Source organism: Actinia tenebrosa, unplaced genomic scaffold (genome assembly GCF_029948245.1).
Source record: "Actinia tenebrosa isolate PJP-AT-01 unplaced genomic scaffold, QUT_ActTen_1.0 PGA_scaffold5__44_contigs__length_20552954, whole genome shotgun sequence".
NCBI lineage: Eukaryota > Metazoa > Cnidaria > Anthozoa > Actiniaria > Actiniidae > Actinia > Actinia tenebrosa.
This window is the reverse complement of record NW_028292582.1, coordinates 16,876,173-17,020,351: the sequence shown is the minus strand read 5'-3', so window position 1 is coordinate 17,020,351 and position 144,179 is coordinate 16,876,173. Positions and strand designations below refer to the sequence as shown.

The 144,179-nt window shown below is 37.9% G+C and overlaps 8 protein-coding genes and 1 long non-coding RNA gene across 10 annotated transcripts in view; 3 read left to right on the top strand and 6 right to left on the bottom strand.

Annotated features, from left to right (window-relative positions):
* The window catches only part of LOC116286311 (uncharacterized), a 4,730-nt gene extending 1,007 nt beyond the window's left edge, over window positions 1-3,723 (bottom strand). Inside the window, exons 1-2 of the mRNA XM_089037863.1 lie at window positions 3,566-3,723; window positions 1-1,118 (exon numbers count right to left, since the gene is read on the bottom strand). The exon at window positions 1-1,118 is cut by the window's left edge and continues 1,007 nt beyond it. Coding sequence (XP_088893989.1) covers window positions 1-1,118; window positions 3,566-3,644 — 1,197 coding nt within the window. The 5' untranslated portion in view covers window positions 3,645-3,723. The remainder of the gene's footprint in view (window positions 1,119-3,565) is intronic.
* A 26,406-nt stretch (window positions 3,724-30,129) lies between these two features.
* LOC116286314 (uncharacterized) lies at window positions 30,130-37,476 on the bottom strand. The gene is made up of 3 exons (XM_089037892.1): window positions 37,366-37,476; window positions 33,743-33,905; window positions 30,130-33,289 (listed from the first exon to the last, which is right to left on the bottom strand). The coding sequence occupies exons 2-3, from the start codon at window positions 33,896-33,898 to the stop codon at window positions 31,832-31,834; spliced, it is 1,614 nt and encodes a 537-aa protein (XP_088894018.1). The 5' UTR covers window positions 33,899-33,905; window positions 37,366-37,476; the 3' UTR covers window positions 30,130-31,831.
* A 101-nt stretch (window positions 37,477-37,577) lies between these two features.
* On the top strand, window positions 37,578-58,722 carry LOC116286303 (exportin-4). Its single transcript, XM_089038176.1, has 21 exons — window positions 37,578-37,719; window positions 38,048-38,153; window positions 39,470-39,611; window positions 41,802-41,943; window positions 43,351-43,467; window positions 44,159-44,318; window positions 45,278-45,384; window positions 46,357-46,514; window positions 47,459-47,633; window positions 48,054-48,438; window positions 49,418-49,630; window positions 50,258-50,633; window positions 50,976-51,150; window positions 51,739-52,032; window positions 52,369-52,435; window positions 53,546-53,656; window positions 54,454-54,536; window positions 54,846-54,976; window positions 55,997-56,120; window positions 56,750-56,842; window positions 57,638-58,722. Exons 1-21 carry the CDS (start codon window positions 37,675-37,677, stop codon window positions 57,833-57,835), a joined length of 3,402 nt encoding a protein of 1,133 aa, XP_088894302.1. The 5' UTR covers window positions 37,578-37,674; the 3' UTR covers window positions 57,836-58,722.
* Window positions 58,723-60,336: 1,614 nt separating this feature from the next.
* LOC116286310 (eukaryotic translation initiation factor 1A, X-chromosomal) lies at window positions 60,337-64,721 on the bottom strand. The gene is made up of 6 exons (XM_031692784.2): window positions 64,585-64,721; window positions 64,436-64,519; window positions 64,246-64,349; window positions 62,372-62,504; window positions 62,172-62,269; window positions 60,337-61,493 (listed from the first exon to the last, which is right to left on the bottom strand). Exons 1-6 carry the CDS (start codon window positions 64,598-64,600, stop codon window positions 61,488-61,490), a joined length of 441 nt encoding a protein of 146 aa, XP_031548644.1. The 5' UTR covers window positions 64,601-64,721; the 3' UTR covers window positions 60,337-61,487.
* Window positions 64,722-65,673: 952 nt separating this feature from the next.
* LOC116286304 (inhibitor of apoptosis protein) lies at window positions 65,674-69,214 on the bottom strand. The gene has a single exon (XM_031692776.2). It carries the CDS (start codon window positions 68,919-68,921, stop codon window positions 66,333-66,335), a length of 2,589 nt encoding a protein of 862 aa, XP_031548636.2. The 5' UTR covers window positions 68,922-69,214; the 3' UTR covers window positions 65,674-66,332.
* Window positions 69,215-69,461: 247 nt separating this feature from the next.
* LOC116286305 (prefoldin subunit 3-like) lies at window positions 69,462-77,684 on the top strand. Its single transcript, XM_089037800.1, has 6 exons — window positions 69,462-69,618; window positions 71,079-71,203; window positions 74,006-74,072; window positions 75,733-75,831; window positions 76,011-76,149; window positions 77,516-77,684. Exons 1-6 carry the CDS (start codon window positions 69,499-69,501, stop codon window positions 77,575-77,577), a joined length of 612 nt encoding a protein of 203 aa, XP_088893926.1. The 5' UTR covers window positions 69,462-69,498; the 3' UTR covers window positions 77,578-77,684.
* A 3,795-nt stretch (window positions 77,685-81,479) lies between these two features.
* LOC116286294 (uncharacterized) lies at window positions 81,480-93,234 on the bottom strand. Of its 2 annotated transcripts, none has more exons than XM_031692756.2 (4): window positions 93,213-93,234; window positions 88,516-89,396; window positions 85,082-86,580; window positions 81,480-84,860 (listed from the first exon to the last, which is right to left on the bottom strand). In XM_031692756.2, the coding sequence occupies exons 2-3, from the start codon at window positions 89,223-89,225 to the stop codon at window positions 85,083-85,085; spliced, it is 2,208 nt and encodes a 735-aa protein (XP_031548616.2). In that variant the 5' UTR covers window positions 89,226-89,396; window positions 93,213-93,234; the 3' UTR covers window positions 81,480-84,860; window position 85,082. The 2 variants fall into 2 exon arrangements, with proteins under 2 accessions (XP_031548616.2, XP_031548615.2); XM_031692755.2 differs by lacking the exon at window positions 93,213-93,234 and adding an exon at window positions 89,514-89,844.
* A 14,304-nt stretch (window positions 93,235-107,538) lies between these two features.
* On the bottom strand, window positions 107,539-108,669 carry LOC148906745 (uncharacterized). The gene is made up of 2 exons (XR_016121239.1): window positions 108,348-108,669; window positions 107,539-107,933 (listed from the first exon to the last, which is right to left on the bottom strand). It is a non-coding gene; the product is annotated as an uncharacterized LOC148906745 (long non-coding RNA).
* A 7,502-nt stretch (window positions 108,670-116,171) lies between these two features.
* LOC116294590 (polycomb protein SCMH1) lies at window positions 116,172-143,850 on the top strand. Its single transcript, XM_031702221.2, has 15 exons — window positions 116,172-116,844; window positions 121,007-121,292; window positions 125,286-125,341; window positions 127,628-127,732; window positions 134,119-134,265; window positions 135,471-135,681; window positions 137,578-137,669; window positions 138,558-138,792; window positions 139,145-139,245; window positions 140,039-140,270; window positions 140,713-140,752; window positions 140,897-141,447; window positions 141,920-142,006; window positions 142,691-142,809; window positions 143,192-143,850. Exons 1-15 carry the CDS (start codon window positions 116,761-116,763, stop codon window positions 143,324-143,326), a joined length of 2,481 nt encoding a protein of 826 aa, XP_031558081.2. The 5' UTR covers window positions 116,172-116,760; the 3' UTR covers window positions 143,327-143,850.
* The last annotated feature ends 329 nt before the right edge of the window (window positions 143,851-144,179 follow it).

Sequence of the window (144,179 nt, the reverse complement as noted above, 5' to 3'; positions counted from 1 at the left end):
CTTTTCTTTTTCCTTTGCATTTTCCTTTTCTACTTTTTCATTCTCCTTGTCTTTTTCCTTTTCTTCCTTTTCTTTCTCCAGGTCTTTTTGCTTCTCGATCTTTTCTTTTTCTTCGTCCACTTGTTTCTCCTCCTTTTCCTTAGCGCGGTCTTTCTCTGCTTGTTCCTTTTCCTTTTCACGATCTTTTTGTTCCTGGATCTTCTCTTTTACCTTGTCCTTTTCATTCTCTATCTTCTCTTTCTCGTGGCTTTCTTCTTTCTCTTCTTTTTCTTTTTCTTTGTCTCCTTGCTTTTCTATCTTTTCCTTTTCTTTCTCTTCCTGTCCCTCCACTTTCTCATGTTCCTTTTCCTTCTGGTTTTCTATTTTCTCTTTTACTTCCTCCTTCTGTTCCTCTACTTTTTCTTTTACTTCAGCTTCATCTCTGGCTGGTTTTGCCTTCTGCTCCTCTTCCTCTTCTTTTTCGTTTTCGTTCTCTTCTTTTTCCTCCTCTTTCTCTTCCTCTTCTTTATCTTTTTCAACCTTTTCCTTGTCTTTTTCTTCGTTTTCTTTGTCTTTTTCTTCGTTTTCTTTGTCTTTTTCTTCGTTTTCTTTGTCTTTGTCTTCTTTTTCCTCTTCTTTCTCTTCCTCTTCTTTATCTTTTTCGACCTTTTCTTTCTCTTTTTCGATTTTTTCCTTTTCTTTTTCTACTTCAGCTTTGGCTTTCTCAACTTTTTCTTCCGCCTTTTCTTCTTTCTCTTCCTCTTTGGCGTTGTGCTTTCCTTTTTCCTTTTCTTCTTCAACTTTCTCCTCTTCATTTTCTTCTTTCTCTTTAGCCTTCTCCTCCTCTTCTTTATCTTTGTCTTCTTTTTCTTCTGCTTTCTCTTCCTTCTCCTTTTCTTCTGCCACCTTTTCTTCGACTTTGTCAACCTTTTCTTTCTCTTCCTCCAACTTCTCTTCAGCCTTCTCTTCATTGACTTCGTCTTTATCTTCTTTTTCTTTTTCCTTGTCCTCCTCCTCTTTCTCTTTGTCTTCCTTCACCTCTTCCTGTTCCTCAGCTTTTTCCCGTGCTTTGGGTTCATCTTGTCTCAGTAAGTCGTCCTGATCATCTCCCCACAAGTCATCAATGGTGTCGAAGAGATCTGCCAAGAAAAATATAAGATGTTGTTCATGATTTGCCTATATCCGATTAAAAGAAGTACAAGTAACATAAGATATATTATTAGGGAAATCACAAAGTAGTGACAACGAAACAAAAGAGCAACGAAAATATAAAAACTTTACGCATAAATTAACAAGAAAAAATGGGGAAAATTGCTTTTAGTAATAATAATAATAAATCATACAAATCTTTATTGTGTGACTAATAGAATTTATTTTTTTCCAATTAGACTCATACAAATCTATATGTCAGTAAGAAGTAGTCGGCCTCATGGTCTATTGCGTCGTAGACCACGAGAAGTCTAGTCTCCTACGCACCCGCTATTAGTGTCGTCACGCAACGCTCACTCCCCTAAATAGGAAACTAACCGAGGTCTTGCAAGATGCTTTTTTTAAAATCGGCTCGAAAGGGATAGGATAGCTAGTCAGCGGCAGCTCAGGGAATATGGGAGTCTCCTGGAAATATATCTCGCCAAAATATCAGTTTTCAACCCTCTATGATTTTATATCTGAGTTAACTGACTGTCGATTTAATTATATAGAATAACTATTTATCATAATCCATAATCCAATTATCAATAAAATACCTATATTTCTCCTTTTCGAAAAACTGATATTTTCACATGTGAAAATAACATGTTATTTTCACATGTGAAAATATCGTTTCCATGTGTATTTAAGCTATCAGTTTACAAATAAAAACTTTTTATAATAATAAAAAGCTTGTTAAGTTGATTTTATGGAAAATTATATAGTAAACAGAATGTTACATGAGCGCGCGGAGATAGGAAATTTTTCTTCTCGTGTTGAAAATCGCTCACTCGTGAGAGATCTTTTCAACACTCGAAGATAAATTTCGTATCTCCGCGCGCCCATGCAATATCCTCTATTACTCATGAATAAGTTTATTTTGTTATAGTCACTTTAACAGGAGGAGAGCTTTTCAAGCTCCAAAACTTCTGAAGAACCAAAGTTTGTTATTCCATAAAACACTATAATTTTATGCTTAAAAGTCAGACTTAGATACTCTTTCATTCTTATAGAAAACATTGCAAAAGTTTGCTTTTGGGTACAGACTTAAAATAAAAATCAACTAGACACTCAACATGTAACGTTTAGAACGCTAAGATTAAATTTCATTTTTATATTTTTCTGTTTTTCTGTTCAAAATGCAGTAAATTTACTTTAGGAATCAAATTAATATTATAGAATAGAATTTCTCTAAACAAAACTTGGGTTTTTTGTTTTGTTCTAGAAAAATTCTGTGTAAACAATGATATTAGTCGTCATCTCTGAAGCATTTTACGCTTCTTACTTTCCTTAGCGTTGTTTTCTCCGCCTCAGCAATTCTTTAATTAGTTATGCGACTCGCACTTATACAAACACAAAGAACGCTTATTTGATAAAGCACCAAAAACACTCTAATATTTCAAAAAATGTTTGTAAACCATTTCATTAAAAAATTTTGAAATAAGAAATACTCAAAAAAATAAAATAAAATAAATAGAACAAAACAAAAACAAATTAACACCGTTCATCGGACACAGTGACCTCGTGACTACACAATCTAAAATATTACATTTTTCTGCTTCAATAAAGCCATACGCACTAATATTGCCACATATTGCTCAGTTTGACTGCATAAAGTTTCAAGCATTTGTACGAAATGGCAATCTCCTACACTTTACATTAATTTTTTTACTTTAGCGTAACATATAAATATTTCCGAGAAAAATTTATGAGTAAAAACAAGAGAATCAGTTTTGAAAAGTATCTACTGATTAATTATATAATTAAACCTTCTTGTCAACCAATTTAGATGTTTTATTTGATTTTTTTTTTTTAAATTTAATTTAATTTTAAACAATATTCTTATATCTATCAGATTGTTTAGTTCGTCAGACTTTCCTTATTTCCAAATATATATTCTTTAATTATTATTGCTATAAATTGATTACTGTTTCTCTATTTTCGCACGATTGTTTCCTTCTTTTTTCATAATTGTGCTAATCGTTAACAGAGTTTTCCCTATCCTTCTTAAATCAGAAATGACACTTTAGATTGAGCAGATTCTTTAAAGCAATTTATCATTACTTTCATCTAGGATCAATTTACATTTTTTGGATAAAATCATAAAATTGCAAAATAAACTCCACGCATGGTGAAATTATCGAGTACTGCTCAAGAACTTAATAAGGTCCACGAGGTAAGTACCAGGAACTAATATAATATACCGACAATAAAAAGCAAGGACTGAGCTTTTCTATCATAAGTTTGAAAATCTCGTAGCGATTTTGTCTTCATTTGCGCATGACTCAGTTTACTGACAAACACCCCAAAACAAAATAAACTTAATAAATAAAAAATTCCAAAATCTCAAAATATTAGATAAAACCAACAAAGTGCTACCAAGAAAAAATTATCTTACCTTCATTTTGCCTTGAAAAAATAGAAGGTCTACCTGCCACGTAGGCAATTAAAACGATGAGAAAAATGAGCGTCTTCATCTTGTACAAAGCTTTGAGGAGCTGTGTTCACCTTGAGCTGCAGAGGGCGTCTTGCGTTTCCTAGCTTTGCAAGAGCCATTATAAGTAAATAAATTATTCTAAACTCTTAAGAATTGTTTTGTTTGTGAACATCTCTGAGGCGTAAAGGTTTATTATAGAATGATAATTTGTTCAAATCAGACTCTTAAACTTACTATAAACCATGCTATGTTTTAGTATACTTTGCATTTTGGGTTGAGAAAGTTATTATTTTTTAGATTATTTTTTATTGATTGCTCAGGATTTATCATCCATTTAGAATATTGGAATCTAAGATCTCACAGCGTCTTTGGTTCAGCGTCGCTTGAATCTAAAGAAAACCATGCTTTGAAAAGGTGCTTAAGATATTTCGACTCAGATCAATGATCTTGGTGCCTTGCCCATTATTTCCAATTTTTCAGGCAAAAATTTCTAATTTCCAAAACCCCATTGCTTAAAAAATCAGAACTCTAATTTTTTCCCTCACTGAAATTGAAAAAAAAATGTTGGTTGAATTTTAGTTTTTCTTCCTATTTAAATTATCGAACTGATTTAGGGTCAAAAAGAATTTTTTTGTTGAAACCAACTGAGTGCGGTTTTCCATAATCATCAAAGCGTTGAAACCACAAACAAACTCTGAAAACTAGACTCAGAATGCACAACACAAACTGATTCTCTACCTAGCTGAAATAAAGCCATATACATGCTTATAAATCACTAGAAAATAATTTCATCGCAAATCAAGTTAAGAAATAGCTAAAAATATCCCTAGGATCTGCGAGGTTTCACTGTTAACCACACCTGTTGATACTTCTAGATAAGGCAAGCATATTGGTACTCGCCCAGGCATAGCTTTACGTGATATATTCAAGGCTTACATTTCTTTGAATGCTTCATTGGTTTAAGACATTATATTACGAAGGACGCTTTCCTTTACCCTGTCTAATTTCGGTATTTTGAATGATTTTTGATAAACGTTGTGACTTAACTGACAGAATTAAACAGTACCAATCTTTTATAAGAGGAAGAAACATCAAAGAAAGAAAAGAGAACTTTGAGTAAAACAGTACTAAAAAAATGCCACAAACACAATAATTTGGCTTTCGATACGAAAGTCCACGCATGACAGTGATACCAGATCGTATTTAATAACAGACAAGTTTAGTTTAAAAAGAGGTGATTCTGGTCTATATTAGTTATCTTGTATGCTGCACCTGGATCGAGTTTACTAGTTTTGTTTTGAAAAAGGCTGGATAACCATCCCCTCCCTCAGACCCCCCCTAGCCTCCAACCCCCCCCCTCCCGTAGCCTCCAACCCCCCCCCCGTAGCCTCCAACCCCCATCAACCCCCCCCCCCCCCATTCTCCCCCCCCCCCCCCCTTTCCTCTTCCCCCTATTTACCTCTTTCAACACTAAATTTTCGATTTTTGATTTATTATTTGATTCATATGTATTAAACCAATCCCTCATATTACCCTTAGCTCCTCCTATGCATTTTTTAAGAGTAAAACTGATATCAAAGAGTAAAGAATTAATGAGTAAAGATTCCTATTCAACCTGGTAGTAGACACTCACCCCCTCTCCCTAAAATTCCTGGATTCGCGACAAGCCCTGTATGATATCGAGTCAGCGCGTCCCTATGAAATCCCCGTTGTCTTTGTTCAATCTCTGAAACCAAGAACTATCAACAATCTAGTCTGTAGGCTTAGTCATATTGAATTGTGAATGATGATAATGCATGGTATTAAGATAATAATATGTAATAAACTGTTTTCAGTTATAAGGTGGATCCAAACTAATCCAGAGTGAATTTTTGACAATTTTATTCTCGCTCACTTCGAAAAACTAGTGCTTTAATTTAACTGGATTTTTCATATAATGAGCTTTGATTATCTTAGATTCTAGCAGTGTATTTTATTTTAAGATTTTCTTAGTGTTTAGCCTATTACGGCCGAAAATCAAACAGTGCTATATTTAGTATCTTTGAGGCTTTCGCGTTCAGGCATGATAAATTAAATGTAAGATTACGAACATCCCTACTTTAAGTAAACTTCTAAACTTTATTTCTTTTAAACACACAGTTGCTTTTTCTTATGCTTTTTCTTCAAACCGTTCGTCCGGGAAATTTGTTCGTAAATGGAAACCTCTATTGAACATTATATAATCTTTTTGATAAGATTTGAATCCCTATAATTTGTAAATTAATCCCCCCAAATTTGTAAATTGCACTGTACTAAATGTATCGTTTTTCTTCTTCTTGAATGTGAATGAAGTATTATTTAAAACAAGTAAGATTACGGACAAGACGCGTAGAATTTTTTTAAAACATGACTTTTCGGCTATAACTAGGGATAGCCTTCATCAGAATGATGATGAAAATGTGTGAAGCGCGTACATGCAAACAAAGCGTGGGAAGAGGCAATGGAGCGATGAAGGGTAGGGTTGTCATGGCAAAAGCTGTCAGAGTCACTAGTGTTCTTGATATTAAAGGGAGACTAGCATGTAAGTCTTTCGAAATTTAATTCGGCTGAAACTTCAATGAAATAATCACTGGTAAAAGTTTTTTCTTTATATTCCAATGCGAAGTGTTATATTTTTACGAATTTCTATAGGTGTCTGTGACACTCGACACTAAACATTGCTCTATACATTTCTTTGTAAATAACTTCATGTTTTACTTTATATCTATAAAGCAAAAGGTCCGCTGAGAGACTTTAGGTGACTGCCTACTTTTGAACGTTCGATTTGAGCCCACGATGTGCGCGCGCTCAAAAACCGCTGAAAAATCAACAAGATCTTTATATTGAAGAACCATACGCGTTTGGAGCTTCAACAGGGCAAAACCCTCAAATTTTGCACGGGACTCTCTATTTTTTAACAGCTCATTCGAAAAAACTTCTAAAAATCTAGGTTATATCAACATTTTAGAAAAAGTATATATTTTTAACACATGAAAAAATAGATTTTTGTAGGGATTTTTGTTCGACGTTATGAGATTTTTTAAGAGCACCGAAACTACAAAATATGACAAATCAATTTATCTCTTTGTCGTTTTGCCGAAAATATCCATGTATTATTGTAGAATGATTGACTAGCCTTCATTCGTGCAAACATATAGTCTGCAAATGACTATTTTATGAATTTTAATTTTTCCTAATCACTTCCGGTGGCGCAAGTTTTGCTCCAAAACCTCGCGCGTAGGCTTCCATTGAATGCTGATTATCTCAAAAACATGCTTGTGACACCCAATTTAATTTTTCTTTCCAGATTTGGAATCAGCATTAAGTTTCAATTCGGAAAATCGAAGTTTTAAAAAAAGTTTAAATCGTTTTTTGAAAGTTAAATAGGCAGTCACCTTCACGTACATTTCTACTGAGTATAAAACTAGAAGACTGTTTTGATTACAAAATACAAAAAAATGTTTGGAGCGATGTTATTTTAGGGTTGAGCGTATGACGTCACATACTCCTATACAAATTTGTAAAAATATAATACTTCCCATCCGAATATCAGGAAAAAAAAATTAAACCAGTGATTATTAGACCTTTAAGGGTTATTCCAGTAAAGTTTCAGCTGAATTAAAATTCGGACGATTTACATGCCAGTCCCCCTTTAAGTCTGGTCCAGGTAGAACTAAGGCGGTAGGAATCTTCTCTGTTGAAATTACGTTTGAAGGTTTCGATGGATGCTTTGATGAGTCGAGGGAAGTATTCAAAGGTCTTGGCGATAACTTGAACAGCATTAAAGTCGATGTTATGATCAGGGTTGTCGTGAGCGCGCATTACCCTTAAATGTAATAATACCCATAAATGTAATACCCACCATAAATGTAATAAAAATCAACCATAAATGTAATAACAACCATAAATGTAATAACAGTCAACCAGAAATGTAATAACACCCATAAATGTAATACCAACCATGAATGTAATAAAAATCAACCATAAATGTAATAACAACCATAAATGTAATAAAATCTAACCATAAATGTAATAATCAAAACCCATCATAAATGCAATAACCCCTCCAATCATTAATGTAATAACCAAGTATTCCGGAGAGTCAAACAAAGTGTTCAATCAACAAACAACTCTAAGCAGCATTGTTTGAGTGTTTCGTCAAAGACAGTGGGTGGGGTCACATACCACGTGATAGCCTGTGTAAAAGGCCGTTTTGGATACGAATGGAAGTGCAAGGAACGGCTGTTAACGCAGGCTTATCACGTGACTGTGGGATTTGTTTTGTGACAGAGAGAAAATATGATGTAATAGTCCTAAAATAAATAAATAAGTTAATTTAAAAGTATTATCGAAATTTTGCGAAACTTTTCTCCTGTTGACGCAGGCTATGCACTTGACCGTGGGATCTGTGAGAAAATATTATGTACATCCGTATGATGATGATGGTAATGATGATGATGATGATTGTGGTAGTGGTGATGATGATGATGACGATGGTGGTGATGGAGATGATAATGAAGGTGGTGATGATGGTGATGGTGATGATATGGTCATGATCTCTTGATGAGATGGCGATGGCGGTGATAACAAATGTTACATGACGATAATGAAAACGGCTGCTAAAGGCGTCTTTACATGCTTTCAGCTCGAAGCCGTTGAGCTGCGCCACCGCTGTACTTGCGGTGGTGATAAGCGATGACGTTTTTTTTACAATGATAACTGTAATGATGGCGATAATGACGATAATAATAATTTTTTTACTTATATTTATTAGCTTTTATCCCTACATTTTTAGAATTATTATTGCTACAATTTTATACTGCTACTATATTATTATTATTATTATTATTATTATTATTATTATCATTATTATTATTATTATCATATATTTCTTTATTGTTTGTACATAATTACGTAATTCAGCCCATGGGCTGCGATAAAATTTTCAATGAAAATCTATCTAAATGTATCTAAATCTAAATGAATAAAGTAATACAAAGAAGTCTTTATTCCTGAACAAGAGTTAGGTTTAGGGTTAGGGTTTGGGTTAGGGTTAATGTTAAAAACATGTAAACAATGTAAAACATTGCCCAATGACTCCAATGTTTTGTGTAAGATAGTACTATCGGTGTGCAACATCCGAATTCCGATCATTTGCTTTCATTTTCAGCACGGTTATAGTATTACCCCTTTTTAACACTAACCCTGAATGACATGAGTGTATGTTGGGAATTGACGTAGTGATAAAAAGGTAAAGAAGTTATCGTCCAAGAGAACAAGAGATGCGGGCCTGGTTCACGACGCCCTAGAGGACGAAGGTAGGCCCAGAAATGCCAAGTGTTCTCAGGGAGGAGTATATGCTGTGTTGGGTGAAAAACAAAACTTAACCTCAGAAGATCGTAACGACAATCGTTTCCCCTATCGTTGTTCGCCTAAAATCGTCTGGAGCTAATTATCGTTGCGTTCTAGGCACGGATTTTGACTTAGAGTCGTTCAAGTCATAAACTAACAGATTGTAAGTTTTTCAGCCAAGTGCAACTGCCAATTGTCTGAATCTGCGGTTCCACGCGTACTTAGCAGAATTACTATTGCAACAACACTTCATCAGTAGGGTAAAACTAACCTGCCTCACGACGGTCTAAACCCAGCTCACGTTTCCTATTAGTGGATGAACAGTCCAACACTTGGCGAATTCTGCTTCGCAATGATAGGAAGAGCCGACTTTGTAGGATCAAAAAGCAACGTCGCTATGAACGTTTCGCTGCCACAAGCCAGTTATCCCTGTGCCAACTTTTCTGACACCTCTAACTTTAAACTGCTAAAGATTAAAGGATTGATAGACCATGCTTTCACAGTTGGTATTCATACCGAAAATCAAAATCAAGTGAGCTTTAACCCATTTGTTCTACATGAGATTTCTGTGATCATTGAGCTCACATTAGGACACCTGGCGTTATATTTGACAGATGTCCCGCCCCCGCCAAACTCCAAACCTGACAGTGTCTTCGACTCAAATTGGTATGCAAAAGAGAGACTTTAAATCCAGAACGTAAACCTTGCGCTTCGCCTCCACTTCATCCAATAAGTAAAATGGATCCTCCTCAAAGGATTTATATAAGTTGTGCTCGTTCTAATTACAAGGCTTACAAAACCTACGTCTTGTTATTTCTGGTCAGACTCCATCTCTATACATTACTATCAACAGTTGATATCACACGCAGTCTTTGGCCGTGTGAACCCAAAAATCCAGTCTTGCTCTACAATGGCTCCTCCTTAAAGTTTTTCAGTTTTACTCATTCCAATTGCAAGACTAAGTAAAGCCATGTCTTGTTACTTCTTGTCAGGCTCCATCTCAATACATTACTATCAACAGTTAACATCACACGCAGTCTTTAGCCGTGTGAAACCAAAATCCACACTTTGCCTTCTTTGCCCAACTTGAACAACGTCTCCCCGAACGCACCACTGGCATGCACGCGATCCAAGAGGCTCATACTATCCCCAAAGCCCGTCTACCAGCACGGCGTTCTTCCGCGAGGCATAAGCTATAACGCTCTGCCTGTCCATACCAGAACTTCACACTGACTTTTCCAATGTCGATATCAGTTAGAAGTGTCAGAAAAGTTGGCACAGGGATAAATGGCTTGTGGCAGTGAAACGTTCATAGCGAGGTTGCTTTTCGACCGTACAAAGTCGGCTCTTCCTATCATTGCGAAGCAGAATTCGCCAAGTGTTGGATTGTTCACCCACTAATAGGAAACGTGAGCTGGGTTTAGACCGTCGTGAGGCAGGTTAGTTTTACCCTATTGATGAAGTGTTGTTGCAATAGTAATTCTGCTCATCAGCGCTGGTGAAACCGCAGATTCAGACAATTGGCAATTTGCACTAGGCTGAAAAACCACCATCTGTTGGATTATGTCTGAACGCCTCTAAGTCAAAATCCGTGCTAGAACACAACGACAATTAGCTGCAGACGATTTTAGGTCCACTGCGTCCCAGCGTGACAAGGCGGACAATACCCGACAAGACATCAAAATATATCAAAGTTTAAAATTTCTGGAGTACCTTCGTTGTTACGATCTTCTGAGGTTAAGATTTGTTTTTCACCCAACACGGCATATACTCCTCCTTGAGAACACTTGGCATTTCTGGGCCTACCTTCGTCCTCTAGGGCGTCGCAAACCAGGCCCGGATCTCTTGTTCTCTTGGACGATAGCTTCTTTACCTTTTTTATCACTACGTCAATTCCCAACATACACTCATGTCATTCAGGGTTAGTGTTAAAAAGGGGTAATACTATAACCGTGCTGAAAATGAAAGCAAATGATCGGAATTCGGATATTGCACACTGATAGTACTACCTTACACAAAACATTGAAGTCATTGGGCAATGTTTTACAGCATTCCCCTTTTTAGCCCCAACCCTAACCCTAACTCTTGATCAGGAATAAAGACTCTTTTGTATTACTTTATTCATTTAGATTTAGATAGATTTAGATAGATTTAGATAGATTTAGATAGATTTAGATAGATTTAGATAGATTTAGATAGATTTAGATAGATTTAGATAGATTTAGATAGATTTAGATAGATTTTTATTGCAAATTTTATCGCAGCCCATGTGCTGAATTACGTAATTATGTACAAACAATTAAAAAAAAAAAAAAGATTATAATAATAATGATAATAATTAAAAAACAACAATAACAATAATAATAATAATAATAATAATAATAATAATAATAATAATAATAATAATAATAATAAAGTAGTATAGGGAATGGGGGTTCCAGCGCAATCTCGACACGGGCAAGACCCGCGTCAAAAATCCACCTACGGACGACCCCCACTCCAAGTGTGGTTGAGGGCAACAGCGCACTTAAATATGTTAGTCTATATATGGAGTGCGAAGAATGTAAGAGAACTTTTAAGAAAGAAGCGGATTTGAAAAAGCATTTGAAAATGAAGACGAAGTGTATGAGCAGTTATGATTGTGGATGTGGTAAGAAGTTTGAGACTAAGGTTAAATTGTTTTGGCATTGTCAGGACTGTGAGTACGACTACGACGACCTAAAAAGTGCTTGGTATTAGGTATAAAATATTTCCTATTATATAGATGGAATCCCAAAGCAACTTCAGCACGGTGTCAATACCCGGTAACGGTGAGATTGACGTTAGACAGTTTTGGCGTCAGTCAGAAAGGAAGGTTAAAAGGACTCTCCGAAAAGGTATAGAAGAATTAGGAGCCCCGAAAGCGAGCATAATGGTAGAAGTAAGTTTGTCAAAAGACGAGGTAATGACGACAGCAATGTTGCGATCAAAGTCGTTAGTGATATTAGAATCCACGAATCTGGATAGGTCACTCAGTGAAGCCTTAGAAGCAATAATGGAGTCGCTGTCTAACTACACGAAAGAAGGATCGGGTTGGACAGTAGAGGAGGTTGAAGGAATAGAGATAAGTATGGCCAGGTACGTACCCATACGAGGGGGGAGTTACGTACCGCTACCAACGTGGGTAGAAAGGAAGAAGGCTATTGTAAACGTGAAGAATGAAGACAATCGATGCTTTATGTGGGCAATCAGGTCTGCACTGTATCCAGCAGAGAAGGATCCCTGTAGGACAAGTAAGTATCCCACAGACGATTTAGAGTGGGATGGTGTGGAATTTCCCATGCAGTTGATAGACATCCCCATATTTGAGGAAATAAACGATCTAGCAATTAACGTTTACGGAGTCAGAGAGCAGACGATAGTACCGTTAGTTCTGTCAAAAAGTAAAGGAGAGCGCGTACATTTATTCTACCACGGCGGACACTACTCATGGGTTAAACACATTAGCAGACTATTCTACAGACATACTAAGCACAAAGGCAAAAAGTACTTCTGCGACTGCTGCTTGCTGTCATTTACATCCTTAAATGCCCTAAAGAAACACGATGAGATCTGCCGCGGAGTCGAAGAAGTGGCGCAACGGATCCAGATGCCCACCAACAAAGAGCTTTCATACGCAAACCATCAAAAGCAGATGCAAGTGCCTTACGTGATATATGCAGACTTCGAAGCGTTGATAACTAAGGAAGAGCAGAAACGTGGTGCCACGAATAAGATAGGATTACACGAGATCTGCTCCTTTGGTTACATAGTAGTCAGATCAGACGGTAAAGCAAACCCTCCTGTGATTTACCGAGGTAAGAACGCAGCTAATGAGTTTCTAGAAGCATTGCGAGAAGAGGAGGGGGAGATAAGAGAACAATTAAGACGTCCAAAGAAGATGGAATTTACCAAAGAGAACCAGGAGGCTTTTAACAAGGCAAAAAAATGCCACATTTGCCAACATACGCTTCTTCAGTTTGGAAGACGAGCCAAGAAAGCGTGGGATGAAGATGGAAAGTATCTAGGAGAAGCTCATTTTAAATGCGGGAAGTATGCTAAGAAAGGTGAGAAGCCGGGAAAGCCCTCCACGCACTGCATTCACTGCCACAAAGCATTTGTTGAGGATTTCTATGTGGATAAGGTTAGGGATCACTGCCACATCACTGGTAAATACAGAGGAGCGGCTCATTGGAAATGCAATATAAACTTCAAAGTAAATCCAGACATGGAGATTCCGGTGTTCTTTCACAACCTCCGCGGGTACGACTCCCATTTGCTACTACAAGGAACTGACGGCTCCGACGTCAAATGCATACCCAACAACAAAGAGCGCTACATGTCCGTAACTGTGGGTAAGCTAAAGTTCTTAGATTCGCAGCAGTTTATGGCGGACTCCTTGGCAAACCTCGTAAAGTATAACACCAACTTTCCCATTTCCAGTCAATATGGTGCGGAAAGGAAAGGAGTCTACCCATACGAATACATGGATTCCTGGGATCGATTCAAAGAGTCCCTACCACCCAAAGATCGCTTCTACAGCACCCTAAACGAGTCCGGCATAAAGGATGAGGAGTACCAGCATGCGTTAGACGTGTGGGAAAAGTACTCCTGTGAGAACATGGGGGACTACCACGACATCTACCTAAGGTCTGACGTAGTGCTGCTTGCAGACGTTTTCCAAAGTTTCAGAAAGATGGCTATAGAATATTACGGATTGGATCCCGCTAATTTCTACACGGCTCCTGGGCTCAGCTGGAGTGCTTTGTTAAAGAAGACAAATGCGCAGTTGGATCTCCTAACGGAGTACGACATGTACCGCTTTATGGAAGACGGTATTCGTGGCGGCGTATGCGGACCCAGCCGACGTTACGCCCGCGCAAACAACCCCTTAGTAGAGCACGACCCAGAGAAACCAACCACATACATTTACTACCTGGATGCGAATAACCTTTATGGTTGGGCAATGTCACAGTACCTACCTGTGAGAGACTTCGAATGGGATCCAGTGAAGCCGATAGACTTCTACATGCAGGTAGGAAAGGAGGAAGACAAGGGTTACGTTTTAGAAGTGGATCTGGAGTACCCAGAGCGCCTGCACGATGAACACAATGAGTTCCCCTTAGCACCAGAAGCGATAGAGATACCATTTAAGCAGCTAAGTCCGCTGCAAAAGCAAATGTGCCCTGGTTACAAACCGTACAGGAAACTAACTATGAACCTGATGGATAAGAAGAAGTATGTGGTACATTACCGCAACCTGCAGTTCTACGTGCGACACGGAATGCGCGTAGAGAAGATCCACAGAGTCCTAAAATTCACGCAGGAACCCTGGATGCGCCCCTACATTGACTTTAACACGCAAAAGCGTACCGCAGCGAAAAATGACTTCGAGAAAAACCTCTTCAAACTGATGAACAACAGCGTGTTCGGAAAGACAATGGAGAACATCCGCAAGCGCGTAAGCGTAAAAATAGTCAGCACCAAAGAGGAAGCAGAAGCATACGTGTCACAGCCAGGCTTCGTTAGATACGTAGAAATGCTGAACTTCTACGTGATTCACATGAAAAGGGCAAACCTCTTACTAAACAAGCCCGTTTACACAGGCTTTACGGTGCTGGATCTATCGAAGCTGCTTATGTACGAGTTCTACTACGATAAGCTTAAGCCAAAGTACGGAGACCGCTGTCGCCTCCTGTACACAGACACCGACTCCCTAATTCTAGAAGTGCAAACGGAAGACGTTTACAAAGACTGCCTCCCCGACATAGACGAGTACGACACCAGCGGTTACCCGAAGGAGCACTTCCTTTACTCTGCGAAGAATAAGAAGGTAATTGGGAAGATGAAAGACGAAATGTTAGGAAAACCCATAGTAGAGTACGTGGGTCTGAAACCAAAGATGTACAGCGTGCTAAAGTTAGACGGCGTAGAAAAGAAAGCTAAAGGCGTAAAAAAGTACGTGGTTAAGAAGGACATTACGCACGAGTCCTACCTCAACGTATTACGAACACGCAAGGAACAGCGGCATAAGATGAACAGCCTGCGCAGCTATGGTCATCAGATACATAACGTCACGCAGGAGAAGGTGTCACTGTCTGCATTTGACGGTAAGCGATGGATGTGTGATGACGGAGTGCATACGATAGCATTCGGACATCACACGATAAGCAGTTCTTCCATGACGAACCCACGTGTGGGGCCATCGTGAAGATAATACAAGATGGGCTGACCCTTCTTAGCTATCGCACTTCGGATCTGGTAAGTTTCCAAAGACCAATTAGGATCCGTAGCTCTTTTGGATCCTCCTTCTAATTCACCCGGTCCGTAGAGATATCGGACTGTGACATTACCTAATTTTTTTTCATGGGGGAAGACCGCCCTTGAACTTCTGACGTAGGACTTGTGTTCCACGTGTTTCTTTTTTATGGCATCCTTGGGTTTTATCCCCGTAGCCCTGGCCGCCTCGTTGTTCAAAGCCGCGACGACCTGGGGGAGCCTCTGGGTCCATTCCCTGTTGCGTTTGGAGGGATCTTCCAGCTCTTTCCAATACTGGTACCCAAAGAGACGCTCGGCCAGGGTCTTATTAAATCTTTCGACAATGCTCTGACCCCTGTGGTACTCTGCTTCGGCTCTCCTAATTTTGGTGCTGTGGTCTTTCAGGGTCTTGGTAACCACGCCCATGAACTCTGTCCCCGCATCCACTTGCAGCAGCTTAGGCCATTTCAAGACGCGCTTATAAATCCTACCTAGGGCTTCTGCGACTTCCCCAGAATCCTTGCTGGTTATGGGTTCGGCGTCCTTGTATCTGCTTGCGATATCGACTACGGTCAAAGCGTATCTATAGGTCTTTTTTCTCACCTTGTCGTGCGGTAAGAAAAGCAAATCCGCCTGATGAACTTCATTAGAGGTATTTACGGTAAAGCTGGGCCTGGGAATGTACTTAGGCACGGGAAGATAAACCTGCCAGAGGGTTTGTTTTTTCAACCAGTTCTTAGCCGTTTCTTCTGATACCCTGGCCGCGGTCGCGAGTTTCTTAATAGCCGACGCTCCTTTCCAATAGCCTTCAGGCCCATAGTAAATCCTTTTGAGTTTGTCCTCTACGCGGCCCATTATATGAATTCCAAAACAAGATTGATCTTTCGCCCGTTGAAATCCGCCGTCTTTCCGTCCACTTTGATGGTGATGTTTATGCTTTCTACCAAATTGGACAAGTCATAGCTTAAAGAAATGGGGGTGTATTCTACCAGGTCAAATGGATTACCTTTGGGCAGAAACTTGGACATAAGAGAAGACTTTTCTCCATCGTTGTAACTATGGACCAAGTCGCAATAGACTTCGTAAGAGGATGCGACTTTCCATTTCACAGGTATGGCTGTGTCGGTAATTGTCTTGCCTGAGGCACATAATAATGACCCCAATGGGTCAGACTTTCCAAAAGTTACTGAATAGTTTGGCATATTATGTTTGAAGGTCATTTCGTGCGGCAATCCTGTGGTGAGCGTATAACCGTGTTTTGCTAATTCCTTAGCAAGGGTGATTGGTGTGTAATGTCCATCGGGCAGCAATACGCCTTGATAGTTGCCGCCGCCTTTATGCTCAGTGATCAAGGCATTGACTAAATTATACCAAGAATTGTACAAAGAACAACTAACCAGCCTAACCTTATGGGCTTTAATGGGGGGATTCAGATAAGTGGTAAAGTTATTTTTATCGCTTTCCAAAAAGACGATCATTATATTAGATACGCCAAGGCCACGCCTCCCGCCAGCCCTGCGACTCCTACGAAGACCAACTCACTATCTTTTTGTTTCTTAGAAGGCTGGTAGTAATTCTTAAACTGAGGCTTTCTTAACCTAAAGTCGGGGTGTGCTTGCGCATAAAGTTTGAAGGCGTAGTCTGTGTTTTCGAAGTTCTTATCCGCCTGCATTTTGTCTTGGTAATTCTTGTCCAACCAATCCCTGTAAGCTTGTCTTTTTTCATTCCAAGCTGCCACGTCCCGCTGATATTTCTCCAGCGCTAAATCATGCCTTTTCCTCTCAGCGGCCAAATCTCCGCTTTTGTCGCCTCTGACTAATCTATCCAAATATTGACCACCATAATTAGCTCCAGTGAATGCTAAAGCTGCAATGACTCCACCTGCGACCACGCTAGCCATTATATATTAGAAAATCACACCGTAGGTAGGTACTTTTCCTTCCGTAGGTAATCCTTTACCATGATAGCTCCGCCTACGGCAGCGGTCATCTTGGCAAAGTTAGCGAAGCTCTTGCTTGGGTCTTCAGTAAAGTCTTCTTTGAGCACTTTCTTACCAACCCAACCAATACCCGCAACAATGGAAGTAATAATAGCTGCTTCTTCAACAGTTTTTAACAACGCGGTCGACATTATATTACAGAGCGAGAAGGAAAATCTAGGTCGCCACGGCACGTGGTGATAAATCTACTCCATTTCAGGGATCTTACTTTTTCTAACAGCCGGCTCCACAGGTGCGTGCACGGGCGCGTGATATGTTGGTGGTTCTACTTTTGGCTTCGTAGCCCGCCATTGTAAGTAAAGGCTGCCTGCTGCTATAGCAACTCCTAACGCGCCGATGACGTACCCAGGATTAATAAAGGATTCCTCTTCTCTTTCCTCCACCTTTTCTTCTTTTTTGGCTTTGTTCTTCCTATTCATCTCCGCGAGCTTCTTTCCGGCAGCGACTCTGCCTGGAGATTTAGCCTTGGTAATCTTGGTATCTTCTACGGGAGCCTTTTCTGGTTGTTCTTCGGTGCCACTCATCTTATATTAAGGGACTTGAAGGACTTGACAAGTAACTTGGTTACGACTTGAGAACGACTTAATAATGACCTGACTAAGTACTTACGAATGACTTAACTAGGTACTTACGGTGACTTGACTAAGTACTTACGAATGACTTAACTAGGTACTTGAGGCGACTTGATCAGGTACCTCAGCAAGTGCTGCCTGGAAGACCTTTTCAACGTCCCTGTCCTTCTTGAAGTCCTTCCAAGATGTTCCGAAGGAACCTAGTACCTCCTTCAAGTCAACGTGCTGAGCTACGTGCAAAGCCGCAGAGGCGACTGCCATTAACTTACCGCACTTCAAAGACAACCACCCGCAGGTTATCTTAAGTTCTTGGGCGATGACATAGTCCTCGCTAATGTCCTTCCGTAGTTGCTCCACGTCGTCTATGGGCAGCGCAAGTCCGAGAAGCTTGGTGGCAAGTCGGATAGCGGAGTCTGCTACGGCGTCCGTGGTCTTACTTGCAAGGGCGGCCTCGTACCTCTTATGGAACTTTTTGACTTCCTCTTCTGACAACTTATTAACTTGCTCATGGGTAAGTTCCTTGCCTATCATTTCTTTGCACTTCCCAGAAGACACAAGGATGTTGAGTTGTTCCTTGAGGTTGCTTTCATCTAGCTGCGTGGGGACTTCATCTAAGAGCTGCTCAATGTCCATATATGTTAATGGAATACGGAAACCTCAAAGAGAAGATCATCTTGGAATGTTGGTGCGTTTTTAGGTGCCGCATGTATTCGTGTAACTGTTCCTTGGATATCTCACCGCCGTAGTCGCTTAAGATGGTTTCCAGGTCAGACTTGCTCGGAGTATAAAATACGACAAGTGAACCTATGTTTTCCCTGAAGGGCTTAGAGACGCTGGTAAGCTGCTGCGAGAGCAACCAAACGCTGATATTGTCGTGTCTACCGCTGAAGGCGAGTTTAACGAGCTCGGAAGTGCGTCTTTTTACGTCGTCCCCACAGGCAATGTCATCCAGTATAAGGAGGGTTTGCGTATTCTTGGGGAATTGTTTGTGCCAAAACTTAAGATGGCCGGATAACTCGTTAGGATCTAAGATATCTACAAAGAAGTCGTCATCTTTCACTCCTATGCCCGTCCAGGTGCGGTTATTCACGTAGGTGGGGCAAAGCAGTACGATGTAGTCGAAGCGGTATCTAAAGGGTCCTAATAGCTGCTCTACCACGAACTGCGTTTTACCGCAGCCGGTGGGTCCTACGATCAGAGCATTGCAGGGAATATGGTTCGGATCCATTATATATACGATGGAGCCAGTGGAAGCAGTGCAAAGAATTGTCGCCGACGCAAAAGATAAAAGAGACACCATAGAAATGCAAAGGGAGGAGATAGACCGGCTGAAAGAGCGCGTGCAGGAGTTGTACGATGAAATGTGCGGTCTGAAGCGCGCGGAACGGTTTGGCGCCCTTTTGACGATGGCAACGTGGGCTAAGGAGTCCGTTAAGGACTTCATGCGATATCCCCTGTAGAATGTTGACAATAAGGTTAAATCTTTGTTAAGGATGCCTGGAAACTATTTCAAAGAGTGTCTCAGAATGTTGACAATAAGGTTAAATCTTTGTTAAGGATGCCCGGAAACTATTTCAAAAGTGTCTTAGAATGTTGACAATAAGGTTAAATCTTTGTTAAGGATGCCTGGAAACTATTTAAAAAGTGTCTTAGAATGTTGACAATAAGGTTAAATCTTTGTTAAGGATGCCTGGAAACTATTTCAAAAGTGTCTTAGAATGTTGACAATAAGGTTAAATCTTTGTTAAGGATGCCTGGAAACTATTTAAAAAGTGTCTTAGAATGTTGACAATAAGGTTAAATCTTTGTTAAGTCGCCCATAAGCTATTCCAAAAAATGCCTCAGAATGTTGACAATAAGGTTAAATCTTTGTTAAGTATATATACTATTTAAAAAGTGTCTTAGAATGTTGACGTTTAGGTTAAATCTTTGTTAAGGATGTTAAATGGAGGCTAAGATATTGTTAAGTATATATGGACTGCTCGTTGTGTAAGAAGGTGTTCAGCACCAAACAAAGACTTCAATACCACGTTCGTCGCGGCGTTTGTACAAAGAAACCCCTTAGCCGCGCTTGTAAGGATTGCGGTAAGGAATTCAGCACCGTTCAAAAGATGCAACAACATCAGGATAAACGCATTTGTGGGCTTTGTAAGGACTGTAATAAGGAATTCCACAACCCCTTCGAAATGCAGCAGCATCTGAAAAGGGGCGTCTGTAAACGTTGACGACTACTAAGTATCTTATTACAGAAACTACACTGTCTGGTTCGATTACAGACGCCCCTTTTCAGATGCTGCTGCATTTCGAAGGGGTTGTGGAATTCCTTATTACAGTCCTTACAAAGCCCACAAATGCGTTTATCCTGATGTTGTTGCATCTTTTGAACGGTGCTGAATTCCTTACCGCAATCCTTACAAGCGCGGCTAAGGGGTTTCTTTGTACAAACGCCGCGACGAACGTGGTATTGAAGTCTTTGTTTGGTGCTGAACACCTTCTTACACAACGAGCAGTCCATATATACTTAACAATATCTTAGCCTCCATTTAACATCCTTAACAAAGATTTAACCTAAACGTCAACATTCTAAGACACTTTTTAAATAGTATATATACTTAACAAAGATTTAACCTTATTGTCAACATTCTGAGGCATTTTTTGGAATAGCTTATGGGCGACTTAACAAAGATTTAACCTTATTGTCAACATTCTAAGACACTTTTTAAATAGTTTCCAGGCATCCTTAACAAAGATTTAACCTTATTGTCAACATTCTAAGACACTTTTGAAATAGTTTCCAGGCATCCTTAACAAAGATTTAACCTTATTGTCAACATTCTAAGACACTTTTTAAATAGTTTCCAGGCATCCTTAACAAAGATTTAACCTTATTGTCAACATTCTAAGACACTTTTGAAATAGTTTCCGGGCATCCTTAACAAAGATTTAACCTTATTGTCAACATTCTGAGACACTCTTTGAAATAGTTTCCAGGCATCCTTAACAAAGATTTAACCTTATTGTCAACATTCTACAGGGGATATCGCATGAAGTCCTTAACGGACTCCTTAGCCCACGTTGCCATCGTCAAAAGGGCGCCAAACCGTTCCGCGCGCTTCAGACCGCACATTTCATCGTACAACTCCTGCACGCGCTCTTTCAGCCGGTCTATCTCCTCCCTTTGCATTTCTATGGTGTCTCTTTTATCTTTTGCGTCGGCGACAATTCTTTGCACTGCTTCCACTGGCTCCATCGTATATATAATGGATCCGAACCATATTCCCTGCAATGCTCTGATCGTAGGACCCACCGGCTGCGGTAAAACGCAGTTCGTGGTAGAGCAGCTATTAGGACCCTTTAGATACCGCTTCGACTACATCGTACTGCTTTGCCCCACCTACGTGAATAACCGCACCTGGACGGGCATAGGAGTGAAAGATGACGACTTCTTTGTAGATATCTTAGATCCTAACGAGTTATCCGGCCATCTTAAGTTTTGGCACAAACAATTCCCCAAGAATACGCAAACCCTCCTTATACTGGATGACATTGCCTGTGGGGACGACGTAAAAAGACGCACTTCCGAGCTCGTTAAACTCGCCTTCAGCGGTAGACACGACAATATCAGCGTTTGGTTGCTCTCGCAGCAGCTTACCAGCGTCTCTAAGCCCTTCAGGGAAAACATAGGTTCACTTGTCGTATTTTATACTCCGAGCAAGTCTGACCTGGAAACCATCTTAAGCGACTACGGCGGTGAGATATCCAAGGAACAGTTACACGAATACATGCGGCACCTAAAAACGCACCAACATTCCAAGATGATCTTCTCTTTGAGGTTTCCGTATTCCATTAACATATATGGACATTGAGCAGCTCTTAGATGAAGTCCCCACGCAGCTAGATGAAAGCAACCTCAAGGAACAACTCAACATCCTTGTGTCTTCTGGGAAGTGCAAAGAAATGATAGGCAAGGAACTTACCCATGAGCAAGTTAATAAGTTGTCAGAAGAGGAAGTCAAAAAGTTCCATAAGAGGTACGAGGCCGCCCTTGCAAGTAAGACCACGGACGCCGTAGCAGACTCCGCTATCCGACTTGCCACCAAGCTTCTCGGACTTGCGCTGCCCATAGACGACGTGGAGCAACTACGGAAGGACATTAGCGAGGACTATGTCATCGCCCAAGAACTTAAGATAACCTGCGGGTGGTTGTCTTTGAAGTGCGGTAAGTTAATGGCAGTCGCCTCTGCGGCTTTGCACGTAGCTCAGCACGTTGACTTGAAGGAGGTACTAGGTTCCTTCGGAACATCTTGGAAGGACTTCAAGAAGGACAGGGACGTTGAAAAGGTCTTCCAGGCAGCACTTGCTGAGGTACCTGATCAAGTCGCCTCAAGTACCTAGTTAAGTCATTCGTAAGTACTTAGTCAAGTCACCGTAAGTACCTAGTTAAGTCATTCGTAAGTACTTAGTCAGGTCATTATTAAGTCGTTCTCAAGTCGTAACCAAGTTACTTGTCAAGTCCTTCAAGTCCCTTAATATAAGATGAGTGGCACCGAAGAACAACCAGAAAAGGCTCCCGTAGAAGATACCAAGATTACCAAGGCTAAATCTCCAGGCAGAGTCGCTGCCGGAAAGAAGCTCGCGGAGATGAATAGGAAGAACAAAGCCAAAAAAGAAGAAAAGGTGGAGGAAAGAGAAGAGGAATCCTTTATTAATCCTGGGTACGTCATCGGCGCGTTAGGAGTTGCTATAGCAGCAGGCAGCCTTTACTTACAATGGCGGGCTACGAAGCCAAAAGTAGAACCACCAACATATCACGCGCCCGTGCACGCACCTGTGGAGCCGGCTGTTAGAAAAAGTAAGATCCCTGAAATGGAGTAGATTTATCACCACGTGCCGTGGCGACCTAGATTTTCCTTCTCGCTCTGTAATATAATGTCGACCGCGTTGTTAAAAACTGTTGAAGAAGCAGCTATTATTACTTCCATTGTTGCGGGTATTGGTTGGGTTGGTAAGAAAGTGCTCAAAGAAGACTTTACTGAAGACCCAAGCAAGAGCTTCGCTAACTTTGCCAAGATGACCGCTGCCGTAGGCGGAGCTATCATGGTAAAGGATTACCTACGGAAGGAAAAGTACCTACCTACGGTGTGATTTTCTAATATATAATGGCTAGCGTGGTCGCAGGTGGAGTCATTGCAGCTTTAGCATTCACTGGAGCTAATTATGGTGGTCAATATTTGGATAGATTAGTCAGAGGCGACAAAAGCGGAGATTTGGCCGCTGAGAGGAAAAGGCATGATTTAGCGCTGGAGAAATATCAGCGGGACGTGGCAGCTTGGAATGAAAAAAGACAAGCTTACAGGGATTGGTTGGACAAGAATTACCAAGACAAAATGCAGGCGGATAAGAACTTCGAAAACACAGACTACGCCTTCAAACTTTATGCGCAAGCACACCCCGACTTTAGGTTAAGAAAGCCTCAGTTTAAGAATTACTACCAGCCTTCTAAGAAACAAAAAGATAGTGAGTTGGTCTTCGTAGGAGTCGCAGGGCTGGCGGGAGGCGTGGCCTTGGCGTATCTAATATAATGATCGTCTTTTTGGAAAGCGATAAAAATAACTTTACCACTTATCTGAATCCCCCCATTAAAGCCCATAAGGTTAGGCTGGTTAGTTGTTCTTTGTACAATTCTTGGTATAATTTAGTCAATGCCTTGATCACTGAGCATAAAGGCGGCGGCAACTATCAAGGCGTATTGCTGCCCGATGGACATTACACACCAATCACCCTTGCTAAGGAATTAGCAAAACACGGTTATACGCTCACCACAGGATTGCCGCACGAAATGACCTTCAAACATAATATGCCAAACTATTCAGTAACTTTTGGAAAGTCTGACCCATTGGGGTCATTATTATGTGCCTCAGGCAAGACAATTACCGACACAGCCATACCTGTGAAATGGAAAGTCGCATCCTCTTACGAAGTCTATTGCGACTTGGTCCATAGTTACAACGATGGAGAAAAGTCTTCTCTTATGTCCAAGTTTCTGCCCAAAGGTAATCCATTTGACCTGGTAGAATACACCCCCATTTCTTTAAGCTATGACTTGTCCAATTTGGTAGAAAGCATAAACATCACCATCAAAGTGGACGGAAAGACGGCGGATTTCAACGGGCGAAAGATCAATCTTGTTTTGGAATTCATATAATGGGCCGCGTAGAGGACAAACTCAAAAGGATTTACTATGGGCCTGAAGGCTATTGGAAAGGAGCGTCGGCTATTAAGAAACTCGCGACCGCGGCCAGGGTATCAGAAGAAACGGCTAAGAACTGGTTGAAAAAACAAACCCTCTGGCAGGTTTATCTTCCCGTGCCTAAGTACATTCCCAGGCCCAGCTTTACCGTAAATACCTCTAATGAAGTTCATCAGGCGGATTTGCTTTTCTTACCGCACGACAAGGTGAGAAAAAAGACCTATAGATACGCTTTGACCGTAGTCGATATCGCAAGCAGATACAAGGACGCCGAACCCATAACCAGCAAGGATTCTGGGGAAGTCGCAGAAGCCCTAGGTAGGATTTATAAGCGCGTCTTGAAATGGCCTAAGCTGCTGCAAGTGGATGCGGGGACAGAGTTCATGGGCGTGGTTACCAAGACCCTGAAAGACCACAGCACCAAAATTAGGAGAGCCGAAGCAGAGTACCACAGGGGTCAGAGCATTGTCGAAAGATTTAATAAGACCCTGGCCGAGCGTCTCTTTGGGTACCAGTATTGGAAAGAGCTGGAAGATCCCTCCAAACGCAACAGGGAATGGACCCAGAGGCTCCCCCAGGTCGTCGCGGCTTTGAACAACGAGGCGGCCAGGGCTACGGGGATAAAACCCAAGGATGCCATAAAAAAGAAACACGTGGAACACAAGTCCTACGTCAGAAGTTCAAGGGCGGTCTTCCCCCATGAAAAAAAATTAGGTAATGTCACAGTCCGATATCTCTACGGACCGGGTGAATTAGAAGGAGGATCCAAAAGAGCTACGGATCCTAATTGGTCTTTGGAAACTTACCAGATCCGAAGTGCGATAGCTAAGAAGGGTCAGCCCATCTTGTATTATCTTCACGATGGCCCCACACGTGGGTTCGTCATGGAAGAACTGCTTATCGTGTGATGTCCGAATGCTATCGTATGCACTCCGTCATCACACATCCATCGCTTACCGTCAAATGCAGACAGTGACACCTTCTCCTGCGTGACGTTATGTATCTGATGACCATAGCTGCGCAGGCTGTTCATCTTATGCCGCTGTTCCTTGCGTGTTCGTAATACGTTGAGGTAGGACTCGTGCGTAATGTCCTTCTTAACCACGTACTTTTTTACGCCTTTAGCTTTCTTTTCTACGCCGTCTAACTTTAGCACGCTGTACATCTTTGGTTTCAGACCCACGTACTCTACTATGGGTTTTCCTAACATTTCGTCTTTCATCTTCCCAATTACCTTCTTATTCTTCGCAGAGTAAAGGAAGTGCTCCTTCGGGTAACCGCTGGTGTCGTACTCGTCTATGTCGGGGAGGCAGTCTTTGTAAACGTCTTCCGTTTGCACTTCTAGAATTAGGGAGTCGGTGTCTGTGTACAGGAGGCGACAGCGGTCTCCGTACTTTGGCTTAAGCTTATCGTAGTAGAACTCGTACATAAGCAGCTTCGATAGATCCAGCACCGTAAAGCCTGTGTAAACGGGCTTGTTTAGTAAGAGGTTTGCCCTTTTCATGTGAATCACGTAGAAGTTCAGCATTTCTACGTATCTAACGAAGCCTGGCTGTGACACGTATGCTTCTGCTTCCTCTTTGGTGCTGACTATTTTTACGCTTACGCGCTTGCGGATGTTCTCCATTGTCTTTCCGAACACGCTGTTGTTCATCAGTTTGAAGAGGTTTTTCTCGAAGTCATTTTTCGCTGCGGTACGCTTTTGCGTGTTAAAGTCAATGTAGGGGCGCATCCAGGGTTCCTGCGTGAATTTTAGGACTCTGTGGATCTTCTCTACGCGCATTCCGTGTCGCACGTAGAACTGCAGGTTGCGGTAATGTACCACATACTTCTTCTTATCCATCAGGTTCATAGTTAGTTTCCTGTACGGTTTGTAACCAGGGCACATTTGCTTTTGCAGCGGACTTAGCTGCTTAAATGGTATCTCTATCGCTTCTGGTGCTAAGGGGAACTCATTGTGTTCATCGTGCAGGCGCTCTGGGTACTCCAGATCCACTTCTAAAACGTAACCCTTGTCTTCCTCCTTTCCTACCTGCATGTAGAAGTCTATCGGCTTCACTGGATCCCATTCGAAGTCTCTCACAGGTAGGTACTGTGACATTGCCCAACCATAAAGGTTATTCGCATCCAGGTAGTAAATGTATGTGGTTGGTTTCTCTGGGTCGTGCTCTACTAAGGGGTTGTTTGCGCGGGCGTAACGTCGGCTGGGTCCGCATACGCCGCCACGAATACCGTCTTCCATAAAGCGGTACATGTCGTACTCCGTTAGGAGATCCAACTGCGCATTTGTCTTCTTTAACAAAGCACTCCAGCTGAGCCCAGGAGCCGTGTAGAAATTAGCGGGATCCAATCCGTAATATTCTATAGCCATCTTTCTGAAACTTTGGAAAACGTCTGCAAGCAGCACTACGTCAGACCTTAGGTAGATGTCGTGGTAGTCCCCCATGTTCTCACAGGAGTACTTTTCCCACACGTCTAACGCATGCTGGTACTCCTCATCCTTTATGCCGGACTCGTTTAGGGTGCTGTAGAAGCGATCTTTGGGTGGTAGGGACTCTTTGAATCGATCCCAGGAATCCATGTATTCGTATGGGTAGACTCCTTTCCTTTCCGCACCATATTGACTGGAAATGGGAAAGTTGGTGTTATACTTTACGAGGTTTGCCAAGGAGTCCGCCATAAACTGCTGCGAATCTAAGAACTTTAGCTTACCCACAGTTACGGACATGTAGCGCTCTTTGTTGTTGGGTATGCATTTGACGTCGGAGCCGTCAGTTCCTTGTAGTAGCAAATGGGAGTCGTACCCGCGGAGGTTGTGAAAGAACACCGGAATCTCCATGTCTGGATTTACTTTGAAGTTTATATTGCATTTCCAATGAGCCGCTCCTCTGTATTTACCAGTGATGTGGCAGTGATCCCTAACCTTATCCACATAGAAATCCTCAACAAATGCTTTGTGGCAGTGAATGCAGTGCGTGGAGGGCTTTCCCGGCTTCTCACCTTTCTTAGCATACTTCCCGCATTTAAAATGAGCTTCTCCTAGATACTTTCCATCTTCATCCCACGCTTTCTTGGCTCGTCTTCCAAACTGAAGAAGCGTATGTTGGCAAATGTGGCATTTTTTTGCCTTGTTAAAAGCCTCCTGGTTCTCTTTGGTAAATTCCATCTTCTTTGGACGTCTTAATTGTTCTCTTATCTCCCCCTCCTCTTCTCGCAATGCTTCTAGAAACTCATTAGCTGCGTTCTTACCTCGGTAAATCACAGGAGGGTTTGCTTTACCGTCTGATCTGACTACTATGTAACCAAAGGAGCAGATCTCGTGTAATCCTATCTTATTCGTGGCACCACGTTTCTGCTCTTCCTTAGTTATCAACGCTTCGAAGTCTGCATATATCACGTAAGGCACTTGCATCTGCTTTTGATGGTTTGCGTATGAAAGCTCTTTGTTGGTGGGCATCTGGATCCGTTGCGCCACTTCTTCGACTCCGCGGCAGATCTCATCGTGTTTCTTTAGGGCATTTAAGGATGTAAATGACAGCAAGCAGCAGTCGCAGAAGTACTTTTTGCCTTTGTGCTTAGTATGTCTGTAGAATAGTCTGCTAATGTGTTTAACCCATGAGTAGTGTCCGCCGTGGTAGAATAAATGTACGCGCTCTCCTTTACTTTTTGACAGAACTAACGGTACTATCGTCTGCTCTCTGACTCCGTAAACGTTAATTGCTAGATCGTTTATTTCCTCAAATATGGGGATGTCTATCAACTGCATGGGAAATTCCACACCATCCCACTCTAAATCGTCTGTGGGATACTTACTTGTCCTACAGGGATCCTTCTCTGCTGGATACAGTGCAGACCTGATTGCCCACATAAAGCATCGATTGTCTTCATTCTTCACGTTTACAATAGCCTTCTTCCTTTCTACCCACGTTGGTAGCGGTACGTAACTCCCCCCTCGTATGGGTACGTACCTGGCCATACTTATCTCTATTCCTTCAACCTCCTCTACTGTCCAACCCGATCCTTCTTTCGTGTAGTTAGACAGCGACTCCATTATTGCTTCTAAGGCTTCACTGAGTGACCTATCCAGATTCGTGGATTCTAATATCACTAACGACTTTGATCGCAACATTGCTGTCGTCATTACCTCGTCTTTTGACAAACTTACTTCTACCATTATGCTCGCTTTCGGGGCTCCTAATTCTTCTATACCTTTTCGGAGAGTCCTTTTAACCTTCCTTTCTGACTGACGCCAAAACTGTCTAACGTCAATCTCACCGTTACCGGGTATTGACACCGTGCTGAAGTTGCTTTGGGATTCCATCTATATAATAGGAAATATTTTATACCTAATACCAAGCACTTTTTAGGTCGTCGTAGTCGTACTCACAGTCCTGACAATGCCAAAACAATTTAACCTTAGTCTCAAACTTCTTACCACATCCACAATCATAACTGCTCATACACTTCGTCTTCATTTTCAAATGCTTTTTCAAATCCGCTTCTTTCTTAAAAGTTCTCTTACATTCTTCGCACTCCATATATAGACTAACATATTTAAGTGCGCTGTTGCCCTCAACCACACTTGGAGTGGGGGTCGTCCGTAGGTGGATTTTTGACGCGGGTCTTGCCCGTGTCGAGATTGCGCTGGAACCCCCATTCCCTATACTACTTAATAATATTGTAGCAATATAAAAGTGTAGCAATAATAATTCTAAAAATTTAGGGATAAACAGCTAATAAATATAAGTAAAAAAATTATTATTATCGTCATTATCGCCATCATTACAGTTATCATTGTAAAAAAAACGTCATCGCTTATCACCACCGCAAGTATAGCAGTGGCGCAGCTCAACGGCTTCGAGCTGAAAGCATGTAAAGACGCCTTTAGCAGTCGTTTTCATCATCGTCATGTAACATTTGTTATCACCGCCATCGCCATCTCCACAAGAGATCATGACCATATCATCACCATCACCATCATCACCACCTTCATTATCATCTCCATCATCACAATCGTCATCATCATCACCACTACCACCACCATCATCATCATCATCATACAGATGTACATAATATTTTCTCACAAATCTCACGGTCAAGTGAATAGCCTGAATCAACAGGAGCAAAGTTTCGCAAAATTTCGATAATAGTCTACAAAATTATCTTATTTATTTATTTTAGGACTATTACATCATATTTTCTCTCTGTCACAAAACAATCCCACAGTCACGTGATAAGCCTGCGTTAACAGCCGTTTCTTGCACTTCAATCCGTATCCAAAACGGCCTTTTACACAGGCTATCACGTGGTATGTGACCCCACCCACTGTCTTTGACGAAACACTCAAACAATGCTGCTTAGAGTTGTTTGTTGATTGAACACTTTGTTTGACTCTCCGGAATACTTGGTTATTACATTTATGGTTGGAGGGGTTATTGCATTTATGGTGGGTTTTGATTATTACATTTATGGTTAAATTTTATTACATTTATAATGGGCTCGATTATTACATTTATGGTTGACTGTTATGACATTTATGGTGGGTATTACATTTATGGTGGGTATTAGATATTAACATATTGGGAATATAAACCTTCGTATCTTAAAGACCCGACATTCAAATGACGAAATATTTTCACAATCAACTATCCACTATCTAAAGAATCAATTCTGAAAATATATTGTGCAAAGGCTTATAAGCAGTTTAACATACAGTAATATATATAGAAATCAGACTCTTCCGCAGTGCCGCAGTCCCCCGCTCGGCCATCCTATACTTCTTCCTGCAACCCAACCAGGCTGTTCTTCATCGCTTTCAAAACATGAACACTTATTGCATATTGGCATTTCATAAGAAATACAAACGTATTTCGTGGTTGCAAAACACGAATCACACATATCGGACGCTATTTTGCTTTCCCGGGATCCGGAATCAGCTGCCGAGCCTCTCATATAACACAGGAAGCCATGTTGACGTTTATGCGCATGCACAGCTCATGATAAACCTGCTTGCCCCCCCCCCCCCCCTTTTGCGATTAAATATAATATATGCATTAGGTTCGGTTCATGAAAAGTTCGTCGTTTAATAATAATAATAATGATAATAATAATAATAATAATAATAATAAACATTTAAATAGCGCCATTTCCAGAAGCTCAATGGCGCTTTACAAAGTCGCTTGAATCAGATTAGCTCCGAAGTCGTAATTCCCGACCGCTTCAGTCGATCTTAACGATTGGTTCGATCTCAATGTTATGGTCGAACTTAATTGGATCAGACGTCGTACTTTTCATGATCTTAATTCTTAACATTTGGTTCGGCGCATGAAAAATTCGACGTTGGCTTGTCCCATAACATAGGATATGGCTGCTGTTCTTTTCCACTGAGGGGCGGATCATTGATTTTTTCACTCATTTGTTGTGTAATGAACGACTTTTTTGTTTACTTCGAATCCAAAAGAAAAAAAGAAAAAGAAAAAAAGAAAAAGTCGAGTCGATCATTCCAAGTCCCTTTTTATTTTCACTTTTATCTATCGTCCGTCTCCACTAGTAATGGACCAGCTACTTCTCCTGTACTTGCCCCATAGAGCTCAGTGTTGGGCCCTGTCCTTTTCACATTATGCTTCTCCTCTGGAAGATATTGTATGATGTACGCCGACGATTCTGTACCTGTTCGTTCATCTAAAATAAGTCTAAGATGTTACACCCGTGACGTGGCACACCTTCTGGTGCGACCGTTGGCTTCACCGATTGTGTAACTGTGTATAGTGCAGTTTTCGTATGACTGTGAAAAGCTCAGTGCCGTAAGCATGACGTGCCGCTACAATGATATGTTCTAAAGTGCCGTGATCTTGGCGTGACCGTGTCCGCGCCGTGTTTATGCCGTGATCCCGGTGTTTGATTGGATGGAGAGTAAATTCTCGTTCAAAGTGATTTGTCTGGCGTATCCCTTGCTGTGTCAGGACCGTGTTCGTGCCGTGAACTTTTCACAGTCATACGAAAACTGTACTATGTTGTGCATGTGTTGTCTACTTATTGTTACGCATGGTTGCATTTGCACATTGAAAAGCATGCCGTCATGTGTACAACAGTTTTCCAAGACGATTAATTTTGAAATTTGGCACATTTATGTTATGTTCTTAATAATAATAATAATAACTTCCTGGTTTTATATCAAAACGAGTCTCTGTACGCATGGCTCATCCTTATATCATCCTTTCATCCATATATAGTGATCTGGCCATGGTCTTTCAATTCAAACATTCCTATGGCTTTCGCCGGTATACGTTCGTCAAGAGAATATCGTATATGGGCACGGAAACTCGCTCTTAAAGCAAATGCCATATCGCAATACGAACATTCATATGGCTTTTCATGGTATGTATTCCAAGGTGTACTTTGAGATGACACGAGTGAAAAACGTCTGCGCATGATCTAAATCTTATGCAAATTAGTCAAATCATCTGTAAATTTGGCTTTCAAACATGCCTGATAAATTGGACTTCACAAAATGCCAAAACTTAGTGTCCATGCTTGAAACTTAAGGCTAATTCTTTCATATTGTGTTACTTATAGTACAGTATCGTGGTGTGGCAATTGTATACTCGCGAATTTTTTGTATACTTGGAGAAAACAAATATTTATTTTCTCACTCGAATCCTTAGAAAAAGTGCTGAAATGCACGCATGCGCAAACGTTTTTCTCTAGTGTCCTTTGAGATTACTTTTATCTGCAAATGCCATATCACAGTACGAGTATTCCTATGGCTTTTCATCGGTATGCGTTCGTAGATGGGCACGGAAACTCGCTCTTGCAGCAAATGCCTTGTCACAGTACGAACATTCAAATGGCTTTTCACCGGTATGTACTCGAAGGTGTACTTTGAGATTACTTTTGTCTGCAAATGCCTTGTCACAGTACGAACATCCATATGGTTTTTCACCGGTATGCGTTCGTAGATGGGTATCCAGTTTCGTTTTTATAGTAAATGCTTTATTGCAATACCAACATACATATGGCTTGACACCGGTATTTAATCGTAGATGACCATCAAAAGTACCTTTCTGTGCAAATGTCATATCACAATACGAACATTTACATGGCTCTTCAACGGTATGTGTTCTTATATGTGCACGGAAACTCGCTCTTGCAGCAAATGCCATATCGCAATGCGAACATTTAAATGGCTTTTCACCGGTATGTATTCGAAGGTGTACTCTGAGATTACTTTTGTCTGCAAATGCCTTGTCACAGTACGAACATCCATATGGCTTTTCACCGGTGTGCGTTCGTAGATGGATGTTCAGGTTTGCTTTCATAGTAAATGCTTTATTACAAAACCAACATTTATATGGCTCGTTGCCGGTATGAATTCGTAGATGACCGTTGAAAGTGACTTTCTGTGCAAATGCCATATCACAGTACGAACATTCATACGGCTTTTCAACGTTATGCGTTCTTAGATGGGTACGCCAACTCGCTCTTGCAGCAAATGCCTTATCACAATACGAACATTCATATGGCTTTTCACCGGTATGTACTCGAAAGTGTACATTGAGATTACTTTTGTTTGTAAAAGTCTTGTCACAATACGAACATTCATATGGCTTTTCACCGGTATGTACTCGAAAGTGTACATTGAGATTACTTTTGTTTGTAAAAGTCTTGTCACAATACGAACATTCATATGGCTTTTCACCGGTATGTACTCGAAAGTGTACATTGAGATTACTTTTGTTTGTAAAAGTCTTGTTACAGTACGAACATCCATATGGCTTTTCGCCGGTATGTGTTCGTATATGAAGATCAAGACAACCTTTCCTTTTAAATGTTCTACCGCAGTAAGAGCAGTCATAAGTCTTGGTATTACTCTTGTGCTGGGGTTGTACATTTTGCACAATCTCCTTTTCTTTCATCTTGGTAATTATGGTACTCAATGACTCATCCATCCCATAATCTTCACTAACTTCATCAAGGTTCTCGTTAACATCAGTGTTATTGAACGTGTTCTGCTCACTGACATCAATCGTAACATCATCGCTTACTTCTTCTTTTATTTCGAGGCTTTCGCTCTCCCTATTTTCCACTTGTCGTTCATTGTCTACATACATTGAGGTACAGTGATTGACACATCCGTAGTCTTCAGTCTGTGTAGCCACACTGCACAGTTCATTTCGTACACCTGGTACATCACTGGTCTGTACTTTGAGGATGGTATTCTAGATTAACAAGTAAAATGATTAATAGAACCATCCCTGTTCCATACCACTAAATTAAGCTTAGGTAGCAGGTCGTTTGTATGATGACGTCATTTTTTACATTACCAATGATGCTTGGCGAATTTTCTTCCTTATTTACTGAATTTGTATTTTCTCATGAAAATAGGAAGACAATATTGTTGGTAATTAATTGAACAAAAGAAAGTTTTCTAGGGAGTCAGGTAATAGTAGTAAATGACGCTATAATGCAAGTGACCTATAGTCTTTGCTCTTGTGTTCTAAGTTTCTAGACAATATTCAATATTTATGACTGTGGCAATGCATGATGTAGGTTCAATATATAGAAGTATTATTGTACATAATGTGGCATACAGTAAGAGAAGACCACAACACAGAAGAGCACGCCAAATGAAAGGAGGTCCGAGCATGAAATGCAGAATAGACTTACAGTACCTTAGAGTGTGGAGAATTTGTGGGCCATCTGAGTTCTCCAGTCTTAATGTTGTAATAAAACAAAATCTCTCCAGAATCACAGGCATATCCAAACCAATCTGACTCTGTTTCATCCAAGTTCATTTCTTCTCTCTTTATGTGGTCACCGGAAGCCATTGATATTCTAAAATAAATATAAAACCATTTCTTTAGCACCAGTGAAGTGATTTGAAGACAAATCATTGTCTCGACACCATCTCAACACTGTCTCTACCTTATAGATAGAGGTATATTCTACCTTATGTCAAATAAGTAGAGAGTGGCACCTTTTTCTTATTAGTGAGTTTGATCATACTTTACCTATTCTACAGGAACTTGGATGGTTTAAGACAAACTACAATTACATGATGTTACTATGGTATACAAATAACTGAATGGATTAACACCCAACTACCTTAGTTTTAAACTTGTAAAAAATTCAGAGAGACACTCATAACACTCGACAAAAAAAAAACAACAGTTTAACTGGTTGGCTTAGTTAGTTGAGGATCAGCCTTTCATGTGGGAGATCTTGGTTTGAGTCCTAGCCGGACCAGCACTCAGGGTCTTCAAATAGCTGAGGACAAAGTGGTTAGACTTTCAAGTGGCTCGGATGATCACTTTAAATAATGGTCCCATCTCTCCACATTTCATAATTACTAACCAATATCGGAAGGATGTAAAAGAACCAAGAGGATGCAAAGAAACCCCCGCACGTAAGTAGCATAAAAAGATTCTCAACTTCAATGTAAAGCGCCTTTGATATCCATATAGAAAGGGCACTACATGAATCATAATGTGTGTATGAGAATATATATGAAACATATATTTATACTGCAGTTGTAATGTATCAAATTGAGCTGATCATTGCAGAACATTAAGCAATTTATGAAGCTGCAAATTGAAAGATTAATAAAAATTCTGAGTCTTGAACGGGATTTGAACCCGTGCCCGGGCGATTCCAGAGCCATGCTCTAATTGCTGAGCTACCAAATCTCATATGAGACTTCAAGGACGCATTAGGTAGGTTTATTGGCCCGATAGGAGATATATATATGTGTGTGTGTGTGTGTGTGTGTGTGTGTGTGTATGAGAACATATATGAAATATATATTTGTATTACAGTTGTAATGTACTGTATCAAATTGAGCTGATCCTCATATGAATTTTGTTATGGGTGATCTACCCTTGAGGAAAATATATAGTCTACTTAAAGTGCCTATATCACCCTTCTGACAATATTCACAGTATTAATTCTACATGGGGTAAGATGTTGAATAACACTAAAAAAATATATAGTTTAAGTGCAACTTCTTGAAGTCTTAAAGGTTTTTCCATGCCATATGCTAATGCTGTGACGTATGAGGAGTAATCATTTAATATACAAAACACTTCTGGTACAGATAAATTAAATTTGAAATATGTCATTGTTTTCCTCATTGCTCTTATAGAAATGATTGCAAGTTAGTTTTCCCATAGAAGCCGGTGTTTCGAATTACGAGGAACAACAAATAACCATAAATGCCTCCTCATTATTAGCATTAGCATATGACATGGAAAAACCTTCATAACTTCAAGAAGCCGCACTCAAACTATGTAATTTTTTCGGGTTATTCAACATCTTACCCAATGTAGAAATCAATACTGAGAATATTGTCAGAAGGGTGATAGGCACTTTAAATAAATAGTCTACTGCATTACCTTGATATTTTGAGCTTTTTGTAAATTTTGATTTCTTAGAAACAGTTATAATGTCTTTATACTGTGGAATATGGGTTTGGCATTCTTGATCATGCATTAAATAAAATTAGTTTCTAGTGTTGGTCATTTAATCTTTTATAGTTTGTAAGATTAACAAGATTTTGTAATTGTCATTGGGACACGTAATGATGTGGCACTAAAAATAAATAAGATTAACTCTTTTTTCTCTTGATTAGATAAATCTATCTTCAATTATTGATTTGAATTAAAAAAGGAAATAAAAAGTCTTATCTTCTTTGTTGTTATTATATGAAGTTTACTTTTGAATTTTAAAATCGAGATTATGAAATTGTATAAAATACTTGTAAATTATGACTCAAAAACCCAAATTTTGGTGACCCAGCTAGAAGGTCATGTCAAATCAAGTACGTAAGATGAGACAAAGTGAAGCAGAGATTGGAACCACTATATATTGCCTACTCTATCCCTAGTCCTTAACCCAACCATCCACTTTATCACGCTTTGATGGATCTTTTTCAAAAGTATCACGTGTTCAGATTTGAGATGAGGCATTTTTGGGCAAGACTATTACTCATACTAGGAAAAACACACACAAAAACTTTAAAATTATGTTAAGGAAAGAATGCTTTGAAGTTTTTTTTTAGTGTGGGAACAGGATAATACCTTTTTGAAAAAAAATATAGCTCACTTTTAGAAATATAGCTCATTCTAATCACAGGCAACTACATTTACAAGAGAATGTATGGGGATTTAGAATATGTTGTATCTTATTTGGAAAAACGTGAATAAAAGTTTGTCAACTTGCCTGTTGTGTCAATTTGTTTATTTTGAACTCCTGTATGCAGTTTCAGCAAGTTTTAAAGGTATTTAAGATAATGTTTAAGAAAAACATTCCAACATTAAGTAATAATGACAAGGTAGGAAGATGCTGAGCCGAATTTGCTGTCACTGGTGTCCATTGTGAATGTTTTTTCTCAGAAAATACTAATCCAATGAGGATTTTGCTTCATGTGAGCACAAAGGAATAGTCTACCAATAAATCTATGTGATTCAATTGGATCTAGCTGTAGTTACAAACTAGCAGTCCTCCCTTAAACTTTAAAAAGGTACTCCAATGAACACCAGGAAATCCACGATCATGGCTGCTCGCCCAACTTTTGCGGCTAAGGACTTGAAACCAACTAGCTTAGAAAAAGACAACAACTAAATATATAAAGATTTTGCCTTAGTCGGATAAAGCCAAGTGAATCTACCTCAAATCATTAGGAGCAGTAAAGAAAATCATAACGAAAGAACTGCCGAAAGATAGGACAAACTGGAACAAAACCTTAACCTTGTCATTATAATTACTTAATGTTGGAATGTTTTTCTTTATGCCCTTCAAAACTCGCTGAAACTGCATGCAGAAGTTAAAAAAAAAATGACACAACAGGTAAGTCAACAAACTTTTATTCACGTTTTTCCAAATAAAATATGGCATATTCTAAATCCCCATACGTTCTCTTGTAAATGTAGTGAGCTTGGGCTGCCTGTGCTCTAATCTTATCACACTGCAAGCGATATTCTCGCGCATCTGGAAAGTCATCTAGGATTTGGCTGCCAAAACCGCATTAATTTTTAGCCATTTGAAATGTTCTTCCAAAAGATTAGTACAGTAATAAATATAATAGATCGTGTTCTGTAGCAAATAAAGTATATTATTTTGCAAATTGTTACCAGGATCAGTATTCTGTATTGTTATACCGAGAAAGAATGCATCGGGAATGCATCTTCGTTTTCTTGTCGTTTTTTTACACACATTAGTTGTCGTTTCATCAGCACTTTTATCAAACGAACAGCACTAAATACCCACTACACAACCCAATACATCATTAATGACTTACCTGACGTACCAGTTGACCAAAAAACAATTTGTTTGCGCAGGAAAATCGACGAAAATGACAAAATATTCGAAAGAAAAAAATGACAGCAATCCAGCTCATCCAGCTACAAATAATAAAGCTTCGAATCAAAGCTTAGATTTTAGTGTTGGGGTTCCTGTGGTAAAATGTAGTACCCAGTGTTTACCCGACACCGCAAAGACGCCTGGTCATAACTTGAATGAAAATGGCGCCTTCTGGAGGAAGAGAAATAGTCTGTGATTTTTAGTCCGTAGTTCATCAAAAACTGTCTATATTTTATCATTTTTAACCATGTTTAGTTTACAGGAACTCGAAGCATCAGCTATGGTAATGATGGTGAGTAGAGAAGAGAAAATATGGCGTTTTTTTATAATTTTCTCCACGTAATTAATTCACTGGTCCTTATGCCTTTCAATTTCAATTGAGAAAAAAATTGATAAAACTCGATAATATGAAGCTTAAATTTGCTTAATGAAAATAGTTGGGCTTTTAATGAATAGATTATTCATGTATAGGATGTTGAAGCTGGATTTCTTTACATTTAATTCCTGATGTTAAATTAATACAGGCTTGTTTTTTATTGTTATTTCTGACCATGTGCTAAACATTTTGACCGGTTCATTGACTATTTATTAATGCTACTCATGTTTTACTGCGATTTAAGGCATCACCTACGGTTGTGACCCCACAGCAAAGACATGACGCAGAGCAAATTTTCTTGAGACTCAAGAAATCTAAGTCTCCATATGCTTTCTGTAGACAGGTTCTTGGTAAGTATTTACAAACGTCGACAAACATGACTTAAGGGACCAGGTACATGTATTACAGGTAGGGGAAGGGTGGTAAGATAGATAGATACACTGTATCTACAGGGAGGAATTGTAATTACAGAAAAAAAAGGTTTTCTCAATTACCGCCCTCCCTACAGCATGCCTTTCATAAAATAATATGCCTTCATCTGTTTGTTCTGGCCATTTATATTTTCATCGATTTGCATAGGCCCCTGATCTACCCTTTATGTGCACCATTATTATCCTGGTTCTTACTGAGACCCACACTCTTAAACTTGTTTTTCTGCAGTACTAAGTAAAAGTTCTAAGTAAAAGTTTTACTTGAAATGAAATTTCAATTTTTGGCTTAGTTTTTTGAATACTCTTTTTATTTTAAGTCAGCTAAGAGTTGCCATAATAAGCTAAATTAGTATAGGTATTCATATGGCTTCAAGTTCAATTTGGGATTAATTCACACGAGTGTGTCTTTCAAAGAATTGAATTTTCAGCCATAGCAGTGAGTGTGCTGACCTCTCTAATTTCAGCTCTTTGAAAAATGCAAGAGTGCTAATTATCCCAAATTGAACAATAAACTATATGATTACTTATTGATACAGCTGTAATATACCAGAAAGACATTGCAAAAGTGACGAAATATGCCAATCTGACGATGTGTGCAATTCATTCAACTCCTAATATTTTATGAAATTTATCAGTTTACAACAAACTATATTCAAAGGGATTTTGATTTCATGTAAATCAAAATTACACTGAATTACACTTTTTTGCACTGTACTGTGCTTGAACAACTCTGCTCTAAGCCAATCAGAATTGAGTAATTTTTTCATGTATATTTATTATTGTAGATATAACAACAAATAAAAATATCAATCCCAGAAGAAAAAATGGGTTCTTGTTTTATCTTCAAAAGGGATTGGGTGCAGTCCATGGCAACACCTTCAAGCGTACCATAACATAGTTTTACTCTATGTACACTATGACCAAAATAAGTTTCAGCCATTTTGGGCTAATTCTTGCAGAATTATTCTCTATTTTGTGCTTCGACTTTTTAGTGAGTCCTTAGAGGACATCACCATTTTGTAATTTCTTTATTGAATATTTCGGCAATGGAAAGAGATATGAAAAATGGTAAATTAATGACATTCTTATTTATTTTATGAGGGCTTTCAAATCATGAAGGCATCCTGTAGGGGTTAGTTGCACTTTTAATGAAAATATTTACTCTAGAAGTAAAATAATTGATTCCAGGAAAGTCAAAGCTAGCTATAATTTATTTTATTTTATTTTTTTTGTAGAGCACAGTAATAATGATTATGTCATGTTCCAAGCAGCTTCAGCAATCAAAGAAGCCATTCTCCGTGAATGGACCATATTAGACAAACAAGATATTGACTCGCTCAGGGCATTCCTCCTGACATTTGTTCTACAAAAACAAGGGTAAGATAATTTACATGTTGTCAGGGTAACAGTAGTATGCTAATTTACATGTTGTCATGGTACCAAGGATATACTGATTTACATGTTGTCATGGTACCAAGTGTATACCGATTCACATGTTGTCATGGTACCAAGGATATACTGATTTATATGTTGTCATGTTACCAAGGGTATGCTTATTCACATGACTTGACAGGCAAACTTAAGAAGTAAATTATTTAGTTTTACATGCATGTATCTTCGATTGTACAGTATAGCCCAGATGTATGTCAAGGTAACGTGCGTGTAACACGCGTGCACTACGTTAACGGAGTACACTCATACTAGTGTATGTTGTCCATCTGCGTGCAGTCCACTCTAACAACTCAGCAAAATTACACGCAGCCAAATAGCTCATTAACTTCAGTCTAATTCCCGAGGGATTCATAATGTTTTTGTTGACCGCTGAATAGGTGATAACATAGATGTTTTTCTTTTCCTACGTAAAACATTTCTGATGTTTTGACTCGACGTGTGGCATGTAGCATAAGATCATATTCTTTTAATGTTAAAGTTTGTGGCTCCTCTAGCAACAACAAATTTTCATAAAAAGAATATTGAAACAAAAAAAAACTTTCAAGTGTAATTTGCCGTGGTACGTGCTGGTGCCAGTTCAATAATCAAACTGTTAACGTTCTGAATTTATTTTTAAGACGAGTGTTTGAATAGAAACTCGAAAAACAAAAGTATTCATATAGAAATTTGAGCCAACCTGATTCTACTAATTAATTATTTTTCAGTTTTGAATGATCTGAATCCTAGAATAGAAAAATTGCGTGCACAGAACTTCAGACGGCTATGTCCGACGACAAATAAAAGAGTAATAATATTATTGGATGCTAAGATACGTATATAAATTATGAGAACTATCTGATAAACAATGAAGCAGTTCTTTGGTCTCAATTATCTAAATAAAGACAAATTTCTTAAATAAAATGGACAGGATAATTAAAATGCAGACTATTTTGGTTACATTCCAGCTTGCAAGCGAAATACTTGACCTGATGCGTAGACACATGAATGAATACAGAACTTTTTAAATATACGTGTTTCTTTAATATTTCTTTGTTTGATCAAACATTAAGTTTTATTTTTTAGAGGTTTTCGTTTTCGAAGCAAAAATTTAAAAAAATCATTTGGGTTTCTCTTATCCAGTTGAACAATACATGTATATCTCTGATTTGAAATCCTTTGGATTAATCCAGTTGAACGGAATACACGCGTACGCGTGGAATATAAATGATATTTATACGGAATTTCTATGGTCTTTGTTATGAAACAAAGGCTGTATAACAAAAGAATATTACACTCAAACGCGTGTAGTGCGTCCATGTCTCAAAGCACGTACTACGCTAGAACGAGTGTACTCCGTTAATGGAGTACACGAGTGTTACACGAGTGGACACCATGACATACATCTGGGCTGTACTGGATCAGGTCTACATAAGTATTGCACAAAGTCAGATTAAAAAAATATTTTCCCACAAAATGTCTTGACTGAGCATGCTTTACATTCTTCATTGAGGGCCATGTGTTAGATAACTCTCTCGGTTAATTGTGTCACCCTCCTTAAATAAAGTTTATTGTATTGTATTGTATTGCATCTCATTTGATTTCTTGCACCTCATTAGATATTTGTATAAATGTATATACTGTATTACAGCCTTTCTGCAATCAAGTTTATCTATATATATAATTATATGTAGACTCAAAAAATAAAACGACATGATTGTTTTGTAAATAAGTAATAGTTTCTTAAAGTATAATTGTATAACTGTAATTGTATTGTATATTATGTAAAAAAAATAATAAAAAATAAAACTTTACAAAACAAAACGAACAAAAAACAAAACAAAAAGAGAATGACCTCCTGCATGAGAGCTAGACCACTTATTACATGTTAAATATTATATACTTTCTTGTGTATATTGCAGGTATTATGCATATATGAGCCAATATTTAATTAGTTTTGAAAGTATTTTTTCCAAGACCAAAGTCCTTGATCCAGAAGTATGCATGAATGACAAAAACATGGCCAATATGGCTAGGTACAGGGTGTAACGACTTTTATTGGGTATTACAGCTTGATATCTACCTGTTAAAATGACATGACAGTTGTATATATTAATAGAATAAGTTATTGTTGAACAGGGTCCAGAAGTATGTCAAAGAACAAGTACTACAAGTAGTTGCTGTGATATTCAAACGAGGCACACTTGATGGGAACCAGGAAGCTTGGGTTTCTCTGTTCAATGATTTAACACAGCTTATTTCAGACAGTGATACAACTATGGTATGTACCATGATATACTACAGTAAGTCAGTAAGTTTGTAGTTTATGATTGGTTGTTTATATCATTTAGGAAGCTTGGGTGGCATAGCGGTGACAGTGCTCGCCTCTCATCAATGTGATCCGGTATCGAGTTCTGCTGGGCTCGGTGTTGCATGTAAGTAGAGTTGTTTGTTGGTTCTCTCCTGTGCTTCGAGGGTTTTCTGGGTTCTCCGGCTTTCCTTCCTCCACAAAAATCAATTTTCAAATTCCAAGAGACTCTGTGGAAATGCCACTGCTAAATCCTATTTATTTTAATTATTTTATGTAGACTACAGCTGCCAGAGCCCCTTTCACACTTTCCATTTCAAGCTTGTTAGTTACCACCAATTGAAATAAAGATCTTTGGTGTTGAATGCACATGTAATAATTATTATGTGCCATGAGAATTGAAAGACTGTTACTTAAAGTTAGTTGAATTTGCCACTCCGTGGTGGACAGAAAGCCTAACAGGTTTTGCAGCCCACTTGATAAGGCTACTGATAGATCAAATGAGAATTTAGAAGTTGATTTTTGTGGAGGGAGGAAAAGCGGGAGAACCAGAGAAAAACCCTAAAACACAGGGAACAAATTAACAAACAACTCTACTCACTCACAACACCAAGGCTGACAAGATTTGAACCCAGGTCACCCTGGTAAGAGGTGAGGACTCTCACAGCTATGCCAGCCATGCTTCCTTATGCTTATGGTTATGTATTGCCTCAGCAACTGCTACATTCAGATCGTGATTCCTAAAACACTTGTCCCCAAACCAAAATTTGCTCCAAAGATTTGGCTTTAAATAGCATCATGTATTACAAATATTATGTTTAATTTACATTTAATGTACCACAATCTAGCAGAATCTGTTGTACACCAGTAGTTTCTTCATAATATGCCATGCCATTGTTTTTAAATATGTCCCCCTATTAAAAATAGCATCATCATTACCACACACTTACTAGAATCTGTTGTATAGTTTCTTTATATATTCACAATGGGATTGTTTATAAATATGCGTCCACCTATTAATAATGGCATACACACTACCACACACTTACCAGAACCTGCTGAAACAAGTTAGTTAACGCATGTAGAAACATGAAGGAACAATAGAAAGTAAAAATTTCTTATATTTAATTACTAATTACCATGCAGGCTCATGATAAATCATTCTACAGTAACTTGACTGTGTTGACTTGCTGCCAACCAGGTACACCTGCATTTTTTGAGAATGAAGGAACAACGCTTTAAGTTAACACAAGACAGTTCTCTTTACTCAAAACAATATGGCTGTCAACTGCATGACCCACACCAGCACATGCAAGTGTGCCTGCATATTAAGATTACATATGCAAATCTCATACCTTAACATCTTAACAATTTCAACAGCAAATCTTGGGTTGTTCAATACTCAAAGCACTTCTGAATGAATACTCCTTCATAAACAGATCAAGTGACATTGGACTCAGCTGGGAGTTTCATACTCGGTGTAAACACAATTTTGAGGTATTGTTTATAGATACTGATCCATTTGGAATTACACTTGCACAATATTATGGACCAGTCATTAATTGAAGGGGAAGAGAGCTGGTGCATTTTACTTCAATCTGCATGTCTTTAATCACCCCCTATCCTGCTGCAGAAACATTTGCTGTTAATAATGTGTATTTGCAGTTTTGTTCAGCCTTTTTTACTGAAGTACATGTATATAATGACTATTGCAACTACAGTATAAGTTGCGACAAGCTTGTGACCTTCTGTATTTACTGACTCTAACTTAGACAAGTTGTTGGGTGATGTCCAGGCTACATATTTAGCAACATATAGATGATTTCTCATGTTGTACTAGTTATAGCAGACTGTTTGTTACAGAAGGACCCTGAGAAATAAAGTGTTATAGCAGTTCACGTCATGTACTTCTTACATGTAACTGGTCTATCATTTATGTGGCAATCCAATCCACCACGAATGCCTTACCATTTGCAGATATTTTTAAAACAAAGACAGCACCTTCTACTCTTTACAGATATTTTTTAAAAGATTCTGAGTGCAAGTGTTGGTCAGGCCGAGACCTCAACCCATGACCTCCCAAACAATTCAGCTGGTCCCTATTTGTATCTGGCATTCATCTTTTCTCTCTAGTGAGCTCCTATAAAATTAATTTCTGATTTGTAATTTATTAACCTTTGATATTCAGACCAACCATCTCAAGAAAATCTTCTGCCTTGTTGTCCAAGTCCTGCAACGATACGAAGCTACAGATATGAAGTTGATGGGTAGAGAGCAAATTGTTGCCGTGGTGAGATTGCTGTCAATAGCAGAACAGATATTACAATGGGAACACACTATTCATAGCAATATCCTTTGAATGACAATATTTATAACAAAATATAATATTATGATTGATAATGGTTGATGGTGTACATGGCTGAAAAGATAACAAATATATTAATAATGCTAAACAATAAGGATTGATACAGATAATGCATGATGATGATAAATGACTAATGATTAGGATATTAAATGATAATAATTATAATGAATGTGATTAATAATTATGTACTTACATAGGTGGCAGATCAGATGTAAAAGGATGGGGGGGGGGGGGGGTGGGGAAGGGTTTTACAAATTTTTTTATTATTGACCAAATGCTCCCTACATTGCTGTAATGAGGCAAATGCATATTATGCTGTATTAGTGTTCTCTCAAAACTAATTCAAAACAGGGGTCATTGATTTGATTCTCAGCTGAACTGCACATGTGAGATGTCAGTTTTATTTGAAGTGTTGTTCTATCCCTTCCCACGAGGGTTTTGCTTTAGACTTCATTTTATCCCTTCCTGGGATTCCTGTGGTGAAATTAAAACTGTACTTTTAACAACAAAATGCAGGGCTGTCAACTCTCCCGGATAAACCGGGAGTCTCCAGATTTTGGACCGTATCTCCTGGTCTCCAGATTAGAGTCTCAATTCTCCCGGATAATCGCCGAAGCTGACCATTTCTTGTGAGACTCGACTTTCACAACCATAATTAAAATTCCAATTATTTTGTGTTGTTTGTGCTATTTTACATCGCTAACAAAATCAAAACGTTCCTCATAAACTGTTCTTGCAAGCAGGCCATTGTAATATAAGCGATAATCTGATTGGTCAGAAATAAACCAATCACATCAAATGTTACAAAGCAAAAGACGTCTTTTTGTGCGCTTTTTGACGCTCTGTGACGTCATTTCCCTTCCCTATCAATTCTCCAGATTTGAATATCTTGGGGGTTGACAGCCCTGAAAATGTGTATGAACATTCTTTAACTCTGTCCAATCAGGAACCGAAGGGTTACAGACATAAACAAAGTTATTCTATTGAGGCCTGATAAGTCCTGGAAAGATGTTTTGTTTGATGCAAGCTTCATTAGCTTATTCTTCAAGGTAATTACCCCACAAAGTGTAAAGATATAAGAAAGGCAATAATGACCTTTATGAGCCTATTTTAGATATTCTACAGTGTAAAGATAATGTTATTTTAGGAGTTACTTTTCAACAGGATGGTAAAAATACTCCTTTCATGTTAAATCTAAACTCATTAAGGCAAATAGGTCCCTCTACATACTTAGATCTTTACAAAAAGAGGGGTATAATCATATTCCGTGCTACCCTCTTTAAATAAAAAGTTTATTATTATTATTATTATTATCAGTCTTAAGTAGCAGTGCACGAATGTAGCCTCGCCTAGCAGTGAAATTCTGGTTTTAGAGAGTAAGAAAAATTTTAACTAGCAAGTACGGAAATTCAAAAATCGAAAAGTTTAGAAATCCATGGTTTCCACAGTGCATAAAGTTTCTTATTCATTGTGATAGATTGAGCTAACAGTTTTCTTTGATTGTCATTGCTGTAAGTACTGATATACCTTGGGATAAGATACTTTCTAAATAGAATGTATATATTAATATGTGTTTTTAAAATGCTTACCAAGAATTAGTCTAGGGCATTGGTGGATCCAGAATGATTTCAAAGAGGGTTGACTGTTACCAAGAAAGACATCATATCATGTTCACTTTGACTAATTTTTTATTCTCATTATTTTCAAACACCAAAGAGGGGTAGTTAATTCTCGATTTACCCTCCCCCCTTGATCTGTCTTTAGAAAAGATGGAGACTCAAACTTCTTGGGTGCCAGGATGTAGATCTGCCTTTAGAAAAGATGGAGACTCAAACTTCTTGGGTGTCAGGATGTTTGTTCAAATATTCTTGATATATTGGTCTTATTTGAGCCTCCTTTACTAACCCCCCCCAAACCAACACCTGAATTATGTCACGTCTCTAATTGGGGAATAAGATTTTAAAATGACAACTGGCATCTTTTGCCTAAGGAGATCCTTACTACCATTGGTGTTCTTTCAGCTCTTATCCAAGTTTCAAGAGAATGAAGAGATATCACACCATGGGTTCCAGTGCCTGACTCAACTAGCTTCACTAACAGGGCCTATCCTAGGGAACAAGACTGCACAGACACAGTTCCTAGCACACTTCCTGGTCGCATTTAATGAACTCACTAAAAGGTGAAACACTGATAATAGTCTCTATCTGCACAGGCTTATCCTCATTTGCAAAAACTGTAATGTTAAGAATGTGGAGCTTAAATAATACCAATGTAACCCCACACTTTCTCCAAATACTTAAAACCACACTTTTATACTTGAGAAAAAGGTTATTCCCTTGCTCTGGAAACATATATAGTAAAAGTCCAAAAACCTTATACTTGGATACAGGATACGGTCGAAAAAATGGACAAATTTCATTTCAACAATTTTGTGCTGAGTACAAGATTTTTGCACTTTTAACTCACTTATAGTAATTATGGTATGCTTGCTGTAACCACTTGTTTGAGCCATTTGCATGATGGCAGTTATTTTACTACAACTACCAGAATGCTTTGCAAAGTTTCAAATTTCATGAGAATAGCCAAGAAGACAATAGATGATTTGCATTAACAGGTCACAAGACCCCATCCCCCTTAAAACGAGCAAATGAGTCAAATGAACTCCAGAAATGAAAACAGCACCTTGAATTTAGTAAGAGGGCAAAGTTTAGCTCGAATTGTTGACTACAGAAGAAATAACATTGAATATAAAATCAAATATTTTACAAGGATTTGTATGGGAAAAGTGTTGACTGGTAAGCTTTTACCATCCAGCACATTTTCCCATACAAATCCTTATAAAACATTCAATTTTATATCTAATGCCATTTCGCCTGTTTCACTTTTTATGAACTGAAACTCTGACTCCCTACTAATGCTGAGTTGCTCTTTTCATTTCTGTTTTTTTACTTTGACAAAACTGCTCATTTTAAGGGAGGTAGGGTCTTGTGAATTGTTAGTGCAAGTCGTCTATTGATGGCACATGAAGTTAACTGAAAAAAAACAGGGATTCTGATATTTGTATATTATGTCACATGTTAGCATTTTATCTTATCAACAAACTATTTGTTATGGTTCCAACAGCTTGACCATGACAAGCCAAGTGGCCCTTGGATTAGCTAGTATCATTAACAGACTTTATACTGTGTTTCCTTGTACTTGCGTTGGTGCATTACCTGCTGATCTCTTACTAGCTACCATTAACATCATGACAGACCTCACATGTACTTTCTTGGAAGCTGTTGCTAAAGAAGAAGAGGTATTCCTGGTCATTTCTAACTAACTTCCTTCCCCCTTATTTCTCCATTTGTTCGTTACTTTTTCCTTCCTCCCTCCCTCCCTTCCTCTCTCCCTCCCTCCCTCCCTTCCTGCCTTCCTGCCTGCCTGCCTGCCTGCCTGCCTGCCTGCCTTCCATCCATCCATCCATCCATCCATCCATCCATCCATCCATCCATCCATCCATCCATCCATCCATCCATCCATCCATCCATCCATCCATCCATCCATCCATCCATCATTCCATCCATCCATCATTCCTTCCTTCCATCATTTCTTCTTTTGTTCATTCATTTATTCTTTTCTCCCTCCCTCTCTCCCTCTCTCTCCCACCCTTCATCCTTTTTTCATTAGATTTGCCAATAATATAATAATTTATTGCTTATTACTCTAATATCCTCAGCTACATGTAGAAGACACCAGCTTCATGGAAGCTGTAGAACAAATCCTCGAATCCTGGGGAAGCCTTTTAGAAAATGTTGAAAAATTCCCTTCCAAATGCTTTGACCAGAGTGCCATTAAAATCTTCAACTGCTATGTCCAGTGCCACCTAGCAGTCCCTGAAGGGTTGAGAGGGTCATTTAGTCCTCATAATGAGAGTCTTCACATGGATGAGATCTGTGATCTTGAAGGAGATGATAGAGATCTTTTTGCTGATCAGTTGTGTAGTATAGGAATGTTTGCAAGGCTTGTTACGGAGCATTCTGTACCACTGATGACTACACTGATTGAGAACAGAGTACAGAAGCTGGAGCTTTGTCTGCAAGATCTTCAGACGTCCACACAAGGTAGAGTATTACAAGTAAAAATACCTTGGTATCCTGGAAGGAAATAGGGATATAGGAATTACTGGGGAGGGGGGACTGATTATGTTTGTGTTGATAATATAAAATGGGGGGGGGGGGGGGACTTTTTTCATTTTTAGATGCATGAAATATTCCTTTCTTTCTAAACAGTTTTTGTGTTTTTTACCTAGTTGAAATATTTGAATGTTTCTATCTCAAGAACATAGGGAAAATGTTTATTGGGAGAGGGGGCTAAAATGGTCTGTATGTCTGTACAGTATATCTGTCTGTCTCTTTGTTTGGGATTCCTTTATTTTAAATAACTTTTACTAGGATTTTTAATGATGGTAAATGAACTGAGTGGAGTGCAATTTGGACCAAAATCATACTTGTGATTAACAAATTGCACTCCCGCTACGCGGTCGTGCAATTTTGTAATCACTCGTATGATTTTGGTCCAAAATTGCACGACACAAAGTTCAATTACGAGAAAAAGACACAATAAAGAGTGCAGAATAATCAATTTAATGTAGAAGAAAAAGTAAATCAATCAGGTTTTTCCTGGCATAAAATAAACGATTTATCAGCAAATCATTAAATATTTCATAAATAATGCTAATCATTCCCTTCTCTGATTAGCTGAATATAAGAATTCTGTTCTGTGATTGTTTCTTTCAAAAAGATGCGATTAAGAGCTCAAAAGAATGCGATTTGGGAATTAATCGCACTCCTTTGAACCAATCAGATTGCAGGATTTGGTAGTGTTACAAAAAGGATATGATTAATTTCATAACCAAAAGCTTTACAAAACACTTTTTCCCCTCATAATATAATTGCAATTTCAAGACACGAACCATACAAAAGTTTGTTTGCCAACCAGCAGAGCCTTCCCCAAGGGACTTTTGACTGAACTGATTCGTTATCAAAGGGATATATCATCACCTGACTGTTCGTTGAAAATAGCCTATTCTTATATTTTCAGGCTCTCCCCTTCGACACATGCATTGCATGGAAAACCTATTTGAAGATCTTCATTGGCTGGTTATGATCGCTGGTCACATGGTTGCTGATGAAAGCACAGGAGAAACTCCTCTTATACCCAGTGAAATCGTACAATACTCTATCGCGAATGAGCAAAACATTGACCTCCAAATGACGCTGGACTATTTGATTGCGGCGCATACCAGGACAGCAGGTACAATCGAATGATCCTAGTTTGTGTTACATACGTAACCTTTAACCTTTGAAAACCTGGAAAAAAAGCCTCGAAACGAAATTTAACAAACTCTAGTCCTTGAAAGTCATGGATTCAAATCCGAGAACCCAGAGGCGAGAGGCGAGTGCACCATCATCACTGGCCTTGATAACCACAAGTTTTTGTAACTGACCTTCAGAATAAGGGCACTTCTGAGACGGTTTACTCGGCAGGCGAATATTAATGCATGCTACACAGCACAGGAAAAGGAATACAGGGAAGTGGAGGTTTCAAAGGTTTTCATTTACCACAAAATACATAATACATAAATTACAATAAGAAAAAATGGAAAGGTGGAGGGTGGAAGAGAGACAACCCAAGAGGGTTAAACAAGGTACTATTGCACCCAGGACTAATTAACGAAATAGATAGTATGAAGCGTGGAGATTCATAGACCAATCAAGCTCTATTAATAAAAGATGCTATTAATTCAAAAAATGTTTTCATTATTGATACATAAATATATACATACTATATAACAAGTTTACAATTCAAAGAAATTTTGGGTTATATTTACGAGGAAAACTTTTGTGGCAACGAGAGAACTAATTTTTTATTTTTCCCCAGGCTGTCCTAGTACTATCGACCAATCAAAAGTGGATCCTGTTATCAAGGTCATCGCTGCTGTTCTCCACATAGCAGATGTAGAAAACAAGGCTCTGGCGACAAGCCTGGGACACCTTATGAGCCCGCAGGTCGGTGGTACAGTGGTCTGGTTTCTACGTCATTTTTCTAAGTCTTATTTACTTCCAGATGAGCAGGAATATGAACAACTGAGCGTGACTCTGTCGTCTGTGTTTGGACAAGACACCAATGGCGGCAAGTGGACCATTGGGTTTTTACTTGAGAAAGTTCGTTCTAATTTGACTCACTGGTCGAGTGAACCAGCTCTGGCTGAGGATACAGTACTGTTACTGTTGAGTCTGGTGGACACCAAGCAGAGGTAATGAAATAAAATAAGGACAGTAATAGAATATATTTTGTATGTCTGTAAGAGTGAGATGCACTTCTATGGGATGAACAATGATCAAAAGATGTTGTACATTTATTTTGCCGCCTGCTGTAGCATTTACTAAAAAATCATACCAAATATACTCTATATTATTATGAAAATTATGAAGTTGATGATGATAGCAATGATGATGATGCGGAATGATGTAACATTATGAAAGTGTATACGAAATGCATGATCAATTGAGCAATGGTGAGCTGTTTGGGACACCTTATGCTTTACTGTTTGTTGTTTGTCATCTTTCATCTCTTTACTATTTTTTCATTCCCTTAGAGCTGAGGTCGCGATCTCTTTTGAATGTTTGTGGCAAATCGGAGAACATCACGCACTAAGACAAGGTCCCATATCCCAGATGCCAGCTGAGGCCCATCGATATTTAGTACAAGCACTAGTTTTAGCAGGGTCCTCTGGAGAGGGGAGCTCGTTAAGAGACAGATACTGGAATCAGGTAGGTTTTAGCAATAACAACAAGTGGCTAGTACTGATATTAAAATGTTTGTTTATTCATTCGTTCATTAGCTCGTTTATTCATTTCATCCATTAATTTAACTATGCCACAACAACGGCTGTTACAATGAGGACAAAATCAATAATTACCATCAGATATACAAGAAACACAAGAGAACAGACAATCAAAACAATAAAACCAGTAAAGAAACCATAACTTGCTTTAGTTTTTAGTAAACACCGCTTTTGGTTGGTAGTCTGATGGTACAATAGGCCCTTTGCAGTTAACTGTCACGTGTCTGTACTGGACTGCAAGAACTTTGTTTTTATATTAAATTGGTGATTCTTTTTAGCTACTTGTAAAGAACTGAATGAAAACATGTGTATCCAGTGTGCTACGTAATGTAGTTTTATTACGATCTCTCTAAACAGGTTGTAAAAAGTTTGTTTGCAGTCCAGTAAATTTCACCATGGGAATCAAAATGTTCATTCATTTGCTCTCAGTGAATTAATCAGCACGTGATTGCTTAGCTGCAAAGGTCCTATTAGTAATTTCGCCACTGTTAAATGTTTTTCTTTGATATTTCAGTTTCTTCAATCTCTCTACACTCGATTCTCGAATGTCTGTCAGCAGCCAAACTTCATCAAAGTCGCGCAAGATGAAGAAGTCAAGTGTGAAATTCAGAGTCTTTTAGAATCCTTTAGAGGCGTTGCCCTGGCTTCGTCCACCGACAATACTAAAGAGTTGTTTCATTTCGTATTACCGGTCTTGCGTGACAGCGTAACACTTTTAAACATTTACCAAGACTGTCCTGAAGTATCGGTGCTGGTACTGGAGATGTATGTGGACGTGGTTCATTCGCAAATAACTTTTTTATCCGCGGTGCGTTACTTCAGTTATGTTACGTTTTGTGTATGTTTTCAATTGCCGTTGTCTGGCTAGTCACGGTAGAAGGAGGTTTCCCTTGTGAAGTAGTTTCGGGGTTTTACAAAGGGAGAAAAGCCGAATAACCTGCAGAAAAACCCTCGGATCAAGAGACCCACACGAGTACACTGCTGCTACACTGCCTTTGATTTGGAATTAGACGAGCGAAAATTGTGCAATGGAACGGAGGACCGATGGTCTACGAAGTAAAGGGCATTTGCAGTTTGAGCGTAAAATCCTAAATATTTTTGGTCGCTTGAGCTAATTTTTTACTTTACTGTTTGAATGTTCCAGGAGGAGTCAGATAAACTCTACAAAGCATGTCTTTCATTGCTGGAGACCTATGCTAAGTACAGTCTGGGTAGGTTACATAGGGAGATCCGTCATGACATAGATCTAAATCTCTGGGTTGTTGATGGCAAACATTCAATGCCTCTCAAAACTAAAATGGTTTCCACTCTAAACCAGTCAAAAAAACATCAAAAAGCGAGAATATGGGGGGAAAAGCCCCCATTCCATGCCCTATCTTGCCCTACAACAAATAACCAATCATTTCAAGACCCCACTTTGCCCAGGGGGAAGGGGGGGGGGGGGGACTCCGGGAAAAAAGTACCGGGGATGGTCGTCGTATCTCTTAGGGGCAAAAATTGGCGATTTGGTATCTTTTAGGGTGTTAAATGCGAATTTTTGAAAATCAGCATTTTCTGGTATCTCTTAGGGTGTTCGGAAAAGGAGAGAAGCGTGCATCGATATGGCTTATCCTAGACGCTTTTTATATAAAATTTTAATATTATTTGTTGTGGTATCTCTTAGGGGTTAAAAATCATTCAACCACGCCCTTTTTTAAACTTCCGGTATCTTTTAGGGGTCTTTTTGAAAATTTCCGACGAGCATCCCAGGTACTTTTTTCCCGGAGTCCCCCCACTTCCCCCGGGCCACTTTGCAATAAATAATGGATGGTTCCTTAGAGACGGTCATGCAAAGAAAACGCCTAGTAGGGACAACAAACACAAGATACTACATACGGTAACACTGAATCAACCTCACATCATTTTAACTTCAATCATCCAGTCACAAACGTAGTTACAGTTACGGTAAGATACCGTTAAACTTAAGTGCAGTTTGAATTTGTCTAATAGACCTCTGGAGTTTCCAAATTACTGCTGTGTTCCTTGATTACAGACTCTTTCGTCTCATTTACTCACATTAGCCTCTTTTCAATGTCTAAATATTCACAAACACCTGAGCATAAAGTAAAGAATGCACAACTTCAACAATACAAATGATTTGTATTTCCATGTACCTCGACTGGAACATGAATATTCCATACAAAACCAAGGATAACACTTATACTCATTAAAGAGTCCTTAACATTTATACTTGTACTAAAATCGTCTCTATGAAGATCAAAGTTTTAGCATATCATTCTCATTAAGCCAGTAGTAATACCGTTCATTCCTTCCTCCTTCAGGCAAGCACAGTTGCTCTTCATTGATGGAAGAAGAACAGTTCTCTGATCTCTACCTACTGATGCGGCTTCTTAGTCACATCTTGTCCAAAGATATCATAGATTTCAAAGAAGGTAAACTGACACGGGAAACTTTCTAGCTTGGCTAAAAGCAAAATTCTCTCTTGATACAACTTAAACAGTTATAACGTAAATAGCAATTACTAAATTGCTTTTAATTCCTGGAATAATTGTATCATCACTCTATAATCCCATATAAGCAACTATTGTATTATTTTCAAATCTCTTTCCTGTCCAAATTAAAGATTAATTTTGATCTTTTCCATTTGTATTCTTTCGAGGGAAAACTATGACTTATGGAATCAGTCTAGTATAGTTTGGGATGATATAATTAATCTGCAATAGGACTACATGTTTGTCCAATCCAAATTAGCCGAGGTCACTCGGAATTTTTTTCATCCATTTATTTCCAAATTGGACAGCATGTAGTCTATTACCTATACTAATACTGTCAACTTACGATTCTAGAATTTTTTACTTCGACAAGTCTTTCTATAATATGACTTCTTAAGCTTGAAACTTATGTCCTCCCATTTCAGACCATGTATCATTTTCTTGAGAATAAGATTCTTTGTCCGAGTTGTGTCCATATTCATGTGTCTTCTCAAGCCACAACCGTTTAACAAAGAAATCATACTCTAACGAATGACATGTGGTTTGAAGTAGACCTTTTCTGAGTTAGATAAACATGCATCCTTACCTTGCTTACTTGGGCACAAACAACAACTGATATGAAGCTTAATAAACCTAAGCTAGACCGCAATGCACCATGTTCGCTATATCAGCAAAGGTCTATGGAAAATCATTACGCCCAAGGTCAAAAGGTCTGATGTTGATATTTGTCCTCCAAGATGGAAATCATACCTCAGCAGCAGATGTTACAATATATGGTTTGAACATAATCATCCCTCTTGTCTCCACGGAGATCCTCAAGGTAATGAACTTCTCATATTTACCCATAATCCCCTTCATGGGTACTTGTTGTTCTCCATTCTCTACTGGATTCAAGGGTGCTATATCCGAAGTACACCCACCCTCTTCTCACACTGGTAAAAACCATCTCAGTGTTACACTCTGTAAGTCAATACCTTCTTACATTTCCTATCGCTCCAATGATTTAAAAATTTATTCGATTTCTAAATACATAACATTCACCCATAAATCTAATGTTGATCCCCTTATCTTCTGTATTAGCTATCCTTGTGAATGTACTGAATCAATATCATCTTGTTTTCTCGTTCAGTTCCCATCGATCTGCGAGGAATACTTCAAACTTGCCACGTATGTCTGTGAGGTGTACCCAGAGAAGACCATCACTCTACCTGATGGTTTGTTCCAGAACATGATGTCCACACTAGAACTGGGACTCAACAAGTATCCTCTTTAGCTAGTATAACCTCACAATCTTTTAAGCAAGACAACAATTTATTTTCTTTGAGAAATCTTACATGTCATCATAATTGTCTTCTTTTTTTTCTTTCCCCTTTCCCTATGGATGTGAAGGACGTTTGAGAACTGACAAAGCATGTGTATGGAATGTTCCATTAACAAAGGCATTCTAACGGCTGGGAGATTGGGTAAAGAACGTCTATTCTAATCCAAACGGAATAAAAATAACAAAAGACATGGCAGGCCATGTTTGCTAACATAACAAGAGAGACTAATGACGAATCATTTGTTAAATTCAACGAAGATGGCGGCTTTGACGTTATGTGCAAACGAAGAATGTCTCTAGCAGCAATTTTTCTCTATCTAATAATTATATGACTACTGCGCAACGCACTCATTTTCAGCTTATATCTAGTGCAATTGAAAGATAAAACCAATAGGCTCTTTGCAGTTAACGGTCACGTGCCTGTACTGGTGAGCAAAATTATTTTATTCATTTTAAATTGGTGATTCTTTTTAGCTACTTGTAAAGAACTGAAAGAAACGATGTGTAATCAGTGTGTTACGAAATGCAGTTTTATTACGATCTCTCCAAACAGGTTGTATTTACTAACCAGTATATTTCACCCATGTGAATTGATGAACTGATCAGTGAATTGATCAGCATGTGATTACTGAGCTGCACATGGCCTATTATTATCCTGCAAAAAATGAGATGTTCTATAGCCATTACAATACAAATTTAAAACTCAACTATTGTGTCACTGTTTTCAAGCGATTATTAGCAACTTACTTTTTTTTTGTTTGGTGGCCTGGAGATCCATAATTTCAAGAGAAAAAGTGACACCTCAGTTTTGCAAATTTTCTCGATTCTTGTTGTCAAGCATTATGTCTCAGATCAGATGGTTATTATCACGATGATTCCTTGTACCTGGGCCGTTTCCTCAGAGGAATCTTGTTCATATATTACTGTAATCTTATTCTCCTTAACTCGACGAAAATCAGTTATGATGCGGATATTTCCAAAATGTCCCTAGAAAGTTTGGCTGCTCTCGCCGAGCATTGTTTCAGCAACAAAGAAGAGATGCTACAGCAGAGAATGCGGGAAGTTGTGCGACACTTTCTAAGGGTTAGTATGGGATAAGTGGTCTAGAATAGATCATATAGATAAATAAGTTTTAATTGACATCCCATCTGCACGTTCAACTGCCATAGTTTTTTAACTCTTAAATTGTCACAAACGAAAAATTGAGTTTTGGTGGACTTCAATCAAAAGGGTCTCTTAAAACCGTCTAAGGATTCCGACTCTGACTTTCAAATGCTTAACTGCAAAGCTATTGGTATTGACTTATCTGATCTTTTAGTAACTCAATTCATCAGTCATAGCAATAGCTTTGCAGTCAAGTGTTTGAGATTCAGGAGACTGGAAATCTGTGACATTTTTGAGAAAATATAATTATCCAGAGCGAGAAATTCACAATGACAAGAAACATGAGATAAGGGCAACGGTTTTTACACTGGTTCATGTGAGTATTCACGACAGTCCTGGTGTAGAAACCAATGGAAACGATAGAAACTCTTTTGATTGATGTCCACCCAAACTCAATTTTTCGTTTGTGATGAAGGTCTAGTTGGTTGCGTGTGACTGGGAATCGCAGTAAATCAAGTTTGCCATTTGTTTCTTTTTCGTTTCTTATATTGTCAAAGCTGACAGATCATGATTCCATCATGGATGAACCTTTGATATTTTTTCTTCAGGTGATTTTCAATATGATTCTTCTTGAGTCTTTCAACATGGATCTGTTACAGCCTGCATCAGAAGCCTTCTTGGCCCTTATCTGCTGCAATCAAGTGAGTATTTTTGGTAGTCTCAAGGATAATCAAGCGTGGCCAAGTATTAGTTCACTCATTTTTCACCTCTGGGGTCTCAGTTTTGATTCCTGTACTCGACATGTGAGCAAAGTTTGTTGGGTCTCTCCCTTGATTCAAGGGTTTTTCTCTGGGTTCTCCATATTTTCTCCCTCCACAAAAACTAGCAAGCTAAATTTCAATTTGAATCTGTGAGTAAGCCATGCCCTGACTTAGATTAGCCCAGAGATCGTTTCAGGGTTTGATCTGTGAGTAAGCCATGCCCTGACTTAGATTAGCCCAGAGGTTGTTTCAGGGTTTGATCTGTGAGTAAGCCTTGCCCTGACTTAGATTAGCCCAGAGGTTGTTTCAGGGTTTGATCTGTGAGTAAGCCATGCCCTGACTTAGATAAGCCCAGAGGTTGTTTCAGGGTTTGATCTGTGAGTAAGCCTTGCCCTGACTTAGATAAGCCCAGAGGTTGTTTCAGGGTTTGATCTGTGAGTAAGCCTTGCCCTGACTTAGATTAGCCCAGAGGTTGTTTCAGGGTTTGATCTGTGAGTAAGCCATGCCCTGACTTAGATTAGCCCAGAGATTGTTTCAGGGTTTGATCTGTGAGTAAGCCTTGCCCTGACTTAGATCAGCCCAGAGGTTGTTTCAGGGTTTGATCTGTGAATAAGCCATGCCCTGACTTATATTAGCCTAGAGATTGTTTCAGAGTATCAATAAATTTTAAAGGCATTTGAAGGATACATAATGTTGTAGCACTACATGATGTTTTGTTTCCTCCCTTTAAATTAGGAATATTACTCTCAGCTTGTCCGTGACCTACTCAGCCAACAAACAGACCCTATGATATCACAGCGCCTACTTATAGCCTTCAATAACCTGACTCCTAACAACATGAGGATTGCCCTGGACAAAACCAGTAAAACCTGCTTTAGGCGAAGTCTTGATACATTCTTGACAACAGTTAAAGGTTTTCTCTTCACCAAGTGATTTCAAATGGCGTTTTAATGAAGTATACAAGAATTATTCATCAGGTCAAGAGTGGGATTTTTTTCTTTAAATATGGACACTGTTGGATATGATGAATACATTTTTATGTGCTGATGTACACGAAGTCTTCTGAGTCTTCCTAACTACATTACAATATAACCTCTATTTATCATCAGTATGGAGCAAAGAAAGTGCAATAGACTAAATTCCACAAAGAAATTTCTACCAGAACAAGGCTGCCTGAATAAGCTGTAAAGGTTCATTTTAACTTTCACCTAGAAAGATGGTTTGTGTTGGCCAACATTGTAATGTCCCACATTGCTGTTATTTCTTGTTAAACGTTTGACTAACTGTGAAAAACAACTGTCCTCTTTCATGACAATAGTATGAGATAAGACTAGTTGATCCATAAACACTGTCGCTTTGCAGAGTCAAAGTAAAAAGGCCATAGGTCATTCCAAGACGGAAAGGAATGATGGGCACATGCAACAAATCACAGCAAATAAAATGGTTCTTTAATAAGCCTGAAGCGAGATGATGTTTTACCCCCGTCTCTAGACCATAATCCTTTTCACACTGCTTTTGTTCTTTCATTATGACTATTGTTCCTGTATTCTCTAAGGAATCAAAAATTTTAATATGAAAGAATTTTAAAAACTATTATGGTATAGAGTCGGGGGTAAAACGTCATCTCGCTTCAGGCTTATTACGAATAATATACAATTATTAGATGAGGTCGAGCATGATATCGTAAATTATCAAAACCAAGGCCGTGGATAAAACGGCCGATAATTTACGATATCATGCGAAAATGGAATTCAATTGTTTTATCATACATTTTTAAAACTAAGAATAAAAATTTAATTCTGCTTTCAAAGAATAGTAAACGTATTTCAATCTCAATTTTGACCTCGCATAAACTTGACATGATAAATGCAATATCTGAAGGAAAACCTACAAATATTGCATTTATCATGTCGAGCAGTAGCGTAGCGAGGGGGGGCATGTGCCCCCCCAGAATTTTTGAAAAAAATTTTTTAAAAAAAAGAAAAACAAAAAAAACATATTAAACCGAAACGAAAGAGGAAAATAGATTATTACAACCTACAAAAGTGCGAATTTATACGAAGTTATCCGGACTGGGCTACCTGTGCACTGCGAACCCGGTCAGAGCCTGGAATCTGCACATGGGAATTTGAATTTTTTTAATATTTTGGATCAGTGCCCCCCAGCTCCTAGGTCCTCGCTACGCCCCTGATGTCGAGTTCACAGGATATCATGGATTGCCGGAGGGCTCTCCAGCAATGTTTGAGTAGCTGTAGTACCAACTCGCTTCTCGCATCTGGGGCCCACCTCTGTTTCGATTCCTGGACTCAGCATCATGGTAGAAGAGTTTGTCTGGGTCTCTTCCTTGTTAGGGTTTTGTCATGGTTTTCCAGTTTTACTTCCTTGGCAAGACCGAAAACGCTTTTAATATTTCAATTCTGTGAGAGGGGCGAGATCGGAAATCTTTACGTCTAGTTTTTTAGATACCGCTTTTGTGGCTTTGTTATAGAGAAATGGGAATTTCATTAATACTTTAATTTGTTTTGATTTCCTTTGTTCATTCTCAGCCCCCCCCCCCCCCCCACTGCCTGCGAATTGGTGGCTTTTAGCACCCCTCCTTTCCCAAGCCTTCAGCTGTGCATGTCCTGTGCAGCCCAGAGGTTTTCACTTTGTGTTCTCAAATCACAGCAGGAAACCCATAAAGAGAAAAATTACCTATTTCAAGCAGGTTCCAAAAGCCAGGCCCCGTGAGAAGATTTGATTTGTAGATTTGTATGACCCAACTCTTTTTAACAGACATCATTTAATGACAAGACCATTGTTCTCTTTGTGATTTTTATTAGTTTCTAATTTTGTGTTTAGCAGAGTGCAAGCACTAAACCTGTGAATAATATTTAATACTAATTAGTACTATTTCATACAGAATCCTTTGTTTCCCATTGTTTGATTATCACTATTTAGTACTAAAAATTAGTATTTGTTTCACAGGTTTAGTGCGAGCACTCTAACACAATTGGTAATCATTAGTTCAAACATCAACTCAAACATTAAGACCCTTATCTGAGCTTTTGATCAACGAGATAAGTGAAATAGATGCAGTTTGAAAGCAGCAAAAAAATCTACGTGTATACAGTATTACCATGCTACCCTTTAAGTAAAGTTCAAGGGATTCAGAATGTAAACCATACCCAAGGGGGACGGTGGTGTGATTGTTAGGCCTTTCCATTATCCTCTTCTTCCTCACCAGATATTAGAATGATCAGCTGATTTTTATCAAGATTGTTTGAACGCAACAAAAAGGATTTTAAAATTGTTACTTTCTTATGAAATACATCACAAAATGATGCCACTGGCAGTTGATAGAGGAGTGGTCAATGGTTCTTATGTGGAGATGACAGCCATATTATACAGGCATTATTGCAATCAATACCAGAATATGCATGAATACAGAAATGTAGATCTTGATCAAGTCATTTTATATTTTATCCAGAAACAAGCTTAAAAGTAGCAAAACCTTTCTGATGATTACAGTTCTTACATTTCAATTGGGAGACATATTCCTCCAGAGCTAATATAATACTTGAAATATCCGAGTATTGCTGTAAATCAAGGAAAGGAATTGAAGAAAATTTCTCAACTATCAGCGCAGTGAAAAGAAAAAAAATCATTGCATCATAATCTAATTTTTATATCAATATTAGAGTGCAAACAATATAACCGTGAAACTTTAGTAATACTAAATAGCACAATTTCATGCAAATTCCATTGTTTTCTATTGTTTAATTTGCACTATCTTGTAGCATTTAGTAATTAGTGTTTCACGGATTAATTGTTTGCACTCTATCATGTAGATGGACTTTCATCATTCAAGTGTCCATTTTTGAATAATATACTACAGTTGAACCCTGTCATTGAAATAGAGACACCTACAGGGTCCTCCTTACCCTGTATTAACGCAGTCATTTTTAAGAGTAAATGCCATCCACTGGGACAAAACAATAGGCCATAAATAGCTGGGTGTCCATATACAGTGGGTGTCACTAAAGCAGGATTGAACTGTATTTCAAAAAAATGGTTTAAATGGTACTTTTTACAGACTATCTAATCAATTAATTAGACATGACACTGCGCAGGTTTGACAGGAAAGGTGTCGTCCATATAAGTCATGCCAGGTGAAATTAATCCATTTGTGCAAAACTAGAATAATTATTACTGGCAATAACTAAAGTGTTATGTAGCTAGCTTTTCACACATACAAATGAATTTTAGGATAACACTTGTCATTGTCAGATTTAAATGTCTACTTGGTTTATCTTTTGCTCTAAAAGACATTTTCCCAAAAATATTGAAGAATTCAGAAAGAAAAAATCTCAGACATTTTCAACAGATACGGAAGTCAATTTTTCTGTCCTTCAGTTGAACTTTGTAGGAATTTTTCAACATGTCCATGTTGTACATTGCAAACTGTCCTTGCATTTTTCCTTTTTTGCATATTTTAGTCTTCAGAATTGTGACTTCCAGCTTCTTGTTCTTGTCTACTTTAATATATATTTAAATGATCAGAAACATAATATCCATTAAGCGTAGCTCATTCTTTGTTAGGAACTTAGATCTGTGAAAAAAAATGAGACAAAAGTTTTAGGGGTACATACACCTAATTGAAAAAACGTGGGGTTCAAAAAAAGGTTATATCATCAAAGCTAAGACCGAAGGGGAGCATGGGAAGACTAACAATAATTATGCTATTTTCATACGCATTGCAGTTTTCCCTTTCTGTGCACATTTTGCTCTACTGTGCATGTTTACATGTCTATATGCAAATATAATACACATTTTGGAGTACCCAAAATCCTTTTCAAACCCAACCCCGCTAACAAGAAATGAAAAGCGCCAGTTTTCTTATTTTGTAAAGTACTTTAACATGTGTTTTAATAGTAAAAATTGGAGACATAAAAATTCAATTGTAGTGGCATGTTAAGATATGCGATGATATGGAATTCCAGAGGGGGAAGGGGGCAATATACATGGAATTCCTTGGGCAAGGTGCCTTTAAAAATTTTGGAATGAAGGTAAGGGAAAGTAGATGCCGCTGTGGTAGGGCCTGGGTAATTTTGGAACCACACATTAACGAGGGCAAGCGGGAGGTGAGTTGGATTGGCTTTGAGAGTTGAATGCAAATGAGGATGATTCTGTATCCCAATTAAAGGCTTCTCCTGAATGACTGATTCCTTTTGAGTTTTAACTCGAAAAATATTCATAATTTGATAGCACTCTTTATAGTGGTACTTACAGCATCCACATCAGCATCTTCACCACGTTCATCATAGAGATCATCAAAGGCAATTTCATCTTCTTCTTCTGGTGCGAATGTGGTGTCGTTGATTTTAGCTGCACAGAAAATTTAATGTTAGGACCAACAAAAAAATGTGAAAATACTAAGAATACCACATAATACAACTACATACTACACAATACAACCAAAATACCTACCTGTTTCTGGTAGCTCTCCATAAGATTTCAAGTTACGAGCCTCATCTGTGTTGTAGCGCAGAATGACATCGGCCTTGGTGTCCTGGTAGTCTCTTAGTCCAAGGAGAATTATATCTCCAGTATTTATCCACACCTGATACAAAATAGTATTTTCAGTTACATCCTGTCGCAAATGAAGTATGAAATGTCATTTTCTTCACAGTGCTTTGCAATTACATGAATGAAATCATACAATTTGCCATTAGGACAAATTATGATATGGTGAATGTCAATCAAATCATTTCCATTACATTTGATAGAAATTTGTTCTTGAAAACTTTGTGTTTTCCATCAAAGTCATTGAAACACTTTGCAATATGGCATATTATAACATTCCACAAGTATAATTAAGAAGTACTTTAACTTCAGTGACTAGGAGTATGGGATTATAAAATCCTTAACTTGTTTAAATACAAATTCATGTATCATAAAGTATTAAAGCAGCTGTTGACAGCTGGCACATGCTAATTGATTGGACTGTAGACTGGAACCCTTTAACAGAAGCCTGCAAAGGTCTCTTGTCAAGGTCCTGAAGACTTCTGGGTACTATTGCACAACATGTCCATTTCGTCGGGGAGGAATCAGAAAAAAAATACAAAGGCATTTTATGACCAGTTTACCACAGGTACCCCGGTAAAAAGGTTTTGGTATTACTTCCCATCTGTAAAACTTTGGATAACCTCGTAATCATTATAGAATCACTGGTTGCTTGACCAATCGCACTAAAAAACTCTATATTCAAGTCTAAAATTATTCTAATTAACAAAAAAAACCAGCTTTTTCCGTGCTCCCTTCAGCAATAAAGCACGCAGAAAGTGGCGTAATCACGAAAAAAAGCGTGAGAAGCACAAGCAGTAGGCAAGCGCTTCTCACACTTCTTAAGTACTTACGTTGCTTTCTAAGTGCTTTATTACTAAACAGAGCACAGAAAAAGCTGTCTTATTCGTTTTATCATATAGTTTCTAATTCTATTTCTGTATTGAATTTAATGACGCAAAAAGAAAGACGGTCGCAGAACCTAGCGGCACTTGACACACGCAGATGTCGTCAACACTGTGCTCCATTGATTAATAAAGTTTTGACTAATCAATGCGTGCTTACTACCCTTATAATACTGTATAATAAATAAAAATAAAGTGTAGGGTGTTCTGTATTTGTACTCAACATTTCCGATCCTGACAACATTTTTTAGGCAGTGGCTATTCATATGGTAACTGTATGCCGACTTGCAATTTCTATTTGTACGGATATCGAGGATTTTGGTTCTCCTCACTTAGAAAAAAAATTCAATGGGAGGCAAGATTCGAACCTCGCACCCTTGGCACCAAATGTTATTACAATGCCTATCCCAACCCTAACCCTAAACCTAGCCACTCAGCCACGAAGTGAATTCACTGGAATGCTTTCCAATTTTTGTCCTATTTAAAACAATATCAAAATATTTCAATATCCGTACGAATAGAAATTGCAAGTCGGCCACTGCGTATTTTTTATCCACTACGATTTTGTAAAATATCAGATAATTTATTTGTGTAATAAAAAGTGAATGACAATATTTCATTTTTTCTCATTCCTGAGAATAAAATCTTTACTGAACACAAATAATTAAGCTTCCTGTATTAAAGGATTTCTATACGAGTATTGCACCATTTGAAAATTATATGGAAGATGCCTCATGAATAACTCAATTGAATTTAAACATGAAAGACAATGATGACGATACACAGAATCTGTGCCATAATCGTACCATAACCTAAAACTGTTTGAAGCAAAGCCATCAAACAAAAACTATGATAATATTTTTTTCTCAGAACGAAAAAGTTTAAGCTTTCTACCTTTTTTCTTAGTTTTCCACGAATGTGACAGAGTCGCTTCATTCCGTCAAAACACATGGCCTCTAGTCGGCCGTTTCCCAACATCTTAGTAACCTGAGCGTACTCTATAACACAAAAACAGCAACCATGAATATGATAGAAACAAGAATCAAAAGATCGGGGGGGAAAAAAGCATAAAAAATCCAGTAACCTTGTCCGTCCTCTTTAAACACGAGCTCACGTTTTTCGGACTCATTTTCGTTCTTTCCTCTTCGTCGGTTTTTACCTCCCTTTCCTGTAAAAAAAATGAGTAGATTTAGTAACAGTAATAAACTAAATAGATTAGAGACTTTATCCTACCTTTATTCTTCGGCATTTTGCTTTCAGTTAAGTTAAAAATACGTTAAATTTTCCTTCCTTTCTCGTGTTTTCTAGTACTCAAAATGAAAATGGCGTCAATATCATTCAGCGGTTGCCCCTTTTGACGCACGTGACGCAATCCTCGATTGTGCAATGAAAGCTATTTTCGGACATACGTCGGATGACGTTCGGTTCTTTCTCGAAAAATCGCCGGATTAAGTTCGGGAATGCCCTTAGCTAACTCTTAAAAATAGGTATCTAGTGACGTGGGTTGTCGTGGTGACGTTACGGTGCTTAACTGATAACATTTACAATGTTTACTACAGCGTTGTAATTGTGTGAATTTATATATTAGGGGGATGGGAATGAGAATATTTTGCAAATATAGTTCAATTTTTTTTTTACTGGTGAAAACTTATATTTCATGGGTGTGAGGAAGGGGGGATTTTTTTTCACATTTAAAATTCTAAATTGGGTAAAACTGAGAAACAAACGCTTTGGTGAAATGCATTATCTTATGAAAAATTCAGCAATCAATGACAATGATTAAAATTAAATAATGGAAAACAAAAAATATATACTTTCCTCTGGGGTACTCTTGCCCATTTTGGGTAGGGATTTGTCAATGAGCCCTCTGAACCCCGACTCCTGTTCCAGAGTAAGATCACTGAAAACCATACCCTGTTCCAGAGCAAATATCCTAAAGGTAAATCTGATTTGCTGAATGATGATTTATTGTATATAAAAAAAACATGTTCCAGTATTGCAAAAATAGATACCCTGTTCCAGAGAGGAGAGAGTGTGATTTCATTTACCCTGTCCCAGAGGGAGCATGATTTTATATACCCTGTTCCAAAGTAGAATCGCTAAAACCATACCCCGGGCACAAATCTTTAGTTTTACAACAGCACCTTAGTCCCCAATACAAATAAAAACTTTGCTTCAAGTTCCTATACTGACTCCCAAGAACGATTATTCTTATAAAAAAGCTGCAAGTTTACTTAAGGACTGTAAAGCTCTGATGTTGATCTTTCTCTCCATTTCTCTTTTATATATCCCTGAAAAGGTTAACTAACATAATTGTACAAATTAGGGCAAAGTCATTGTTTACTGAACTCACTAGACCTTACTAATTTGGGCAAATTCGTGCAATTTCTTACAAAGCTTTTCGCTGATACATGAATGCACTCTAGTAGCACGTCACACAGTGTAGTATTTTCATGGTTATAGTACTATAAATCATTCTTTATTTTATCATAATCTGCCTGCAACTATCACAGGTATACAACAACCTATGTAAGTCTAATTTGTCTATTACTTGTTACAGCTATCTAACCCATGAAAGAAAAATGACTATTTAGTTAGTACTAGCGGATAAAGTTATAAAAAAAGAAAACAATGTGTTTAGAGTCTACAAGTACTATAATGCTTAATATTTTTTCACAGGTTAAATATAATCACTCTACTGCAATCCACACAACTACAAATTCTGTACATGTCATTTTTGTTTCACTAACCTTTGTAACAATCAATTAGGGCAGATATTTCAAGCTCATTATGTTACAATAACTACAATTTTTAATATATTTTTAATATAACTGCCATTAATCATTAATGAAATCACTCCAATTTATATGCTTTAGATTGGTAAGAACATTTTTATTCAATTCTATATATTGAGAATTGTCTATCTTTGTAAAGTTCAAAATAGATACATTTAACATTTTGGTAAAAAGCACAGCAACATTTCAGGATAAGAATGTGCGATGCATCCTCACAATAGGGTTTCTGCACATAGGACACAGGTCAAGCCCAGATGCACAGTTTGGACAGCAACTGATGTGTCCACAAGGAAGAAACACAATGCCAACTTCAGCATCCATGCAGATTTTGCAGATCAACCTTTCCTCTTGTGTTCTCTCCATTTCTTGTGTTGACGTGCTCAGGGTACCATTCTTAGTGGCTGAGCCTGGGGGTGCACTGTTGGATCTTTTTAATACTTGTTTTGAACCATTTGCTGGGTCCTGATGATAGGATATACTATGCACTAGACCTAAGTTTAATTGTGCTTGCTCTCTTTGGTCCACGTTTTCCACATTCCTATCAATGACTTGGGGTTCTGGGTCAGGCCTGCACGTTCCACCTGTTTGCTGTGCAGAAGAAGTGCTACTTTGATTGTCAAGAAGTGTTTGCATTAGATCATCTAGATTTGTGAACCCATTTCCAGTTCTTTGAGTTTTGATGGCAATGGCTTCATCAATAGCATCCCTTGTGAATCCCATTTCCATTGCCCTTGAGACATCGCTGGCGCTTAGATCTTCACTCTCTACATTAGTTTCACAAAAAGAAACTTCAGTTGAAGGAATTTGAGAGAGGTTTGAAACAGCTTGTCCGGAGCTTCGAGGACTGCTTTGAGCAGTAGTCTGGGCAGAAGAAGTGGAAATAACTGGCTCGTGTGAGACTGCACTAAACTGTGGGCTTCTACTTTCATTCATAGACAAAATCTCCTCTTCTAGATGTCTCCTTCGTGCTTGTTCAGGTACATGTGGGATACAGTGATGAGAAGATGAGGTGTTCTCTTGCTCTTTATAAAATGTCCTGGGATAATCCTGGGTCCTCTCTTGGGGATGAGAAGAATAGTAGCTTGGATGCGTTGACTGCCGAATCTCTGCAGAACTAGCCACTCCAACCTTTTGACGCCAGTGTGTATTTCTCCCCTGTTGTTCAAACTGTGATATTTGTGGCTGAGCAGACTTTGGATAAATTTGCTCTTTAGCTTGGCTAGTGGAGCTGGGAATTCTTGTTGGGACTTGTTCTTGATCTTCTACAGGTCGATAAGCATGTTTGCCCTTATAGTGTGCAATAACCAGTGAGCAATCAGGGGACCATCGTTTATGCTCCTTCCAAGGTGTGTCATGTGGTTCCCAATTTCGAAGCATAATGGCACACTTGTAACATTTAACATTATCTTGATTTCCAAGATAATAGAAACCAGCAGAGGCAAGCTCCCAGGGTCGAACTGGACAGTCCTCTGGCCAATCCACAAATGTAGTCATCCTGTGGTGCTCACTTTGAAGGTCTTTTGGAGAAGTAATGTGTAAAGCATCCTCTGTGCGTACACGAGGTTCTTCACTGGGCATTGGATGCAACACTGGAATGCCAGAATTTTTATTATAATGAGGAGGAGGATGATGGCCAGAAGCAGGAACCCTACCAGAAGCTGGAGCCAACCTTTCCTGAGTAACTGCTGGAAATCTATAATAGTCAATGCCTGAGAACCTGGTATGAGGTAGTCGTGGTACACTAGGCCTTATTGCAGCCATACTAAACTCATCAGGAGTTTTTAAATAAGGATTGGTTTGTGGAGGGTACCAGTTCTGTGAAACTGAACTAGGATAATTCACTGGAGGGTATCCTTGATATGTTGGTCGGGGGTCGTAAAATGGTAAACTGTTACCAGTGGCAGAAATGAACTGTTCACTTCTGTTAGACGACAACTCTTGACTAACCAATGATCTTGGATCTCTATAAGGATTTAAAGGTTCTTGTCGTTGTTGCAGATATCTCTCTTGTAAAGCCGCCTGTTGAGGTTGTAACAAGGGATTTACGTGGGATAGATAATAAGGTGCTGTACTCGGTGTTTGAAATCTAGGTTCAAAGTATCCAGAGTTCACAATAGATGGATTATAAGTTTTGAAGCTTTGCTCCTTGTATTGCTCTTCAATATAAGGCCTTGTAGTTGGCAGCTGTCTTAAAGGGTTGTTTCCTGATATAACTTCTGTTGAGACAGGCTCTCCATGACATGTAACTGCGTAATTTTCTCTTTCAGTTTCGAAGATAAAAATACAGTTTGGTTTTAGACGTTTGTGTTCTTCAAAAGGATTATCTCCTTCGACCCAACCATGAAGTTGTAAATCACAAGAAAAACAGCTCACTCGATCCTCAGGGCCTGTATAATAAAACCCAGCTTTCACTAAGTCTATAGGTTTGACTGGAGACTCTTTTGGCCATTGATTGAAAGTTTCAAGACGTTTCTTTTCGCTCGCCATTTCGTCGTCCACATCTGGATGGACTTCTTCTATATTACATCGCAGACGATTAACATCATCTAAATATGCGTTTATTCGTGCTTGTTCTAGAGAATTATACGAGCTATACTGAGATCCATGCTCATCTTTACTAGAACTAAGCGAAGCTGGGTACGAAGATCCAGATATCTTGTCTTCTTTCCTTCGTAGACTACAGTCTAGTACTTCTTCTCCTTTTTGTGCAACAGGAGCTTGATTATTCGTACGAAGCTCACTAGTAAACCCATTTATGAAGTATCTTCTTTCCATTCTTAGATAAAAGCTTCAATAAGACCAAACGAATAGTAAAATGAGAAAAATACTCTTGATACAAATAATCAGACAGTCAAAATTTCACGACACAATAAAATGGTGCTCATATAGGACGCGTGGCATCGTAAAATACAGTTCCTTCTTTGGTAAGACGAGATGTGAACGGCTCGTAGGAAACGTCAGTTTGTAGTTAAAGCGAACAGAAGTAAAAATAACGTGAATCTTTCAGCTCAAATTTGAATTATAAGCACATTTTTATCTAACAAGTTATAGTACTTCCGCATTTTGCAACGCATGAGCAGTGAGGACACCTTGAATCATCCTTAGAAAACGTTATCTTATTGGCTGCGAAACCGTAATACTATATAAAGTAAGGTATTGTTTTGACAACAATTTTGTCAATTCTACTAAATAAAACAAAATTTAAAAAGCTAACTAGTTCTAGTAAAAAAAGTTTCGATAATTGAAAGAAATTCAATATTTCTTTTCTGAAAGAAATAATATTCGTATCATTTTTACATCAGGGATAGTCCTGTCCGAGAGAGACTGGCACTACGTTTCAGTCATATCCAAGATGGCGTCTGAAGGTGTTGGAAAAACTGTAGAAGAATCAAAGAATAAAGACGCAAAAGATGAAGATAACAAAGAAATAAACGAGAAAAAACATAGAGGGATACCTGAGGCTGGGTTTCTAGTAAGTTTTTATTATCTCTGCTGTTTTATTTAAGAGTTGTGTTTTATCCATGTCGTTTATGGCTGTCATTGTCTCTTGTCTGGCGTTTGTTCTGTCACTTTGTTATAGTTATTACTTGCATGGTTATATCAGTTCTTGACCTAGACATTGACCTAAAAAAAGCAATAAAACATGTGGTTAAAACCTTGGGAATGATGTGGGCAATAAATAATTGGAGGAACATTTGAATGTGAGCATGTGCAAACATCCTGATAAACATGATTCCTCTGTGACTTTTATTATACATTGTTACTGGTAATGGTATTATCTAGAAGAAATGGACAGAGCAGTCGTCATGAAGATGGAGGGTGTTGATGACTGTTGATGCTGATGGTAATGATCAAGGATGTTGACAATGGTGGTGGTACTGGTGATGATTGTAATGATGATAATGATCAACTATGATGGTAATGATATTATCTAGAAAAAAATGGACAGAGCAGTCGTCATGAAGATGAAGGGTGTTGATGATGATGGTAATGACAAGGATGTTGCTTATGCATATGCTTATGACTTATGTTTTGCTTTAGGCCATATGACAAATTGCCTGAAGACAAAATGTCGGAGGCCAAACGGAGAAATGTCAATTAGCAAAACTCTTTCATGACAAAACGCAGGACGATAAAATGTCAAAAGCGAAAGCCTTTCATGACAAAATGCTTGACAGCAAAACATCAAAAGATAAAATGTGGTTAAAGTCACTTGAAATGTCATAATGTCTTGTGACTAATAACAAATTAAGAGAAAATTGATCAAAAAGACAAGACTTTGTAATATGTTCCTATCACTTTGACTTTTGAACTTTTGACTTTGACTTTTTTATTGCCACTCTCGGCCACTGTAACAGACATCTTAGTTCTTCCAATATTTGACAAGGAAAAAAATTATGGCATTGAAGCCCCTTTGCTTAGATACTGTAGTTTGTAAAAATAATATCAGTCGATAATCATGCAAATACACTACAACTACCGTACATTATAAGATAACTAAGATATAACGCACGCTCTGATTGGTCAATTACCGTTTTATATAATTCAACATAGATCGTGAGGAAATGACGTCAGCAACACAAACAATGTTTTGTTTGTTTCTTATGTTTTTTATTATTTATTTTGAGTTAATCATTAGTTATATCTTAGTTATTTTATAAAAGAGATAGAAAACTCCCCTTGCTTGTGCTATGTTGAGTTATACAAGCACTTGGGAAATTGATAATGATGATGGAAGTGGTGGTTAATGAAGATAACAATAGTGACAGACAGGTAGATAGTTTTCTATTAACTTTTAATGAATGCCTATGGACAAGGAGTTCCATAAATTACTGGCAAACCCCCCCTGGTGATCTATCCTCATCAGCATCAGGTCTATATCTTGGAAATTTTACATAATGATAGTGAGGTAGATGATGTTTCTTTCCCCAGGATGATGTTGAGAAGTACATGAGTTCTTTAGGCACTGATACAGCAGAAGACTCCATTAAAATACTCGATGAACAGCTTAGGAAATACAAGTACATGGAATTAAATCTTTTAGCAAAGAAAAAAAGGTAACAAAACCTCTTATCCACACTTGCTCCTCTAAGCTTGTGGTGATGGACTATAAATATGTATGTGATGACTGTATATATAGTATGTGATGATTGTATATATGTATGTGATGACTGTATATATGTATGTGATGACTGTACATATTAGCGGAGCTCCTGCGCTAGCCAAACACGAGTGGAGCACCATATGTATAAAATGTGGTAAACTATGCAACTAAGTTTTCGTGGTCATCGCATGGGAAACCCTGTGCGTAACGCTAAAAGTGTCACCCGCCAGGTGTACATCGCGTTTCTGATTGGTCGAGCTTTCAAATCACACGTCACTTGGAAAATGACGACTTTTTTAAACGAGCTTGTTTGTAAATATTGTAAAAAGGAAACAAAAAATTATTGAAGAAATTATGGAAAAAAAGGATTCGCCACAGTGTGAAGATAGAAGTTAGGACATTTTCTATTTTGTTTTATGTAGCGTAGAAACATAGCTATGACATTACTGGAAAACGAGCAACAAACTAGCATGAAGAACTGAGCGAAAAAAGTACTTGTTTTGTTTTTATGGCGAGAGTATTCATAGTTCAAACATGATATAAAATAACCATTTGAAAAAGCACTTTTTGAATTCCACGATTAAACAAATCCAAGAGATTTTTGACAAAGTTTAAAGCTAAATAACATTCCTAAAATTACCAGCAAATGAGCAACGAACTAGAATGACAAACGTGCAAAAAAAGTGTACCTGTTTTGTTATTATGGTAAGAGTACTTTCATTCTGAATTTCATTCAATAATTTTATATCTTTCTACAGATAATTGATCTAAATATTCAATGAGTTTTAAAATTACACCAAATATTCAACTAGAGAAATAAGAGAAAAATATCATATGCCCTTGGCAGGATTTGAACCCACGTCTTCGGTATTCTAGTTCGATGTGTTAACCACTACACTACAAGGACCAACCACGCTGGTAACGCAGCCAGAATATGAAATGTAGGGTATAACGCATAATTTCTACTTTACTATGTCTATTATCTGCGTACATTTACGGTGTTCAACTTACCTATAGAGAAAAAATATCGCTCTGGGATCCTCACGAATACCCTACATTTCATATTCTGGCTGCGTTACCAGCGTGGTTGGTCCTTGTAGTGTAGTGGTTAACACATCGAACTAGAATACCGAAGACGTGGGTTCAAATCCTGCCAAGGGCATATGATATTTTTCTCTTATTTCTCTACTTCATTATATACACACCGAACGCATAATTTCTACTTTACTACAAATATTCAACTGTTTATTGAGCTTTTCGACCTAGTACATGATCATAAAAATGAGCTTAAATTTGTGTTGTTGTGAGATATGTTATTGTATAAAGAGCGGTACCTTGTCTTTAACTTTCAAAAGCTAAGAAAATATTAAAAAACATTTCCAAATGCCAATTTAAAAAAAAAATTTTTTTATTTTGTATTTGCATTGCATTTTGTGTTATTTTCTATTTTGCCTCAGTTGTTCTTGTCAAGTATAAATGAATGTAAACTTATTAGTTTTTCAAAAACTTTTGTTGTTTACAAGATGAAAACTGGTAAGATTTGAATTTTCAAAATCTAGTAAGCTTATGTTTTTAAGCTTCTCGAAAAATAGTTAAGACTTCTATGATAGAAAATACGGTTCTTGTAAAAACATAAAACTTTTGATGTGGATAATTTAAGCTTATGTATTTTGCTCACCTTTTTTTAATCAGTTTTCAAGTCTGTTTCATAGTCTTGATCTGTCCATAAAAGTTCGGAAATCTCCAAAATTTGGATTTTAATGAAAGACATCCGAGGTAAATTTCACTAAACCTGATATTGTATTGGATTATTTGTAGTTATCTTTTGTTTTATAAGTAATATTAACCAGGAATTCAAAGCTTTGAAAATGTCGGCCATGGAAAACTTTGTCGAAGAATCTTCCAAGAAAAAAACTAGCCCCTGGGGGGGTTGGTGGTGAGTTGTATACAAAATTCACATAAGTGGGATCTGGTTTGGGAGAGTATTCTCATGCAAAGAAAGCGATGTAGTGCATTTTGATTTGTTTTCAGTGCATGTTTTTTATTATGGGAGACATTATCTTAATATTGAATAAAAAAATTGAAGATTTTTTTCCGATTTTATTTTTATCTTCCACATTCATTCAAATTGGGCTCCCTGTGACTTGTGTATTGGGAGTTCCGCTTTTGGGACTGTATATATGTATGTGAAGACTGTATATATGTATGTGATGACTGTATATATGTATGTGATGACTGTATATATGTATGTCATGACTGTATATATGTATGTGAAGACTGTATATATGTATGTGATGACTGTATATATGTATGTCATGACTGTATATATGTATGTCATGACTGTATATATGTATGTGAAGACTGTATATATGTATGTGATGACTGTATATATGTATGTCATGACTGTATATATGTATGTGATGACTGTATATATGTATGTGATGACTGTATATATGTATGTGATGACTGTATATATGTATGTCATGACTGTATATATGTATGTGATGACTGTATATATGTATGTGATGACTGTATATATGTATGTGATGACTGTAAATATGTATGTCATGACTGTATATATGTATGTCATGACTGTATATATGTATGTGATGATTGTATATATGTATGTCATGACTGTATATATGTATGTGATGACTGTATATATGTATGTCATGACTGTATATATGTATGTCATGACAGTATATATGTATGTGATGACAAACTAATTGACAAAGAGTTTGATGTTTATTACCAGGCTTCAAGGTCAAGTCCCTGATCTTGTATCAAGTCTGGAAATGGTTAAGCTACTTAAATCTAAGAAGGTGGGTACTTGTGAGTTCACTTGAGAGATTTTTAGTAATTTATCATATTAGTAGGTAAAGAGGATCTGAGGAGAGCTTTATGTTATGTACTATAATATAATAATAATAATAAACTCTTTATTTACTGAGGGTAGCACTAAATAGCAATATGCTAACAAACTTGTGGCCCTCTAAAATATAAACTATGAAATTATAATTACAAGATAAAAACCCCTACACTAAAAAATAAATTATAACTAATAGTTAATAAATCATAATTAAAAAAAAAAATAGAATGCACTAGATTATACTATAAAACGATTTAAAGTTTTTTGATTATCTAAGAAATAATTTCTTAAAGAGCTTTTAAATGCAGTTAAATATCTCACACAGAATGATTAGCATTTCTTATGAATAGGGAGAGTTTGAAAAGTGTGTGTTGAAATGGTTTTAGAAAATATTCATTCCTACCCAGAGTGCCAGGTATGTCCTATCAGGTGTTTCATGTTAAACAAGCTGTAGCACGAGAATACTATTCACTATTACCAATAACATTTACTTCACCTCTCTGCTTTAACTACATTTAGCATTTAGGTTTCTATGGTTTGTTAGTCAAAACAAAAAACTGTATAACAAGAGAATATTCTGCGAGTACAAGCAGGGTCTACAATTCATGCTTAAATTAAGCATATGCTTATGAGTCCATAAGCGGAGTCTGTCCATTTCCTGCACGTTGGGACCCTGAAAAACTTCTGGCCGGTACTGTATCTACCATGGAAAATCCATAGAGAAAATACTAGGAAATATACTCTTATTTAAATTCTCTGCACTAATATTAAATTCTGAGCTTCATTGGCCCCTCTTGTTAGGAATGAAAATCATCAATCTACTTCATGAGTGACATGTGAAGATGTCCTGTGACTTCACACAAGGCTCTACTAACTGATTGCTTTCAAAGAACATAAAGTTTTATTGAAGATTACTGCTATTTTCATAAACATGCAAACACTGTAGTTGAATTTTGTCCATTGAAACTTGGTTTTTCGCTGCTGCCAGTCGAAAATTCACATGTTTCTGAAAATGGCAGTGAACCTTTCTTTAGAATATCAAGGGAAGGAAACCTTTAAAGTGTTTTAGTTTTGAAGAGGGCAGAAGAGGGCTGAAAATTCAGCAACTTTCCAATGAAAAATTTTCTTTAATTAATAAAATCTTGTTCTTTAATTGGTTAATTGGGTATGGTTACCTTGGTAATTGTCCCGGGAGGGGGGTACTCCCATATATGGACTATACGGGGATGATCCGCTGAACAGGGTATGTTTTTTTGAGCTTCATGTCATAAACAGGGCATGCAATTTCACTCAAGTTCCAAGTTCTTCCTGACCTTCCTGTCATATTCAGGGTTTCTACTTTTGTATTGACTGAAAAAAAACAATATGCGAGATGACATGATAATCGAAACAGGAGCTCAGTGCAATTAATTATATCTTCTGTCATAAACAGGGTCTATAATTTTGAGTTTTTTTGTCATAAAAAGGGTTGTCCTTTCAGAATCCCAGCGGAACACCCCTACCCAAATGCTTGCGGAGTACACCCCCCCCCCCCCACTCCGCACCCCCCCCCCCCCCCGGGTGATTGCTATGAGGCAACAAGGTAATCATTTTATGCTCCAAATTGTGTCTAGGAAAAAGGAGAGGAATGTCATAGTAGATTTCTGTTGTCCGACCAACTCTATGCTAATGCAGTAGTCCCACCATCAGAGAAAGTCTGTCTCTGGCTTGGAGTAAGTAAAGAATACTTTTTGTCTCTCCCCCTTCTTTCCCATGATTCTATGCAGGCACCACCACAGGAGTCCCAAATTACTTTTCTGACAGCTTATTCATCCAATCTGCATTTGAAGCATTAAGTATTTGACAATGTTAACAGCCAGTGTAGCTTAGCACTCACTTTTGATTATTTCAGGCCAATGTGATGCTTGAATACACAATTGACGAAGCAGAGCAGTTGCTATCAAAGAATCTATCTACTGCTAGAAGCAGTCTAGATGAGCTTCAAGATGACCTGGGATTCCTGCGTGACCAGTACACTACAACAGAAGTCAGTATCCTTTGAAATAAAATTGCAAACAATGTTGTTTTACAGTAAGTTACTTGTTTTATAGAGTTCAAGGGTGCCCTTTCACCACAGAACTTCCATAATTTTATTTGTAATGATACTTGAGAGGGAGAAAGGAACCATGTGCAGTAGTAATGTTATGGTGTATGTGCATGCTTGCTGTGTGCAGTAATGTTTTGGTAGAGCCTCCTAATACATGTACATGTATATTTACCACCATTTGCATTGCTACGTGGCCACCCCAGACAAAAATCTTAACATGCATTTTGCAATAGACTGCTGTCAATCAAACATCATTTACACGCGTGTGATTCAAAAGGTGCCAAAACTTGTCAATTGTTTACAAGTATTATGAGCCACACTCACTGGGCCTTAGGGCCTATCCGGGCCGATCCAAACGCATGTAAATGACGTCAAGGTATTTGTAATTTTTGTCGCATAGCAATGCAAATGGAGGTAATATGGTGTATGTGCATGCATTGTGTGTGCAGTAATGTTTTGGTAGAGCTCCCTAATACATGTATGTTTAATATGGTGTATTTGTGCATGCACCATGTGTGCATGCACCATGTGTGCAATAATGTTTTGGAAGACTTCTCTAATACATGTATCTTAAATATGGTGTATGTGCATGCATTGTGTGTGCAGTAATGTTTTGATAGGGCCCCCCCCAATACATGCATTTTTAATATGGTGTATGTGCATGCATTGTGTGTGCAGTAATGTTTTGATAGGGCCCCCCCAATACATGTATCTTTAATATGGTGTATGTGCATGCATTGTGTGTGCAGTAATGTTTTGATAGGGCCCTCCCAATACATGCATTTTTAATATGGTGTATGTGCATGCATTGTGTGCGCAGTAATGTTTTGATAGGGCCCCCCCAATACATGCATTTTTAATATGGTGTATGTGCATGCATTGTGTGCGCAGTAATGTTTTGGTAGAGCCCCCTACTACATGTATGTAATATGGTGTATGTGCCCCCTAATATGTTCAGTATAGTGCATGTGCATGCTTGCTGTGTGCAGTAAGTTATGAAGCATGTGGTTGGTGATTTGCAGAACATGAGAGAAGTGTTAGGATTTTAAGCATGACACACAGTGAAGTACTTTGGTCTCAACACTTCTCAAGTGTTGTGCTAATACACAGCATGACAAGCTACATTTTTTATATTTCTTTTATAAAATAAATTAATAGTTATCTTAAATTTGAATGAAAAAGGAAAGTATGTGCACATGCTCTTAAAAAGCACAAACACCCAACCAATTAAAACGCAAGATTTATAGCTGCAGTTGTTTTATTATGGAATTTAGAAGCCAAGTTGATACTCTTAACTAACATTCTCTCAGACATGGCTAGAGTGTACAACTGGGATGTGAGGAGACGGCAAGCCATGAAGGCACAATCCTAATGTCGCAGCCAAACTGAGACTAAAATCAATTGTGTGTTTGTATGTGTTACCAGTCATATGTTTTAATTTTATTTGTGATTTATTAAATATCTGGATTTGTCTTGAAATGTTGGTTTTCTTGTCATTTTTCTTTGCTTAAATACAAAGAAAGACTGGTATTAATCTCCTGGTGCAATGCAAGTTGGAATTTAGGTATGCAGGATGATGGAGGTGCTTGATCTCCTTCCTATTCAGCCCCACATTCCCCTGGACACCATTTGTCCTAGGATTTTCTAAAAGAAGAAATTAATACATTAGAATAAAATACTATGTGTAGTCTTAAAAAATAACTATACCCTCCTGTAGTGTGAGAGAATTTGACGGATGATACAGGGCATAGGAATGTCAATTTTATTGGCCAGGGAGGGGGGGGGGGGGGGGGAATATGATTTGATTGTTATAAACCAGCATAGCAAATGCTATTAAAGTGCCTATCTCCCTTCTGTCAATATTCGCAGTATTGATTTTACATGGGGTAAGATGTTGAATAACCTGCAAAAAATTCATAGTTTGAGTGCGGCTTTTTCTATGTCGTATATGTTAATGACTGTGACATATGAGGAGGCATTTATGTTTACTTGTTGTTCCTTGTAATTCAAAACACCTTCTATTATGTGAAAACTAACTTGAAATACCTTGTATGAGAGCAATGGGGAAAACAATGACATGTTTAATTTGTTTGGGCCAGCAATGTTTTGTATATTAAATGATAACTTCTCAGGGAACTGTGAAGGGACTATTTAGCTATTTATAATTGTATGCTATTTTAGCATTATTACAAACAGAAAATTTTAAAAATTATTTCTCTTTTCCACCAGTTAATACAGTAAAAGAGGGGGGTACTCTTGCCCGTTCAGGGTAGGGATGTGCCACTGAGCCTTCTGAACCCTGACCCTGTTCCAGAGTAAAATCGCTGAAATTCATACCCTGTTCCAGAGCAAGATCCCTGAAAACCATACCCTTTTTTGGTAGTGCGAAAATAGATACCCTGTTCCAGAGTGGAGAGAGCGTGATTTCATGTACCCTGTCCCAGAGTGAGCGCGATTTTATATACCCTGTTCCAGAGCAGAATCGCTGAAAACCATACCCTGTTTGGCGGCACATGCCCATATAGCAGATATAGGGGAGTACCCCCCCCCGGGTTTACTGATACCTCTGTCTTGGTCCCTTCAGTAATCCAATAGTTGTTAACACCAAAGACCTCACACAAACATTTAGTGTACAACCAGTATGTAGTTACAGGAACATTTGCCATTTCCTCAATTTCCTGCTCATTCAAACAATTCAATCAGATAACATACCTCTCATTTCGCAGGTCACCATTGTCTTTAACCTGCCAACTTTCCTTAATATCTTATAGGACATACAAATCTAGAGGAAGGGGGATATACTGTTTCATAATTTACTGAGAGACTGAAGATTTCTCATCTCTGCTTTGCAACTAATTTCTTACCCAAATTTTACAACAACAAGCTTAAGTCATAATCAAAATATTGGTTGCATTTTTTGACTAGATTACACAGAATTAAAACCAAAATCCTGGAAAGGAAATAGAGCTACTCACAACAGCGGTGCATGCTTTACACTTGGTATACATTACTTTTGTTTTCTCTGTAGAAAGATAATAGTGGTCAACCTTGTGGAAGGTTTGCCTTTTACTCCTACTTATCTCCCTAACCCTCTCTCTACTCACACTCTAAAATGTATGGCATCCAGGGGGAGGGGGTACTCCTAATTATATATAAGAGCAGTGATACTTGTCAGAAATTTTGAAAATGAGCCATAAAAGCTACCTGACCAGGTAGGCATTGCGACTTCTAATGATCTTTATTCCCAAAAGGTACCAATTTTCTATTACCTATTGTTAGGAGAACTGCAAACAAATATCCTGAATTACAACTGCAATAATCTCAGGTATCGTATTACCTTACAAACACCCTAAGAGGTAACAAATAGCAGATTTGGAACCCTTAAAGTTTTGACAAGCATCCCTGCCCTTATTCAACCAGAGTACCTCCCTCCTTTCCTGGGTGGCCTGTTTTAATAACAAATTTTATCAATGTTTGGTTGAAGTGTCTGAGTATGCAGAATTTCTAGAAATGTATTATTACTCATTTTGTTGTTTCCTTCCTATTTACCCAATCAAGTTTTAATTACTCTTTGGGTGGTCATTTGAACAACATCCTGCAGCCAACTTATCATAGGTATTTACTTCCGTCAGATTAATGCTCAAAGGTTTTAGAAATCTGTTTTCTTCAATAAATGAACATCGGTCAGGAAATCTATGATTTACTTTGGAATCCAAAATATTTAAAGATCCTGATTTAGTTCAGTACCTTTCTCTCGAAGGAATTAAAACCCGGACCATTCCTTTGTTTAATGATTGTGCACGAGAAGACACATGAATATGGATACAACTCTGACAAAGAACTTATTCTCTAAGAAAGATTAAAATGGGGTCTGCGATGGAGTTAGGCGGAAATGCAAGGGCGGATCCAGCCAAAATTTTAGGGGGGGGGGGGGTAATTGAGTTTAGGGGGGCTAATTGAGCTTCTTCCGTCAACACAGGAAAACAATATAAAAAAGCATCCCTTTTTTTTGCTGAATGGGGGCTTCAGCCCCCCTTTGCCCCCCCCCGGATCTGCCCTTGAAATGTAGGTCTACTTGATTATTCCATAATACATGTAGATGCACCAGATTATCTTTACATGGGTCTCTCATCTTTGTGTAGTTCATGCCTGGATTCCCAGCTGAGCCACACATGTGAATTGAGTTTGGTTGATGTTCTCTTCCTTACCACACGGGGTTTTCTGGGGTTGTCCAGTTTTTAGTAGTGCATGTACATGTGGAGCAAACCTTACAGAAGAGCCCCTTATGGCGAGTGATGTATAGGTTCCAGAGGCTAAATCTATCCCGTCACTTTTATTATTTCTGCATGACTCCATTCACTGTCCAGCCTGAGGTATCTGGTATACTAAGACTAGTAGGAGTAATTTTACTGTGAGAAAAATAGTAAGCAAAATCCAAAGATACCAATTCCATTGTTTTCATAGTTTTACTTGGACTGTTTTATAGCCACTATAAATTCCAGGGGGTACTCCGAATGAAAATACCTTTTAGGGTTCCAGATCTGGAATTTGGTACCTCTTCTATAAGTGTCGCAAATCTAAAAGGGCCTTCAGAGAGTAAGCTGGTAGCTCTTAGTCAGGTAATAAGATAATCAAGAATATATATTGAAAGCTGAAGTGAGTTGTAATTCATAGTCAGGATATTTATTTTTGGTTTATCTGACTTCTGCTATTTATAGCACTCAAAGATAAATGAGTAAATTGTTTTAGAGTTGGTACCTTATAGCTTTAAAAATCCACCTGCTTGCCTGGACAAGACTCGAGTACCTTAAGTTGTCATTTTCACTAGTTATAGTAGCCAAAACCTCATGTGCAGAAAAAGTCTATGTGTTTAACCCATAATTTTACATTTAACATTGTCTGAATGCAAAAGACTCAAGGTGTGACCATCCTATCTGTATGGGAGTCCCCCACTTAATTATACAACTTTTTTTTCATGGGCCATTACATGTAAAAATCAATTTAAAAGTTGTTTATTGAAGAGTTTTAAAGATGGTGTCATTATTCAGACTATGCTGTATGAGACACCAGCAGAAACTTTCTTAACCTTCCCCTTCCTTCCTCCTCCAGGGCTTTATTTTAGGGGAATTCGCCTTCGGTTCAGACTAACCATACATAATTGAGACTTTAAAATTAGAGATGATGATTTAACAGGTGCCATTTACTATCACCATTCATACATGTAATGTTAATTTCTGTTAAGATATATACTGATCATTAACGACTGGTACAAAGTTGTTAACAAATAATTTTTATTGTCATCAAAAAGTTTACAAATATATCAATGTATAAATGTTGATTATGAAAATGAAAAGCAAAGGAAATAAATCAGCAAACTACAAAACAAAAAGTAGCAATGTGTAATAACATCTATTTTCATGAGTATTCAACCAAACGATGCACAAAATATTAGCTTGTTCTCACTGGCTACTAGTCAAATATATAGGTCTATTTTCCTCCACATTATTTCTCTTGAGTATTACTTTTTTGTTCACCAGCAACTGTTTCTAAAACAAAAATCAATTTCCAAGAACCTGGTTCAAGTTTAACAAAGAAGAAACATGGCAAAACAAATAAAATTGGTTATGAAAATAGGTGTTATTTAAGTAACCAAGTATTAATTTCAGGTGGGAGAATATTCCCCTCACCCGTCCCATGCAGAATGTAACTACTACTAGCCATTCCAAGAGCAGAAATCGGGGTCAAGTTGTCATTACAGTGCATCATGGTACTGGACGAATAGATGCCATGTTAGAAATATATCCCCTCAGACAGTCCCATGATGCATTGCAATGCTACTCCACCCAGTTTTTCCCTCCACTCAGAATGGCTAAATGCTAGAAAACACTATTCTGACCAATATTTATATACTGGTAACAAAATTAATAATTAGTAAATTAATATATCCATATGTATGTCCAATAACAATTGGTATAATTGGAAGATTATCTTACAGACATTTATACCATGCAAAGTCTGCTCTTATAAAGAGCACTAAGGCTGACATTATGCAAAATTAAGTTACCATAGCAAAACATTCCTACACAAGAGACATTGTCCTTAATTTACAGAGATGTTGCATCATTAACTTCATTAGCTAAAAATAGCTACTTTTATTTTAATCACAGTCATCTTTGTAGTGGATGTGAAGTCATAGCTACCATCTTGGTTGACGATAACAAAAGATTTGGTCCTGGTCTTTCTTTTGTGTTACTTTTAAATGTGCCCAGGGGGGTACTCGAATTGGAAAAGGATGGGGATGCTTGTCGTACTGAAACCTCGTACCTTTTAAAATTCTAGGATTTGGTTTCTCAGGACCCAAGGTTAGATAATGACAGCTGTAATGACAGTTGTAATTCAAGATATTCATTTTTGGTTCATCATCTGATCTCTACCTACTTAGAGAGCCATTTTCAAAATTTCCAACAAGCATCCCTACCCTATTATATTACAGTACCTTCAGCTATTTTATTCTCTAATCAAACATGTTTTGAGAAAAGAGAATCTAGTAACCAAAGTCAGTATTAGGAGTGGTTGCATGTTACCATTAAAGGTAAGGTTGCTTGGCAGCAAGTCATTTCAAAATCACAAAAGCACTTAGAGAATGTTTCAAAAACTAGCAGTTTCTTTTCAAAGGAGTCATGATCAAAATAAACCTTTATTTTCAGTCCAAAAAATGTGGGCATTAAGATATGTTAATGAGTACTCTTCATGAATATAAACAACTTGCTGTCTCAACCTTTACTGTAACTCTAAAACTTGCATATTTTCAGCCTTAGTAAACATATCAAAAAAGATATATTTAATGATAACATTTTGCTAAATGCAAAAAACAGGTTTAGATATTTACAATGGAGTATGATCCTTACAATGGAAAAGTGATATTATATAAATGTTCTAAATTAAAACATGCAATATTATTTGTTGAATACCTGGGAATTTAAAGTACCAAAGCTATGATACAAAACAGTTTAAAATGCATATAAATGTTGCTGACCATTGTCAAGACTTTTAGAGGAATGTTATAAGCAGTTTGATATTACCATGGTCAATATTATTATAAACTAAGTAAAAAAAACCTTATGAAACCTTTAAAACATACCATTATATAAAAATTAAAAGTTATTTTAACTGGGTGCCTAATTTGTGACTATTAATTTCAGATATAAAAAGTTAATTCAGTTATAATTTTAACCAAGTTTTAGAAATTCCTAAATGCACTTCTACAAAACCCATGTTGATATTTAATATACTTGTTAATAGGGTTACATTTAAAAAAAATGCCATTGAATGTTTCAAAGGAATTCCAAGCACAAGGTGGTCACCAGAAACACTATGAACCTTGCAACATTCTCTTTCTAACTATCAATTATCATGCAGCTAAATGATACTCTGCAGTGTGTTGCTAGTATTCTTTATAACACTGACGACACATATTCCTGTAAGTTTCAGGTTGACTTTCCTTTTAAAGCTGTCAACTACAATGCTCGACATGATTAATCAAAAACAGAGGAAAACCTGAAAAACAGAGATTGCTGGAGAAAATTCAGTTTATCTCAAATAAAGTCAAAAAAGTCGTTGCTAGATTATAAAAAGATTATTGCTGCACTGTGCTATTTTCAGCTACAAAAACTATAAACATAAAAAGAACAAAACAAGCGCTTTATTAGCAGAATGCAGGGAACACAAAAATACTGTTACCAACTGTTTTTTTTTTTTAATGGCACTACCATAATCCCACGCTTGTTAATACCGTAACTCATAAACTGCTGGCAGTTCAACTAAACTTCCTAATTGGAGGAACAATATTTTGATTTAACGGACACATGGGATCCAAATTGCTATAATTTTACCCTTGACAGAATTCAAGCAGAATACCTTGCTTCAGAAAAAAGCTCCTATGCTTAAAAAAATTGTGACATAATTATTGAATGGGTGGTTGTCATGACAACTGTAAAGATGTTGGCATAGCAACTGTATTGATATGAATTTGTGTTGACCTTTGTTCCCTTTGTCTAGAAGCTAACAAGAATCACACCTATGAAATGCTGCACACACTGCAAAATTTAAAATGTACATTATGGTATTTACCTCAAACCACCTCTGATAAATTTTGTAACTAAGATGATACAAAGTAAAATATATGTTTACCACATACTGTCATAAAGCCATATTTTTATGGCTTAGTTAATTTGTTTGTTTCCTTAGAATAATTGTTTTTGCTCAGTTGGACATATAGTCAGAGGCAAATCTAGGGGATTGCATCATTGGTTCATCTGAACAATCTGAACTGCAATTGAACTCCTCTAAATGATAACTACAAGCCCCCAGGTTAGAAATATCAAAGACGAAAGAAAGGGTTCTTCTAAATTTGATTTGAGTTTTGATTCATCCCTGATTATAACCTGGATTCACTACCTAAAAGGTATTACTGTACCTGGTTTTGTTTGATTACATTATCACCGTTGGCACCTTAACTGGCTTGCCAATGTGTATAATTACTTTGATGGCAGACAAGCTTCATGCATGACTATTACAGTAGCTATCTTTTGGTAATGGTAATCTATATATTACCTCTTGCATGCCTTGTATAGATCATCAGTTGTCTTTTGAAAACTGCAATTAAACAAAATCAATACTGAGTATAGATTTAAGGAAATATTTTAAGACATTTATGTTGCTTACTAGAATATCAAGTAATGCACTTCAAGTAATTCCCCCAGATTAAGAATCGGCACTGTGAGTGGGAAATCACCTGAGATGCTGACTGTGAGCCCTTGGTACATTAGTGTTTTGCATTGCAGTGTACATGTTAAATTATTTATCATCATTCTTACCCTATGCCTCTTGTTCTTCTCCTTCTCCAAGCAATAGTTGAGTCAGCTTTTCTACATTTGATTCCTTTGGATTATCATCCATTATCTTAAGAATCTTAGCAGCATCATCAGGGAATACCTCCAGTAGGTTCTCATATACTCTCACCCTGTCCTCTTCTAGTGCTGCTTCACTTCTTTCGCTTGGACCATCTGTTACCTCTGTATCTGTTGGACAAGATCTTGTCCTGTAATAGCCACTTCCTTGACCACTGTTAAAGTTGTTAGGGTAGCGTGGATGAAAGTGTGGGTTTGTGTTGTATTGGTATTGAGGATATTGTCCATGAGGTTGCTGAAACTGTGTCATTGCCCAAGGATGTGCAAAACCAGGTTGCACTGGTTGATACGAGGGTTGATATCCAGCACATGCTCCATATACTTCTTCTGGCACTACCATTCCGTGTGGGATGTCAGGAGGAGGTGCCATGTTTCGATGACTTGGATACATTTGTTGTGGATTGTAATGACCATTACCCCTTGGCAATGAAGGATACCCTTCAAAGCTGTCAGGCATTACAGGAGGTAGGCTTCCCCTGCGAGCTAAAGGTCTATTATAATGTTCAGGCATGCCACTTACTTCACTGTATGGTTGTGACTGTGGTAGTGGATCTGAAAAAGGTCTTTGACTTGGAATGGAGTGATTGGTGCGAAGTGTTGGAGGAAAGAGACGAGCCATATTATTGTACATATCAATTTGTGGAATGGGGAGAGGCTTTGCATGGCGTGGTGGAGGAATTTCTGTGGGAGTTGGTGGTAAAGGTTTTGTTAATAAGTAGGCAGGCATGTCTGGAAGAGGTGGCAAGGGCCTTCCTTGCCTCTGGGTGCAAGACTCCCTATAAGAACCAGACCTTGGCTTGGTTTCCCCATATGGGATGACAGGGGGAGTCAAATGCACCTTCTCCGATAACCGGTTGGCCAACATCATCATTTCTGCTTCTGTCTTAGAGTTTCTCTCAGGATGCAGATATTTACATCTATTACCATAGGTACATCGTCGGCCATAAGGACATGGCTTGCCACATCCTTTCAGAAGAAACTCACTCAAGCTAGGTCCATAGCGCCCTGAAGGGTCGTCAGGAGGCATAAATCTGTCATCTGAAAAGGAATACATCAAGAGTCTTTGGTCAATGACTTTTCTCCACTCAGAGCTTTCATTCTGAAGGTCACGGAAGTTGTCGTTGGAAACAATAATGCCATCTGTTTGATGTGCAAGCCTGATAATGAACCTATCGTCATAACAAATCACACGTCGACCATTGACACATCTTGAGGGTGTCCATACTAAGATGTTGTCCTCTTCAAGACGAGTAAGGACCTCTTGATCAATAATAGGGCTTTCTGGCTTAGATGCTTCTTTTCTCCATGAAGGGACAAACACCTTGATGTCCCTGTGACCTCTTCCAATGAAATAGTCCACAACGATCCCAATTCCACGGCACGAAAATACTTTCTGGCTACCATGGCTATGGAAAAAATTTTTAAAATACTGTGAAAAAATGGTGTGATTTGAAACCAATCAGGTCAAGCATTGGAAAAAATTTGATCCAATTGACAAAAAGAGAATTTATTGATCAGACTTTTAACTTTAATATTTCTTATTTCCCAAACTCAAATATCTTGAGATAACTTTCAATCTGCTCGCTAGAATAGAAAAACCATTTGATCTTTGTGGCAGTATTTGTTTCCATCTCATACAACATTTTGCTCTCTAGGCACTTGGAGTACAGGTACTTAATCAAATTTTTTTTCAATTACTTCATCATTACTTGCAATGCGGTAGCGCTAATTGCTGTTACCTAACCAAACATGTTCACCAGATGAAGTTATTTTTACATGTAGAATCTTAATATAGATCAGTGATTGACAAGAAGATTCAGTTAACAAAATTACTTAAGATTTACCCGATTATCTGCCTTCCCGTCCCTTATTTCTAACATTTTGTTTACACAGCTTGTACACTGAATTGAAGGAGTAAGGAATGAATCCATATTGCCTGGGGCAATAAAACAAAGGCTCCTAACAGCCTTAAGACTCCATTAACGACAGACCATTACTTAACAATTGTGCCATGTTGTCGCCCTTCTAAACTTCATTCACCTCTAAAAAGTCAAGAACGAAAACAATTTACGAAACGCAAGATTTTCTTTTTGTACTATTGAAGTAATTGTTCAAAAATGAGAGATGTTTCAAAAACTTGATACTCAATTTTAAACTTGCAATTTTTATTTTATTTTATTTATTTATTTTTTTATTGAGGTAAATCACGGCATGTATGATTAGACTATGAGTTATACTCGGAAAGAATTAGAACAGCCGTACAAAATGATCTTACATACGATCGAATAGTGAGTCCGGATGTTTTGGTTTGGGAACAAATGGCTTTGAGAACAGAAACAAGTCATGACTGATATGTCTCAAGTAAGTTAGACAAAGCGGATTTCCCGAACTCTTATCAACGATATCTTGTCCGACGCTAGCAATAGTCTTAAACAAAACATGTCGTTAGTATGCTTTTGTAATCTATACCATTCTAGTAAGACATACCAGAAGACCTTCCAAGGTCAGGGACTTATTTAAGGAGCAGAATTAAAAAATTTGAACAGAATTTTTTCAGAATCTGTTCGCGAGTTTGAGCTTGTTTATGACTGTGAATACAAAATAGTTGAGTACTGATGATGAAACCGTAATTCCCACCAACATAGGGGGATTTTTAGTGCGTTCTCGTTTTAGATATTAAATATCGATCAATAAACCAATTAAAAGGAGCCGGGATTCGAAAATAAATGTCATTCCCAAGAGGTATTGGAAAGTTCGATTTTTTGAAAGTTCGAAATTTCGGAAATTGTTCAGGAATGTACGACTTATAGGTTTACATGTAAAATTATTAGACTAAAGCTGTAAGATCATTTACGGAAAAAAAGAATAAAACTTGATGTTTGATTTCCTAGATCGAGAAAACATATGTGTTTTGATTCAAAAGCAAGTTAAGAAAACCTTATTCTTTTGGCTGGATTATTTTTCTTCGACTGGCTGTCCATTCTGCTGATAAAGCATTTCGCACTTGACGAACACGTGTTTTAAGTACATATCAAAACATTGCGATCATCTGAAGTAAATCTCGAAAAACTTTACAAGATCGCATTTAAATTAAGTAAGAAGTGCATACGCTGAAAAGTAAACGACGGAATATCGCTTAATTTGGTTTGTTTTATTCTATCTGTCTCTACCAATGCTATAGTAAGGCTAAATTAAGCGCTAAGTTATTGAGCGCGACAGACTAATGGCCTTTTGGCGGGTATCCGAGGCTGACAAATAATTACATGCGTATCAAAATAATGGCTTTATTAATGCATAAAAATAATTTAGCAAAGTAATTTTTGATTTAGGAATAGACTTACCTCATTGCCACGTTACTTCCATCGATGACGATAGGTCTAAAGGTATTTGGATCAGTGCTAACAACAGGAGGCGATACGAGCGGTCGTTCCAACGATGATCCTTCTTCGATCTGCTTTGCAGAATTTTGTGCCTTAACTAATTCCAATAAAAGTTTATTATTGTCAGCTTCAGGCCCTAATTTTGATAAGGCACAGGATACCTCGGATTCTGAGTATCTTAACTTACGTGCAAAGTCTCTTAAAGACTCTCCATCGATCAAATTCGGTGGTTCAAGTTCTTGATCAGTGCGAGTTTGACGAGTTTGGGATTCCGTAATGGAATCTTGTGAACGCACCGCATGTTCTGTCGAAGTTCTATCTGATACTTCTTCTATACCTGTATTCATTGTTTTCTTAGTACAAGGTTCTTTTTCCTCTTCAATATTAATTGATTTTATATTAATTTTAGAGTCTTTAAGTTCATCACTTTGACTACCAGAAGTAGATTCCTTGGAAGGTTCGCTTGCCTTGGAAGGTTTTACAACCTTTGGCTTCGTCGTTTCTCTTCTCTTCCAAACCACTTCTGGCTCAAGATCGTTCGCTTTCTCATTTGATTTCGTAAAATCTTCTTTCGGGACGTGATTTTCATTTAGGTCTTTCTTAATTGTGCTATCATTATGAATGAGAGATCTCATTTGATCCAAACACGATGAAGCCAATGCAACAGCCATCTTCGACCCGCAAATTTCAAGGAATCCCTCGGAATCCACAGCCAAATAGGCCGACGTCTTTCTCTCTATCTCATCTACAACATTAGTAGACCCTCTTTCCTCGTAAAGGTCGCAAACTGGAAAATCAACACGGTACCGGACCTCGGGGCTGCAAACACTGATAATATATTCCTATAAAAACAAAAACAAATATGGTCAACTGCGGGTCGCGCGAATCTCGTAGTTTAGTGCCAAGAAACGTGATTATACATCAAACACAATCTAAATAAATAGTTTTGAATAAAACACCTTGGCTTGATCTAAAAGTTCTGGTTTTTCTTCACAAACTACTCGAATCCACTGTAACGATTCGTATTTTTCTAAGTTCGCCAAGTCCGAGGCTACGGATTCTTGTGATGGCAAAATCTGAAATTCTACGCCAAATAATTGTTTGACACGACTTTCCAGAAGAGATTTCAAGTCTCGGGTATTTGTCTTTAGTACAAACTCCTTGGAAGACGGACTGATGATCTCTTGGAGAACCATTTTGTATTTAGTACATAGAACGTGCTAGTTAACTCATTGTCATGCATAGGATTCAAAGGTCTGATCCTAGAGTGCATACCAACACAATATTACAGAGTATGGCCCACGTATCATGGAGGGCGCGGTGTACTCGTCTTAGTGACGTCATTCATAGTATGATTTCCCGTCAACATATTGTACGAAAAGAACAATGGAAAAATTATCGATTATAATTACATGACAAAATAAGGCACTTCATGAGAACTCTAAACTCTGTCTAAACTATTAATGATTCCGAAAGAATTCGATTTTTTTGGTCTTCTTGTAGCGCCGGAAGCACGTCAGTGTTCTAGACACATGCCAATCATTCTCCCGACCCAAATAAGGGTGAAGGGCAAATATTTTCAAATCGTCAGCATCATTAGCCTGATCGAAAAATTAATTAGACTGTACATAACCTGCTGTAAAACATACTAATTTCATGTAACATTAAGCTGCCATGGATTACAAATCCCGCTAGAATTTTCCGAATAGCTTGCTATTTAGATTTAGAGGTCTTAGTTAAGCGACCACTTCACATCCCGTCCTCGAATGGACATGAATTTCCTTTTTAGCAGTTCAGTGGAAGTAATCAATAAGTTTGTTCTTGTTTCCAAGAAGGGATATCCAGTCGATCCTTCAGCATAGGAAGTTTTAATTCTTGTTTTTCTTTTGAGGCGGTTTTCTGATCCCAAAAAAATTCGGACATCGAAGAATTTCAAAAACTATTCTCCAGTATTTCATAATTGTGGGGAAAGAAGGAACTGAAAAAATGATTTTTGTGTCGTGTTAACGCAATTAGGAAATGTGCTTAGTAGATTAATGGTAAGAGAATCTTGAAATTGAGTGAGTTTATCGCTTATTAATTGTGATAAAGCAACCACAACACGATATTGCTACTAGATTGATTACCAGTAATAGAATCGGGCATTTTAATTGTTCTAAAGTATATATGCTTTTTAACAAATTAAGCAATTAATTTTGTGCCGAACGGCAACCATTTTTACGAAGGACAAAAATTCCCAGAATAAACAACACAAACCTATCTAAACATACCGATAACTACTTAAAACATGTGCAAACAAATCAAATAGTTCAAGAATTTGGTGGTCCTCGAACATTTTTTCTGTTGAAGAGACTACTTGTTTGTAAAAATCGGTAACCGGAAACTCGGTTGAAAAAATATGGTTTATATATTGACGAGTGCGAAATTTTACATCGTTTTTCTGTAATTTTACTTACTATTAGCCAGTCTTTCTAGATAGTTAGAAGAAACTACGGATAAGGCTTTTGCTTTTTAATATCATGTTTATTGTTCCACTAACTCACTTGGATGATGTTTCACTGGTCTTGTGACCGATTCCATCTCACGTGAGCGGACGTATCAAGGCGTTTTAAGATTCTTTTATTCATACAAATCTTTGTTTACGCTCGAAGAGAGCTGTTCTGATTCACTGTTTTCTCTTCTGGCCACGTAACTGTTGTTTATTGAAAGGTAGGCGTAGTAGAAGGCTAAGCCAACGACATTTTGAACTTGTAAAGGCATGGCCGGAAAAGCTGAAGGTGGCACATACAGTACCTTGACACTAAATTAAATAAATCATTAATTTATTATCTGTATAAACATAAACTGAATTCAAATGAAGTTTTAGAGCACATTAAATCAAGTGTTTTCAAGAACTGATCGGTTAGCAAATAGACCGTCGCCTAGAGACGGAATCTCAAGAATCTCTTCGACAAAAGCAACTTTTAGAAACCATATTACAGGGGCGGCGGAACCGGGTGGGGGAGAGGGACCGGGGATGTACCCCCCCCTCCCCCCACAAAATATTGGTTCACATGAAATATAAATGCATAGTTTCGATTTTTATTACCGTTATTAAGTTATCGTTGTGATTTTTTGCAGTGCCCCCACCCCCCCCCCCCCCCAAATTTTCAGCTTCCGCCACCCCTGTATTATAATATTTCTCTGGCAAGGAAATGTACTTTTGGCCCAGCATGCAAGAAACGAGCCAAAAACAATGTTTACAAATGCTCACCAGAGAGTAACACTCGTTCAAAGGAAACTCGACATGCTGAAACGCACAAATACATTTTTTATGAATTGCTTCATCTGTGAAGCAATTCATTCAAAGTTTCTTAGGCCTTGCCGGACCGTGGCCGGACCTATAATTCTACTCTTATAGTATTTTTACTGTTATTTGTTTTATATTTTTGTCTTTTTCGGTTTTTGTGCTTAACTGCTTGATTCAGCTACAGTTGTTAGCCCATAATAATCTCTTTTTAATTTACGCCGGATGATTCTCACCAAGAAAATATGCTCATATTCTTTTGTTCGTTCTCACTCAGTTTGACCCGCTTTCAGTCACTATCTTACACACACTTTACACTTACATTAAATATTCTACGCGTACAACGCTCCAATTCACATGTCGGTTTTTACAGGAGGAAAAGCACGAATGAATCACATAAAACAAACTCAACTCACAAGCCGTGGGACGGATTCACACGCGGGTTTCATGATCAGTGAGAAAAAAACCGGATGGCTAATGCAGGCAAAGCTAGAGCGGTTCCAAATTTATCACATCGCCTGCCATGGCCGTTAATGCCCTCGTTTTTTGAAACGTGTAAAAAAAATCTGCAACTCTTTAGCTGGAGCTCACCGCGTGCTTAAACTTTCTATTCCGTTTTCTGCTGGGTTAAGAAGTTAAAATTGAATTAGCGCGTTTGAAGCGGAAGACGATTGATGAGGACTGAATTAGAATCTGCGACCTGATTCTGAACTGATACTCAACCATCTCGCTAATATGTATACTTTCTTTCCGCGACATTACAGACTGTTAAAATGAGCAACCGTTTATACTCAGCGTTGTCAGCGATAAAAGATCAATATTCAACCCACACACTCTTGTATTATTCAAATTTCCTGTTTTGCTTGTAGACGGATTCATGGAGAACCAGGTTTCTCAGTAAGTTTCCGGAAATATTGCAGCATTGCAGTGTTGGTATACTAGTTTTAAACTAGTTGCAGTTATTTGTTTATATTTCATAGGCAATAAAATGATTTGAAAATGAGTTGATTGCCTCCAGCTGGTAGATTGAGAAATTTTCGAAACAAAGGAGATTTTTTTCTCAAATTATTGCAGCCATAAGAGTTTTATCTATAAATAATTACATTTAGATTCTCTTCTTTTTCTACTGGCAAAAAGCCTTTTAAGAAAAGGTGTGGCCTTTTCGATTGAGGTGATAAAGGTGCTAATAGCCCGGCCGTGATAATTGTTGGGGTTGGATAGACTGCATCTGTACAGCACTACCTAACGATTGTTAGTGACCGAAAGTTAAAATTTACAATGAAAAAGCTAAAACAAAGGCACGTGGGATCATTTCAAATGACTGTCATTGACTCGTTTGGTAGACGAGAAGAACTGAAAAAATCTTACTTACCTACAAAATGATAAAAGAATTGCATCAACTATATAGGAGTCGTGATTACGTTAGTGGTCGTAGTACTCAGAGACTACTGTAGCGGTGTCTGTAATCGTTGACTTGCAATATATTATCTGGATTATCTGAACACGATTTTATAGAGCAATGGAAAGTTATACAAGACATGTAATACTTGTAAATGACTGGAATACCTGAGGACTACAAACGCGTGAAGCGATCACTGACCTTAGTAATTGTTCTCGGATACAAATACCAGCCAACCGAACATAGAGCACGTGCTGGTGGGATACGGAGCACGATCAAGTAACTCTTGCAAGACTCTTTGGCTTCGTAAAGAACGTAATGCAATACCAGCGGATATTGCATGATACTTAGGGACCGTTCATTTTTTATCGGGAGGGGGGGCTGGTGGTTTTGAGGGGGGGGGGGGGGGGGGGCCACCCGAGGAAAATTGCCAAAAAAGGGGGGGCCAGGCACAACATGAGGCATTGAGAGGGGGGGGCTACGCTTTTTATAAACATACTTTTCCTTAATAAATTTTTATTACAGTCGATATAGAAATTAAAACAGGAACAATGTGCTATAAATGTGTAAAAATAAATATCTATAGTATATATTAATAACGAAAGTGATAAAGCTATATCAGCAGTCCATTAAAAGTCTTCCTCCTCACTCTCGCCATCTTCATCAGTGCCAGCAGCATCGTCACCATCGCTGTATTCATTTTCATCAGTATCATCATTGACATTGTCCTCACTGTCATGTAAACCAACTTCAATATGGGCATCAGTATTTGAATTGGTGTCCTGCTCTTCGGGATAAAGGTGAGAGAAGACTTCATCCGCTATCTTTGTTCGTAAATTTGTGAGCAGTCTACTAGCAGCTGCATTTGTGAGGTGATTTGCAACTATTTGAGCGACACACTTTGCTTCTATGCCGCCTTTCACCGAAGCAATGTTTTCGACAGCAATGAATAGTTCGGGGACCTTGATGGATGGAGGGTAAGAAAAGAAGTTGGGGAGTTCAGCATCTATTGGATTTGATATACAAATACTGTATACTCGCTTAATATTGGCATCATATCGCTGCTGTCTTCTATTTTTTGTTTTCCTCTTATTTTCTTTCTTCTTTCTCTTCTCTGAGGTAAACTTCTGTGCAGAGCCTTTAAAAATCCGTTTGCAGTCGTCCAGCAGCCGCTGTAATGCTTCTTTGTGTTCAGTCACATTAGCAATTACTTTTTCAATGCCCGCTTTTCGTTTTGCATTAAATTCATGTTGGAAATGGCATCACGTAACCTTCCAAGTACCCCCAAACCACGATTTCTTATGCGCACAGACAAAGGACCTGGTGTTTCGATTACAAATTTCGAGGTGAAGTTCCGAGATGCAGAATTGGCTAGGCTGTTCAATCTTGACTGGCAGATGAGGATTCATCTAGCAGTAAATGATCCATGTCCTGCTGAAAGAACTAATGCTTGCATAGGAGATGCAGTATCAGATGGAGGTTCCCTTCCTCTTAATAAATTCCAGCCACACCAAGAAATCAGCGAAAGTGATTTGGAGAATATAACATCAGAAGAAATCAAAGCTCTTGAAGAAGAATGTGTTGAGCGTAATGTTTGGTACTGTTGCCAAGAGGTTTGCGACAGAATTGATGAATCCCCAGGACCCCATGGATACATGTCAGCTCATGTGACTCCAAGACCAGAATGTCAGTTCTTCTATAATACAAAATATCTCATGGAATACCACACAGCTGGATCGAAATCCGAATTGGTACCTGGGCACTGCTACTTTAGAAAAGTAGAGCTGTTCATTGAAAATCATTACGAGGATGGGGATAACTACAGGGAGTTCATTAAATGTTCAGACCTGCAGCAGTGTTCAACTTGCCAAACATGGGTCGGACCGTCAATCACCAAATGTCCAAGACCATACCCAGACTGGTCAGCCCTTCCAGATTACCACTATGTATCTTATAGCGAGACCCCAATTAAGAACAGAGATGTGGATGACTGGCAACCAAGGACACAACTGATAAAGTGGTTTGAAGACAAGAAAGTAGTGACAGCTGACCCTGACAGTGTTGCCACATTCGCTGATAAACTGATCGTCAAGCCAAAATTGGTGTTTGACTACCTTCAACACCTAGAAATTAAAGAATACAGAAAAGAAAAAAGAAAGCAAGAAAAGGCAGAAGCAAAACAAAAAGCTCAAGACAAAGAATACTGTAATTACGATTGGGACCAGCTAGTCCAGAATGTCGATGATCTTAAAAAGCTACGAGTGGCAGAGCTAAATAAATATTTGCTCCACCATGATCTTAACGACCACTTGAAGAAGAGGAAAGACGAGAAAGTGTTGGTTATTCAAAACCATCACCTACGCACAGAAAGTGAACCGGCCAGTAGCAGGATACATACCGAGGATGAAGACACAGATGCAGAAGAAGAAGAATCCGAATATGAAGATGTTGATCAAGATGATAATGATGAAGATGATAATGACGAAGTCGATGACTTAATTCTTGCAGTCATTGGCAATGACGATGACAAAGCATCCCCTAATGTTTCACGTTCTGGCAGAAAAATAGTGAATAGAAATGAATTGGATTATTTTTACTTTTAAAAACAATTTCAACAAATTAAACAATTTTCCTTTTTTTGTATTGCTTGATGATATAAAGTCATCCCTGTGTATTGCCTACATTCCTGGCCAAAGGCTGCAGACCACCTGATATTCTCAAGAATGATTTAGAACTCAAAGACAAAGAAACAAAAACTGTATATAGAGAACAATAGAATGACTCAACAGAATGGTACGATACTCTAACCGCTCGTGAACTGATTTAAGCGACGTCTGACGTTCATAATTACGACAACCGGTAAGAAACTTTATACTTATACCCTTCGACTATCTTTAACGAAAGTAGATAATGTAAACATGAACAATAAGATAATTCCAATAAGTCTGTCATATCCCCATCGGTGTGTTGGACAAAGTGTAAAAATTTAAAGTAGACAGCTGTTGTAGACAATAGGGACGTCAACAGGAAATGCAACACCATATATTTATCTGAAGTATGGAATCTAACGACAAAAAGTATGCGGAGATATCATAGTACTGAGGAGACAATGATCGATCAATTAGATGTTAACCCTATTACAATGGCAGCCTTGAAATGTATATACTTTAGAATGTGAGTACTCCCTGTTACTTTGATTATCAATGTAACGTTACAATTACAGAACTCACTGAATTGTACACAAACATATATATGTATTTTTGAGGAATTGGTAGAGGGGGAAGGGGGGGGGGGGCATCTCAATGAAATATGAACGAGAGGGTGGGCCATACAAAAAATTTGTACCAAACTAGGCGGGCTATACATTTTTTTCTGAGAAAGCTCCAAAAACCACCAGCCCCCCCCCTCCCGATAAAAAATGAACGGTCCCTTAGAGATATATGGCATCCGTTCGACCTCTTTGGTTCCCACGATTTGGAATTGGCTTGTTCACTGAAGGAAGTTCTTTCCAAGCTGTTGGGTTATCAGAGAGAACTACCAGCCCAGCATTCGATGATGTAAACTCAAGAAGCTCATCAAACATGATATAATATAAATCTTATCATGAAATAACAGTGTGAGAAATAATTCACAGGAGAGTAGGCCGGGAGAGTAGGTCGGGAAAGCAAGTTACTAAGCGACTGTCAGTGACGGAATGCGAAGATTACTAGCGCTTAGCGGAAAACGTTAATTGCTCAGTGTTACATTTTCATTTCAAAAATGTCAAATGTCTTCAAAAGATTCAAGTTATACATTGAAGCTACTTACGACTTTAAAGACCAAAATATCAGAGAAGTGGTTGTAATAAGGAGGTTTACTATTTTGGATGCTTGTAATAACATCGATCACTTCAGGTCATTCTGGACACAACTGAGCAATCCAAAAAGAGTGTTTTTTTTGTTTGTTTTGTTGTTGTTGTTGTTGTTGTTGTTGTTGTTTTCTGATTTCTCATAATTTAGCTAGATGGTCGTAACATGCACAGGTGTTGTTAGTCTGGGAAGCAAGGGTTGCTTACCGATGCTTGAAGGGTTTTTCTATCTATAGGTAGCTTATCAAGTGGGTTGCAAAACCTGTTAGGTGTTCTCTCCACCATGGAATGTAAACTGGATTAGATTTTTTTATTGAGTTTTATAATTCTAATTATTGATCGTTTGCAATTGACGTATTCATATGGTGGAAATGGAGAGATTTTTCGCACGGTCCCACTGATTACACGTGTTCTCAGTCTACTTATATCGAAAAAAAGGGATTTCCCACATTTTAGACGGTTTTCAATCTAAAGATAGTTTGATGTCGAAGTGGAAACGTTTTAAAACTGACACGTTTTCTCAGACTACTGTTGAGATGGCCGGACGACTAAAATAAAGAAATGAAGAGGTTTAGTTCTTATTGAGGCATAAATAACAGTCATAATGGGTGAAAGAAAGTGATATTCCTGCTGTAAAGCATCTCTTAACCTGCCATTTGCCTCCATTAATAATGATCTTCTCTATAATTAAGACGATAAATTGATTAACCCTGATCCGTCAAACTGTCTAGAAGTTTTTACATCGAGGAAAGGCGTGAATGTGTAAGCAATTGTATTTCCCCGATAGAGATTATTGATTTCAATCATTCTGATTTCACCCGGAAATCAGGTCAGAATCCGTGGAATCTCAAAATATTTAATTGGAAGCCGATATCTGGTAGCTCAATGTAGCCGGCTGCTTGTAAGAACGATGGAGTCAGTCAGTATTAAATCCCTGAGACTGAGTAGCTTCCGACTGCAGAAGGGGTCGGCTATTGATTGATAAGATCCTTATCAATAATATTAGAACACTTGAGCTGCATGCACTTTTCATCTTTCAACCACATTATATTATGAATCTTTTGTTTGACTATTTTGGCTTAGCCAGCTTGTCTCAACGTTCTTCGCATTGTTACATCAGGTGCAAGACACGTTTCTTATATATTCTTTGAAAGACAGTCTTATGATATTACTAAACGAGAAAGACAAATTTATGGAAAGCGTATTTTAGGCTTATGGCTTTAGGCCGAGCTGTTTATCGCATGCAGCGATGAACCATTAGATAATTGATGGGGGGTTTGCAGGAATTTTGGTTGCATGATACTTATTTTTTTGGCTCAACCCTTGCACGTTATTTTTTTGCGTACAGTTAGATATTTTTCTTCCAGCAGAAGAGCTTGCACGATATTTTTAAAAGTGCTTGCTCGATATTGTTTTTGGGATAACGCAACCACCCCCCCCACCCCCCCCCCCCCCCAATCAACTATCTAATGGTCCGTCCCTTATAACTTGCTTCTGATCTGTACTAGGGTATCACTATTATCGAACCAGAAACATATTGGCATAAATTCAGTCCCAATGAAGAAATCCCGAGCTGGTCATCCCATTTTATCACAATCCCATCGATCCCATCCTAGATATCTTATTTCCAACTTCTCAGGGCGGATATTAATCTCATTTGCCAGAAAACACAAGGAAATCTCAGTGTCTTACTCTACCTACTAAAGCCGATACAGTAAACTGATCAACTACAACAAACAGAAAATATCAACTTACTTCAGAGAGAATGTAGTTCTGCACTCAGCGGATGCGATACTGGTTTATTCCCGAAATATTATTTGGTTTTTACAAAGAACTAAGCTTTTCCTTCCGTTTCTCAGCTTGGCTTGCCGATATCATCAAAGCACCAGGTACTGATTGCTCAATCTCATTCGCAGACGGAGATACTTGAAAATCAATAGAATTTCTGGTTGGTATAAATCTTTATGAAAACAAATTGCACAATGCTATCCTTCCAGACAGACAAGACTTTCAAGTATTCATACAAAAATAGCAAAGTCATTCTCGTCCTTTTAATTTAGTTTCCAACTGTGCTCCTAATTTAGAAGGTCTAAAATTAAAACGAGCAATTGGTCACAGGCGCCCATCAAACACTATCTGTCATCATCTCGCGGTTCGTGTTCTGTTGGGTCGGTCAAGTTGAGGATGAGCTGGACTCACTTCCTACTTGTGCAAGAACGACAGGGAACATTTCATCGCTGCCAGTTGTTCATAAATTGATCTACCTTGACCTTTAGTTTTTTAATGTCAACAGAAAGACAGTGGGTATTGTGTTTGTACTCAGAGCTGTAAGCTGGTTTTGGGCTTTCTCAGATTATAGTTTTAATGATCTTTAATTTATTAATATTTTTTAAAATTTTTGCTAAAACTTTCGGTCCATGCAGCTAGCACGAGCTGTTAAGGATTGAGAGTCTGATTGATACCTTTGTCCTTTTAGTCAGTATAACATTATAGGTTGGAGCTTTATTTGGGGGGTAGGGGTGGGGATAGACCTAAATGCATGACTCATTACGAGGATGACTCATCATCTTGCTAATGAGGGATGAGGGGTGGGGCAGTTATTGATGGCAGTGCTTTTATATGTATATACATATAATACATTGGGAAAACCTAAATGTCCTTTACGTATATCTTGAGGAAACAAACAGTTCAGTTTGATTTATGACGATGACTCATCATCGCGGTAATGACGGTTAATGGGTGGAGTAGTGGCTAATGGCAGTGCTTTCATAAACCCTTTAGTTCTTGGTTATAAATGCTCTGTGCATTAATATTGAGGGTCGACTGAAGACAGTTGATTCTCTTTGATGTAGCGCACGAGCTAGTGTTGGCAATGAGGGGAGGGGTGGGTGGTTACCGGGACCCCATCAAGAAACTTTAAACCAAGACAAAAGTACAAAAGTCTATGAACGATGATACTTTACTTATTATCTTTCTTCAGACCCTTGTATCGTTAGGCAGAGGACTAGACAACCTAAATACACTAGACTTCACAAGCAAATATTTGAAATTCTTTTCGGGATGTTGGGATTTCTGTGGTCAAACGTATTCAACTAATCGAAGGAAATCCTAGATGAGAGTATGAAGTAAACGAGACAAATAAACTAGTGAAAACTGTTATCGAGTTGATGGATGATCAAAGAGATTAAGAACCTATTGATAAGGGCCGTATTGTAACCTCTCTGATCACAGGGTGACCAAACCACAGCTCTACTTGGCTGCAAAGATGACGTAATCGTTTAAGCTGACCATCGGTAAACGAGATGTTAGGGATATGCATGAGAAAGTTGTGAACAGCGCTGAAGGGCAGGTTTATTCGCTTGTTTGTACAGACTATGCACAGTGGTAGGTGATGGTGATGATAATTACATTTATCAATACGCTCTTAATATCTCCTAGATGAGAACAATGATCAGGGCATACACGCCCTAGTTACAGATATCAAATTAGCAAGTGTTTTAGGACAGTGCACCTTCAGGTTAACCGCAGAGACAATAAGGTTGTAATGGGTTATCGATGCTTTTGATTAAACCTGCTAGATGGCAAATACAACGTCTATCGTTGACAAACATTGACCAGATAAGCGCAAATAAACGATCATGAAAAAAGGTCCCAAGATGTTTTTTTTTTAATTGTGAAGCTATAAAATCACTATTGTATCTTTTGGAAAGTTAATCAAAGAAGGTGTAAATACGATTCAGATGACGAAGGAAGTAAACATAATGATCACTTTGCATAAACTAAACCACAACATCTGGGTGCGGATCGAACAACCACTTTACTTGCTCAGGCATATTCTTTGACATTTTGAGGATAATGAGCCTCAAAGCTGCAGAAAAGACTTATTTTTATTCGTACTTCCAATGCTTTCAGCACATACAAATACCATTGATTGAAAAACTAAGAAAAGTAAATTCGTTTAATTTTATTACAGCATTTGGAAAAAAGAGCAACCAGCACTAATCTTTTATCCGATTCTGATGCCGTAAAAAACGTGTTCAAAAAAAGAGAAAGAAAAAACCAGAACCGAACCAAAACTGTGAAACGATTTTAAATACCTTTTGACATTCTACCACGAAATTAGCTGTTATCATTAAGCCCTTTTTTTTTATGAAACCGTGGCGACAACGTTAATTTTCCGCCTCAGAGTCTCAACGTCTACAATTAATTAAGCAAGTTGCATTGATATGAAGTGTATGAAGTGTTTGACATTTTTTACCTCATACATAGAGAGCTGTTTTTAAATTTATGAACAATATTTAGAAGCAGTCACTGACAAAACTTCTTTTTAAACTTGTTAGCGGATTTTGTTGTTCTTTGAGCCCAACTATAGTGTTTTCCCACTTTAGATTCGACTCGAAGCAAAAAAGTACAAAATTGTTCAAATGTTCAATGAACCTTACCGGATTTCACCACATAAACACTGCTTCCTGGCGAACTTTTCTTGCAAAGTGTTAGTTTATCCGTAAGCAGTCGTAGGACTGAAAAACCTCCACGTCAGACTCGAAAAACACTGTGTTCTTTGCGGGTTCCCTCTCATAAATACAACAAAACAAACCAAAAAATTTCAATAAACAGCTTTTATTTTCATTCTTCTAGGATTGGATCATTTCTATTTTGAGGTTAGATTCTGTGGTTAAAGAACAAAGAGACTTTGTACAAACGCCTGTTTTGATAGAATGCAAATCACTTTTCTTCCTGTTGCGGTTGGAAGTCATTTCCGGGAGTAATCCTTTACATTCATTGTGACGTAGACACACTTCAGAAGCAATTTGGTAAGACTTAACACAGGAAGCCCATGGGCAAGTTTTTAAAATAAAGGACAAAATGTCCAAGCATAATAGGTTTGTAACCCGGCAATCCAAAAATCAATTTATTTAAAAGCAAAATAGCTGCATGAAATTGTGGAAACTTTCAAACACGGCTATGTTCTTTGTACCTGACAGAAGAAGCATATCTATTGTTAACAGTGACTTTAAAATACACAACCGTATTAGATGCTTAGCCGACCAACATGTTGTACAATCCCGCAAATTTAACAATTTCTGCTTTTTTACTTGATTTCATTTACACGGACTCGTGACTTATCATCGTCACTATAGTCTCCCTCGTGACTTGAGATTGCCCTTGGGGAGCCTTGCCTTGGAAACCGCTGTCCCAATAAACGCTTCAAGTCTCTACTATTCATCATTGTCAACCCCCAGTAGCACAGTCCTCCACAGTCGTCGCAGGTCTTTGATGGTGTTCTTCTGTCCCAATAAATTAGCAATTATTCGTATTGTGGACTGAGTACAAATGATAAAAGTTCTAAGTTTGATGTTGAGTTGGCTTTTGCGCATGTCTATTTTTTAAGTAAGGTTTCAAAACACCTCCCACACGGACTAAGAAAGCATTAGGAAGGTACCCACTAGACAGACCGTTTACAAGATGCTAATCATAGCAAGAGGTTAATCATCTACGTTCTAGGGGCCGACTAACCTCTCCCTTAGGCTTTTGCCGAGATTCCTGATTAGTTAACGGATAGCGGTGTCGGGGCCGAAATCTCCGGTGTAGCCGTAAATGCTTCGCGCTGCCATACTGCGCTTCGGCACTCGATGGCTGGAGGTATGGTCCTACTCAATCAATAAAGAAGAGAATAATAATCTTGGCCAAACGTTTAAGGAAAGAAGGGAAATGAAAGTTCCTGCGAAGGTCCTGACTCTGGTATACCTGTCCTACACAAGCTTACACACAACCCGTTGACTTCTCGCACGCGGAAATCACTTAACTATAACCATGGTAATACCATGATCACCTCGGGATCCATTGTTTTTGGAGGGACGTTTAATCACTAACATCCCTCCCTCATGAATGACATGAAGGAAGTTTAGAAACTAAATATCCCTCATCCATATGAATGAGGGACGATTACTTACTATTAATCGTCATTTTTGACTCATTTTTGGCTCCATATGAATGAGGGATATTTAGAAACCAAATATCCCTCATGTTATTCATGAGAGGTTGTCCCTCATGTAACGTAATCATCGGGACACCGAGTCAAAAATGACCCGGTTCGAAATCTGATGCATTTTTAATGAGGATGTATACCACCCTGCCACAGGCTTTATTCAATGTAGGATAGAGAAATTGGTCTTAGAGTCGGATTCTACATGCTAGGACAAACTTTGCGCATGCGTTATGATGGACTAAAATTACCAACTTGTTACAATCTAATGTTTTACACAAATGTTAATTTTCTCGGTGCAAGGGCAGCCTTCACGCATGTGCAAAGCCATTTTGAAACAAAAAGCAAGAAGTTAACGTTTATTCAACCACTTTATTGATTTTTCACACGTCTTATTTAGAACTGATTGTAATAATAAATGTTTAATTTTAGTACTCCATGCAGTGTGTCTTTTAGTGTTCTCTGGAACTGTAGTTTCTATAACTCTCTCGACTTCAGCGTCTTTTAAAAAGCTAAAACGACCTTCCGCCATTCTGGTCAAATTGTAGTAAAGCAAAAATTTATTCCTTAATTGATATGTTTTCTGTGTTGACAAAAAGACATTCCAATGAGAGTTCTTAAGCAAATTATTATGTCATTGAAGTAGTTTTAAGAAAACATTTAAAGTTTTAATTAGCATTTTGCTAACACTCTCTTACTTGTGCTTCCAAGAGTAATCATCCAGTCAAAGTTCTTTAAACAATGAATTTTGATTTAGTAGGCTAGAATTAAGTAGGCCTTAGTATGCTACCAATTTGCCAAATATTTTGCCAATGTTTACACGGATAAAACAAAAACATGAGGTACAAAGTTTTATATCTCCCTTGAGACGGTAATTCAGATAGATGGATTAGACAGTTATAGCAACTTATTAGTATTCAAGTTCACTAAGTTTTTGACGATTTGTTTTCTTTAATTTTCTCGGAAATCATGGTATTACAAACTAATGACTGTGTTCTACGCACGCTTTGGAGATATCTTTGAACTCTTTTGGGGTAGGCTTCCATCCATTCCTCTTTTTGGCCGCTAAGAAGTCTAAGCTGCGGGAGCTAAGGACTTCATCTGAGAAGTCTTCCCCAAGGGTTTCGCAGGCGCTCTGGATGCGCAGATGTTCGATTTCGGGGCGGTAAAGAGTACCATCTTGAGTCATAAACTGGCTTCCTTCGGGATCCATCAGCCAAACGGAGTTCTCATGGATTAAGTCTACCAATGGGGAAGTTTCATAGGCCTTAGTCTCTTTCTTCTTAGGCAACCGAAGTTCTCGCCAAGCGTGTCCGTTGTGTTGGTAGATGACTATAGGAGCGCCTCGGCCCCCATATCTATGAGTCCCTGGGTAAATGTACCCATCTGTTATGTCTTTCACATATATTCGCCTTTCTAAGAGGGTTTCTAGCTTCTTGATGTTATTTATCGTCGCTCCAGCCTTGTAGGTGGAGTTTTCCCATTTTCTTATGGCTTCTTTTCTCTTTGGGGTTAACTTACCACCGCGGGCGGAATCTTCAAAGAATTCCCTTACCAGTTTCCCGACGCAGTTGCCGGGATGTCGCATTGGCTTGAGTTTCCTAACGTCTGGCTCTTTGATCTCATACGCCCCGTAGATAACTACCGTAACAGGGTAAGCAACCTCGTAGAACAGCGCGTCGATGCCTACCAGCGCTCCGGGGCGCGTTTGCTTATTTAAGACAAACAGGTTCTGCTTACCAGACGCCCGAATAGGGTTACGGCCTCTTTCTATTACCCAGTCGCCGTCGTAATACTTTATAAACGTTAACTGTAAACGGTAGTTACCTTCAGGCATCAGGTCTATTATCTTTTCGGCTCTTTCTTCATCCATGATTTCTTCTGTGTCTCCTTCTGTGAATGTCGTGAAGGCGAAGTCGGCGTCCAAACGATCCAATACCTGGGTTCGCAGCTTGCGTACAGTTTTGTTTTGAATGCGCGCGATGTTGTCCATCTATATCTAGGAAATATTTTAACCTTCGTTTACGACCCTACGCGGACGCATCCAATATTTCATGGGACGACGTCTAAAAGCAGGTTTGGGAACCGCGGGCTTTCTTGTCAACTCCTTTACGTATTCCTCGCGCGTTGTCGTACAAGTTGTCACAATTTCACAGGGATCTTTCCTGCGTAGATGGGAAATCAGACCACACTTTGTGAAGCTCTTGCTACATCTTGGACAAATAAGCTTACCACTCATCGTATACTTAACGATATTTTGTCCTCCATTAGGGGTAATATTTTAACTTAGTAATGTGGGGCACCAGTAAAACCCGTAGAGAGCTTTTCGAATCGAATTACGCAGGTAATACCCAGAACGACCTTACGGGTAAAACCCGCGGCCGACGCACGTACGTGAGCGCGGGAAATACCCATGTAATTCCTGGGGGTGGCCGCGAGTCCCCCTACCTGCTGCTGTGTCTGTGAAGGTGTATGCAGGTTTTTGTAAGTGTGTGTAAGTATGTGTAAGTGTGTGTAAGTGTCTATAAGTGTGGGTAAGTGTGTAAAAATGTGTGTAAGTATATTTGTAAATGTGTGCTAGTGTGTGTAAATTGGTGTAAGCGTGTGTAAGTGTGTGTAAATATGTGTAAGTGTTTGTAAGTATGGGTAAAGGTGTGTGTAAAGGTGTGTAAGTGTGTGTAAGTGTGTGTAAGCGTGTGTAAGCGTGTGTAAGCGTGTGTAAGCGTGTGTAAGCGTGTGTAAGTGTGTGTAAGTGTGTGTAAGTGTGTGTAAGTGTGTGTAAGTGTGTAAGTGTGTGTAAGTGTGTGTAAGTGTGTGTAAGTGTGTGTAAGTGTGTGTAAGTGTGTGTAAGTGTGTGTAAGTGTGTGTAAGTGTGTGTAAGTGTGTGTAAGTGTGTGTAAGTGTGTGTAAGTGTGTGTAAGTGTGTGTAAGTGTGTGTAAGTGTGTGTAAGTGTGTGTAAGTGTGTGTAAGTGTGTGTAAGTGTGTGTAAGTGTGTGTAAGTGTGTGTAAGTGTGTGTAAGTGTGTGTAAGTGTGTGTAAGTGTGTGTAAGTGTGTGTAAGTGTGTGTAAGTGTGTTGTAAGTGTGTGTAAGTGTGTGTAAGTGTGTGTAAGTGTGTGTAAGTGTGTGTAAGTGTGTGTAAGGTGTGTAAGTGTGTGTAAGTGTGTGTAAGTGTGTAAGTGTAACTGTGTGTAAGTATGTGTAAGTGTGTGTAAGTGTGTGTAAGTGTGTGTAAGTGTGTGTAAGTGTGTGTAAGTGGTGTGTAAGTGTGTGTAAGTGTGTGTAATTGTATGTAAGTTAGTGTAAAAGTGTGTAAGTGTGTGTAATTGTGTGTAAATGTGTGTCAGTCTTTGTGTAAGTGTGTGTAAGTTTGTGTAAGTGTGTGTAAGGCTGTCTAAAAGTGTGTAGGTGTCTGTAAGTGTGTGTAAGTGTATGTAAGTGTGTGTAAGTGTGTGTAAGCGTGTGTAAGCGTGTGTAAGCGTGTGTAAGCGTGTGTAAGTGTGTGTAAGTGTGTGTAAGTGTGTGTAAGTGTGTGTAAGTGTGTGTAAGTGTGTGTAAGTGTGTGTAAGTGTGTGTAAGTGTGTGTAACTGTGTGTAAGTGTGTTTAAATTTATGTAAGTGTGTGTCAGTCCTTGTGTAAGTGTGTGCAAGTGTGTGTACGTGTGTGTAAGTGTGTGTAAGTGTGTGTAAGTGTGTGTAAGTGTGTGTAAGTGTGTGTAAGTGTGTGTAAGTGTGTGTAAGTGTGTGTAAGTGTGTGTAAGTGTGTGTAAGTGTGTGTAAGTGTGTGTAAGTGTGTGTAAGTGTGTGTAAGTGTGTGTAAGTGTGTGTAAGTGTGTGTAAGTGTGTGTGTGTGTGTAAGTGTGTGTAAGTGTGTGTAAGTTTGTGTAAGTGTGTGTAAGTGTGTGTAAGTGTGTGTAAGTGTGTGTAAGTGTGTGTAAGTGTGTGTAAGTGTGTGTAAGTGTGTGTAAGTGTTTGTAACTGTGTGTGTAAGTGTGTGCAAGAGTGTGTAAGTCTGTGCAAGTGTGTGTAAGTTTATGTAAGTGTTTATAAGTGTGTGTAAGTGTGTGTAAAGAGGTTTCTAAGTGTGAGCAAGTGTGTTTAAATATGTTGAAGTGTGTATGTAAATGTGTGTAAATGTGTGTAAGTGTGTGTAAATGAGTGTAAATGTGTGTAAGTGTGTGTGTAAGTGTGTGTAAATGTGTGTAAATGTGTGTAAATGTGTGTGCGCATGTAAGTGTGTGTAACTATGTTTAAGTGTTTGTGTAAGTGTGTGGAAGTGTGTGTAAGTGTGTTTAAGTGTGTGTAAGTGTGTGTATATGCGTGTGTATGTGTGAGTAAGTATGTGTAAGTGTGTATAAGTGTGTCTAAGGGCGTGTGTAAGTGTGTGTAAGTGAGTGTAAGTGTGTTTAAATGTGTGTAAGTGTGTGTAAGTGTGACAGAGTCAAAAGACACTATTTTGGACAGTAATTATTTAGACATAAATCTATATTTTTAATTAGGAATGCCTCGTGTACACATAGGAATGTAATTCTTTAGTTAACTGTTTGCGTGGAAAATGCGTAAGCAAGAAATAATTTCCGTACGTAATTACATTACAGTGAGTCATGCCTAGGTTTGGCGCTTGTTTACGTAAGTTCGTGTTTGGGACATCCTGTTTGCGCCTAGGGCGTGCAACATTGCGTAGGATGTGTAAGGTCTTAAGAATGCAGGTTTTCCCATAAAAGTAGGCCCAAACTAAGCTTAAATCAGTGTAGTAAAAGTTCTTGAAGACGTTGCGTTGTCTACGGATATTTTCACATATCAAGACAAGGAATTCTCTTCGATGTAAAGGTATGAATCTTTGCAGCCTTTTACACTTTTACCTAGGATAGATTTAGGACAAATCTATGTTCATATCGTTAACTAGTCATTATATTTTATAGCTTAGATTTTCTACATATTTGTTAAGCATTCGTTTCATGTTGTAGTAATTCTAGTCGCATTAGCGCGTAATTTAGTACAAAGTTATTCACGCAGTAGTAATTTAGTAATCACGCTGAGTGTATCTTGTCTTTTAAACTCTTTAAAACGTTTACTATAGGATCGCTACCGCCTTACTCGCTTGTTTAACCTTTTTACTACGATAAATAGCCTTAACTGCGGGATAAAAGACCTTTTCTTTCCAACCTTTAATTTGTTCGCTACTTAAACTCTACACTCAAGGTCATTGTCGCGACCGCGTGTTCAGTAAACCGTGTAATTCTTAGTTTGTCATAAACAAAGGTTAAAATACTTACCTAAAGCCATAGTTAACCTCTAGTCAATTTTTCCTATTGCTTTTTCCATTGGTTTAGTTCATTTTAAACGGTTTACCGACTTGTACATTAAACTTTGCAACCTAGTAATTTTCACTCGCGTATTGTAAACACTGCTAATCAGTATGCAATATTCAAATTACCTGTGACGTAATTTACGTATTTCCATTTCTAGTTATATCTAGCAAAACTGTATTTTATTCATAACTTTTTAGCTATTTAGATAAGCTACAAATTTATTTTATCTCATTGTAAATATTTTTCTTGTTTTCATTAGAGATATCCTGTAATCTCGTTCCCGTTTTTTTTTTCATGTATTGTAAAGTTGTGTGAATTTTTCAATAAATTCTTTTGTCAAAACCACTTGCAATCTGATTCATAGCTGAGCGCCTTGCCGCCGGTTACATAAGTAAGTGTAATTGCGTGTGTAAGTATGTGTAAGTGCGTTTGTAAGTGCGTGTATAAATGTTTGTAAATGTGTAAGTGTACTTGTGTATTAAGTGTATTAATGTGTAAGTGTATTGTGTAGTTGCGTGTGTAAGTGAGGCTCTAAGATGAGGCCTTAAGTCTTCATGTAAACTTGGATGCACCTATATTCTTAAAAGGCTGTCCACATTAGTATCCTTTATACAATTATTTCAATAAAGTTAGTCACCAAAAACCTAGAAAGCTGAGATCACTGAACATCATGGGTAACTTTTCATATCAAAAAAGCATATATATACAAAGCTTTTTTGATACAAACTGCAGCTTGATGATGCTCAGAAGAGGTGAGACTGTAACCGGTAAAAGATCCGTAAGTCCATGAACAGTTATCAAGCGGTTAAACGTGTAAAATGAATCTATCCATAATCCTTGTAGGCCTCAGCTTTATAGCTTTTCAGCTGACTAACTTTATTGAAATAAGTGTATAAAGAATACTAATAAGGATGAGACTTTATATAAACTTTCATCCTCATTAGTATTCTTTATATGAAAAATACTAATGAAGAGGATTTTATGGGGTTTAAAGGTCCATGCACGTGACGTGTATGGCCTCTCCAATTGGTTTAAATGCTCATTAATTAATTATTCAATAGTTTTTGAAGTACGTTTGTGCACAACAAGGTTCGTGATACTATTCGCACCCTCTTAGTTTGGTAAGTGGGGGCTAAAGAAGCGCCTGAGTAATAAGATAAAAATTTGGAAAATGACTCCTTGTCTTTGTTGTGCATCTCGTAGATGCGATGCGATGTTATTTTAAGATATCAGCGGTTTCAACTGGAGCATTCAAGTTCCACGTGATTACACGTTGTTATCGTTGGAATGGACTGGGAAGACCGACAGTGGCGGCTTCAAAAGATACCGTTACGATTCCGCTTGCTTTGATTTAATTCACACTATATCGTAATAATAATAATAATAATAATAATAATAATAATAATAATAATAATAATAATGATAGTTCAATTTTCAAACAGGCCACCAAGTACGCAGGAGAATATAACATCACGTGCGACTTTGATGATACAGGCACTAAAATACCTACAAGTAAAGACCCTACACCTGCCAACCAGACCAAAACGATAACCTCACCTTCACCAAAATCAATAAAAGAGCTGCTGCGATCAAAGATCACGGAGAAGTATATAAAAGAACCAAAACAGCAGACATGGCTTGGAGCCTACACCAACCAACAACTCCAAGACAAACAGATTTCACCAATAGCCAACCAGATCCTGAAGAAGTGGAAAAACATTCCCGATATTGTCTTCAGCGTAAACAAGAGCATTCGCCAACAACTACTACCAACAAAGACATGCCAACAAAGCAAAGCACAGATGACCATCACAGACACCAAATGCAGAATGTGCCATATGGCTACAGAATCAACAACACATGTACTGAGTGGCTGCTCAAAGATCGCCCAAAGACTTTACACAGCCAAACACGACAGAATGCTGAGACCGATATACCACTGTTTGCTGGAAAAGTACAACTTTCAGGAAAGCGACAATGGAAAGCCATGGTACCAACAAAGTCTACCATCAGCAGTACTTCAAAATGAAAAGGCAAAAATATACTGGAATGTACCCTTTCAACTTGAGAAAGCTCCAGAAAACAGTGCCAATAAACCCGACATAGTTGTAGAAGATAAAGAAACTAATGCTTGGACACTATTTGAAGGCACAGTTTGTCAAGTTGGTAAGATTGCGGAGAGAACTGTTGAAAAACAAGAAAAATACACGGAACTACGTGCAGGCATCAAAAAAGAGTGCAAAAGCTCAAGTGTAAATCAGATTAACATAGTGTTTGACTTTCTCGCAGGACATCACGAACAGCTAAGAAAAGACCTAAGAACAGTTACAAATACAGACAGGGAAGAGAACTTTCTTATAGAACGATGCCAGAAATAGATTTTAAGCCAGAACGTTAATATAGTCAAGAAGTTCTATGAATATGCATAAGCTGAAGAAAGGATTGAAAAAATGATATGAACTTAACCAGCCTAGACTTAGTCCGCTGGTCAATGTAAACATGATATATACAGACAAATAAAACTTGCCATAATAGTGATGATGATGATGATGATGATAATGATGATGATGATGATGATGATGATGATGATAATGATGATGATGATGATAATGATGATGATGATGATGATGATGATGATGATGATGATGATGAGATGGCGGAGAGAACTGTTGAAAAACAAGAAAAATCAAAAAAGAGTGCAAAAGCTCAAGTGTAAATCAGATTAACATAGCGTTTGACTTTCTCGCAGGACATTACGAACAACTAAGAAAAGACCTAAGAACAATTACAAATACAGATAGGGAAGTGAATTTTCTTATAGAACGATGTCAGAAATGACGTTTAAGACAGAACGTTAATATAGTGAAAGACGCTCTATGAATATGCATAAACTGAAGAAAGGATTGAAAAAATGATATGAACTTAACCAGCCTAGACTTAGTCCGCTGGTAAATGTAAACATGATATACAGACAAATAAAACTTGCCATAATAATAATAGCAATATTTCTATAATATTATTTCTATAGCGTAATTTCCATTTCTGTCCAATGGCGCTTCACAATATGATCTAAAATCTATGTACAATAATATCTTAAGCCTAAATGCGTCGTCTAAAGCTAAATTTCATATATTATAAGAAAAGAATACAAGAAAAGAAAATGATAAGCGATTAATTAAAATCGATTCGTTTGAAAATCATCGCTGATTTTTCCAATTCTGTAATTATTTAAAAAAATAAATATATCAATTAAAAAATAAATAAATGAATAAATAAATAAAACTACCGATTAAAAGCTTTCCTTAAAAGATATGTTCTAGCAAATCTCTTAAATTCATTAAGGCACAGGGCTAACGTCGGACTAACGTCGCACGTACCGAACCTATTTAACCTATCTATAAGACTGACCTAGTCGGGAAGAACGACTTAGTCGGTCCAAATTGAATCAGTCGAACTTAATTGGGTCAGACCCCGTACTTCACATGACCTTATTACCCTGTATTAGGTTCGGCTCATGTGAATTACGGCGTCTGACCTGGGCCTAAGGGCCTACGTGGCGGAAAACGTCGAACCAATGTCGATATTAATTCACTCCCCCATTGTTATTATAATTTTAATTGGACATGAAAATGCACGGGGGAACGCACGGACATTTATTTGCCTTTTCCTGATTAATGCATATCCTTGCAATGGAGAAATATAGCGCTCGACCACAATTAAAACGGGCATTTCTACGGAATGCACAGTACTACAAAACAGAAAACGAAGAATGGCATTGCATTCTGCACTTATTGCCTGTTTTTCATTCATATTTTTTTTCCTTTTATCATTGCTCTCGAATACAGCACATTTATTGTAGGTCGGCATCTCACAAACCAGGCAAACATTTTTCGTTTGGTCAAAACAAAAACTGCAAGACTCGAGAGTCTCGTCTCGTAGCAAAGATTTTCTAAACGCGGACATGTTCAGTTTGAGTGGTTTTGAATTTATTTTCGTACCCAGAGCTCCTCGGTCTCGTTCATCACATGCATCTTTGCATAGCGCATGCTCGCCAGGGGGGGGAATGAGTGTTTGGGAGGTGGGGGAGTGGGTTGTTTTCACGGCTTTGGTGTAAGTCATGCGACTTGTATGATTGATTTACTGTTTTGTATAATTTATGAATTTAGTTCGGCACGTGTTTAAAACGGCGTTTGCCTCAAAGTCGCTCCAGAGTCGTAATGTCCGACTTGGCTTGTCGAACTTATGCTGAACTCGAACCTATTCAATAGGCCGTCGTCTCAATTGTAGCAAACGTCGTACTAGGCTTGAGCCTATTTCAAATGTAATAGGTTCGACTAGATTAAGCTCATTGTTAGTTCGACGTTTGCCCTGGGCCTAACACTACAAATGCATCTAAGATTCTTCGGCAACTCATTCCATAAAAATAGAGATTGTGCTGCACATGGAAAAGCTCTATATCCATATGTTAAGTTTATATGTTACACACACTTACTAAACGACTGCTATTGGATACGGATCAACGAATTCGGAGAAATACGATTGGGCCAGATTATTCACCGCCTTATATGTTAGCAACAAGATCTTAAATACAACACGCTCTTCACAATTGGTAACCAATGAAGTTTCTCTATGAAATAGGCATTGCATATTCTCTTTTGCCCGTTAAAAGTAACAACTCTAGCTGCAGCGTTCTGAACTGACTGTAGCTTTTGAAACAAATTCTTAGGTTATCCATTAAAAAAAGAAAAGATCGTAAGCTTCTTGCGCTTCTGATTCCGACTCCGACTCCGACTCCGACTCCGACGCTAGTGTGAACCAGCCTTTTATGTTGTCATTCAGTGATACCTGTAAAACACTTCCGACAAGAATCCTCGATAGTGACTCCCAATATTGTTTCCAGACACCTGAACCAATATAACCGACGGAAGAATACTGATGCCAGGACACTGGATCCGAAATTACAATCTCGAACCCCGAGCCTTCGTTTCAATTCTTCTAGCCTGCGGCTACGAATTAGAGCTCTGGCCTTTTTTGGCGCATGCGTGAGTTTTCCAGATGCGAAATTATAATCAATAAAAATAATGCTTTCAAACAAGAGTTTTTATGCTTTCAAACATATTGTGTTTACTTCCTATCGAAATAGAAATTAGAAATTTATTTTTTGACAAGTCTTTGAATACATTCGCTCTTGTACCGAAAGTCTAAGAAATCCTGGTCTCAAAAAAAAAAAAAAGATTATGCCAGAGCCCAGGCCGGAGCCCTCGTTCTTTGCCGGCAGAAGAAACGCAGAGAATGGGTACGATCGAGATTGGATCCGAAAGACCTCACGTACCTGCGTGTACGCACGCGCAATGCGATTACTAAAATATCGGCGTTGAATTCCATGCTCATTACCATTTTTTCACAGTTTAATGTAACCACAAATAGGAACTTCTTGCTTTCTGATTGGTCGAGAGCAGTGGTAAATAGGAGACTATTAAATAACAAAATACGTTAGACTAAAAGGGCATTTGATATACCTTAATTGCAATATCTGGTTTTCATTTTACTTTTGCAGGATTTACTTTCGTATGATAGTATATATATTATAGATATCTTTATGTGCTTTTTGATAATATTACATTAAAAATGCATTTTATTTTATTGTTTTTATGAAATGTGTATTTTCAATGCAATAGTTTTTAATAGTTTATACCATATATATATATATTTAAAAGTTTTATTAATATTGATATAAATTTATTGATCTTGTTTATTGATCTTGATATTTTTGTAAAGCGTCGTTAAACTGAACGGAATCGGACGCCAAATAAAATATGTTTATTCATATATTATTAACAAATTACGAAGCGCATGCGCACGGGGATAGTGCGCGCTTGAAGCCATTTTTCTTAATCAATCTTTTAGCGTGTTTTTGTTTTTGTTGATGTTGTTATGGTCCACCCTCCAGTATTTACCACAATTATATATTACTGAGTTATTTACGCACTTAGTTATGTTAATACATAACATTTTTCACCAATTGTCGTTGTAAATAAAAAGAAATACCATGCTAAACCATCAGCAATATGTCCAAGTTTACGACTTTGTTGGGTCAAGGTTCATGTATACAAAACCTTTATGTATACATAAGACGGTTAATAGTTAGGGAAAAAATGTAAGAAAGTACCTAATAGGGAGAGAGCGAACGTATTCTAATCGGTTCCCATGAACGTAAAATAAAATAGAATAGAATAAAATAGAATAGAATAAAATAGAATAGAATAGAATAGAATAGAATAGAATAGAATAGAATAGAATAGAATAGAATAGAATAGAATAGAATAGAATAGAATAGAATAGAATAGAATAGAATAGAATAGAATAGAATAGAATAGAATGAAATAAAATAAAATGAAATAAAATGAAATAAAATGAAATGAAAAAAAAAAAAAATTAAAAAAATGTACTCTAATCAGTCCCCACCCTTGGCACTTCCCTTCACCTTAGAACGCAAAATAAAATAAAATGAGATGAAATGAGATGAAATGAGATGAAATGAGATGAGATGAGATGAAATGAGATGAAATGAGATGAAATGAGATGAAATGAGATGAAATGAAATGAAATGAAATGAGATGAAATGAGATGAAATGAAATGAATAATGACCATTTGCGAGGAAAGTGGATACGTAGTAAAGTACACATTGCAGAAAAGCGATAAAACGAAAAATCCATATATTTTTTCATTCAAAAACGACAGTACCGCTGTCGCCTTGATATTCAAGGTTCCTTCTTAAATATATATATGCGCTACACGGAAAAAGATCCAATCTCTGTCATTTATATTATAATAGTGTAATTGATCTCATTTTGTGATAACGCGGGATTTATTTTCTGTGAATGGGTTTCTGCAAGTCCTTTCTTCAATATCATTTCACAAAGTTTGTGAAATATTTCGATTTTTCGATAGGTCACTGATATTCCAAGGAACGGCGAGGTATCAGAGAGGTAGCGAGGTAGAAAGAAGAATTTCTTACCGCACGGTAACAAAGACAACCGCGGCTTCGTGATGCAAAAAAAAAAAACAAAAAAAAAAACAAAAAAAAAACAAAAAAAAAAAAAAAACGATGAGAAATTCACTGATACCCAAATCCCCATGGAATATTTAATAAGTTCAAAGAATCGATATTAATAGTTTTGGCATCAGTTGAGATCAGCAATACTAAGACCTGTATTGGTTGGAGCTTGCTAAGTTTTTAGGCGCTCGTTTTATCTTAAAATCTTGACCTATCGCAGATCGTTATCATATAGACTCATCGGCACCCTCTAGCAAATAGGGCCAGGATTTGAACCCTATTTTTCTACAATAATCAAAAAACAAACACTTATGTTTTGTACTAACCACACAGAACAATGTTTCTTAAAGCTTATTTTGGTCTAAAAACAGTTTGGAGATGTTATAAATCACGCTCAGAGTGATTTAACGGAGTTATCTTGGTGACAATCTACTGACAACAACAACGAGTCTCGCTCATATACTCGTAACGGGCGCTTTGTAGGTAAATCAGTATCTTAGAAAGAGATCTTCCGCTCTAGATGGACTTGATAGCCAAGCACTCTCTTATCTCGCTATTGGTGGATCTTGCAGTGTCTTACGCTGATTGCGAATCGTTCGCCATTTTGGCTGCGCCTTATCTAAAATGGCAGGACCTCGAACACATCAATGAATCGATCATTCTACACGGGGAAGAGTAAAACCAACATTCTTTAAAGTCCTGAATATATTGCTCTTCTTTCTCTTTTTGACTATTTTCGTTCCTTCGTAGAGACCAAACGATAATATTCAAGCCGACAGCTGAAAAAAGGATGATTGAATAGTGTCCCATTTTGGCGCTCTTTCAATTCATATTTTAGCCTACCCCCAGTAGGAATAGTTTTGTCACGCGTTTCTAATGGGTTGGGAGATTTTAGTCTTGAGCCTCTTCACTTTGGCGCAATTTTAGGCTTTTCTCCTGTTCATTTATCTCTGTCCTAATACGTAAACAGTTCATTTTATTGCCTTGAGAGGTGTAAAATCAAGTTTTCGTACAGACTGGAGGAATCTTAATTTAATTATGATTGAATTGTTTGGTAGCTGACTTGTTTTATCTGTTGTCTACCAACAAGCAACACCAACCACAGCACTCTATCGTAGCTATCCCATCCGTTTGATAACCACTACGAGAGATAAGGCAGTATTCATCTGCACTGACAGCTCAACGACACGGGGGACCTGATCTGCACTTAAAGCATCTGGCCCTAAGAGGTATTTTTGCTGTGACCAAATCACTTCTATCTTCTCGCATTGGCAGCCATCTTGGAATCTGTTGAAGGCGCGAAACTCGTGTTTTTCATCATGGCTGAAAGAGAAGGCAACATGCTTACTGAAGACGAAAATACCTCTAGAAACGGCGAAGAGAACTTCAAAGAAGAAATAAAAGTGAGTTACTAGTTAAGAAGGGGTGACAATAGGAGGTGAAATGCTTGAAGGACAGATGCAGCTTACAAGTATGTTGTTTTGTTTACGAGCTAGATTGAAGAACTTTTCATGCTGAATGTTAGGACACTTGCTCATTTAGGTGGCGATTCTTGAATCCTTGGTTTATCCTTAACTAAAACTTTCTTAATGATTAGAAATCGAGTTTACTAGCGTAAATATGCAGTGTCCAAAGGTAGAATAATATGTCGGGATTACTCTAGTAAAATTTTAGTCATTATTGAATTGTTACAAAGTTCAAAACTGAAAAAAGTGTTGTTCTTTTGTTGTCAGCTTTACGCAAAACCTTATGCTGTTCTTTTATTCTATGTTATTAGTATTATTGAACTTTTTATGTTTTTATTTTAAACTCACAAGCCCTTTTTTACTTTCAAATTTTCCTTCACTTTTTATCATCTTTCCATCATAATTTCATTCAAAAATTCTTTTTTTTTACAATTCATTCATTTGATAGGTTCTCAAGAAGATCGGATAGTACCATAAATAAATGAATTTTTACTAGTATTGAGCGTGTCTTTATCAGCTTAACAGCTAATCCTAACCTTGTATTTTTTCTTTCTTGCATGTAAATTGATTAGTTTTCCAAAATTCTAGTACTGTATGTGCCTGTTTGCCCAGACAATTGACTCATTTCTTTTCTTTCCTAGCAAGATTATGAAGATATGGCCAGAAAATTTTCTAAACTTATCTTTTACTTGAATATGAATGAAATATAAAAGTTACTGTAGTAGCTAGCACCAGTATAAACTGTCTAAAGGCCGGTTTAGACGGTACGATTTTCGCCTACAATCATCTGATACAACACGCTCACGGCATCCTACAACTGGAGTCCTAGTGTGTTAATCAAGCCTACAACTCGCCTACGACAGGCGCGCAAGTGTGTGGTATGCGATAGTTATAGGCGAAAATTGTACCATCTAAACCGGCCTTAACTTGTAAAAACGTAAAAACTTGTAAATTAAATTTTTGAATTTAATGACTGGCAAATGGGCTATTGCATGAATTTTTCATACCCCCGTCCAACCCCCCCTCCCCCCACCACTTTGGGATTTTGGGATTCTTCAGGGGTTGGGGAGATGGAATTCTTCAGGGGTTGGGAGCATTTTTGTGCTAGAATTCTTTGGGGGTCAGGGTTGTTTTTGTGTTTTTTGTGTGCTGTGCTGGGTTGAGGACCCCAATTTCACTTGTATTCTAAAGGGGTAAGTCATGAACAGCAGGGAATTCCACAGGGATCTTAATGTCTTAATGGTATTTATGCAATATCCCAATACAAGTAACACAATTCTTATATCACTAAAAAAATGACGAAAAACAGCCTGATAAGAAATCTTTAGGTATGTGAACTTTAATGCCATGCCATCTTTTGTATTTGGTAAATCTGTTTTTACGTGCATTCTCTACTCTCATATCCCATAATACTTTACATCTTTGGGGGTAACCAGAGGGTAAAAACCCACTTCTTTTATTGAAGGCTGATCAGACAATGTTGAAAATACCTTATTTGGTATCCAAAAATAAAATGAAGAAGTAAAAAACAGAAAAAGATAGAAGCTTGAAGAGGTAAAAGGTAAATTTTAAACATTTTTTCGTAAGTCAATATATTTTCTGTAAGACCAAAGCTCTTGATGATCTGTACACGCAAAAATAACTTGGAATAAACTGATAAACAGTATTGTACAGATAAATGCAGGTATAGTATCAATTCAATTAAGAAACCTTTCAATTTGGGACAGTTTTTTGATTGGTTACCCCCCAAAGACCCAAGGCATTATGGCGATGTGAAAGTAGAGAATACCCTGAAATTCTCTTGTTTTATTACTGGATTGCCTGTGGCAGCCCAGTTGTAAAATGCCTCTGTTTTTTTTTTGTAGTCTCCTTCTCGCGAAATGTGCATTGTTGTGCAATTAGATAGTACACATATATGTATTTGAATGACATGTTCATAGATAAATGGCTCATAGATTGGCTTAGCAGCTGAGGATGTAATTCCAGGCTTTAGAAGTAATATAATTGAGCAGTAAAAGAAGATTTCTAGGATTGTAATTCAGGTATTTATTGGTATTACAGTGTGACGTGCCGTACCATAGTCACTTGAACAAATTTTTGATGAATTTTTGACATATTCGTGACATATTTTTATTTAATGCAACCAATCACGTATGAGTTTGTTTTGAGAGGCGGAGACTAAAGCGGAGTCAGACATGCCTAGGAAAGTGTGGCTAACCAGCTTTTTATGGATAACTTTGTTTATTTGCGATACATAGGGTAAATCACCAGAGTGGACAACACTAAAAAGTAGTCTGTATCTTATCTCGGTTCCATACTTAGTATACGGAGGGTTTCATGAGTTTTTGAACTTCTATATATTCCAATGCATCGTTTGTGACTTTAGGAGTAGAGTATTCACTATGCAGATGTCTTTGAGATGTATTTGCTTCATTATGTCGGCTGATTATGTTTTGAACATATCTAAGACTCGCTCTTACTTCTCAAGAGATCTGTCTCTGTCCTGCTCCAAGCTTTGTGGTGAAGATCCAATATTCTTTCTCGGAACATTGTAGGAAGTGTTCTTCCATCGTAAATCCCGCCATTTCTGTTATGGCAAAGTTAAGCATCTGATTTTAAAATGTAGATTTTTAAAAAAAACTCATATTTGCAAACTGAACCCCGATAAAACTGCTGTGTTTATCGGATTGTATTTACTAGTAAAATTAATTCAATAAATTTAGCAATTATTAGCACTTACGAAAGTTATTTCCCAAGTCCGTGGCTATACAAAATTGATCGGAAACAAAGGTGGGACAAATTACACACATCAAACTCGTCAAAAATATGTCACGAATATGTCAAAAATTCATCAAAAATTTGTTCAAGTGACTACGGTACGGCATGTCACACTGTAATAAAGCTACTCAGTCGGCAGTATACTGGCTTCAATGGCGTGGGTTAGTAGAGCCTCAATGAAAATATAGCTTTCAGTTTTTAGTTTATAAGTGATATATATGAATATATCGTTAAATTTCACGTGGTAATCACAGCTGCTAACTTTGGCCGTAAATACTTTTCTCTAAGTTTTGAAATCTTTTACTAACCAACTTTCACAATTCCACTTCACTGGTTTGGATATTTAAAAAGGCAATATTTGAAGAATATAATTAATAATAGCGATATAGAGAGATAGAGAACTTAAGAACGGTTAGCGAAAAGCAAATAACCATTTAAACAGGATTTAAACATATTTCTAAACACATTTATGTTGCTTATTTGGCCTATACACTGTTCTTGAAAGAAAAATTCATTGTTTCATCAGATGCCACGAGCCTTGGGGTCAAGTTAGTTGTTGTCAGTGTGATTTTAGATGGAGCCTATTAAAACTTAGTGGTGGCAGTAACACAACGCTATTTTCTCTTGTTACAAAACCACATCTATAGTTTTACTAATCTAGTGTCATTCCACTTGCTGGTTAAAATATGTACCAAAGCGGTACATTTTTATTGAAAAATCATGTTCAAAAGGTGTACATTATGTTTTTGAATAAATTTGACTTGAGAAAAATAAGATAATGTGTTCGCAAGTTCTCAAAGAAAAATACACCTAAAATGTTCCAACGTACCCCCTCCTCCCAAATAGCTGTACATAACAAAAATTAGGTGTTAAATAAGCTCCAGCACATTGGGCAACCCAGTGCACGCACCAAGAGCGTCTTGTTTGCTGTCTACTTCGGCCATTTGGCTAGTGGTATCAAGTGTTTCAAGCAGGCAGATAAAACGGACAGGCAGGCAGACAGGCAGGCGGGCAGATTGGTTAGTTAACAACCTCTAATTGGAAATTCAAAGCTAATGATTTAAAACCAAGGGTTTTAAAAGTCAAGCTATTTGTATAGGAAATCATATGGCTTTGAGTACAATTTGGAATAAATTTTAACAAGTTGGTTAAGCTCTAAGAAAACCAACGAGTAGTGAGTCAACACATTTTCATTTATGTTATTATACTTTTTATTCTATCATGGCAGCCAATAGAAATGCATGATTTTTAGGAAACAGGACCAATCTGCCCCTTCAGTATAATTTAAAGCTGACATTATTCTTTCTTATCTTTGATTCAGGATTATGCAAAAACAACTATGAATGAACTTCTCGGCATGTTTGGGTATGATGAGGAAATCACCAGTGAATCAGTAGATAGTCTGGATATCAAGGTCCCAAGTGGTGCTGATGAACTTAAAGGTACAACATCTACTGCAGCTACACATAGGCTTGTCATGACTACAGCTGGGAAGTCATCAGCTCCTGTGGCTATGACATCAGTTTCCATGTCAACCACTCCACCGATTGTTCTACCTGTATCAGAAGACTCACCAAGTGATACTCCCATCATTGTTAAAGTTGAAGGTTTGTTGAACTTTGATTGCTGTAGCTATCAAAGAACTTGATAATAATTGCCAGAGTCAGCCACCAAAATTCGCAATGACACTCGCTTGGAGCTCAATATTTCTCAAATTACTATTTTTATATTAAATTTATATTATTATATAATTACCAATGAAATATCTATTTTTCTCTATTTCGAAAAATTGATATCTTCACACGTGAAAATAACATGTTATTTTCACGTGTGAAAATAACACCATTGCGATGGCTATTCAAAAATACACGGAAAGAATTGCCTGAAAAAGCCAAAACACACTTCATTGATAATCATATGATAAACAGAATATTACATGGGCGCTTGGAGATACGCAATTTATCTTCTCGTGTTGAAAATCTCTCACTCGTTCGCTGCGCTCACTCGTGAGAGATCTTTTCAACACTCAAAGATAAATTTCGTATCTCCGCGCGCCCATGTAATATCCTCTATTTATGACATGCAGCACTCCACTTTCTATCATAAACATCTAGATGACTTTATTTAGAAAAAAATAAAGCCGAAAAAATCCTGCCAGTAAAGATCTAAGGTGACTGTCTACTTTCAAAGTTTAATTTGAGCCACCATGTGTTTGCCCTCAAAAATTGCAGAATAAATGATTTTATTGAAGAACCATACACATTTTAAACTTCAAGATTTCAAAACCCTAAAATTTGCATAGGGTTTTATGCTTGTCATAAGGTTAATTAAAAAAAATTTCTAAGAGTCTATGTTATTTCTTTAGAAATTAAGTTTATTTTTCTTACACATGAAACAGATTTTTACATGCATGTAGAATTTTTAAGGGCACTGAAAGGATGAAATAATGACAAATCAATGCATTTGTCTTTTTGTCAAGAATACCCATGTAGTATTGTAGAATGATTCACTAGATGGCATATGTGCAATTATAGAGTCTAAAGAACTATGATGATGATGATAATATAATAATAATAATAATAATAGAGTGCAAATAATATACCTGTGAAATAGTTAGGATGAAATAGGAGATAGTTAGCGCTTAATTAGACAACACATAGGAATTCGGTGAGGCATGACAAGGGCACGGGCGTTTACTAGAGTAACAACTCGAATACGCAAATGAATAGATACGAATATGCGAACATGTCAAATTATACGAAGGAAAAGCATGTACAATAAAATATTGTTTCAGTTTTTGTAAGTGTGTTTAAAAATATTTAAAAATGCATGATCTTGAGTAGCACACATGCACTAGTTTACCCGTCATGGCTCACATGTTTTAACTAATTAGACGGGTATATCATTTGCGCTCTAGATAAATATGAAAATAACTTGTCATTGCTTAATTATCACCACCACAAGTACAGCAATGGCGCAGCTCAACGGGGTCAAACTGAAAGCATGTGAAGGTGCCTCTGGCAGCTGCTATACAGTCCATGTATGACCCCGGAGCACAGCTCTAACCAGTTTGAATTAGTTAGAGTTGATTTTGAGATGAGGGTGGACCAGAAAAACCCTTGGGGTGGCTGGGATTTGAACCCCGGACCACAGAGGTGAGAGGTGAGCTTTTAACACCAAGCCATCCTGACTCCCCTATTATACAATAATAATAATGATAATAATGATGATAATAATAAACATGTTTATTTAATGAGATAATTTTCAGTTGGGCTTCGAAATCTAATCTAAGATGAAATTACTATGGTATTGCTAAACAACGATCTCATCATCAGTTAGAGGTTGAATTAAACTATTATGAAAACGTTTACTTGCATAGATAGAGTGGCAAAAGATATTTGATTCTTCGTAGAAGAGCCAATCTACTATTAAATTTCTTAATCAAGTTACCAATCTAATATGAGTGGTCCAGTTTTTAAACTTAAAAGTTCTTATCGATTATTACACCAACTTATGTTAAGCTACTGGTTTTATAAGCTTAGAGTCAATTATTTCATTGTTCAGTGAATGCAAGTTTGATGTTTTGGTCTTGTAAACCTGGTGGCAAGGAACTTAATTTTATCATGATTTAGGTGGTTTCTGGTTTCTGTGTATCCAATTCCCAATATGCTTCAGGGCTTATTCATCAATTTGGAGCCAGTTGTCAGTTAATAATTGTTAAACGGTTTGACAAACCCAAAAATATTGGATTCTTTTGATTTTTGGCTGCAAAGGAATCTTATGACGTGAAGCATAGACGTTTCCTTGGGAGATTGAGGCCTAATGAGATATTATCACAGATTTCTTCACTGTCTGTTGGAAATAACTAATTTTTGGATGTAGTAGATAAGTTAGCTAGCTAGTCAGTCTTCAAAGAATGATTCACTAAAGTTGTGAAGGAACATAGAGAACTTTGTAAGCTCCAAAGATTCTTGTTTGTGAACTCGTTGGTTTAACAAAACTTCTTGGTTTAACAGGATGAATTTTTGTCATTTGGTTCTTCAGATTTCTGCCACAATTACCTCTTTTTAGTTTGATAATACTGGTAGTTTTCAGGACGTTCCAAATGCCATTAGAAACCAGTTTGGATGTAGCTTCATTTTGCCGAAGGAGCTGATTGTTAAACAGTTCATTACACCAATATCTTAGGGCAAATATTGTCCTTCTTAAATAGGTTGGAAAAAGAAAAGAAAAAAAAACGTCCTTTTTCATGAGGGTAGCACTTAATAGCCAGTGGCTAACAAACCTGTGGCCCTCATTCCGTTATCAAATTGGAATTTAGGAGTTGATTTTTGCAGAGGGAGGAAAACCGGAGAACCTGGAAAACCTTCGAAGCACAGGAGAGAAGCAACAAATAACTCTGCTGGTATACAACACCGAACCTGGTGGGACTCAACTCGGGTCACATTGATGAGAGGCAAGCGCTCACACCAATACGCCACCCATGCTTGCCATAACATATCTAGTTCTGAAAAGTAATGAGTGTTTTTTAAATGTTAAGAACTAAAGAGAAAACTTTATAAAAAGAAATCAAAATTTGAAAGAGCTAAGGAAAAGGTAGCTGTACAGGGCTCAAACATGCCCTCACACAAGGGGCTCACATATGGTCTTAGGAGTTTTTTTTTTCCTGATCACTTCTGATGAAGGAATTTTTGCTTTAAAAACTTCTGCATAGGCATCCATTTAATTCCAAAAGTAGCCAGTCACCTTAATAAAAGATGTCAGCAAAAATCTAAATTGAAATTTTCTGGCAACAGCCGAAAAATCGATTTTGCTTTTATTCAGTCAAGGGCGCTAGGGCAAAAATTGGTGGTCTTTTAGCCGTTAGACTCCATTATGTTGGTGTTTTTTAGCCGTTAGAAACTGTTTAAACTGTTACTCAACTGTTCTGTTATGTGCTGGCTTGATTTATTCAGTTTTCCCGTCTATATACGCCAAAAATACTGCTGTGACCAATGGTCCAATCGTATGTAACAAACTACTGTATCCTATACCTGCCTCATGACCGCTTACGTAAGCGTACGCGTCGGTTAATAAGTTAATCCATATCCCCTAAATAACCAAGTACTCATTAACTTATTAACCGACGCGTACGCTTACCATGGTTTACGTTGTCACAAGGTGGCCCTAATGTCAAATTATGAGTAAATTTAATTTTGCAACTGTTGCTGGCATATGTTTAATTTTTGCTGACATACCTCTCTTAATAGAAAACAGGGATCACATTTCATGCTCTTTGCTACCATGCATTGTTATTGGTTAAACAGAACCAAAAGAAGCATTTTTCAAAAATTCAATTGCATCTAAGGACTCACTTCATTTGTGTTGACGAGGGCTTCCTAAAATTAATTTGCATCCACAACAAAATGCTTGAACTACATATTATGCACTACCATGATCCCTGTTTAGTGCTTCTAATATGGCTTTCATGGTAGCTCCAATCTCATCCCATATTATTGAACTTACTATCTTGCATGTCTTTTATATTTTCTCACAACACAAAACAGCATTTAACTGCATCAAAATGTACACTTATAATATACACTGTTATTGTGTTCTAGGAAATACAAGTGTAAGTGACATCATACGACAACAAAATGATGTAGCTGCAGCTAATGTAAGTAATATTATAGATCAGGTTATATATACTGTGAATTCCTCTGTTTAATTAGTTAAATTAATCACAGCATGCAAGCTTTTAAGCCATTCTTGCTTGGGTACATCTCTGCCATGGTAATGGGAAAGCACATTCATTCCATAAGTTTTTATACCAGCTATTTATCAGCATATTGTTTGCATGTACTTTGAAGTCATGGGTTTTTCTAGCACTAAGATAATTTTTATCCAAAAGAGGGGTTTCGTGAAAGAAGCAATCAAAATTTTATAATTTATTTATTTATCTCGGTCTCAGATCTCAGTCTATAAGCCTTTTCACAGTTTAAGAATCAATTCCACTGCACAAGCGATTTAATCCCGAATTTCTCACCTTCTTTTGTCTAAGCCTTCTTTTGTTCTTAATTAAACAAAAGAAGGTAAGAAATTCGGGATAAAATCGCATGCGCAGTGGAATCGATTCTTAAACTATGAAAAGGCTTATTCCTATAATTCCCTTAAGGCTGCAATAATTATTCTTTTATAGCAAGTTTCGATTCAATTCAATTTTATTTTTGCACAATTATTACAATTAATTATATTTACAAAAATGAACTATCTTTACATTTACATATTACAAGGTAATTATTATTTTACGATACATGTAATTTATGCCTAGAGCCGAAATAAACTGGGGAGTTTTCCTAGTTAGGCTCAAGTCATTTGAAAGATACTTTTTAGTAATGGCATTGAGAAAGTAATTCAGTAAATATATAACTGCATAGAAAATATAAGAATAGAATTGTTAGAAACGATGAAAACAGAGAAAAATTGAATACACAATTTGGATATAAATAGATAATGTAATGAAATACATAATATAATAATACAAGTCTCAATAAAAAGTAGATAAATACTTCTGTACATCGGGCATCAATCCACAACATAGTTTTGCTTTTCGACCAATCTTGCAAGTTTGATAAAAACTAAAATCTGGTCTAATGTACCAAAATAGTTGCTTCATTACCATCTACCACATCAGATTCCAATTTTGTGAGTTGAAATTTAATATATTAGAGCCATAAATTGCTAAGGTTTTTTTATTTATCTACAGTATACAAAATAATGTATTCTTTAAGTGGAAATGATGGTCTCCAGTTTTTTATATATTGAATTGGTTGAATTTATTATGCAAAAAGAAAAATACCAAATACTTCAATAAACTGACATTTGACAGTAACTGACAGATATGGCTTATCTTCTGATCAGCATTGATCTCTTGATAGTTATGTCAGTAATGATAATAATTAACTTTGTTTATAGAGAATAACACTTGACAGTAATTATTAAACTGATCAAATCGTGGTCCTCTTTTAACGCCTCTGGTTAATTAAGGACGGGACCGCCATTTATGTGGTCATCCAAGCCAAAAATTCAAAAATTTGATAGATAAAATAGCCCTGGGGGGGAGGAGGGGTACTCCCTTTGTTCAGGTGGTAGGGGTGATCGGCGGTCAATTTTTAAAATGGCCCCTAAAAAGTACGCATAAATTAAAAAAGTTATTAAAACCAACCCCGGCTATCAACGCCGGTTTTAAAAAAGACAGGACAGCGTTTAATAAGATTATAACGATGATCATATTAAAGAAAAATTTAGTGCATCATTCCCCCCCATCCGGGAAAATGTCCTTAGGAGTCACTTGTCACTTCTTAATCATGATGGGAGAGTTTGGTTCGTGTGAATGCATGGATTAATCTGGATTTTTTTAAATAATTATAACTGCCAGCTATTTAGTGCTTTGAAATACATGACAGGCTGCTGGTCATTTATACACTTCAAATCTTATATTCATTTTGAAGTCTCTTACGTGGAATGATCCATAGCAAAGGACACTCTTCAGGAACAAACAAACAAACAAACAAAAACAAACAAACAAACAAATCAAAAGCCAGATTGTGCAAAGTCATTAAAGTCGTCTTTCGTATTTTCTTCTTAAATTCTTCAACTGATTACTGCTCAAACAATTAGTTAATTACAGATTTCGCTTCAAAACTCACCAAAATAACAAAGATTTAAACAAAGTAGAAATTGAAAGGAAAGTTAAAGGATAATTGCTCATTTTACCAGTTAGACTGGGAATTTAACAACCTGTTAACAAGCATAAGAAAAGCACAGGAAACCCAATCTCTGAAAACTGAAACTAGTATCTATGAGTTCGCCGAAGAGTGGTTTGATTATTTTTCTTCAAAGTAAAAAGGATTGTTTTTTAGTATCATACACGACCATTCTTTTTTGCTCTAATTACTAACAGGTATCTCCAGACCCTCCAGCAACTGAACCAAACAAGGTTATACAGTCAAGTACTCCATCTACTGCCACTTCTGTGAGCCAGTCAACAGTAGTACAACCAGCACTGGTGAGTATGACAATAACTCCATGTTATACATTACTGTATGTACATCACATCAACAGTTTACCTCCACTAGCTGAATGGGAATAAGGAAATATTTGAGTAAAATACATGACAATTTTGATTTTGGTTTAATTTTTGTAATTTAAAATTAGTGTGTTGCCTGTTCATTTCTGGGCTGTTTTGGTTTTGGTTTCTTGTTTATGAGAGGGGAAGGGTCGGTGGAATTTTGTTAGAGTATTTTTATTTCTTCATAAAATTTTCTTTTTTATACACTTATTTCAATAAAGTTAGTCACCAAAAACCTAGAAAGCTGAGATGACTGAGCATCATGGGAAACTTTTCATATCAAAAAAGCATACATATACAAAGCTTTTTTAATACAAATTGCAGCTCGATGATGCTCAGAAGAGGTGAGATTGTAACCGGTAAAAGATTCGCAAGTCCATGAACAGTTATCAAGCGGTTGAACGTGTAAAATGAATCTACCCATAATCCTTGTCGGCCTCAGCTTTATAGCTTTTCAGGTGACTAACTTTATTGAAATAAGTGTATGCAGTAACTTTAATAATGATCAAAGGTGGCTAAGAAAGTAAAAATTTAAATGTCTTTATTCTCATCCCTATTTTTATTAATGATATATAAACTAAATAGACATAAACCATCATCTATTATAGGGTTCGTTTTTCAACAAGAACATTTCTTTCATTTTTATTGTATATCTTGTATTTCTTCCCATTTGCTTTCTTGTGTTTTGTTATTCTATTTCCTTATCCATTTCTTTCTCATAGACATTCTAGGTGTCAGGGTTCAGAGGTTTCAGTTTGGGTGCGGTATAATCACTATTTTCAGTTACTCTTTCAACTCAGAAACTCTGATTATGCAGTCACACTAAGTAAATTTTGGATGTTTAAAAACACTGCACTATACTGTATAGGAATCCTGAAACTTGTGAATATTGTTCACTGTTTGACGCGGATTTAGCTTACACTGATTTATTTTTGTGCAATTGGATTCATTACAGTCGAACCAGCTCATGCGTTCCTCCTACCAAGGTTCAAAGATTCATTTTATTATTCGAAGCTTGGTTTCCATCTCGCTTTGAAGCTTGCACTAATGAAACTAACGTTATAAATTTCAATCCCAACCTTTACCCCAAAACAACAAAATGTTTATTTGTGATAGAACTTTAAACATCACACTACACCAAGAGAATATGAGATTAATTTAAAATGGTAGCCACAACTGTAAAAATGATTTAGGCTTTGAACGAATCCGCGTGAAGAACTAAATAGATTTTAATCCGATCTCAGATTTTAAATTTGCAACGTTCGTTTCATTAATGCAAGTTACAAAGCAAGATGGAAGTCAAACTTTGAATATTAAACTGAATGTTTGAACCTTGATAGAAATAGCGCACACTGCGACCTTTACTTAGCTTTTTTAGGACGTTGAAAATAGTTGTAAGAAATTAATGAATCCACTCGTTTGTTTGTTTCTTTTTATCACAAACTGAAGCCTCTGTTCTCTGTCTTCCCAGGCCCCTCACTTCTATGCTGTTCCCCCGGCGGTTCGCGGACTGTACTGCGTGGTTGCCAATCTTCCATTGGTCGTAAACCAGAATAAAAGTGCAATGACATTCAAATTCTGGAACTGTATCACGTGTTCGGAGTATTTCCTGCAGAAACCCGAGGTTGTTTTTCGTGTGCAATATCCTCATTTATTTAATGGTCAACCTGATTGGTTATATCAAGCTGCAGTTTGTGCCAAGTGTTACCATACCCTTGTAAACACGGTGGAGCCAAGGACCAACATTATCCCTGAGAACCAAAGCAGGGCTACATTCAAGGTCATCGACTGTAAACTGGAAGATAAAGACGGCACTGGAACATCTCCGAGTTATGTACTAGGAGACAGTGTATGTGTGAGCAATATTGTTGCTAAGGAGGTTACCGTAACAACCACTGACACCGCACAGGATAGTGACGGCCGACTACAGCCGAGTATTAAGGAGGGAAAAAATACTGATGAATCAATACCTCCTGACTCTTCACTTGAAGAAGAAGAGGCGTCTGAAGGCACAGAGAGCACAGAAGAAAGTCCAGACAACCATGAGTCTTACAAGTGCTATGTCTGCTCCATATCGGTTAGCAAATCTTCACGTCAGGGAAAACTAAGACGAAGCAAGTTTCCATCTCTATTCGTCGATGTTGCTGATAATGTTGGTCATTTCAAAGTATGTCACACCTGTTTTGATCGTCTAAATCGGCAGCGCGATAGATACATCCAAGCCAATGTACCAGACGAGGAGCGAGACTATGTGGCGCATATCAAAGTATGGACCGGTATTGACATTACCACCAAGTCTTGCTCTTCCTATACGACTAATGTTTGTTTCGTTTGCGAGAGAATTCTCCACGAAAACAAAGACCCTAGTCGACCGATTTTCAGGTCTCGCTACCCAAGTTTATTCCGAAATCTGCCTGATCACATGATTCACCTCCCGATCTGCGATAAATGCTACAAAAAGCTCCAAAAGGTGAAATTAAGATACGATAACGGCCAGCAAGACGAAGATCAACGAGATTACATACAGTTTATTAACATGTGGAGGGCCAAGAAAGGTCTTGGAAAACACGCAGTACTTGTGTGATATGTTGTAATCTTGATCATATGATTCATAGTTTAATATGTGCTGAACAGATAAGAACAAATCTAAAACATTGGGTTTCCTTTGCTAGAATAAAACCTTGTCGACAGTCTCGTCAAGTCTTGGCACAGATTTCCTGTAATGAGGAAACGATAACTTCCATTGTTGTGAATACGAGTGTTCAAACACTTCAGTACCTAGTGTCGAGACGAAGACTTGGCAATCTTCTGAAAGAAGATTATGGAAAATCAGGGGCGGTGAGAAGTTTTCGCATGAAACGTGATCAATGGTCTTATTTCTGTAATTCCTGATCGTGTCCATATTACTAATTTTTAGATCTGTCATTGCGTTACCCTGGATTCATAAGAACGAGGTCTATGTAGCACACGTGACTTTTAATTGAGGTGTACCTGGTAATTAGGGTATTGTACTGTTTTTCATACTCGCGTGCTACTTTGCGTCGAACCTCAGTGTGAGTGAGCCTTTTCTTGATCTTTTATATTTTGGTTTTCAAAGTTCCCATGCAGCAAAATCTTTTGAGTTTAAGATATAAAACAGAAACTAATGGTTTATAGTTTATTTCTTTTTATTCTTGAATTGCACATCGAATTTTACTTCCTTTGTAAAACTGCCATTACTTAAAATTTTTGAGCGTAACAGCGTAATGGCTTTCGCTAATGCACTAGTCAATTGAAACCTCCACCCCCCGACCCCCGCGAAATACCGGGGATTTTAACATTTGAGTGGTGTTAAAATCAGACATTTTCCCCAGTAATCGGGGGCCCATTCACTGTTAAAACCTCCGCTATTGTGGTCCCGTTTTTTTGGTTTAGTAGTCAACGAGAAACACATTTCACGCCCACTCCAAATTCTTGTGCAATCATGCTCTTAAAAGCACATCAAAAACGCGTCACGTCCCCGTTCAGTGCCCCGCTAGCCGCGGGGGTCGGGGGTTTTAATTGACTAGTGCATAAGACTAACCAATCAAAAGGTACAAAAATTATAATTCATGCAATCACATCAATTTCAATCGGCACAACTTAAGAAGGTTAATTGCATACTCTGCTTTGAATATATTACGAGACTAGCTAGACAGAAAAAATCTTTGTATATAAAACCGGCAACACGTAACCAGCATCGCGGACAGATGTAAAAAACTGTCACCGTCTAGATAAGTTTTCATACAATTGTACAATGACAACGAAAATTTAATTTTCGAATATATATTCATTTTGTGTGATACTGAATTTTTTATTGCTTTTATTCTAATACTGGGTATAGAGGTTTTGCACCATCACGTGCCGACGCCCATGATACAGCTTGGACTGCCTGTGATTAGGTGGCAGAAATATAAAATCCCTTTGATCTCGGGAATTGAATTATTTCTCATGTAAATTGTTCCTGCCATCTAATAACATGGCTGTTGTCACGTGATGGTGCAAAGCCTGTTCAGGATATCTGCCTGGGAAGGTGACAGATACTTTCAGCTTGGTTGTATTTCAGTCCACGTGTCATTCCCTTGAGAATAAGTTTCTTTGTTTAAGTTGTATATGCATTTTCATGTGTCTTCTCATGCGCAGCCTTTAAACAGAGAAAGGATACTCTAGGGAATGACACGTGGTCTGAAACGGGAAAATATTACGCCCAAGCTAAAAACGCTTTTGGAAAAGGAAAATATGCCGCGAGCTTTGTGACCAGGAAAGACTTTTAGGTTGTATATTATACACTGAGTTGTAACAATTGTATTTTTAAAAAAAGAAAATTTGGGGAAGGTACGTATATATTTTTTTTGAGGGAGGTCGGGGTAGGGACGGGGGATTTGCAGTTAATTTTGTTAAAATGGTTGTAGCCTTCCCCCTTTCACTCGGTAAGAAATTCATGAACCTCCTTTTAATTCAACAAGGAGCTAGCTAGGTTACTCCCTCCACAAAAATTCGATTTCCCCCCCCCCCCCCCCCCCGTTTTTTTCTTTTTTTTCTGGAAACCAGACGTAGAACTGAGTGGGTAATTTTAAAATGGAAGAGAGACAGGTCTCGAAACGTTTGTAAAAAAATTTTTTTCTACGGCTATTACGAAATATACTTCATTTTATCATTATTACTAAGATGAACGTACACAGTTTTCCAAAAAGGCAAGCGTAGAACTGACTAGAGTTTTTTTTGTAGAGATTTTGAGTTGGTACCTCTTGTAACATTCCATGTCTTTTGGGGGATATACCGTATTGGTACAAATTTTCGACTTCGGAAAATGTTACCGCGAAAATAAGCGAAAAAATTAATGCGCTTGTATAAAACCCTGTTATTGACTTTAACGTACGTCTACGTGGTTATAACGTGACAGTGTTATTTTATTATTGTTATTTACTAATAATGTTCATTAGGTTATCAGCTGAGCGTTGAATTTTGTTTCAGCCAATAACAGCGCGCATAGCCGTTTTGTCGACGGCTCTCATTCTCAACTGTTGCATATTTTCTTTCTTTCTTTTGACTAAAATATAATATACATGTCTACAAGAAGCACGTATATCTTTAACACAACGTATTTGCTAGAATGGCGAAATTTACAGTGGGGACACACTTAAACCTGATTTACGCTACCAACTCAAATGCAATTGAAAGCAATATTACGTGTGAATTACAGCAACGCAAACGCAAGACAAAATATTATTGATGTAAACAAGCACTACTGCGCTTGCGTATCTCAAATGTCTTGAATTTGCGTTTCACGTGTTTGCCCTCGTTGCTCGTGTTAACCACGCTTAACTTGAACTAAATTTAAGATTTAAAAATCTTTATCCAATCAGGAGAGAGCAAAATCAGTATCGTATTGACATCAGCCAATCACGAGCTCTCTTTTCCCACGGATGTTGATAACATCTAAAAGTTTTCTCATATATGTAGGCTTCATTCAATTGACTTAAATTGATTCCATTGTTTTCACTTTACGTCGTGATTGGTTAACTTTTTTGAAGTAGACCCATTACTGTGTTAGCACAGTGAGTCTCGCGAAATATGCGTCTTCCATTTGCGCGAAATTAAGTGACCGCAAAATTTAGTGGCAATATGGCATTCCTAGCCGATCACATAAAAGATTTGGATGTACGATTAACCTTTTAAACGGGAAAATAGAGAATGGTTCTATGGAAAAGCCGGGTAGTCAAGGAGTCTAAATATGATTCTAATGGGCTGTTTATATGGAAGCGAGCCTTTTTGCAGAGATGAATTATTCATTGCGTTTATATGGGAAAATTCATCCCGCTTAAAGGGATGAAATCAGTTATGCGATCATCCAGCCTCGTGTGCATTTGAATAAACAAAGAAACTCAGCCCGGCTAACTGGGCTAGCTCGTTTATATAAGACTTTTTCATCCTGCTTGCCAAAATCTCGGGGCCTTTAAACCGAGATCTCGGCAAGTGAGCCACCCCGTTTCCCCATATGAACGCAAAGGATTACAGGGCTGGCTCGCCTCCATATAAACAGCCCCTAAAAAGGCTCAGACGAACTTCACATGAGCCGAACCTAATGACATCAAAGAAGACTGCCACGTTATCCATTGTTTCAATTAGGTTCGGCTCGTGAATTTTGACGTTTGAACTAAGGCTTAGAGTGAAGTCATTAATACTAATACACTTTAGTAGAGCTAATTCCATTGTTTTCGTTTGTGTGTATTTGACTATTACACGTTGACTAGTATCTTTTATTTCGCCCTATATGTCATCGTCATATTCCTATATTGTTTCAGAAAAAACAACCAATCACAACGCAAAGGTCTCGGACTTCATCAAGTGATTCGAAAAGCGTCCAGAGTAGTACTACTACTGCTACATCTAGCATGTCTACTGCACCTGTCGTGAAGAAATTGTCTTCTTATTTACAGTACAGTTATCAGGTATGTAGTTATCCATCTATTTGCTGTTCACTGGTCAAATACAGCATTTATCCAAGACTGGGAGGTAATTACTACAGTTATTTATTTGTGTTATATAGGGCACTATCTTGACCTCAAATACCTGTCCCTCTCGCGCCTCATTTCACATAGGGCCTTTGATTTCTGTAATACATGTAAACCAAATTTATCTCTCAAATAATAAAATAATAATTAAAGTCGATTTTTGCACAATTTTATTTTAACTTTTCTTTTTATCTAAATTGGGCTTCCTGTGAACAAATCCTTTATGTCTTACCGTTGAGCGCACGTCCTGAAGCCAATTTGCAAAGCTGAAAGTATAGTTAGAAGCACCTCGATTCACGTAATTGATTATTTGATTGATGAAGTGGATTAATACCACGAGTGCGCATCACGATTAAAAGCAAATTAAAGCCAATCAACCGATCAGAAAAAGGTTCTTTCATAGCATTGATGTTTTGAGTAAAATTCAAAGCAACCCAACCCCACCCCTTGCCCACGCATTAGGGACCTTAAGGCCTCGTCCACACGTATCCGCAAATTTTTGTATCCGCAATTTTTTTTTGGGGTTGCGGGTTGCGTCCACACGTGTCCGCAAATTTTTGTGTCCGTATCCGCAAATTTTACGAAAACGGATGCGTGTGGACGGTGAAAATGATTCGAATACGCTGCGTGTGGACGCGAACATTTTCGTATCCGCAAAAAAATAATTTGCGGATACAAAAATTTGCAGATACGTGTGGACGGGGCCTAAACTGCAGGACGGCAACGACGACGGCAAACATACGATAGCACTAATTGCGCTATTCAATAGACACTCGTTAGAATGTACGAAATACTGTGCATCATTGCCGTCTTATGCTGAGAATAAGACGGGAAATGTCCTATTTTTACGTACTAAATAGAACGGCTACGCCAAAAGCTTATCTTTGCTGATTTTCGTTACAATAAGTAAAGCGTTCTCAAAAGACGTCATTTCACTCTAAAACGGGGGTGCTTATTGAGTAAATACTAGGTAAACACGAAATGATAATACAATAGAAGGTTGAAGCGCCTCAATTTCGCCGACGTTGTCGCCCACGTTGCCGTCCTGCAGCTTAACGTCCCTATTTTCGGCACGACAACGCCACCATCATGGCACAGCACCCTCTGTACCATAATATTTGTTCCTTTTTGACATGCTGCAGCTAAACCAAAATAACCGTCCATGTACCTGGTGTAAGAAAAGCACTCAGCTAAAGAACTTCACCTTCAGAGAGGATACTCGTGTTCTGGAGTGCCGTGGCATCTGTAGTGAAGAGTGTTTCGAGAAAGCAGCTCTGAGTATCGATGTGAGAAATGCGAACATCAAGGCTATACAGGAGAGAATCCGACAACTGCGTGATACAAAAAGAAAAAGTAAGTCTCCACTGGGCGGCACAATGATTATGAGTAGTCGAATTAACTGATGAGATAAGCTAGACAACTAGGAATTGCTGGGTTTCACTTGACGTCATTTCCTTTGTCGTGTGTACTATTCGTCATTGATAGAATTATCTAGTGTTTGACCACCACTGGAAGCAATTCAAAAACCTTTGTTAGCTTTGAAATCCAGAAATGAAAATACATATAAGTCTGGATCTCAACAATTGAGATAAGACATCAGCCTATTCAAAAAAAGCTGACCGGTTATTCGGCGTCATTTGCACGTTTTTGCGGCAAAACGTTTTTTGTCTCAAGATTCAGACTGTACCCTGATCGTTCGATTTAAGCCCACGATGTCCACGCGCGCAAAGACCGCTAATTAACCTTCAAAATTATACAGTAATGATGAAAAGGTAAATTATACACCGCGAAAAGATGAAAAAGCTTACTGACGTTTCGGACGCTAGTCCTTCGTCGGAGTAAAAGAGAAAGAAGTGGTAGAAAGGAGTGTATATATGATAGAATAAGAAAAGAAACCAATGAGAGCAAGGTAGGCAAGGAAACAAAAACAAACAATCAAAAGACAAAAGAAAAGGTTAGTTGAAAGTAAAGCGTTCATTAATCCCTTTGGGACTAAGAGTGCCCAATAGGTGAATAAGCCGCATTTCTTTGGTCTTGCGACAATCATTGTTGCCGTTAATCAAAGAAAGACCGAAAACAATGAAGTCAGAAAGAGAATGGTTAGCTAGATTAAAATGGCGGGAAACTGGTTTGGTGGGATCGTCATTGCGAATATCATAAAGATGATTGCAAATGCGATCACCAAGACGGCGGCCAGTCTCGCCCACATACAAAAGATTACAGCGGGTACATTTAATACAATATACAACATTAGAAGTGGTACAAACAAAATGGTCAGTGATTTTAACAGTTGATTTAGGACCGACAACAGAAGTGTGAGAGGCTATGTGAGGACAAGTATAACAACGTTTACGAGAACAGCGAAAAGTACCAGGTTCTTTGTTAGAGAGAAGAACTCCCTTGACCAAGAAAGAACGAAGATTACGATCACGTTTATAGGAAAAAAGGGGGCGGTTGTTGAAAATAGCAGAAGTGCGAGTATCAGAGTCAAGCAGAGAAAAGTTGCGGTTAACAATGGGTTTAATGGAAATGTTAATAGGATGATACGTAAGAGTGAAAGGAATGCGATCATTAGAGGGACGAGTGTGAGGAGTGAGAGCGGTGGTACGATCAATAGTAGAAACTTTACGAATGGCGCGATCAATTACATGAGCAGGATAATTACGCTTAAGGAAGAAGGAACGCATCTCAGAACATTTAACAGAAAAATCAAGATCATCACTACAGAAACGACGAAGACGAAAAAATTGCGAGAACGGAATAGCGTTAAGAGTGTGCTTAGGATGAGAAGACGAGTAGAGTAAATAAGAATGAGAGTCAGTAGGTTTGTAATGGACACTAGTGCTAAGACGGTCGTCATTAACACTAAGCAAGATGTCAAGGAAAGTGACTGATGTTTCACTAACCTCCCACGTAAAGTCTAAGGCAGGGTGAAAAGAGTTAACAAAAGAGATGAAAGAATCTAAGTCATTACGAGAACAAGAAGTAGCACCAATACAATCATCAATATACCGTCCAAAAAACTCCGGTTTAGGTCCAGTATATTGTGGAAAAATATACTGGTCATAAGGTCAAAATTATATTGAAGAACAATATATGTTTTAAGCTTTAAGAGGACAAAACCCTGAAATAATGCACGGGACTTTTCATAAGGTTGAATTTCAAAAAATCTTAAAATCTACGTTAGATAAATAAAAAAAACACCTGAATTTCACTAATGATGACCCATTTTTTGTCTACTTTGCTCAGAGTTTGCTTCCTTTTCGTGGCCATTGTTTGACTGGGAGCAGTACCTGAGGGAGACTGGGTCTAAAGGCGCTCCATGGTCTTTCTTCAAGCAGGTAGGACTTAATCAATACGTGCATGCATGTGAGGACATTTGTGTATAAGCTATGCCTCTGTGTTATAGTTGAGCATCTGCAATGCAGACGCAATCAATACGTCAGGGGCGTATTAAAATGGTTGAAATATTGGTTGTTATGAACGACTCACTTTGGGTTACAACCACCATGATAGTAATGTTTGACATGAACGATTTACTTTGGGTTACAGCCATCATCAGTCGGTTAGAGCGTCCGTTTTGTTTGGTTGCAGTATTAATAACCTTATTGGTTATTTTATCAACCAATAAGAAATAGTTTGAAACGGCTGTTTCGATCGGTTATAAGTATGTAGGTTGTTTTTTTTACCAAAATGAATCTGGTAATAACGACCATATTGATATTGTTCATTTTATCAACCAAATTTGAGGTTGTTTTTACCCAAAATGAATCTGGTAATGGCGACCATATTGATATTGGTCATTTTATCAACCAATAACAAATTAGTTGTAATAACCATTCAATTTTTTATAACCATCTTTGTTGGTTGTTTCAACCAGGCAGTTTTTACAATTTAAGCTATGCCTCTGTGTTAATTGCGCATCTGCATGCATGTGAGGTCTCTATGTGTTTAATTGTATATCTGCGATGTAAGCGCAATCAATACGTGCATGTAAGGTCTCTGTGTTTAATTGTAGCTCTTCGATGTAAGCGCAATCAATACGTGCATGTAAGGTCTCTATGTGTTTAATTGTAGCTCTGCGATGTAAGCGCAAATAATACGTGCATTTGAGGAAATCGTGTATTAGATATGCATCTATATGTTAATTGCACATCTGTGATGTAGACGCAATCGTTATGTATTGCATACACCCATCATTATTTATGGCCTGTATGATGATATTCCAGAGTGCAACCCCGCCACACAATGGCTTCAAGCCAGGAATGAAGTTAGAAGTATCAGATCCTCGTATCATAAAATGTACTTGTCTGGCTACTGTTGTAGCGACATTTGGACCGCGTATCAGATGCCGTTTTGATGGCACGGACAAGTCTAATGATGTCTGGCACATAGTGGACTCTACCGAGATACACCCTGTAGGATGGTGTGAGGCGAACGAGGTTATACTTCAACCCCCTATAGGTGAATTAATTTTGAATTTTTTTGATTTATTTTTTTAATTAAAATTATTGGTTTTTTTTCTTTGTGCTTTGATGTTTTTGCTATTTATCAAACATACCAAGTCACAGGGAAGCGTACCATCTTGACAAATGCAATGTTACTGCACATGAGCAGAGTTAATTGCAGCCAAAGGGCTTTGCACCGTAATGCGCATATGCAGATTTTTATTTTTAGGCAGATTATTATTTGTAGTTATATCGTATCACTTCACTGATATGTTTTTATTCACAACTTTATTTCACGAATATCGACCCTAAATGTGTAATAAATTATATTATCAGACCTGTCATAATCTCCTTTAATGCTCTTCCAGGTTTTCGTAAAGATGTTGGTCGATATCAAACGTTTCTTGCAAAAACCTTGTCTTCTCATTCACCTGAATCAATTATCGCTCCTGCCAGAATTTTTAAAAAGGTAAAGTGAGTCTTCACTTTTTAGATGAAGCGATTGAACTTTTTCATTCTCTTGTCTTTTGTCTTATTATCCTTGGTTAATAGCTCAAAAATAATCAAATTTACATTAACATCTTAGGTACTGGTTAGCCGCGCCGTTTCAAACTAAATAGTAAATGTTGATACTGTCGTTCTTTTCTTAATAATAGATTAGAGACTTCCATCCATCCATTCATCCTTGCTTCCTTGCTTCCTTGCTTCCTTGCTTCCTTGCTTCCTTGCTTCCTTGCTTCCTTGCTTCCTTGCTTCCTTGCTTCCTTGCTTCCTTGCTTCCTTGCTTCCTTGCTTGCTTGCTTGCTTGCTTCCTTGCTTCCTTGCTTCCTTGCTTCCTTGCTTCCTTGCTTCCTTGCTTGCTTGCTTGCTTGCTTGCTTGCTTGCTTGCTTGCTTGCTTGCTTGCTTGCTTCCTTGCTTCCTTGCTTTCTTCCTTATTCCTTCCTTGCTTCCTTCCTTGCTTCCTTGTTGCTTGCTTGCTTGCTTGCTTGCTTCCATCCTTCCTTCCATTTTTTTCTTTCATTCTTTTTCTTTCTTTCTTTCGTACTTTTTTCTTTTCATTCTTTCATTCTTTTTTCTTTCCTCCTTTATTTATCTCAGTCTTCCACTATTTCTTTCTCTCTACATTTTCACACCTTAGAACTACATGCTCCGATAGCTCTTTATGAGCAGCAGATGACTCAATGTGTTTAGCCCATTTCACATACACACGACTACAGTGTCAATCCATCAATCCGCTCACCAGCTGTCATAATTTTTGAAGGAACCCGATGGCCCTGAGAAGAACAAGTTTTATCCAGGATTGAAACTAGAAGCCATGGACCCAAAGAATCCTGCCCTGATCTGTGTAGCTACTGTGGGGAAGGTAGAGGGAGAAAAGATACGTGTGGACTTTGATGGTTACCTTGGATCAGACTTTTGGTGTAGATTTGACTCTCGAAATATCTTCCCTGTTGGCTGGTGTGCATTAAGTGGGCATCCCTTGCAACCTCCTGGTAAGAAACCAGGTCACATTTGAGGGGGGGGGGGGGGGGGGGGTACTAACTTCTTTTACATACTAACATACCAACGGAATTTTGGTTGGCTGTTATATAAAGGTTAAAATGCATTGAAATTCGAGGCGGCCCGAGGTCTAAAATTTCAATGTAAATCCAAGCACGTCCCTATTTTTAATGTTTGATGGAGGGTTTGAATTTTGATGGATAGCCTTTCCCGGGTTTTGAATTCAGCCCCGCTCTCCCCTGTTAGTATAAATGCAGAATTCAAAACCCGGGACAGATTTTCCATCAAAACTAATTCAAACCCGACATCAAACAATTAGAAATAAGGCGTGGTTGGTTTTTAATTTAGGTTCGTTGTTGTTTGGATGGTTGGTTAAGGGGTTTCTTGTTCTGTTGTTTTTTTATTGCAATAATTATTTCTTTTCTTCAACAACAGGTAATTCGAAAAAATGGTCCAAAATGCAAAGCGCTACCAGGTAAGATTAATTTCGATATCACTGCCGACCACAAATTCAAAAAATATGGCTATTTTTAGAAAACTGTGAAAACGGATATTCGAAACCTACTGCTCGGTGAATAACATGTATATTTCTAAGGTATCTGCATTCTTAACTTTGCAGAACAAAAACTTCAAAAGAACCAGAAGAAGCAACCGGAAACAGGTCCGCCCGAACCCACACAACTTCATCCGCATCCTCATCACCTCATCTCACATCACCAGCACAAGATTCTAATACGACATCCACGAGTTCTTCTTACTTAGAAGTCCGGCAGTCTCACTTGAATCGCCTGTCATTCCCTACTGTATGCGTGTATGTCAACCACGGCTGTAAAATCGGTCAATTCTTGGATCCCGAGAAAGTGTCCCGATTGTTACCGCCCTACTGGCGTGGTCGCATCTCAGATGTTCTCAAACCATGTTTACAGGGGATAGTCGATTGCTCGTACAACCAGCCCACTGTATTCGGCTTTCTAAGGCCTGGTACTGGTAAAACATGTATAGTAGCCCGCGGTAATGGGCAGAAATTGAGCTGTATGTTACAGACCATAGACCGTGTACGTATCTTCTGGAAAGTGTTGGACAGGTTCATTGAGGATTTACGGTGCTGCGAAAACTTTATGTCAAGCAGTCAAATCAACGGCGGGTGCAACAAATGTCAGAGAACATCGGGTATTTTTATTTTTATTCTTTTCTCTTTTTTTCTTTGTGCGCCATCTCCGGCATACGTTGCAGGTGGTGCATTCAATTTTGCTGGTGCAAGCGCTTTAGTAGGATGTTTGAAACAAAAGCATAAACAAAGAAGCTTGAGCAAAACCTCGATATCATAGAGTTCATTGAAAAACGCTCACGTTTCCTTAGGTAAGAGCATGATTTTATTGCATGCAATGGTACACACTTGTTGACACGAACTTTTGCTTGCAAAACAGGTGCGATGCTCAATGCAAAACCATTATAAGAATCGGTCATTTATGTGGTTTTTTAAGTAGCATGCTCTAGAAAAAGCATGAATGAAGATTGTTGGCTCTATTCATACCACAATTGCCCCTACTCTCTTTGTATGTATCCTATCACATTTAAAGGCCGTATACATACACATATAAAGCCAACCTTAGAATTGTTTATTTCCCCCTCTCTTAAACAGTTTCAAAAGGCAGAGCAAAGCGGCCTTCTACAGAAGCGAGCGAAGCCCTGCCGAGCAAGACTCTTAAACTATGTGTCCAGGAAATCGGTAAGTATTTGCTAGTTATTTTATGTGCATTTTGTATTACACTATTAATTATACAGCTTCTCATTAATCCCATATAGGTAACTGTTTGAAATAAGGTAATTATTTTCTTAATTGGACAGGTCTTGTTGATATGGGATTAATTAGGCATCTATATAATTAATAGGTAATGGGATTTCATGCTCCCCAATCAAGAAATAATTAGACTCGAAAAATTCCTCTGACTGCCAAATTGAACTCGGCCTACGGCCTCACCCAATTTGGTCGCAGTCCTTGGAATTTTCCTCATCCAATTATTGGAGTCCTATTACATATACTAATAAACCAGTTTTAGTTTTATTTCTTTTCTTTCAATAATAATGATAATGATCATGATGATGATAATCGCCTTTAAATAGAGAGTTTGACAGGTGACAGTTGCCAACTTAGCACTGATAGATTTGTGGCCCTCTATGTTTGACGTCTCTGAGTGAGACGGGACCTTCATTTTACATAGTTATCTGAGCCATAGTTCGTGCCGAACCAACTGAGCCACCCGGGAGGTGGTTTACTAGTAATGCTTGAGAAAACCATAACTTATAGATTTAACTCTTTCACTGAAGATTCGTATTCTCAGGAGAGTGGAAGGTAGTCAACATAATGTCAACATTGCTATCTCGTCGTAATCACTAACGCCATCCATTATAGATGAAAGTCCCCCTCAGGTTTGTTCGACTTCACCAGCCAAGACGTGGACAGTCGATGAGGTCATTAAATACATGGAAAATACAGAACTCGCTGATTATACCTCACTGTTTAAAATACATGTAAGTCAAGTAAAGCATGTGATATCGTTCAATGTGCAAATAGCTTTGATAGTCAACATGTATCACTGAATAGCCACTGAATATCTTCTTGACATTTTGTCACGTGATCTATCGTAGCCAATTAATATCTTCTTTGAAATTGTCACGTGATTTGCTATCGTCACTGGAATTCTGGTGAATGTCACGTGATCTGTTATAGCCAATTAATCTGTAACGTGATCGAATTGAATACGATTATATATATATATATATTCCTTGGTCGTTGGTTGTAACTAAGACATTCATTCTGAAGGGTTGTTCAATTTGGTGAATAGTCGGCTTTTTAGCATGTCGTGATGATGGATTTCAGCCAAATATTGTTTTAAATTTGTGTCTTGGACAGGAAATAGATGGCAGGGCGTTGCTTCTGTTGAACCGTGACATGATCATGTCATACATGGGTCTAAAGCTGGGACCAGCCATCAAACTACTCAGCATCGTGCAAGAACTGAAGCCAAAACAGACATGTGAAGGCTAGACCCTTTTAACACAGTTTTGTGGACTGTCACAAATACCTGCATGATTATTTTCCTTTATTCGTTCGTGCTGTAAAGTATCCTACACATGCAAACAGCCTTCCCTCCTTATGGACTGGTTTTCACTAGCGACATACGCAAGGACAGATGGCCGCATATTTTGTACTACCCAAATATAAAGGGGTTACTTAATAGCGTTTGTCGTTTATGCTTGTATCGCTAGTAAAAACCAGGCTGTATAGAGACGAAGCAATCCAACATCTTCAGAATCTTGGTATGCGCATCAATTACTACTATAAAGATAAGGGGGATTAACAGCTTACCCTTGTCCCTTTATTGAAATGCGCTAGAGTTATTTTATTTGGCCCGTCAAACGAAGTTGTCCTTATTTAGTTTGTTCCTTTATGAAAAAACAACAGAAATTAGCCCTGCCCCCACCCACTTTAAGAACTACTATTAGTGTCTACTACTATGTATTATACTTACTATTTCAGTTTCAACATTAAAACAGCCATGAAACGAGTAAGCGCAGGATTTTAGTACGCTCTTTTTAGGTGTGATACCAGGGCGAGTAGCCCTTTACACTTAGGTTTCGGTCCTATTTGCTAAGTTACGCCGCAGCAGTCAGTGCTAGACGGTTATTTTCTTTTTTCACAGTAACGTCAGCGAAGCCTACGGGCACGCCATGGCACTCGGGACAACCAGTTATCGAGGTGATTATTCTGGTTGTTACATGTCTTTTTTTTTACGGATCTTGTCAGGTTCTGGGTAATGTTTAAGATTCATTCGGCTGTGTATGTTTGATTCAGTTTTCTAGCAGTATGTCTTCAGTTGGGTTCGTATTTCATGTTATTG

What these genes read in the sequence shown, in the direction of transcription:
- LOC116286304 (XM_031692776.2), bottom strand. Translation starts at nt 68,921, where the DNA reads ATGGAAAGAAGATACTTCATAAATGGGTTTACTAGTGAGCTTCGTACG.
- LOC116286294 (XM_031692755.2), bottom strand. Translation starts at nt 89,750, where the DNA reads ATGGTTCTCCAAGAGATCATCAGTCCGTCTTCCAAGGAGTTTGTACTA. An exon ending in AACTTTTAGATCAAGCCAAG is followed by an intron (nt 89,397 to 89,513) that starts GTGTTTTATTCA and finishes TTGTTTTTATAG; the next exon opens with GAATATATTATCAGTGTTTG. An exon ending in GGAAGTAACGTGGCAATGAG is followed by an intron (nt 86,581 to 88,515) that starts GTAAGTCTATTC and finishes TTTTTTCCATAG; the next exon opens with CCATGGTAGCCAGAAAGTAT.
- LOC116286310 (XM_031692784.2), bottom strand. An exon ending in GTGGAAAACTAAGAAAAAAG is followed by an intron (nt 62,505 to 64,245) that starts GTAGAAAGCTTA and finishes ATTTTGTATCAG; the next exon opens with GTGTGGATAAATACTGGAGA. An exon ending in TGGAGAGCTACCAGAAACAG is followed by an intron (nt 62,270 to 62,371) that starts GTAGGTATTTTG and finishes TTTTCTGTGCAG; the next exon opens with CTAAAATCAACGACACCACA.
- LOC116294590 (XM_031702221.2), top strand. Translation starts at nt 116,761, where the DNA reads ATGGCTGAAAGAGAAGGCAACATGCTTACTGAAGACGAAAATACCTCT. An exon ending in CAAATGTCAGAGAACATCGG is followed by an intron (nt 141,448 to 141,919) that starts GTATTTTTATTT and finishes TCTCTTAAACAG; the next exon opens with TTTCAAAAGGCAGAGCAAAG. An exon ending in ACTATGTGTCCAGGAAATCG is followed by an intron (nt 142,007 to 142,690) that starts GTAAGTATTTGC and finishes CATCCATTATAG; the next exon opens with ATGAAAGTCCCCCTCAGGTT.
- LOC116286314 (XM_089037892.1), bottom strand. Translation starts at nt 33,898, where the DNA reads ATGGCTTCCGGTGACCACATAAAGAGAGAAGAAATGAACTTGGATGAA. An exon ending in CAAATTCTCCACACTCTAAG is followed by an intron (nt 33,290 to 33,742) that starts GTACTGTAAGTC and finishes TTGTTAATCTAG; the next exon opens with AATACCATCCTCAAAGTACA.
- LOC116286303 (XM_089038176.1), top strand. Translation starts at nt 37,675, where the DNA reads ATGTTTAGTTTACAGGAACTCGAAGCATCAGCTATGGTAATGATG. An exon ending in TTTCTGTAGACAGGTTCTTG is followed by an intron (nt 38,154 to 39,469) that starts GTAAGTATTTAC and finishes TTTTTTTTGTAG; the next exon opens with AGCACAGTAATAATGATTAT. An exon ending in CTATGCTAAGTACAGTCTGG is followed by an intron (nt 52,436 to 53,545) that starts GTAGGTTACATA and finishes TTCCTCCTTCAG; the next exon opens with GCAAGCACAGTTGCTCTTCA.
- LOC116286305 (XM_089037800.1), top strand. Translation starts at nt 69,499, where the DNA reads ATGGCGTCTGAAGGTGTTGGAAAAACTGTAGAAGAATCAAAGAATAAA. An exon ending in AGCTACTTAAATCTAAGAAG is followed by an intron (nt 74,073 to 75,732) that starts GTGGGTACTTGT and finishes AATTGTGTCTAG; the next exon opens with GAAAAAGGAGAGGAATGTCA. An exon ending in GTACACTACAACAGAAGTCA is followed by an intron (nt 76,150 to 77,515) that starts GTATCCTTTGAA and finishes ACATTCTCTCAG; the next exon opens with ACATGGCTAGAGTGTACAAC.